The sequence below is a fragment of the Carassius carassius genome, chromosome 28 (genome assembly GCF_963082965.1).
Source record: "Carassius carassius chromosome 28, fCarCar2.1, whole genome shotgun sequence".
NCBI classification, from domain to species: domain Eukaryota; kingdom Metazoa; phylum Chordata; class Actinopteri; order Cypriniformes; family Cyprinidae; genus Carassius; species Carassius carassius.
Genome location: NC_081782.1, coordinates 8989358 through 9133536, shown reverse-complemented (window position 1 = coordinate 9133536; position 144179 = coordinate 8989358). Strand labels below are relative to the sequence as shown.

Genomic DNA, 144179 nt, shown 5'->3' with positions numbered 1-144179 from the left:
GCTATGTTGACCATACAAATTTGCCCCTCACAAGTGTCTACATTGTCATTCACAAGATCTATGATTCATAAAATTGGTAATTTACCGCAGTCAGGTATGATGCTTATATTTGACTAACTGTTTTATTCGGCTACATGTATTATTACACAGTTTGTAATGTTTAAATCAGAGTTGGGCAAGTTTACACGTTATTATCGTTTTTTTTTGTTTTTTTTTGTATTATAAAAGTCCGTTGCTCACTGGCTCTGAATAAACACAGACCTGCAGACAAATCATGGGTAACAGGAGGGGATGCTCCCGATCAAATTATTTAGGCCAAGCATCAACATTCACAAACCACTGTCCACTATTATTTTTAACAGAAAAGAATGCAATGAGTTTCCGTTAGCACGTGAAGACAGCAGAGAAGCACTCTCGCTCCACACAGTGGAGTGAATAATTTTGTTAACTTTGTGGTTTATTATTTTGAGTCATATGGGACGCAGTAACAAACTTCCCTCTCACAATAGATTGCTTTACAGATCTATCACTTTTGCCACTCAGAAATATTCACACAATCATGCAGCAGGTATCAGAAGATTTGCACTCCGGCACAGTTAGCACTCACACTCACTGATCTATACATAACTGAACCGCGCTCTTGTCCACCTCTTCCAACCGAGCCAGGGACTGGTGCACTCTGCTGCGATGGGTCCCACGATCATGCAGGTCTCTAATAGGAAGGAGCCTGTTTTAATGTTATGATCGAGGCTCTGGACAAAACTTGTTTTTCTATGACAAACTATAAAATATTTTGTATAAAAACTTTAATGTCTTGGCAGTGACAAATTGCTTGTTTCATATTTCATTTAATTACATTAATGTTATAAATTGAGATTGAGGCTACAATAAATATTTTAACTGCTACTATGTAAAAGGAACAATGCTGTAAAAAGCATCTTATTTGTTTAAAGTGTTTGCAAACCAAATGTTATTACACTTTTGTTCATATAGCATTAGGCCTACTTTTAAATAAAAAATAAAAAAAAGTGCACAATACACTACTTTTGAATGCGTTATTAGTTTTTGCATAATGCGATTAAATCATAGACAAAGCGATTAATTGCAATTAAAAAAATTATCGTTGCCCAGCCCTAGTTTATATCCAAATCCGAAATCAGTAAAGAACAAAATTCTGATTAAATCAATGCCCTCCCATATTTGTCAGGAACACAAATGAATGTGTGCATTTGTATGCGTTGTTGTGTTTGGGAAAATAAGTGAGAAAGAGGTAGAGCGAGAGCGAGAGAGAGAGAGCGAGCAAAACCTATCAATATCTTAGGGCTAGCGGTCTCAAAACAGAACACATTAGACAGGACAGGGCCAAAAATAAAAGTCTGCACCATTTGCAACTCCAACAGGGGGATACTCCTAATAGGCCTCTGTAAGTTCACCACAGGAGCAGTCCTACAGGAGATTTATTTTAAAAAGCGTGAGGAAAATGTGATGCCAGGTGGGCTGAGAATTCCAAATAAAAATCTGCTCCTGAATGGGGGATTGTTTGAGCTCTGCTAGTTTCAAATAAAATAGCTCATGTCATATTCAAAGCCATTTGGGGCAAAAACTTCAGCGATCAAAAACATCTCTGCCATAAAAGGTGTGACATAATTTTTCCTGTCAAAAATGAAATTGCTATCAGTGGCATTATTAATTGTAATTATATTTAATACACTACCATTCAAAAGTTTGGGCTCAGTAAGGTTTTTTTTTTTTTAAGCAAGGATGCATCAAATTGTTTAAAAGGATATAAAATACTTTTATTTACTTTTTTAAATTACAAAATATTTTTTTTATTTCAAATAAATGCTGTTCTTTTGAACATTATATAAAAGAATCTTGAAAAAATGCATAATTTTTCAAGAAAGTATTTTCAACATTTATTTTAAATCTTTCTTAGATACTAAATCAGCGTATTATAATTTCTTAACGATCACGTGGCACTGAAGACTGAAGTAATTGTTGAAAATTCAGCTTTGCCATTACAGAAATAAATTATATTTTAAAACGCAATAAGGGGCAAAAGTTATTTTAAATAGCAATAATATTTCACAGATGTTACCGTTTACTGTATTTTTTCATCAAATATACATAAATATTCAAGATGACTCTTTTTGTGTTGCATAAAGACAGTCATGCAGCTTTAGAAAAGCCTTATGGTGAGCAAATGATGACATTTTAATTTTTGGGGTGAACATTCCCTTGAAACAACTGCGGCCGTGCACAGCATGATATGAAATAGGTCAGCCGAGACACCTGTGAATTAGAGCACAGCATACTGACTGAGTTTTGAAAAGGTGCAAGTTTGTTTTGGCGTCGGTGTAGCGACAGGGGATTAAAGCAGGTCAGTCCTCTCAAGCGCACTGTCCCTCCTGTTGTTTCAGCTGTATCAGCATTGGAAAAACGTCCCCAGCAAGTTCCCATTTCACTGCATACTTCAGAGAGTCCCAACATCACCCTTTACTTTCTCTCACATCAAAAGCCTAGCGTGCATCTGCTGAAGCTAACAGCTGTTGCTTACCAGTCGCGCTTAAGGCTAATTTTGTTTGATGCTTCGATTCGTGCAGTGCCTTACGTGCAAAGCTAAGTGTATTTGTGTCTTTGGTCAATATGAAAGGAAGATGGCACTTGTTTTGTTCTTAGATGTAGCTGGTGTGCCATCTGCTTTTAAAGATCAAATGAAATCCCACAGCAGTAGCGTGGAAAATCAAGGTAAGTGGTTTCTCAGGGACTTACGTAGTGAACGGGATAAGCTAAATCCTGAAGTAGGGATTGAGTCTGCATATGCAGTCCAGCCTTTTGCAAGTTCACCGTTGCATAACTGCACCATTACTACTGCCAAACAAACAAGTAAAAGAAAAAATGCTTAGTAAACCTGGGCATGAGAGATTAAAGGTTAGTTCAATCGCATATACAGCAAAAGTTGACTGAAAGAACAAATGTGAAAAACTGGAATCCAATCAGCTACAAAAAGTCTCTTTGACTCTTTTTAAAGAAGACAAATAGGATTTGCAAAGGAAAAATGCATATTATAAAGGCCTGGCCAACATTCTGTCCTCCTAAATAGAAGTGAACTAAATAAAGCAACAATACACAGTTAAAATAACAGCAAATAAATCACACAATGGAAAAATCAGTGACAACAATAGCCCTCATGAGAAAAAAAAAACATGTTGTCTCTTTGCAAATGGATTTGTTGTGGATAGCAAGCCTGCGACACTCATAAACACACACTCTTACTTTGTCTTTCACTCTCTCTCTTTGCCAGTAATCTCCCTCTCTGTGCGAGAAAAACTGCCTCTAAATTTAGCATCAGATTTATCATGTGGTAGCAAAGGCTCCAGCTAACCAGAGGGCGGAGAGAATGCAACCGAAGGAGGCGTCGTCTCTGAAGGGGGTATCCGTCACTAGTCACATTCGGAGCCAATAAAAAAGGCATGGGCCTGGGCCTGACAGCCGTACACACACTGAATCTAATAGATGCTCCTGCTTAGGGGTGGATATCTCGATTTTGAAATATCGTATATATCGATATATTGTTTATATTTAATTTTGATTCTGCCACTTTGCTTGTTTGCCTTCTCTGTGCTGTGCTCGCCCCCGCTCGCTCGCCCTCCGCTTCTTTGTTTTTGTTCCCCCTCCCCTCGCATGTACAGAACTAGTCAAAAAATAAATAAATAAATAAAAAAAAGTCTCAAAAAAAAAAAAGGACACCTGGCTCCATTATATGGAGATACTTTGGTTTTCAGACGTCAGGCGAACAGCAGGCAGATGTCTACTGTATGGCCCAATGATTTCCCACGATGCAGAAAACGTGGAGGGAATCGCGGAAACCAGTCATAAAAACGGAATTTACAGTTTAAGGCGGAATGGCATGGAATTTGTCCAATTTTGAATGAATAAATGGGGGGGGGGGGTTACATTTAAAAAATATATATATTTATCTCACCTAAATGTAAATGACAATCATGCAATTGTGGCGCAATAGCTTACACTGTATGCATGTATGTAAGGCAGTGTTACACCAGGTTCACACATACTCCTTGCAGTGCGAATGCAGTCCATGTGCGGAACAGAAGCAGCGCAGGCTGTCATTGTGCTTTCACACAGGAGGCAGCTACTGATTTGTGGCTGTTCACTACAAACACAAAATTTATCCATTATTTTGATTTCAAATCCAAACACTACTCGAAATGCTTTTTCACTCTTGTGATAATTGTTTTACAGAGTAAAAAGTGAATAAAAGTGACGTGACATACAACCAAGTATGGTGACCCATTCTCAGAATTCGTGCTCTGCATTTAACCCATCTAAAGTGCACCACACACAGCAGTGAACGCACACACACACACCATGAAGTGCAGTGGGCAGCCATGCGGCACCTGGGGAGCAGTTGGGGGTTCAGTGCCTTGCTCAAGGGCACCTCAGTCATGGTATTGCCGGCCCGAGACTCGAACCCCCACCCTTAGGATTAGGAGTCAAACTCTCTAACCACTAGGCCACGAATTCCCCTCTAATACAATCTTCTTACAATCTTCTAGATTGATATATTAAGCTGCTCAAGCAAGTGGCAAAATATTTAAACTACTTTTCTTACATTATAACAAACATTCTAAATTAAAACTTACCATTGACAGAAACAATCAGCTCTACTGCCATTTATTTTGCATTTAATTCTTTATTACAAGCAATCCTGCGATTCATAAAGAACCTCCATGAGTGCCATCTATTATTGCCTTGTTTATCTAAAAATGCTCTTTTTCTTTAAACCTAGCCAAAAAACCACAGCCTATGTGTTGACTGTGAAACACAGCAGAATTTAATTATATGCATTTATGGTGTAATTACTACATTTGCGTGTCAATCCATGTTCATATTTAACACAAACAATGCACTGTTACTTTAATTCACCGCATGCAGCAGAAACGATCTCTGCACTGCTGCAGACTCGCTGCTCTTTATACACACTGCTGAACCGCAACTGTGTGCAGTGAACGCTTAAATTTGTTAACATGAGCACTGAAAAAATATGTACCACATATGCACTGCAAACGGAGTAATGCAGACATCCCAAGTCTCCCGGAAGTTCCGGGAGTCTCCCGCATATTGAAAGCGGCTCCCTGAGACCCGCAAAATTTGTTAAAATCTCCCGGAATCTAGACCGAGCGAGCAAAAGCGCGCATGCGAAACAGATACTGTGTTTCAAACCGTGTAGCCCACGCACGGCAGAAAAGGAGAGGGAGCGAGAGACCTTGCGTGTGTGTGCTAATGTGCGTGTGTGCGAAGCGCATGTAAGACAGAGAGCATCCTTATTGGCCTGTTTCTGCAAATCAACCAATCAATTGTCAGTGTGGGCGGGCTTTTATCTCTTCTCCCGAACAAAATTAATCAGTTATGTCTATCTAGAAACAGGAGCACCATTGCAGAGGGAGAGTGCCACAAAACAAAAAAAGTATAAGACACATTTTACGGCAGACTAAACGAAAGTGTACCCCTGTCTTATAGGTGTCAAACATAATGACAGTCTTGCTCAAGCATTGCCCATGGTGGGTTATATGATTGCAAAAGGCATGTTGAGGTGAGTTGACAAGTTTAATTTCATCTGCATATTATTCAGGCTAGTTGCCAAGGCTACATGAAAACAACCAACTCCTTAGACCTGTTTAAAGTTGCAATGGAAAATAAATAAAAGCAGTTTACATAAATTGTATAAGCAGATTATATAAATAGTAAAAGTAATCTACATATTTAAACATAATTAACGAATAATTACATAGGCCTATAGCTTATAGAAATAATATTTTATGCTTTTATATCTGTTAGGGACCACAACATGTTAGGGAGGCTAAGCACAGGGAAGGCTGCTCCAATATATCTCAGTTCTCCCATTCAGATAGGCAAAGTCTCACTAAGAAGGTGACTACAGCTGAGATGTATTTCCTTCCTTTTTTTTGGGGGGGGGGGGGGGGGGTACCTCCCTGAAATGACTTTTTGCAGGTTGGGATGCCTGGTAATGTGAACCTGCCGTTATGTGTGTGCACGGTCTCCAGGAGAGCATGTGAGTGCCAAATAGTTTAAACAGTGACAAAAATTAAAAAGAAATGCAATTTATAAACTTTAATGACGATGTGGCGCTGCCTCGATATTGCAAATGACAATTTGTTTCAACTGTGCGGCTTGCTTATAGTGCAGACACAATGTGATTTGAAGTAATTTGGACATTTTGAGAGAGAAAGATGGCACACGTGGTGATTCACTCACGTGCTTTGTGAAATTATGTCTCACACAAGTTTTCAGTTTAAGTTTTCAATTTAGATTGTTTCTTTGAGAGCTGGCTTTATAGAGACCGCCGATCAAACATCTCAAAGCGATTATCGGCCGACAGTGTTTGGCAGGCGATCAATCAGATCAAATGGTAACATAAACCGATTTAAAAGCAAGGAGAAAATGAAAAAAATGGGTGTACATCTAATAAAAATAGTTCCGACAGCACATCTGTCACTTGGTAAAAACTTTACCGAAGTTTTTAAAAAAAAACTTTAAAAAAAACTTCGGTAAAAATTACCGAAGGTAAAAGGAAATATATCCCAGACTACATTTTATATAGGTTCACTAAAAAGATGATAAACTAATTTGAGCAGACCACAATCTGTTTTGTGGTGAATTACTGGGTTGAGCATGAAACTACTGAAATTCCAGAGACATTTAGAAACCAAAATAGTCCATTTTCCAATTGAGCAATTTTAAATGTTAATAATTTAGCAATTTCAAGGGCCTATGCAGTTCATGGCAACATCGACACAATAACATGGCATCTGTCTAATAAATAATTTTGATATTGTGTTGGGTTGCTGATGACCTGACACATAAACAGTTCTCTAAGGTACATATTGTGTCATCCCTGTAAATTGTAGTGATTTGTGCACTGTATGTGTGTGGGACAGAAGAAAAAGTTGGAGTGACAAAAAGACATCGAAAGAAGGCAATCTAAGTGTTCTTGAGAGTAAAGTAAAAAAAAAAAAAAAAAAATGCCCTTGCAGAAGGATGGCCAAAATCTGCGCGAAAAAAGGGGAGAAATGAAGAAAAAGAGAAATAATAATAATAATAATAATAATAATAATAATTCATTACATTTATTCACTTTTCTAGGCACTCAAAGCGCTTTACATAGTCTGGGGGTATCTCCTCATCCACCACCAGTGTGCAGCATCCACCTGGATGATGCGACGGCAGCCATAGTGCACCAGAACGCCCACCACACACCAGCTTACTGGTGGAGAGGAGACAGAGTGATGAAGCCAATCAGCAGATTTGGGGATTGTTAGGAGGCCATGATGGTCAGAGGCCAATGGGCGAATTTAGCCAGGATGCCGAGGTCACACCTCTACTCTTTTCGAAAGACATCCTGGGATTTTCAATGACCACAGAGAGTCTGGACTTCGGTTTAACGTCTCATCCGAAGGACGGTGCTTGTTGACAGTATAGTGTCCCCATCACTACACTGGGGCGCTAGGACCCACACAGACCACAGGGTGAGCACCCCCTGCTGGCCTCACTAGCACCTCTTCCAGCAGCAACCTAGTTTTCTCAGGAGGTCTCCCATCCAGGTACTGACCAGGCTCAGCCCTGCTTAGCTTCAGTGGGAAACCGGTCTTGGGCTCCAGGGTGATATGGCTGCCAGAAAAGAAAACATATCAGCCACCTGGTCAGATAAGTGGCCAAGCTGTGTGGAGGAGAGGAGCTGAGCACTGCAGTGAACTGAAGGACAATCATTGAACAAGGACATACACACGGCGGGTCAGAGGAGCTTCAACGAGTCCAACACCACTGTGCTGATTGCACAGACCACTCATTTCACAAACACCCAGAGAGAAGCGGACAGTGAACGAGGCGAGCACAGCTTCCACAGAGTCAGAAATTTCAATATCCGACAAGTCAAAGAAGTAACAACGCAAGGGAGAAAAATGTGTTTGACTGCAGTCTGCGCATCAAGGTCAAAAACAAGCAGTATATGCTTTTCCTGGTGGAAATTTTGAAATATATGATATACGGGACCACACTGGTTCTCAGCAGATACTAATGACTTATTTAAATTTATTGGTATCATACCATCAGGTCTGGGTAAAAATGTTAATTTTTGGAATCTACAGAGTGGTGTTAAGTATCAACATACATCTGTTTAATTAATAGCTAATATTTTAACTCAAAATTATTTTGCATTATTTTTGGTAGCATGACTAAGAGAAAATTTTATGCTAAATTTTAACTGATCAAATCAAATGCTTATAAATCAAAATCAAATCAATGTTGCAGCTACATTGATATAACACTGACAAAAACTACAGAGTGATTTTTTTAATCAAAAATAGTACAGATTTTTAACATGGATTCTTCTATATTGGCCAAAATGTGTGCATCCCTACAGACAGCACAATAAACTGGCTGTTAAAACAGATAGTGATTACATACCAGTTGCAAAGCTGCAAATCTACTACCCTCCATGCAGCAGGCAGGTTCGTATGAGGTCTCAGACAGGGAAAGACAGCGAGAGCCAGCAGGCAGCAGCACAGAGTTCGGCTGTCAGAGGGTGGAGTGTGTGGGCCGATAGCCTCAGTGCTACATCAGTACTGTGCATAGGACACGGCAGGTAACCACAGCATCAAAGAGAAGCACGCTGCAGCGTCGACTGGGCGGATTTGGAAGCTTGTCTGCTCCTACAAGGGCTCTGGCAGACTTGGCAGCCTTCCACTCTGGGAGAAACCCTAAATGAAAGCTCCAGGATGCTCCGTACTGAGTTTGTCACAGTGTAATAACCTGTCTGCGCTGTTGACATGCTTCCAGGCCTGACAGCCCAAGGCAAAGTCAAAGCTGGCCTAAAGTAATACCGTACAGTCTTATTTTTCAAGACTTTTATCAAAATCGAATAAGACTAAGGGCTGAGATAGCAAATGTAATGAAGACAGCAATGTGTGCAATCTGTGCCTCAACATCTACAGATTTCTGAACACAAGAACAGGCAAGGAATGACAAATCAATCCGAACACACTTTTTACACCTGGTATTAATATCCATTGTTGGAGATCAGCACTAAATTTGTAAATATGTAAAACAAGAATGCTGATTTAAACTTAATATATATGATAATTACAGAATTTAATTCAAAGACAGTAAAATAAAACAACATGAAAAACTAATTTATCTTCATTGAAATTATTTTTTACACAAACATTTCTTGATACCACTAGTAGTTAAAAGAATTCTCCATGTTCCCTTAACACTAACAAAAAAGTATCACTTTCAACATAAATGGGTCTAAAAGAAAATCTTATTGGCCAATGCTAATTCTAATAAAGACACCAAAAATCTGCAGAATTAGGTTAACCAATAACATAGATAGAACATTGTCTGTATTTTTGACATCAATATACACTGACACACAAAATCGAAATCGAAACACCATGTATTAAAAGAGAAATGACACATGACCAACCAATCAGAATTCAAATAGGTCAGACACTCTGATGGTCAACAGGGGTTTCCGCAACTAAGGATTCATATAGTCGAGTCTTAATTTTCGAAACTTGCTGATTCATAAGTTTCATGTGACGTCACACAGTGGTTGTAGCACCAAATTGCAATTCCGTCAAGAAAACTTCAGTTCTGCTCAACCTAAAGCTAGCAAATCAACTACATGTTTTTGATTTTTGATCCAAGTACAGTTATGTGAGTCTAGAATGTTTATGCTGCACTAAATGTTGACGAACAACACAGAAAACAAACAGATGAAGATGACGTGAAACAGGGTTATGACGGTCCAGCGCATACAAGCAGTAAGGCTTGTAGTTTTAGTTTCCAAATTCTTATTTTTAATAAATGTAACAATGTAATTACTCAAGGATGTTAGAGTGAAGATGATATATTTGAACTATTAGTATTATAATTCTACAGAAGAAATTCTTTTTAAATAAACTAAGTTAAATATATAAGCTAGTTGCAGTGATTTTTTTTACGTTGACAATGTACTGTAATCAAATTTACATGCATCAGGGTGTCTTAGATCATTTTCAATTGCTATATCCTGCTTTTAAGGTTTCTACATAAGCAGTCTTATATGTTCAGGTGCTCAACACTGGCAAAACACATTTGACTACAACTGAATATTATGTTTTCCGTTGTTGGTGAAGGGTTATTTTGTTTTCCGATCACCAAGGAGAGGCTATGCAAGGTCGTAAAGATGGTGGCCACAACAAAAAAAGTCACGTGACTGAAACCCATGAATAGTCGACTGGTAGTTGAATCATATGTATGGGGGCAGGTGCAAAATACATTACCAAGAGTCAAGTCAGACATTCAATACTGAAATTAACACACAGGGAAAATGTGTAACGGATGCCTCACAGATACAAACAGGGTAAATATGTTTTATGTTTTGATTAAAAGAATAGTTAACTTTAATCGTCAGCGAAACCCTAAGAATTCACAACATTTTTTACAATAGTGCTCTCATTATAACGTTATGTATATGACAGTAGTTATTAATGATCTGCATTTCTGTTTTGAGCTGTGCACGCTGAAGATGTGCGCTGAAGATGTCCAGTAGAATGAAGCATTTGATAGCAGGTTTTGTAAATCAACGGGATTTAATTTATCATTTAACTTATATAAAATACGCTTCATTATTTATACAACACAACTTTAATATATGACTTGTAAGCTATCTGCACCTAATGCCTCGAACGCAAAAATGAACGTGTCTGCGTGGCTCTGAATTAACTCCTTTTGTGGACGTGTTTTTAACAACAACAACGTGCAGAATCATGGCAACTAAACTCTACAAATTCTAAATGTTTTATTATAATAGTGTTCTCATTATAATGTTATGTATATGACAGTCCCAGTCATAGTTATTAATATTCTACATTGTTGTTTGTACTGCGCGCTGAAGAGAAAAATCACCATAGTGGCTATTACAATGAAGCGCTTTACTGCAGCGTAATTCAAATGCATCTTATACGAGATAAATAATATATACACAGTATATATAAACCGGCTGAAATGTTTTGAAATCACTTTTACCCTAAAGATAAAAAAAAATCCAGTCTTTCACGGTGTCATTTTTAGTCTTGTTAAAAAATTTTATCTCTGCCGCCAAGATGCTCCCCTGTCGGTCACAGATTATGGAAAATGAAACTTAAATCTATAGTAGGCTTGCCGCGATAGACTGTGTTGACGGTGTTACCAGTTTTAAGCCGCAACACCGGTTACATCACTTTCCTACAGTGACACCGTCTTTTTGATTTTTTAAAGTATTAGTTTTTTCTTAAATATTTATTTGATATTTATTTAAATTAAAAAGAATACTTATAAATAATTTAGTTTAAAAGAGAGCATACACTATAAATAAAAACTGAATGTAGCCACAATGCTGCGTGCCAAGAGACCGTCACATAACAGATCAGCATAACCACGTCATCTCTTCTTTCTGTGCTGCGTCTCATTAAAGACGACACATTTGCCTAATCGGATGAGGACGGACAACTGACAGCCAACATGAAAGCCAGCATCATATCGATTTTAGATGAGAAATATGAAGCTCTGCCAGAAGCAAGGCGGCAGTTTATGCACAAGACAACATTCCTGGATCTGCGCTACAGTGGTGACTACTACCCGAATTTTGAAGAGACCAAGATGACGACAGAGGAAGAAACGGTCATCCTTAGTAGGAAAGCGCCGTCAATGCACCCCGTGAGAGAAGAGGGAAAACAAAATGAGGAGGAAGTCAACGTCGAGCCACAGCCCAAAAAAAAAAAAAAAAAAACTCTGCCAATTGCTCAATGCCAATTTATAGTGGGTTGTTTTGTTTTTTAAGAGTACTGACTTGTCATTTATGTAGGCTAAGGTTACTTTGGAAGTTTTTCATTTATATTATTCATTTATATATTTTTTTTTCATTCAATCCATTGATGCCGAATTGCCAATTGCCGCTAATTCGAAAGTGAAAGTATAACGTGCATGCATTTATAAGCTATTTAAAAGTGAGGAAAAGAGGACAACCCTCCCACCCCCCACCCCACGGTGATACCGGTATTACCGATGTTGTCACACATGGATTAACCGGTGGGAAATCCTCACCTCGTGGTTGTATTTATTCACGCATGTTAAAATTAGAGGTAGACCGATATATGTCATTTTTTAATATATCGGCATCGGCCGATATCCGTGTTTAGTAGCGCCGAATTAAAGTCAGGCATGTCGGCGGGCAGCCCCGTGTTATTGGTGCAGTGGAGAGTGCTGCTGCTGCCGCTGCATGTGGAGCACCCCAAGCCAAGACTTTTGGAAGATTCAACAACAGTCCTGGGAGATAAAGGTAGTCAGAGAATTTCACTCTGTAAATGGGGTGGAGAAGTTGGCAGCTCTTACAAACACTGCAGCGTGATTGAGAGCTCCGTTACTCCGCCTCGCTCACAGACAGCACCGTGCTCGGAGAGACAGCTGTCCTGGAGCTGCCCAGAACAGTGAATCACATTTGTTCGGAAGCATGGTTTGATGCAGACAATAACCATTTTTCCACCCAACTCATTTGTATTTAGAGATGTCAATATTCGATATATAGCTAAAATGGCATGATCATAACACCTCAGCAAATATTCGACAGAGACTGGTAGTTGAATCTGACTTCTCCCATCAAAGCATCAACTCTTCGACTATTTGGGCTCACCCCTAGTGGTCACTATACACTATTAAAAATATCTGCAAGTGCAAGATGTGCGCTGGTATTTGAAAGGGTCAAAAAAATAAATTTGGTTCAGCTCACATTGTCTTTAGCTGCAAGGCAGAACACAAAACCCTTTGTGTTATTGCTAATCTTTCTACTCGGTTAATGTCACGGTGTGACTGGAAGAGCAATATCACCTAAGAAAAATCATGTGTTTTTCTTAGAACTGGCACCAAGCCACTGTATACAACTCAGAAAATGTACTTTTTACTTAACTTTCATACAGTTACAAAAGAAAGACAAAGCGATTTGCTATTGATTGGGGCCCATTTGTGAAAGGCTTGTGTGTATCAGTTTACTTCTGAATAGGCAGTTAGCCTGAACAGATGAGGAAGAAAGAACACAACAGCCAACACAAATATTTGCTGCCATTTTCCATGAAAAGGGGTACAAAATAGAGCAAATGTCTTTCAACATTTTTTTGTATGAGTGAAAATTATGTGAATGGAAGCCTGAAATTAATATTTTTTTCTTTCAACAAATGCCCAGCAAAAGGTGCTTACATTAAAACAAAATCAACATTTTGCATGAAAATTTCACCTTCATCATTTCTGCACATCTGACATAAAAACAAGCTCAACCACAGACACCTTTAGATTCAAATTTGCAACTTCACAATGTATCTTGACCCCTGTCTCAGTCTATTATCTGTTGTCTTGGCTCAATGTAAAGTGTGTTGCCATACTCTCTAGAATAGGATTCAATTAGATCCCTCACATCCTGCTAATCAAAACAAATCAAAGGAAAAGGACCAAAGCACCATGTTCTCCGAGCCATGCTAATTGAGAGATGTGTCTTTTTGAGAAGGGAAGTCTGGGGAGGTGGGGGTGGGGGGTGTCCTGGGAAAGATTGCAGTGAGTGGTGAGATCTTAAAAGGGTTTTGTCAATGGCCATGTCCAGAAGAGCTTGTTTCCTTCCCTTTCCTGCATGCCTGTTCTCCTCATTAGTGTCACTCATCAGTAGTTAGTGCTGGGCAAGCCACAGCGGTACTGAGTCCTCCTCTATAGCCTAGTTCTCAAGCATGTGAGTGAACACAACAGCCATTGGATTTTCCCCTCCTCAAATCCAACCATATCAAAGAGATGGGAAAAGCTAATCAGTTCATTATTTTTTAATTTTTTTTTTTTTTATTAATACTTTTATTTAGCAAGGATGCATCAAATTAAAAAGGTGACACGAAGGACATTTATAAAGTTACAAAAGATGTAATTCAAACACTGTAAACGTAGTTCATTTAAACTCTATTCATCGATATAAATCCAAAAAATGTATCCTGATTCCCACAAAAATATTAAGCAGCAAAACCTTTTTTAACATTGATAATATTATTGTTGTTACAACAATAACAATAGCATAACTGTCTCAATATTATCACGGTCAAATGATGATATAAAACCTCCAGGCAAAAAGTGTAGTTTTTAAAATATATTTAAACTCCTTTTTCTAACATGAAAGGTCTTTAAAGTTGTGTTTTGGGCCATTATGCTTTGGCACAGTATCTGTCAAACGAACTAAAGCCAAAAGTACAATATGGCATATTCCCTTTAACAAGTCTGATTTCACTGCACCTTTCGAAGTAAAGCGCACACACTGAGGCAATCTATTTGTGATCCGGTGTTTTCCATGCCTCAGAACAGCTCCGTTCACACTGAATGAATGCAGTGAACTCGTTTATTAGACGTGCTGTGAGTTTAGCGCTTTTGGAAACGCAACAACCAAGAGTTAGGCTTTATTTTCGTGGCAGATGATTACAACATTTGTAATGAGGCACGTTTTTGTAAGCTTGTTTTCACTGAAGCCGGTGTTTTCCTTCAAAATAAATGTTCTACTGCCATGTCAGTCAAAACAAAAGCTTAAAAGTGCAGTATAAATTGCTAAAAGTTTAAATTTGTAGTGTTACTGAAGTCTAAATTCAAAAATCTAATGTAATTTCCCTACTATAGTGTAAAGCAAAAATTAAATACCTATGAAATATTCATTTCTATTTATTATCCAGTGCAATTGTTTTGCAATATATGGCTAGAGCCTATTACTGTCATTGTTGTTGTTGTTGTTATTATTATATTTAATTTGTTTGGCTTCCTAAAATTCCAGTGTGAATTTAATTTAGACTGAGACAGTGTATCACTAATTCAAAAAGGGCTGAGTTTCCTTTTTTTTCTGACTTAAGCTTTCTTAATTTAAGAACATAGGTTGGAGCTCTTCATTTTGAACTATCAAAAGTACATTAGACAGAATAAATAACTTTTAAAATATACAAAATTGTATTCCCCCTCAATTATTCATGTCGTCTTTTTTTTCAATACAAATCGCATCATGGACTTCATATCGCAATATTTTTGTATTGTTATATTTTTATATCATTACATCCCTATTATTAAATGTTTCTTGAGCACCAAGTCAGAATATTATTATTGTTTCTGAATCATGTGACACTGAAGATAAATGACAGCTTTTTCAGAAAGGAGTAAATTACATTTTTAAATATTAAAATATAAAGCAGTTATTATGATTTTTACTATATTCATAATATTGTAAAAATGCATTTCACTTTATTTTGATCAAATAAATGCACCCATTGAAGCTCTTACTGACCCCAAAAGTTTGAACAGTACTGTATATAAGAAAATTATTATTTTTACATTCCTACCCAGACCGAACTGAAACTACTTCAGTGACAAATTTAATAGAAAACCCTTAAACATGTAAAGAATGGCTTTACCTTTTATAAAACCAATGTTACTCTGCATTCAGACAGCTTTCATAACAATTAGATATTAAAATCATACTTAATTGCAAGCTCAAGTTGTTTAATTATTATTATACCACAAGCATATCTGGTATACATTCATAATAAATTGGTATTCACTATAAATGTCACTCACCTACAATGAAGGGTGCAGCACTTATACACTAACCAGAGCAAGTGACAATGTAAACCTTGAGTAAAAAAAAAAACAAAAAAAGATTTATTCTGCAGCATGAACAACTTTGTTTATATTAGGGATGTCCCGATCAGGTTTTTTTGTCCTCGAGTCCGAGTCAGAGTCATTTGATTTTGAGTATCTGCCGATACCGAGTCCCGATCCGATACTTCTATAATACATAAAAAAAAGAATAAAGAAGAGCGAAAAAACAGATCCAGGATGTTCAATAAATTACATTTTGAAATATATTCAAATATAAAACAGCTATTTTAAATAGGCTAGTAAAAATATTTCAAAATCTTACTGTTTTGCTGTACTTTGGATCAAATAAATGTAGGCTTGGTGAATAGAAGGGACTTCTTAAAAAAAAAAAAAAAAAAAAAAAAAAAAAAAAAAAAAAAAAAAAAACCTTAACAAACTTAGGCTACTGTTCAAAAACTCCTGACTGGTAGTATAGGCAACTTTATTTTTTCTCTAATTTCTAGCTTTTAATTGGCTTAGAAATCTATAAATGCTGGACAATAACAAATAATAATGATTTGTTTATATACTACAAACACTGTTTATCACATAATAATGCAGAATAGTTTCTATACTGTAATAAATACTATGTCAATCAGCACTGCATTGTTCATACTTTATTTATCACCTGCTGGAGATGACTTGAACAATTTATTGTCATGATCGTATATTAACGTCTTCGTGTTTGCATAAGTTTCTGTTTTCCTGTGCGCACCACAGCATAGCTGGACGCTTTTGTCAATATTAGGAATTTCCTGATATCAGCGCGAGAGCGTGCTCCGGCTTCGAGTATGAATGAAACACACACTGCATGAGAGTTTAGCGCTCTGTGATGTTCATCTCGCTGTATCCTGAGTCCGAATGAAATATCAGGTCATGCGCAAACTATCATGTCTCTTTGAGTTTGAATCTATATTTATTCACACCAGCTCTTGAAAACAAAGAGATGTCATGCCGCACGCGTCGCTGTTTCTGTGTGGAGTCAAAAGGGTCTAACTCCGTGCCACCGCATAACAAAAGATGTGTTTAAAATTAATGAGAATATATATATATATATATATCCCCGAGTCCTCATCGGGAGGTAACGTCCGATTCCGATCGAGTCTGAAACCACACGATCAGGCCCGATTTCCGATCACGTGATCGGATCTGGACATCCCTAGTTTATATAACACTGTTCACAAAAGAAACTATGCAAATGCTAGTTTGCAAATTAATAACTACTGAAATTTAAAGAAGTGAATGGCAGTTACAATTCTAGTCAAAATCCAAAGTCCTAGGGCATGGAGAACTATGATGTGCATTTTCTTTCTTTCTTTTCTTTTGTTGTTTCTTGCATCAAAACGTTTCATTAAACTTCCATGCAATGTTTACATCAAGCCACACTGAAATCTACCTACAACATATTTAACCAATACCCTTTTATCAAATCTGTTTTCTCAGCCCATGAGGGGGAAAAAAGCACCTGCAGAAAATAAAAAAAAAGAAAAGGGGCTGCTTTGCCAAGCTGTCAGCAAAGAACTATGGTGGCGGAAATGAAAGAGGCGATCAACGGAGCCCGGGAAGCTGGAATGAGCCATGCATTAGCCGGGCTTTTTAATTGACGCCGGAGATGTTTGCAGTCAGTGGGCTCTCCCTGCCACTCTTCTCTCCCAGGGAGCGAGAAAACGTTTGCCGAGAGGTGGTTTCAGCACTTCACATGGCACCACCTTTTGGACTTTATTAAAAACTTGGCCTGGAGTTTTCACACTTAGTCGTGCGCCTCTCCCTGAGAGCCCGCACCACAGGACCCGACAGCTTCGCTGTTTCGCAGTACACTAGGTGCAAATATTTTTACACACTCAAAAACTGACAAAGACAGCGAGGAGGAGGACGGAGAGTGAGAGAAAAACAGCACCATACAATTTACGATGGAAAGGAAATAAAAAAAAATACAAGGGCAAACTCAATTTCAGCTACGACAAGCGCTCTCTCGCTCTTCTGCCAGTCCCGTGCTAGGCGGTTTGCGGGAAATGAGAGAACTGGGAATGTAGCTTTTGCTCAGGCATTGTTTTGACAGCACTTATGGGCAGTAAATGCCAGGACATCTCCACTCAGGCTGGTTGCGTGTTGTGTTGCTGGAGCTGAAGGATCGCATTATGTTGTGTGCTGGGCCTTTAAACATGGCTGTACTTCAAGCATAGCTCCCATTTTTGTAGATAATGTAACTCATTAAACTGATTATAGCCACTGGCATGGCAAAGAGTGGTGAGACCCCTCTGAAATCAAGTTTAAGGACCTGAAGGTGACTGCCCTGAGCTTTGAATGCAAACTCATTATGCAGTGTCAAACTAGTGTCAGCAAAAATGACAATAATCTTTCAATGGCAGAAAAACCAGAGGCTGGCAGCCAGAGGCAGGGAACGAAAGCCCAGGGGGTAGATTCGGCTGGTAATGTCCACACTCAAGATTTGGACCTGCATATACACAGCCATTCAAACTAGTTCTCCTAACCTACTAAGTCCCAAAAGACACTCAGTCAGGCAAAACTTTTGACAGATTGGAAATAAATACAATATAACATCCTTTATAGATGGGGGCAGTCGTGGCCTAAAGGTTCTAACCCGATGGTTGTGGGTTCGATTCTCAGGTCCGGCAGGAATTGTCGTGGGAGGAGTAAATAATAACCAGTGCTCTCCACCCTCAATACCATGACTGAGGTAAGACCCTTGAGCAAGTCACCAATCCCCCAACTGTTCCCTGGGTGCCGAAGCAATGGCTGCCCAATGCTCTGGGTGTGTGTTCATGGCGTGTGTGTGTGTGTGTGTGTGTGTGTGTGTTCACTTCACTTTGACTTTACTATCAATTTCTGGTCACACTTTATTTTAAAGTCCAATTCTTTCTATTAACAAACCATTAATTATGACTTTTTCCTCAAACTCCTAATTTGCCCCTAATTACTAGTTAGTAAGGTAGTTGTTATTGGGTTAGTAAGTTTAGGTATTGGGAAAGAGTAGGGATGTAGAATATAGTCACGCAGAATATGTGCTTTATAAGTACTAATAAACAGCCAATATGTTAACAAGCATGCTAATAAGCAATTAGTTAATAATGAGAATTGGTCCCTCTAAAGTGTTACCAAATTTCTTAATAACATTAACTAACCAAAATGAATCAATATAGCCTTAACGATCAATAGGGCAGAAATACAATAAAAATGCATCAGTTGAAGCATAATGAAACCTGAATCCATCTAAAAATGTTACTAATTATATAATTACAGATTTATAATACTGAACTAAATTACCTTGGTGTAAATATTTGTAGCCAAAATCAATTTCCCATTTAATTTAATTAGTTAATTCATTAATAATAATAAATTATTATTATTATTATTATTATTATTATTATTATTATTATTATTATTAATAATAATTTACTATAACCCCTGCACAGAATTATTCACCTTATTTACTAACAGTATACAAAATACCATTACAATATTTATTACAATAATTACACAAAATAACTTTACATTTTCAAAATAGTAACTTGACTGTAATTGAAGTACTATAAATACAAGAGACAAGCTACAGCTCCCCAACACTGTTATCTAGTTATTTGCAACAATTTGAATTTCAAAGTTTTTCCTCTAATCAGTGAACCTATTGAAGGACATAAATAGCTTTGAAATTACAAGGTGACTAAATTAACAACTGGCGATGGAGCGGCCTCCAAACATGATCAATGAGAAAGGACAAGATTCAGCAGCAAACAAATGGCCCATCACATACAGATGATCGTCCATCACCTTACTGCACCTAGAGGCTTGTTAAAACCGCACTACAGCAGCTGGTGAAGCATCGGTAACTTGATTGGAAGGATTATGCAGCCTTAGGGTTGATGAAAATAACAGTTTTCTCGGAGGGCGATATCAAACCTGCGAAAATCCATTCGCTTCCAAAAGTGGCCTCAATCCCAATATCAATTAAAATCTTGTCGGGACATGCAGAGCCGTGTTGGGGAAAACTAGTGTGAAACAACAAGCCCAATCACAAATACAGCGAAAAAGCAATCTCGCCCTCCGCCTGTGGTAAACTTCTGCGCTGTTTAACACAATCATTGCAAAAACAAATCCCCACTCCCTTTTAGTACTTTACAGCTCTATCGTCACATGGCGAGGACAGAATGGCTATTCAGAGAGCTGATCTTTTGTTTCCTTAGTATTCCATTTGGATCTTGGTGTTTACCCACTGCTGGTTTGCTTTTAAATCTAAGTGTAGGGTTGGATAGCTAAATGAAACTGAATGGCACTAACTATTTGCAACTTCCGATGGCGCAATAATGCCTAGCCTATTGACAGGACATGGGAATTATAATGTATTTGCATTAAAGGTATTATTTGTCAATGTGCATGGCTTTGAGCAAACATCCACAGGGCTGCAGCCTAACTGCTACTGGAGCCTGGACATATTAATACTACTATTCATCCCATGTCCAACTCAAGCCAAGAAACCGCATTAGGCCCGGGGCCCTGCGGCCTGCATTTGGACCAGCCTCGCTGGCATGTGTATGTGCGCGAGAGCGAGAAAAAGAGTACACCTTTTCTCCTCCAATGAGCTCTGGATGAAGCAAAAAAGTTCTTTATATCAATTAGCCAGACAAGTGTGCAATGGACACCTGTCACCCCATGAGCCCTCCTCCCCAGCCTGCTCTGATCAAGGACCGTCTGTCGTCCTTTTCTGCATCCTTTCTAAAAGAAAACACCTAGGCTGATCTCAGATTGGTGCACTTTCCTCTTGGGTGAAATTGCTGGTGGCCCGTAGCTGAGCCAGGAGGGCCGTCCCAGCTCTGCCTGACAGGCCAAGCAACGGCTGCATGGCAGACACAAAATCTGGGGCACAGACCATCTGGCTGACAGTGCAGTATGAAGTGAAGAGGCTGTCGGAAGTTCATTGCCAGGATGGCTCGCAGAAGCAGGACATTAGATACCATAAAAACACACACATACACACTCGGATATACAAAGAAAATGTTCTTGTTGTGACAAGATTCAAACGAGGGACTTAATGCTCTGAATTCCACAGCTGAGGGCAAAATTCTCCTCTAGTTCTTTTATTAATATATTTATATTAAGTGGTGGGCATAGATTAATTTCTTTAATCTAGATTAATCTCACTGTGATCTTGAAATTTAAATTAAAATTTAGATTAAAACTAACGCACACGGACTGCATACGCACTGCAGATATTTTGACATATTTTGTATGTATTTGTCGGCACAAGAGCAAAAAAAAAGCAAATTCGATATTCAAGTGTTTTCAAGGGCTCTTGATCTCTCTCGTGCACACCGAACACAGCGCGCGAGTAACCAGCTACTCTGTTCAGCTTTTCCACGTCTTGTTTTTGGATGCTTTAATGTTTAAATCGACAAGCGGTAAGGCTTACATAACACATGAAAAAGATAAGCTTTCGTGATGATACGCAGCAGTGGCCCGTCAACTGTCCTGAGCATCTTTTTAGGCTGGCCTCAGCCAGTCGGTTATATAAAATATCAAGGTAAAAGTCATCATAGCTTGCTTAGTATAGACCCAGCTTCCAACCCAACTTTGAGAATAGATTAACGGCGTTATTTCTTTTATCGCCCAATAAGAGTCTCACGTTAAGGCAGCACGTTAAAGCCGATAACGGCCCACCACTAATATATATATATATATATATATATACACACACACACAAACTTAATGCTCAACATAGCAGCGATAATTCAATATTCAATATTTTCTCAGTGTTAGTTCTTTGAGGTCATCCCGAGCCATGCTAATTAAAGTGCCCCTATTATGGGTATTGAAAGGTTCATATTTTTGTTTTGGGAGTGCCCAACACCAAGTTGACATGCATGCAAGGTCAAAAAACACTTTCATTGTCTTATAATATACATTTATTTTCACCTACTTGCTCAACGACTCTCAAACGATTGGTTTAAAGATTCATTTTTCCAAATTCCTACTTTGCGTGATGCTAATCTGCGCTGACTGGTCCGCTTGGTCTCATTTTCATTTCATCATGCCTGTAATGCCTGATAAATCAGCGTTTGTGGTGCAGTGATGGTTTGTGTACAGCGTTACTGGGCAAAGAATGAATTAGCATTTTCATTCAGACCAACACCAAAAGACCAACAAGTGGGAGGGCAATATGCTAATGTTTTTATGTTGACATCAACATTAAATGCTTGGGATAGGATACGTTTTAAAAACGACTCATTTCAGTGATTTAGAGTCAACTCTTTCTTTGACACTGAGATAAAAACTTTATACACTGTGCATTTCAGATTTAAAACTTTAATGGACATTTTCATTCACCTAGAGCTGTTACACACTTCATGAAAGGACATTTTCAAAAATCCTTAATAGGGGCACTATTAACTGAATTCCTCACATTTGAAACAACAATTAAACAGGCTCTCCTTGTACTATGACACAGAGAAATCATAGTTAGCCTGGAAAATAACGCCAGCCAGACTGCAACAGACCATAACTTAAAATCACAGCTACAACTCTAACTCAATTCTGCTCTATCAAAAGCCAAATTCAGCAAAAAACATTCAACCTCTCACACTATTAACAAATATGCAGCGGACTTGCAAATGTGAAGTGGCTTGGCATGAGAGAGCAAAACCAAACAGCTCTTACCTTGGGTTGAGCGCGTCTTGGAAAGGCAACTTTAGGATCAATCTAAATGAGACAAGAAAGAGAGAAAGAAATATGAGAAAACTGAGCTTGTGATACTGTTACGTGAAGAGGAAAATTAGAAAATATTAGAAAAAGCCTCCAATGTGCTGCGACTACTCGATAACCTTCATGGAAATTATAGCATTAATCATGATGCAATGCTCCATGTCTCATGTGTAATCTCGCCTAGTTATTACACGCTGGTTGCAAGAGGACTGTATGACAAAATCGAATAAAACCTTACAACGGTTAGAGCATAATTACTCGATTACAACATAAATAAACAGGTAGCATTATATAACACAACAGAGATAATTCAAAGACTCGCTGAAGAAGTGCTCGCAGCCTCGGGGGAGGTCAGGTCGACATGGCAGGAGGTGTTTTAGTGAGCGCTGTAGATTTGCGGAGAATCAAGACAGGGCATTAGATCAATACATCCACAACCTTCTTCCCCCCTGAGGGACTAGAATTATTATGGGTGACTCTCCTCCGATGTACGAGGGGTTACCGTTCGGCCTATAATCCATTTTGGCATGTGATTGGGCATAACTTAGAAAAGCTGTTATTTGAGATATTTTGTTCTCGCATGCTGTTATTTGATTTTATTACATTACAAACTAAACATAGTTTTGTACACATCTTGATTAAGAGCATTTGTAATTTAAATAAACCACTGGTGTTCTGAACCAGCGTAGCGATTCATCCTGGATATTAATAATAACAAATTTCCCAGGAGGATAAATTAACAACATAAATACGTCAACTGCAATCAAAATGTTTTTATCTCTTATTGATCTCTGCATCATACATATTTTGCGGTATTAAAAATGTATGATTCTAATGCTAGAAGGGGAAAAGAAAATCATTTTAAGAGATTCTGTCATTAATGATAAACAGGTATTACTGATTTCCACTAGCTGACTTGTTAGACTTCATATTAGTGAACATCACTTATTTATTTTAAACACTCAATTAAAGATTTTACATAGTGAAATAAGTGGCCGACTGGTTGTTTAGAAAGAGGTTTGCTTTGGTCATTTAAACATTCATAGAATGATACAACAGTCCCTCTTTTTAGCAAACAGGCCAAAAGCTTGGGCAGCCAGAACACTAGAAAGATAGGACGTAGATAATCATGCATGCGAGAACAAAAACAGTTCAAAGACTTGCCTCTGCACTCTCATTAAATGGAAAAATAACTCAAGGGAAAAAGATCCATTAGTGCTATACTGCTCTTGAATATACCGCATGTCTGAATGCTTTGTCACTTCTTATAAATTGTAAGAAAAAGAAAGCAGAATTGTGAGATGTGGCAGTGTGCAAAAGGGAAAGAAAAAAAAAAACCTTCAACCTGTTTTGGTGGAATATGAAGAAGGGGGTCTCCTGGTAAATTAATTTTACCTGAACAGAATTGCAATATGTTCCACCCAAAAAAAAAAAGCCTTCCTAGTGGGGAATGATGCTGTTGTGTTGTACTTTAATTCATCCTGAAAAGTGTTTAATCTAAAACAGATTGCTTTTAGTCTTTTAGGCAACAGTCTTTCAGTTGTCAATACACAGTGTAATTCTCACCCTAGGCTTTCAGATTTGCAGATTACACAGCTTTTAATCAAATGTGAAACAAGTGTGTCAAGAATATCTCTGTACATGTTTTCTTTGGTCTATTTGCACTCTTCAAATGTGACAAAAAGATTGGACAGGAAATTGCAAAAAAAAAAAAAAGTAGAAAATAGAAACACAATAAAACAAAAAATTCTTCTATTATAGAAATCAACAGCAAGACCTTTCAACTTCACTATCAATTTAAATTTGTTCTTAAACCTCCAACTTCCTCATGGCTCCTGGTCTCCAGTTGGAGCTGAAACCCCAGAGTCATGACACAGCCACCCCAACCCTGACGATGACATCACTACCCAGAGCTCAGTAATCCCTGCTTTAGCACCAGCCGCTACTGTCAACATGATCTCAATCGCTCTCAATCCTGGATACATCACTGCTAACGCTAGCTTTCTTTTTTTTCCTTAGCCATTGAAGAGCATTTGAAACGTCAAACCTTGACCCACTTTTTAGGAAGAATACTAGAATTACACATGTGTGCCATGATTATGTAATCCAAACGGCCCACATTTGATGTCCGAATTACATGTTTTTCGACTAGTGCAACACTGACATGTACAATGTTATATTATTTTATTAATCAGACAGAAACATCCTCCCTCCTAAAGGCATTTCAGCTTACATCAGTCAATGCCAAACTGGCATAAAGAGACATACTGAATAGCACACCTGTATTTCTAACAGATTTAGGGCACAGAACCAAGAGAGGTGGCGAATATTCACCTGCTGGGCTAAATTATTATTCAGAATTAATTTTTGCCCAATTCCTGGATTTAAGTAAAACAATCATCAGTAATTGGTAATAAACCATTTAACTGGTTAATCTGCTGTTGACCAAATTAGCCACCTGATCAAATCTAATAAATGCAACTTGTCAGTGAACCTTAGTTTGGATTTTTACATCTTTAAACGTACACATTATTATAATTATAAAATTGTTAAATAAAATGTTTTCTATATTAAAATTCATCCTCCCTTATTTGCATAGGTAAATTTTTTCAGTTTATCTCGCAAATTTAATTTCTATTTGAAATGGTGTATGTTTAACAAAAACAAATATTAACAAATGGGTTCCCAGCAAATTGCCTACTCACCTAAGAGCAGAAAAATAATTCTAACCCCATCTAATCAAAGAATTACACATTACATATTTTTTGTTAAATGGTAAGTATTGGAAAAGCCAATAAACAGTGTTCTGGGAGAGGACTATTAGCCACAAAATTACTGAGGGAAGCTATGAACCTCTGTGTATGCCTTTAAATAAGTCCGTCTCTTAATATGAACTTGCAGCAACATGGCATCCATTAAAATAAGTCAGTGAAGGCAGTATTTGTCCACACCCCAGCTATCCCAAATAAAAGGCTCTTTCACTCTGGACTCCAACAGGTAACTAGCAACTGCATCTACAAACAGGAAAGATGGTGACTTTATACATAAGAAAAATAAAAAATAGAATCCACATTAACTTTACTGGTACAGCGTCTGCTTATCCTGCGGTTCAGTGTCACACAAAAATCTTAATGTATTTCTGCCGGGATTTAGGTTAGGTTGAATAAGGCAAACCTATTTCTTGCAGACAGAAATATACGCATGACTCAGTCTGCATATTTATATGGCCAATATAAAATAATAAAAATAATATAAACAATATTTTTCAGATATTACTCGTCTGAATCCTAAATAAAAATGCATTGAAAGAATCCATACAATATAAAAGGTTATAATATGAATACTATAATATAAATACAATGTTATTCTATTCAAATAAAAATGTTATAATATCAATGCTATTTATATATATATATCCTAAATTCTACAGGTAAAAAAAAAAAACACTCCAAAATCTTTTAAAAATTTGAATCTTTATTTTAAAATATACAAGAAAATCTTACTACATACTCTAAGTTTATAACAAGCACTTTTTAAATGTTGAAACAACAGCAAACTCCAGGCATGAATAAAACAACTGAAAAATAAATAAGAAAATTTTAAATAAATAATGAGTGGCACATTAGGAAATAAACTGAATGCAAAATACTTCAATGTAGAATAATGGAAACTTGTGCACCGGTACACACACACTAACCTGCACCACAAATGACAAAGTATCGACATAAGTCTAAATATACTATAAAAATACATAAAGAAACAAATGTGATCAAATTAGTTTACCCTGTCAATCAAGCACGTAAAACGTTTCTAGTCAGCAAGGTTTACAATGAACTTATGCATGCATCCAAAATACATTCTTGCCCTATACAACATCCAGAGTTCTGTCTGGAAAATTAAATCAGGAACAAGACTGCAAAACACTACGTCATACACAGCAAGTCTTACATCACAAGAGGCGCTGAACACAGCTGGAGTCACGATTGAACAATGCCGCAGGTAATTAGTTCCTTCTTGCCCCCATACCTCAATTACAGTTAACCCTTTGTTCCCCAGTAGTAGTTTGGTAAGCAAGGGGTTAAAACCTGTTGAGGCATGTGAGGAAGACAGGACTAGGCTAATTATCCAGCTACTTATTTATGTCAAGTGCCCCGCTGTTGTGTGTGTGGTACAATGACAAATGCAGAAGAAAGCCTCGACACGGGAAGGGATATGATAGGGAGACTGTGTGTCTTTTCACCACTGAATGTCACAGATACAAGTATGTTTAAACAGCACTTCACAAAACAAACACAAATAGAAGGGAACATACCGTCTTTGAGTCTAATTCGTGGTGAGGTTGAGCTAGGACCTTATCTACACTGGCCGCATCCGCAAACGTAACGAAGCCAAATCCCCTGGAAAACAAAACAAACAAAAACACAGAAATACATTAGGAGCTGACAGTGATGCGTTACACATGTTTGACTGGTAAGCTTGTTAACATAGCCATTCGATTCTATTATTGAATGCTACATGAACTTTGATATCTATAACAATTTCAATAACGTTGTCTTAGAAATATAGTGTGTCAAGGACAAAAGAGCATGGTAGGTTACACAAAAATGAAAATTCTGTCATCATTTAATGTTACTCAACCTCATGAGGTTCCAAACCTATTTGCCCTATGAGGAACAAAAAAAAATGTGTAGAATTACCTATGAGGAACAAAAAAAAATGTGTAGAATTACAGCTTCAGTCACCAGTCACTCTCATTGTAATGTTATGGGGGGGGGGGGTTGCAAATAAAAGTGAATGGTGACTGAAACTGTCAGTCCCTAACAATTCCTTTTGGTTGACAAAAAATTTCAGATAAACATCTGCATAATGTGTTACCTTAAAAAATACAGTCCGTCAAGGACACTTGAGGACTTTTCATGCCACCCTTAATCCTGGGTTAACGTATTTTTAAACCGTAGGTTAAGAAACGTTTCAAACTTGTAATTTTTAAGGTGTTCAGCAGCGCCTTTTAACCGTCCGTTTTAAAATTCTGCTAAATAAGTTTAGCAAAAGACAACCAATCATAAACTGCTTCGGCGCTTACCTCATTAAATATTCATATGCATTGTACAGTCGCAGAAACTTAAATCTGAATGTTTTAGGGAAACTAACAATGTATTTTTGCGGTACATTTCAGAAGATGTGTAGCAAACGGAGAGGATCTGTGTAACGACATTTCTACTGATATTTAAACAGGTCGCGTGCTCGTCGCGTGCTGTAAGCATCCTATCAACGTTTTAATCCTCATGAATATGCAAATAAAAACGCTAACGTACAGTAAGAAATCCCGCAATCTGACAGCGAATCATTAATTAATGTTACTAACCCAGGGTAAAGTATGAACGGTGTGAAACACGGAACCGCATTAAGCGCTCGGTTCATTAAAGATATTTGGTTTAACATGAAGACTCCCAAATCAATGCCAAACTGTATCCCATCCACAAACACACCGATCCAGCCTCCTCAACAGCGCATAGCATCCGAATAACAGCGCAAGGGCAAAATCGCAGGTTAATATCGCTTTGAATAAAAACCTCAACGTGTTAAGAGATTCAAAAAGAAAAAGAAAAACATTGTATTGTGTTTGTTTTGTTTTTTACCTGGAGCGTTTTGTCGTGGGATCTCTCATCACCATACATTCTCTGATTTCTCCAAATTTACTAAAATAGTCTCTAAGGCTGTCTGTGAAATAAAATAGAAAGAAAACAGCACACATGAGCCAAGCGTTCGTGCGTTACACACCAGTTTCTAAATTAAACGCCCCCCTGGATGTCTAACAGGGGTCGAATAGAGGACTTCAAATGACGGCACATATCCCGCACAGCGCGCGCCACGCTGGACACAATGAAACAAACACAACACAGCCCGACAAACGCGCGCAAATGACAGCAAACCATCGGTCTCTTACCTGGTGAAGTTTGCCAGCTGAGGCCACCGATAAACATTTTACTGTAAGGGGAAAACACAGCAGAAGTGAGTCCAGATGTCAGATCGGCCATTTTGACGTGTAGCTAGCGACAAAAAAGCAGAGCTAAACGAAGGCAAAGCAGAGCGGTGTGTGTTTACTGAGCCCCGGCGAGCTGTGCTCTCTAATATACATCAAACAAATGTGTAGTAGTTGTGTGCACCCGGAAGAGCGTTTTTAAAACATGCTCACTGGAGAAAACACACAAGGAAAAAAAAAAGTCAAGTGCTGTCAGGATTGGGATTGGCTTTGGCTTACCCCGGGTCGTGTTGCGAATCGTTAGGGCTTCCAGATGTGGCTTGGCTCCCGTCTCCCTCCATGGCTAACCCAACTATGACCAGTAACTAACACACACACTGTCAGAGCTAAGAGAATATTACTGAGCCGGGAATGTGAGCGTCACACGTGGGAACAGCTCTGCCTGGCTCCCTCCCCCTCCCGTCACCCACACGGGGAGGAGCGCAGAAGGGGCTCGTCACCTCACTCATTGCATTGACGTCATTAGCCTGGCCCCGCCCACCAGGGACTCAGCGCATGAGGATCGGATCGAACCGCGTCACTTTTATTATTATCTCATCACCGTAGACACACACAAACGTGGCGGATTCACATTATACACACGCAGAAATGAAAGAAGCGAATGTAAACAAAGCTGGAAAGTCTGTCTGGGTGATGCACTGATACACCTGAAGATCACACCCAAGATCCAGAGTAGAATTAGCAGCGCAGTGATTTTTTTTCTGCTAGATTTTTTTTTCATTGCAACCCAAGGATTGATTTATTTTTAATACTTCTCCCCAAAGAGAATTCATAACTTACCTTCTGTTTGTTTTGAGTTGCTCAAACATGTCCAAAAAGCAAGTAGGGCGTAAATTAATTTACAGACAGGCTTTTTTGATTAAATCAGTGGAGGATGTCACCCCCCCCCCAAATCTTCAGGGTTTAAAAAAAATGTTTTTCTTATTATGAACTAATTTGTAAACATGCCACATCACAATGATATAACATTACACAAAATAAAACATTTTTAAATTGTAAACAAAAATTATTGGAGTATGTTTTACACATTCATTGTGTTACTAGCTGTTGCTTTTCCCAGAATGCAAGTATGTTATCTATAAGGAGATTCAATCTAGCAACAATAAACTGCCTTAAACATAAGCATATCATAAATCAACTCCTGTAATTACATTCTCAAGTGTACATGCTAATATTATGTACGATTATTGTTTTACAATGCTGTGTACACTTATATATTGACTGTACAGAATACACCTCCTTCAGCAACACCCATCTGTCACGTTAAGATGTTAAACTGGAAATATCTGAGCTATTACCCACCGCCTGAGGGTCTTTGGACCCCTCGACTTCTGCAAAATGCAGTTTCACATATCAATTAATGGTCTTTAAAATGCACAGAAAGGATCTTGTGCTTATTATCCATGGAGAGGGGGAAGAGCGAAAAGGAAATAGACAGAGAGAGGGGCTCAATTAAGGCTGCCTGCTCAGTGGATTTTCAGTCATGCTACAGTGATTGCTGTTTATTTCCTGCAGCTCTGTTTGAGAGAGGCTCATCATTCTTCTTTTTTTGTTCTCTATACCTATACCAATTCATATTTCCTCTTCTCGCCTCTCATGCTAAAGATAGCTTCTGAACACCTGTCAGAACTCTTGAAGTAAAGAGCCCACATAAAGCCGGTGTCCAGAGGAGGGAGGCTGAGATGCTCTTGATTGGCAGGTGAACCCGCTGTCTCACCTCACTGCCTAGCGGGCAGCTTGTTGGTAAACTGACACACGGGTACCTGTGGGGCACAACCCAGAAAACGAAACATCTCTCTCCCCTCTCAGTTTATACTCTCTTGGGCTTTGAGCAAGACAAGACCACCTTTTTTTAAAAAGACAAAAATAAACAACGTGTCAAAGATACTATTATTTTCCATGTAAAGACAAATACATTGCTAATTCTAATAAGTATTAATAATAATCATTATCAGCTGAAATAGAGCTCCCTTCTGCTCTTAGTCTGAAATGTCATTTCTGTTAAGTTCAAATATGCATCATCACCACCGCCGTTCTATTTCATCGTAATTCAATACGCAATTACATTTCTGATAGGCTTTGGCAGAACATTTAACAGGTTATTTAAATGACATAATTTCATAATAGGATTTGATAAGTATAATGCTGGGAAAAACAGTTTATTCAGCACTGTTGCCATTCGTTTTGAAAGAAAGTACAAAATAACATTTCATCTGACCACCTGAAAGCATGTTGTGTTTTATGCCTTGGCTGTTCTCTGGCATTACGATGAGGCGCTACGCCAGATCTTCACAAATGGGCCGTCAAAGGGGGGCTGTTTTTAGAATCATGGCTCATTGAGATTTGGCATAATTGAACAGGAAATTACTGTTCGGAGCAAGGTTTTAAATATCTACATGATGTCCCGAGTGTTTCATAGCATATAAGCCTTAAAGAGCATTTAGGGATATGTTTATTGTGAGGCCAAGTGTTTGCTGGTTCATTAAAGAACACTGCGGACCTCATTAGACCTTTTATTAGCATATCATTTACTTGTTAGAACTGTATTACCAGTTGCAGAATTAGCTCAAAACATTTTTGACACCTTTAATTGTATGATCGCATAAAAACAAATCTATTCATGTACATTTCGCCACATAGATCAGCCATAAATCATCTACATAATAAATACACCGCTGCCATGAGACGAGGCATCAGTTTCATACGCTTATGAATTTTACCATTCACCATATACATATTCATGTTGCTCGTGACATAAACAGAGACACGGCTGTCGGGTTTGATGAAATGAAATTGAAATGCAACTTTAAAAGAAACACACATCAAGAGGATATTTAAATATACACATTTGCATTCGCCGGTTTTGAAGGCACGCTTTATTAATGCCGCAACCCTTGCCATTATTAAGTTAAATCTAATGTCTCTAGAAATCCATTAAGTCTTCAAAAACAGCGGAGAAAGACGTCTGAACTGAAGACCCTTATTAAAGACTAGACTAAGTGCACAACACAGATCTGTCCAATTAGAGCCTGTGCATTTTGCAATTAGAGAGAAAAATGTAATGTGCCAAACATTGCCTAAAATGGCCAATTTGACAAAGGAGTTAGAAAATATCTGCTCTGATCTTTAAATGGATACTTAGAGAGATAATACTTCATGTTTAAGAAACAGTTTTAATGGAGGTTGAAATAATGAAGAATGCAGTCTCATCACGTTGTCGCTTTTCAAAGCAGCGTTCCGGTTCTTAGAAATGATTATAAAAGTTCTTTAGTTTGATACATTTTTGAAACCCAGAACGATCACTATTCAAATCTGAAGAACTATGCAAAATGTCTTGCCATCATGGCACTAAAAAAAATCCTTGTTTTGTCATCCTGAAGAGTATAAATATATCCACTATGTAACATGGCAACCCTTTCTTGCCACTGTGAAGAATATATATTTTATAGAAGTATTTTTTTTTTTAGAGGGAACATAAAATGAAAATAACCTACAGAGACAACCCAATTTATGGTTGTTCATTTCTAATTGGCTGGTCCACTACTTCTTCTTTCTGTTTTCATTTATAAATGAGTTAATTACTTCATTGGATGATTTTAAATGTGATTTTCTTTTCAAATATCTGAGAATTACATTTACCTCATTGATTGAGTTTAAATTTGAACTTTGCATTTTAAAGCATTTCTTTTGTTAAGCATTTATAACTAAAACCGTTCTGAAATCAACTATCAAGTGATAGTAGTTTACCTTTCATAAATTTGTAATATATTGTGTGGATTAAAAAACTGTTTCTTACTATAAATCACACATTTAACTCAAAAAGCCTCAAATGATTAAAATCACTAAGACTAATTGGGAAAAGGGTGAATTAAAATGCCATTTTGTCCTTTGAAGCAAATCAAATCGGTCTCAAAAGACTCAAGAATCAATGGAATCAATGCAGAGATTATCAGTCGCGTTAGTGACATGGTCAGTATGTGAATTTCAAATAAATCAATAGTCCTGTCACATCATCACTAAATGAGCATTGATCACTTCCTCAATCACATTATCTGATGTGCATTATCCTGTTTCTTATCACATCCAAACATCCATTTCTGTTTTATTTCCCTGCACAGATTGCTCCACAGACAACATTTGGCTGTTGCTTTAATTACAGAAATGCCGGTTCGCCGAATCTGTCACATTTTCACGAGCCCAATATAGCATTTGAGCTATTGTGCCCCTGTTGGCATTATGAGATGCCCACAGCTAATGCTCCGACAGCACCATTTAGGCCATGTGTGATTCACTATATTCAAATTCAAATCTGGATCTTTCCTGCTTTATCCACACCTGTACACATCAAGGAATGTTACAAAAAAGGCCATTCAGAAAAGATGTTAGCGCTCATTCTAATGATCTGCCATCAAAGTTATTGGCACAGGCTACAAAGCAGACGCTCCATTCATCAAGCGCTCGAGAAGCTACGCACAAACAGAGTTCACATCAGTGCCGAGCAGATGGTGTCAGTGTAAGGAGAGCTGCTGAGGGCCCTTTACACGCTTTTATGTGAACCTTCAGTTACTTAACTCGATGTCACTAAGTGTCTGTCCTTTTGTCACATGTCACTGTTCCTCGCAGATTCTGTTGAAGATGCCAGAGACCAAAAGTCATAATTCGCTTTGTGTCACATGGCTGAAGCTAGTTTAACAGTCATGCGGCAAGCATAATCTAAAAACGATTATTAGGAAGCTTTTTCTCAGCATTAAAGAAGAATTGTTTTAACATAATGTGGCAGGGGATTTTGATTTTGATGCTCTGCATTTGAGACTAATTTGAGGATTTGGATATGCGCATTTTCTATTTTTGATCAACAAACAGTGTCCCCAAAAATATTGAAATGAAATGCAGTAAGTATCAAACTAACTGACATCTGCAAAAAGTTCACACTTTGTTTTAAGATCCAATTCCCGCTACTGACAATGACTTTTGCTCCTAATTGTCTGCTTATTCATAGTTAGTAAGGTATTTGTCAAGTTTAGTTATAGGGTAGGATTAAGGGATCTAAAACATGCAAAATAAGGCATTAATATGTGCTTTATAAGTACTAATAAACAGCCAATATGCTAGTAGCATGCGAGCTAGTTAAGAGTGGCAATTGGTCCTTAAAATAAAGTGTTGCCTACAAAAATGCATGCTTTTCAAGAACTAACTGCATGTTTTTAAGCTTGTGGGAAAAAAACATTAAATAACTTAAATATAACCTTTCTGTGGACCTTTTTTTGCCTGAAAAGTGTTTTATTTCAAATAAATGATGCTTGGATTGATATTTTTCTATATCAAGCAATGACCTTCATGTTTTGACTGTGATTTGAATACTTTTAGAGCCACTGAATCTGTTCAAAAGGTGTTTAAAAAGCCTAAAAAGCACAGATATCAATGCTCGGTGTGTTTTAAAATCAATTTGTTCCTTAGACTGTATTAATGAAAGGATAAATCAGCCTTAAGCCTTGATGGTCAGGTATCAGATTACTTTGAAACGCTTCAGAATCGCCCTTGTGGAGAAAGTCTCGATTATTCCGTCTCAGAAGGCTGGGATCTCGGTTACGGTTTTCAACAGAAGACAGAAACATTCGGCTTCATAATGGACGTAATAAAGAAAAGTGTCCTTGGTGGCCACAGAATGGACTACAGCCTCTGCCCGTTCATTACTGAAAATGAGAAGGGAGGTGAGATACGAAAATTTAAGTGTAATTTTGTCGTGCCTGAGCAGAACAATCGAATAAGAAATGTGTTGATGTTAAACGGCCCCTCAGGAGACAATAACATTCATTTAATTCCAGCACTGCCGTACTGTGTAACATTGGTATGACAGAAGACGTCTGAATATTCATTGTGTTCGCACAGTTTTCAAAGATTTAAGGGTCTCGGCTGTCTGGCGGCAGAAAGCGAGACAAGGGTGACCTCGGATAATTACCACTGTCCAGTGATGAGCTAAAAAGCACAGCCTTACAAGACGTCTGAATAAAGGTTGTGTGTGCTTGAGTGCCTTCATTAGATTCATCTCGGCTTGTGCGAGCGCACGCATTACCACTAGTTGACGGAGATCAGACAGACAAAAAGCTCATCTAAGTGCCCTGTAATGGAGATGGTCCTGACACTCCAGAAGTTGATGATCTCATTGAGCAAAAAAAAAAAAAGGATTCAGGATTAGCTGAAATATCAAACTCCAGCTCCATCTAATGGTCATGTTATCAAATCACATCAGCATAAGTTAATGCATCAACTAACATTTACAAATGAGACCTTAATATGAAGTGAAGTGTTACCCAAATATCATAACATACCTTAAACCAGTGATTCCCAACCACGCTACATGGGAAGATTTCAGTTTTGTTTAGCTTAACCTGTAAAACAGAAATCATGAGTTGTTACAGTTGTAAAATAAGTTCCGCTCATTGTGATCTTTCCCAAAATACACTCTAATGAGGTAGTATTTTCATTTGTATTAATATTATTGTCTTGTGGAAATTGTGTTTCAGTATGGTGGTTTAAATTGGAATAAATGTTAAAAAATGTCTATGATAGTTTGTATCTTGAACTAAGGTTTACGGTAACACCAGTATGTTTTACTAATTGGCTGTTACATCAATCATAACATGATTTATTCAGCCAGTTTATATTGTGATGAATAATCTTAATGTTTTGGGCTTTTGAATAGCAATATCTTGCAATCACAGCTATAAAAAAAAACAAAAAAACATTCCAGTTTGACAGAAATGTACAGAAAGAGAAACCTGAAGCAAGCTTTCTATTGTCAGCCCATTCGTTTTGCTGACAAATACACCAAAGTTATAATTTTAGCACATTATTGCCAGATCCACTACCTTGTTTCTCACCGGATAATTTATTGTGGCATAATCTGTAAATTTTATTCTGTGTCTAAATGGCAGTGCAGCCATCAGTGAGTAATAAATGCACTCTGGGGCTTCTCGAGTTTAAACCTCAAACAAGCCAGTTGGCTGATTACAAGGCATATGTTTCCATTTTTACTCTGTGCATTTTGCGCATGCAGGGAGAGTTATGATTTAGCAAGTCCAAATTGAATAGAATTACAGCACTGGGAGAATAACTATATTTTCATTATGGAGTCTAGACATGTGTGCTTGACTTGGTGGTCTGCAACAGCATGAAAACCCAGAGATGTGGTCTCACCTACATATCGGACAATATTAAAATTCACCTTAATGTGATGCTGATGGACAATTTCATGACACTTCATAACCGAAGATAAAAACTCATATCAGCCAATAAATTTAATTCAAAAGCAATTAAGCAACTGTGATTTTAAACAGACCCGAAAGAGTTTTCATTTGAACACCCTCTGAAATCATCAGGGATTTGCCCACAATATGCTCATTTCTCTGCTTCAAGCAAAAGACCTTCTCATGAGTTAACTAGATGACTCCACTTTAGATTCCAAGCAAATAAAAGAGTCATTCGTCAAGAAAGGCTGCAGAATTAGGATGGATAAAAGCAGTCTCTTATTTAGAAGTGTTTACACTGGCACGTCTCAGAGAATATCCTTTCTCTTGGAAACGTCATTGTTGGGATTACAGAGCTCAGACACGAGCTCAGCCTTGAAGAGTGGAAGCCTGATCATAAAATGGTCTTTAACTCCCTCTAGAGGTTATGAGCTAGAACTACTATCAAGTAGAAATGAGCATTTATGTTTTTGATAGAAGCCCTTTATGTCCACCAAAGCTTATACTTATACTCAAAATACATTATACTCTGAAACATTACAATGTAAAACGACTATTTTAATAAAGAAATGAATTCCAGCGATAGCATAAAGTTCAGTGTCACATGACCCTTCAGAAATCAGTCCAATGTTTATTTGGTGCTCGAAAAACATTAACAATGCTCGGTTGTCTTATTTATGATTCTTATACGAACAGAAAGTTAAAAAGAACAGCAGGATATTTTAATACCAATGTATAAGTCATCCCTGGAATTTGACCGTTTTTACGCATCCTTGTTGAAAAAAATTACACACATATACATATACATATATATACATATATATATATATATATATATATATATATATATATATATATATGTATATATATATATATATATATATAAACTGACCCCAGAGGTTTGAATAGATAGAAGGTATAGATAATTAAAATATAAATAGTAAATCTCTAGGTATTTTTATACTGTCCTTTAAGGACAAATGTTGCTTAGATTAACACGTCTTTACCTTTAGACTTCAAACGTTTGATTGGTACAGTGTATTACAAGTCACAATGATTTAAAAACTCAAATACGACATGGAATGTTTTTAATAACTTTATTTTCTTTTTTCAATATATCTGTACAACCAAAGAATCAAACCTTGTAATAAGTCTGGCAGAAACTGACCTGTACATGTCTATGCAGAACTTCTTACACTCATTTAAATAATCAAATGATTAATTATCTAGCTAAGCAAACATTTCAAACCATTCCTACCAACAGAGAACAAATGAGCAGATTTCGCAAGGTGGGGTGAAGGTGGAAAAAAAGTTCCCTTTTGTTTCCTACACTCGCTCCAGTGTTTTTACAAAAGTACAGTGAGACATCTTATATATACACACACACACCTGGACAATTCTAAAGTAGCGTGATTTTTCATTACAGGAGAGCGGTAGGAACATACAGGAGGACACATTTGAACTGGTGGTAGGAGGCCGTGTCAGTCAAGATATGAGCGTATGCAAAGAGTAATTTGACGATCAATACAAAAACCGTAAAACAAACAGACCTAAAGACAGAACAATGAAACGTTTCGGCTCTGAGGTCGGTGTGGTTCCTTATTTATTCACCTGCTGCAGTGCAGGCAGGCCTATAATGGGCCGCGCACGTTCACACAGGTCAGGTAACGTTACATCAATTCCTGAAAGAATAGGACTAATAATTCTCCTCAAACACAGAAAGGTATGAAATGAAAAGCTCATACCTGAGGTGAAAGCAGGACTGTATAGAAACAAGAGCTCGTGAAGGAAATATTGCAGAAAAACTTAGTAGCATAGTGGAAAACCGTGTAGAGACACTCACAGATAACTAAAGTCGACATTACTTTCCGACGCCGTCAGTTTTCATATAGCCTACTTAGCGCTATATACTACAACTAAAGTCAGCAGTGTGTATTATAGCTTCAAAATAAAAGTGTAAAAAATATATATTTTCTATTGTTATCCAGATTTTTTCTGGTTAAGCCAAATACATGCCGTAGCAGGGAGCTTTTAGTTTATTTTTCTTCACGCGGTGGAAAGTTCATCAAGGGCTTTAGAGGCTAACAACTGCAGTGCCAACAGTCAAAAAACCCACAATGCCAAGCTAAAAGCCTGGAAATGTCTCCTGCAAGGACGACCTTAGACATTCTGGAGTCCAACAACATTAGATTAGCAACAATTCAGCAGCAGAAAAAGGGACCAGCCTTGGGACCGAAAGAGCATGATTAATGATAAGATACAAACAAAGGTAATATTAATCTCTGTGCCATTACTCTTTCAGAAATTATATAGTAATAAAGCAGACCTAAATGACATCCCATGTAAAACCAACATAAAAAAAGAGCAATGGATAAGGCTTACAGCTTTTTATCTTCTCCAAGAACGGTTTGTGTATTGACAGCTTCTCCTAGTAGCCAACTGGGTGGGTTGCTGGGATTGGACACGGTGTACCATGTTATTTACAGAATAGAAAGAGACATTAATGGCAACGGGTCTATTAGATGTGACGTTATTGCGAGACTGATATTGAGTGAGACAAAAGCAAGCAGCCCATTACCCAGATGATAATGTGACATGTGAATCGACGTGCTTTAGAGCAAAATTACATGCATACAAAAACACACAGACCCACTGAATGCAGTTCATCCACCCAGAATAGTAGTGCCCTGCTGTCCCGTCACGCAGTAGTGTTCTGGTTTTTGTAGTCATTCATTTAGTGTCCCCATAGGTCAGAATTTGGCGTAAAGGACAGCCTTTTGTCTTCGGTAGCAGCACCATTTGAACTCTAGTGTCGCTCTAGGACTGAGGACTCAGAATAGTCTTTTCTAGAAAGGTCCAGAGGTCAGGAGGGCACAGACGTCTCCTGGATCAACAGACTGTAATCGGTGAAGTAAATGAAGTGACTCTCGGTGTCTGGCCCATCTGAGTCCTAAAGATCCAAAGTGTGGTGAAGAGGGAGGTCATGGAATGGGCTGCGTATCACCAAAGGCCACACTGTTGTACAGACAGACATGGATGACATGGAGCTGTGGTTGTTTATTCCTTGCTGAACTGTACCCAGATCAGCTTTCCAAAACTCTTCCGACTGGATGAAGCCGTGATAATGTAAATGCAATCATGATGTCTCAAGTCCCAAGATTACATCAGCAGCAACAACGCAGAGTCTTAACTGCACCACAGCATGAAAATCCACCATTTTTTGTGCTGGAAGGAGTCTGATCGGACGGAAAGCATGATTAACCTTTATTTAGTTACAATATTTAAATTTACAAGATCACAGAGTCAAGAAAACTTCAGTCCTAATTAGTTGTTCGGATGCTTGACTCTTCATTTTTTTTTTCTTTCATACAGTACATCGATATCTTACGCAAGGGGATAGAAAAGAAAAAAGAAAATAGAAAAAGGCAGGATGGAGAGGACAGCAAACCAAAAAAGAAACTCTCGGAGCCAGTGATGCGCACTTCAGGTAGGAGGTGGTGGAGGACACGATGGGGTGAGGAGGACAGAACCTGCAGATATTCATGATGAGTGGTGATTAAGGGGCAGGTGGGCCATGAGGTGAGTGAGGAGAGGAGGGCGAGGGAGCTCTGGAGGATCAGAAACTGTCCACCCAAGTGCCATAACCTCGCTCTGCCAAAGTGCGGTTGAGCAGGACCAGCTAAAAAAAAAAAGAAATACCAAGTAGCATCATCTTATTCATGCTACTCATTATCAAAGACACTAAGGTGAGGTATGTTAGCATCCACGCTTCTATAGGTATATAATGAAGGTATACAAGCATCCACACCAACACACAAAAAAGACAGTTCTGTCAACTTTAAATGCTTACGCTCTTAAAAGCCAAATTAATTCTTAATGTCAACATGTTCAATCATCAGCTAGAACAAATAATTTATCATATGATTCCAGTGATATTGTTTCTCTGTGCCATTATTGTTCAAATTATGGTGTGGACTCTGCTATTCTTTTACATTTATAATGATTTTAAAACCACATCTGTATACTTTATCATTATAGTTATCCTCCTTGGTGTGAACAAGTTTTAAAAATGTCAGAATATTCAGTTCTGAATTAAACATTTCTTAAAATGCTATGAAAAAAATTTACAAATAAATCTCACTAATAATTTAAACCTAATCAAATAATTTTACCTCCTCTCCCACCATGTTCCACATGTGTACTAAGGGAAGTCCTGTATTATTGTCGTAGTTGGTGACCTATATGACAAAATGGCCCATTAAATTCTGTAAACATCAGCATAAATGTCATCCATTAATGAATGATTTAAAGACCCACTTGTGCCAGCAATGGAACCCCTCTTGTCATCTCTTCCAGTGCAGAATTGGCCTCCGCTGAGAACCGATCCTCTCCTAATGAAGACGTCAACAACAGTGAGATCCAGCAAAAGATAAAAGATTTAACTTCAATTTTAAAATAAAGGCAAACCTGGAAGTGGGGCAATGTTATCTAACAACACTTCTGTTCCTTGGAACGGTACTGTCACAAAGTCCGACCTGAAAATCAAAATTCAGTGAGTCCACAGCACAAGACTATGATAAGAACAACAAATGCAAAAATTATTTCTATATATTTAAAAAAAACATCATCATGGGTGACAACTGCCCCCCCCCCTTTATATAAAGTACTTTACAGAACAGTATGGAAACTTTTATTAATGAATAAAAAAGGCAGGAAAAAACCTGATCTGTCGAAGGGTGTCAATCTTGACTCTATCATAGCCACCATAATCAACATATCGGATTTCCACTTCGGTTGAATCTTTGTAGAAGGAGATGACCTGCGCTCGCCACCAGGCTCCATCTACAGCTGGGGCTGCACAAATCACTCCAACTGAAAAAGAGATGAGAGAGAAAATAAGTCATTTTCTGCAGAAAGAGAAACGTAAAAGTGAGAAAAAGGGGACCATCATACCTTCAACAGGCGATGGCAAGGGGGGCGTCCCTGGCTGTGAATAGCACAGGAACATCTGCTGGTCCAGACTGCGCAGGGCGTGATATGTAGGGTGAGTGTGCTGCTGGACAAACAGGTGACCGGCTGATACAATGTTCACCACGATCACCTCGACCGTCACCCCATTGGGCAACAAAAGCTGTAACAGACAGATCCAATGAAGCACAATGTTAAAATGCCAAAAGTCTTGAACTCTGCAGTTTAAATCATTTAGGACAGAACTACATGTTTGGGTTAATGTTTGACAAAAATAAAAAAATCCCTGAGAGAAAGTCAGAACCCTGCTTTAGGGTAGGGCAGCGGTTCTCAATTCCACGGGTCTGCACGTTTTGTATGTTTCTCTTAGCACTTCAGACGTTTGTTCTATTCGAACGTAAGTGCCCTGCGAAGTGGACATCACAGGATATTCCGCCATGATTCCAGTTGGAAGCAAACGTATATGTTCCATTCAAAGTGCATTGAAGTGTGAGAGACGTGAATTTAAATTGTATTTATTTACAGAGGAATATGATGTCACAGTTGTCCGTGTGTAAAGACGCTGCGCAGCACAAATCTGTGAATGAATGTTCCGAAGTGAGGTAAACCTCAACCGATTTCCCCTGCTCGGGGAGTAGGGAGCAATGTACAATGGGAACGCAGTTCATGCACGGAGCTCACTACTAAAGAGCAGATTATCTGAATCAGGTGTGTTAACAAAGAGACACATGCAAAATATACAGAGCTGGGGGGCGCGAGGACTGGAATTGAGAACCGCTGGGTTAGGGACACACCAAACTGTCGCCAAAGAACTAGTTCTGAAGAAAGCCAACTGTGGAGCTTCACATCACCTGCATAGTTGCACTAAAGCACACCGGACAGACTACAGCCGACAGCCAACTAGCATCTATGCTTGCATGAGAGAACATAACTGTTCCACACCAGCAGATGGCAGTAATCTGCATTCAAACAGGAAGAGCTAGAACTGTGGCTATACAAGCAATGTAGCTTTCGATCATGTCTGCTAAGCTGCAAATGGCACTAGGCATTGTCAATCCTTGATCATCATCATCTTGTGAATAAAAAAAGAAACTCATAGAATGACAGATGTGTGCATTTACTCTTTACTCCATCATTGGTTGCTTTCATCAGTTTTTTCTTGTGTGCTCATTTGCTAAGATGAATAGCCGGTCGGAATTCTCTCGTAAATGAGCTCAGTCACCAATTTGACATAAGGAATTGAGCAAAAAAACAGCCGACTAGAGCCAACCATTTGGAACCTAAAAAAATAAAAAGGTAGACCGACACTCAAAAACCATCTGACATTTCTCGAACGTCAGCTTGGTGTGTCCTGGCTTTAGATGGTAGCTGCCCATGTAACTGCAGGAGCAGGAGATGGGGGACAATCTTACCCAGGAAGTCATGGGCAGAGAGGGCAGCGTTAGCGGTGGGGCGTACAAGTTTGTCAGGTCCAGGTCTTTGAACTTCTTCCCAATCAAGGCCAGCGCCTTATCGACCTGCTGCTGGGCTCCTAAGAAACAAACAAAACAACAAAAACATTAAATTCAAGAAGGCCATGGAATATGTGCATGCGTTCACACAACTCGTAAAGGTCCCGTAAAGACATGTGACATCAGTATGTGACGTGTAATGTACGAGTTGAAAACGCTAGGCACATTAACTTTCACTTAAACTGGCGAACGATCTCAGCGCCGGCGTGGAAAGTGAGGAACTAACTGATCTCTGCTTCATTACAGTTTGCAAATTTTTTCGCTGCAAACGTTGATCTTCCTTCAAAACACTCTTTTGGTAAAAGAGTCACATGATAACGTGCATCATCACTACGACACTGCATTATTTCTGGCTTTTGTTCACACATTGCTTGTTCCAGGACTGAACCCGGCAATGTTACTAGGTCCCCGACCAGAGATCAATCCCGGAATCAATCCCAGGACATGTTTGATTTCAAACAGAAGACGACCCGTCAATGTCCCGGTTCCAACGTGCAGTGTGAAAGGGGCTATAGAGACTCACTTACCCTCTATATGGCAGATCTGAAACTCTTGAGTGTAAGGCAGGGTTGAAATGTAGATCTTAGCACCAGAGCTCTGCTTCAGGAAGCTCACGTATCGCCCTTGTTTGCCGATTAGCCGTCCCACTAGATGCTACAAAATCAGAGGAGAACCACAGATATCAAAGCAAGTTTGAATTTATTCATACAAAAGGTAAGAAAGCTGAAACAATGACAAAATCTGCTGTGCTTTGACATTCAGATAAAGATCTGTTAACCAACATGCATGAGTTTTCCTTAAAAACTGCTAAAATCCTTTAAGAAAAACTTTTGATTGATCGCTGTAGTAGTAAATGTGAAGAAGAATTAAGCATTTAAAAGGATCGTACCTTTGGCACCTCAATCTCCCACACCGTCATCTCAGAGCTCTGTGATTGACAGGTCTGGCTGCCACTCGGCTGGCTGTCTCCCGCCCCCAAGGTCGAACAGCTGTCCACTGAATCCATGCTATTCACATCTGAACCTGTTTGGGGGAGAGAGAGAGAGAGAGAGAGAGAGTCAAATGTGTCAATTTATAAACCATTTCATTGTCAAATTGAATAAAAACCAACCAACGCCATCTATTTAACAATAATCTGCTTTAAGATTAATGTAAACGTAATAATTTGTTATAAATAAAATACACATTCATAAAAAGCTAAAATATAATAATCTAAATAAAAAATGCCTGGCAACGGAATAAACATTCCCAGCAACTAATCTCAAGATATTGTGCATATGGTAAAAAAATCTAATACATTGTCTATATGTGTGTTTGTGTTTGTGTGTGAGTGTGTGTGTGTAGACACGCACAAAAATACACAAAAAAAAAGATCAAATAAAACTGAAATTTATTGAAAAAAAAAAGTCTGTTAGAATAATAAATAAAATCAATCACCTGCAACTACTCCCAAAATGTTCTGGACATCATAAAAACTATAGTCAGCGTAGTTGAAAAAGAAGGGCATCCATTCCACACACGCTACAGATAACATCACTGCAACTTATATCTATGACTTTTAGGGGGTCCAAACAGACCATTCTTTAACAGACGTTCAAACGCAAATGCCTGCTTTACCAGGTGATCACTGTTTGCTAAGCAACCATGGAGTAACAATAACAAACAAAACTAATACAGCTGAGAAGGACCAATGACAAACAAATCAAGCAGCCTCTTCCCTCAGGACGAGAAGCATTGCCAACATTGTTCTCGACTCATACAAGTGCTCTTCTGTTTACTGACACTTTCTACTACTTGACAGTGTCAATAATTGCCCATTTACTTGGTTTTAACTAAACAAAAGCAAGCATCAAGGTTGCGTTACATTTTCTCTCTTTTTTTTTAAGTGAGGATGGGCTGAGGCACTAGCTGCTTCCAGTCTTCACACCCTTTTTAGGTCACATTAAGAAGTGTGACTCCTGGGGTGCTTCCTGTCATCAAATCAACAGAGAAATACCAAGTCTGTCTTAAAAAAAAAAAATCTGCAAATGGTGAGTGTGCCAGTATCACCACATTCTAGTGAAAACACCTGCTGGCTAACTAATAACAGATTTACCCTGGCCATTTCCAACACATGCTAGTAAGCAGGGGGAGTTAAAAAAGCAAGATGGCTCTGATATCCATGTAAGGAAGTTGCTGTAGTAGGGAGCGGTAAAAACAGCCATGCACATGCAGTTGTGCTCATGTAACATACACTGTTTGGGAATTTGAGCATCTGAGGTTTCCAAAGAGTCTATTCACATTTTGAGAGGTAACCTTGACTCAGGCCTTTTGTACTACTACATCTGGACAAATGACAAGAGGACGACTGACTTGGATTTAGACAAAAAAACAAAGCGAACTGAAACAGCATGTATGTTAGTAAACTATCACAGACCTTTGCACCTTCATTTTGGATGAAAACTTTTGCTGAAATTACCTTTACGCTAGATCTACACCAGCAAAACATTTGGCTTGATGCAAAGCATGAATTATGTAGGGAAAAAGCAGATCTAGAGTGATTTTATCAACAATGAGCATACCGCAACCCACACTTTTAAGTGGACCACAATCAAACAACCTACCGAGATTGAGTTAATGTTTTCAAGTGTTCAAAACTGCAAGATGCTCGAGACCAATGAAATGGACTGAATTCACACTATTCACAGTTCACACTTCCTTTACTCTCCTTCAATATAATTTCAAATCTGTTTTGATTGTATTTCTCCTACAACACTACAGTTCTGGGGCCTCAGTTATAACTGCTGTGCAAGCACAAAACCTGCCCTGAAAGAGGCATACAGCACTTCCCACGCAAAAAAACTTGACGGGAAAATTTGAGCACCTGCACGCAAATTCTTACCCATGAATAATGACTTTTTTTTCCTGTAGAGAGAAAAGTAATGAAGTAAACAATGATTTTATGTTATGATAACATTTTTAGTGAGAACAATGATCAATGATGTGCAGTTACTTTGATATTGTGGCAGACACTGCTGGGTTCTTACTGTACAAACACAGCTGCATGGAGATGTTGATGTCTTATGAAGGCATCTCCACAACATTACAAAAAATACCAATGTATTTGGATACAACTTGAAGAAAATGGTAAGATTTGGTTTCCTTTTTAAAAGACGTCAGCAATGCGCAAAATCAGAATTATATTTACACTGAAATAAATATAGGCTTATATTTTTCCACTAAAAATAACTAAAAGATGATCACCTTAACTGCAATTGCAACTGTAATTTAATTTGAATTTTTAATAACAAATTTTATTTGGCCAGTGCAAATGAATGAGACCAACTCCATTAAAAATAACTATTTTAAACCGTATTTATGGATATTTTGATATTTATTCTAATATATTGGATATTTTATGATTTTTAGAAATAAAAATTTGTGTGCATGGCACAAACGGCATTTATAGTCCGTATCTCATATTTCCTTAATGTCTTGTTCCTTTGACGGTGTTAAACATGGGTGTCATGTGGATGGGAATATGCACAGAAATGGTATGCAGATGAGTTTATGCATAGTAAAACTAGGCGTTGTCAGCTCCATATATGGTGATTCCAGGGAGGAGTCGGGGTGGAAATCTTCCCCTGACTGGGATTTATAAAGGGATTTTTTGTGCAGGTTCTGGCATAAATCTAGCTGTTGTGCCTATGTACACTTTTAGGATAAACTCTACAAGTGTTTTATAAATGAGAACCCTGGTTCGTTTAGTGAAAGACAAGGGGGTCAAAACAATTAAACCCTACTGACTTTAATAATATGAACAAAGTGCCTTTTTATATATATGTGCGTTCCACAGATGAGAAAAAGGTTAATGGATAAGTGAAAGTGACCCATACTCAGAATTCGTGCTCTGCTTTTAACCCATCCAAAGTGCACACACACAGCAGTGAACACACACACACACACCGTGAACACACACCTGGAGCAGTGGGCAGCCATTTATGCTGCGGCGCCCGGGGAGCAGTTGGGGGTTCGGTGCCTTGCTCAAGGGCACCTAAGTCGTGGTATTGAAGGTGGAGAGAGCACTGTACATGCACTCCCCCCACCTACAATTCCTGCCGTCCCGAGACTCGAACTCTCAACCCTTTGATTGAGAGTCTGACACTAACCATTAGGCCACGGCTTCCCCAAAAAGTTACTCATTAAAATGACAAAGTTTCTGATTGTGCACACTTAGTAGTGTGCAGGATTTCTATTTTTGTTCTTAACCAACATCCCTATGATTAATTCAGGTGTGCGAAGGCACTATATTTTTGGGATACAAAGAAGAAAGTAAAACGGGTTCAGAGTGACTTCAGGGAGAAAAAAATGACAGAAACGTCATTATGTCAACTATACATTTAAGTCTTTTTGTTAAATTTTTATTAACTGTAACTCACCTCCTGATTGGTCAGCTTCTACCTCACTAGCGGCCCCATTCCTAAAGCCTGTTCCATTCAGCCGTGCTGCCTCACAAACCGTAGCCACGTTTTCTGCTGTAAGCGGAGACTCCTGAGGGGCAATTAGAGAAAGACTCTCCTGTAGTCCATCTCCTTGACCCTCAGAGGCCCTACAAGTCCCTGAAATTTGAATGAGGTCCTCTTTACTCTCAGACACGTTCGAGGACAACCCTGTGCTGTGGAGATCCTCGCTGCTGATTCCATCCTCGGACTGGCACGTGCTACATCCTGAGTCTTCCACCAGAGTTTCCTCTGCCTGCAGCTTGGCCAGAACTGGCGTGGACTCCAACTGTTCCTCAGACGGCACAGTCAACGAGACTCCTTCCTTCTCATTCTCTGGCATCTTCCAGAGTGAAGGCTGCAGACAACCGTTGATGATGTCTTCCGCTATCTGCACCGCCCGCGACTCTGCGCTTTCCACACTCTCTGGAGGTATATGCGACTCCACTTCCTTACCATTTACAGCTGGCATGCTGCTGTCGGACACTTCAGAGCCCTTGATGTACCGGGACTCACAGCTGCTGACCGCCATGACCTCCTGGGTGGCTGCCGAGATGACTTCAGTGATCAGCCCTGCCGCGAGACGCTGGAGCTCCTGCATGTCTGGACTGGTCTCAGCTGGCAATCCCAGGTCTCCGTTTTCATGGTGCCAAGCCTCTGTGGAGCCTTCTGAAAGGGGTGTGCTGGTGGAGTTAGGGAACGGGGTCAGGGTTAGTGGCGTTTTTAGGATGCAGGTCTCCAGCAAGACACCCTCGCTCTCTGTTGAAGATATAGCAGAGGGCAGCTCATCTTTTAAAAGGTCAGTCGGGATATTCTGAGTGCAAGTTGGTGCTGAGGTTTCAGTGGCCACTTCTCCCTCAGGTTCAGGTCGCTCTGCTTTGGCTAGCTCTGCGGGACGCTGCTTAGTTAGTGGTTGGTTTTCGACCTGCTTCTTGATTGACGGTAAATGGCTTGAGGGTTTGTTGCCAATGCTGGCCTCTGGTCCTTTGTTACAAGTGCTCTCTTCCACTGTTTTTGTTGGGGTTGAAGATGACACCGGAGTTGTCGTCTCTGGGTGGCTTTGTGCGGGGATGGATTTTGTACTGCTCTGAGGAGCGCTTAGCTGTCCACTGGCCAACACAACTGGAGGGGCGCCAAGAGCCTCCCCCGCAGTGGCTTTTAGCACTGGCGTGTGTATCTCCGCTACAACTTCCTGCTCAACAGGTCTGTGGTCTTTGGCCTTGACTTTGTCTCGGCTGGTTCTGCGGTGTACACCACTGGCCGTGGAGCAGCTCTTTTCGACCACCCCATTGCTGCCTTCACCAGAGGAGGTTAGCAAGCCCATAACCGACCCCTCTTCACTGTCGTGGCTGGTGGTTCGCTCTTTCTTCCGGGAGATGTACCACCACCAGCCTATGAGCGCCAGCACTCCAGGAAGCGTATACGGAACAAAGGACCGGAACCTCAGTGGCATCTCCTCTAGACCCTAGCAGCTACACCTGCAGATCAACACAAGGAAAAATATTTGATAAACCGTGTCAAAGTAAAATGAAACAAAGGAAATTATGGTGACCGGTTGCACTATAAAGGACAAACAATAAACCTGACACAGACATTAAGCTTAACAATTCGGTCTTGTTCCCATAGTTTATATATCTATTTACATTTAGCAGATGCTTTTATCCAAAGCAACTCACAAATAAGGACAATAGAACCAACCAAAACATAAATGTGTAAAACTTTAACATACAAAAACTAAAGTTTATCATTAACTACAAATGAACATTTAGTCCCAAAAGTACCCAACCACTACTGAATTTAAGATTATTTTGGCCGATCTGTAATCCTATTAACTATCTTTAATTTGAATGTTTATATAATGAAAACTGTGCAAAATTGTGTACGTTATTTTGCAATAACCAGATTACTGTACATTGTCCCACTTACAACAGCTACCTAATTTTAATGAGTAAACAGAAATTACATATTAAGGACAGTTGATTTTTATTGTTTTATTTATTTTTTCAGAGTGATTTGACAGACATGAATCAAGTACAGCAATTTTAGCTGGAAACTAGTTAAACATTTGACCATAGACAGGCCAATCAGAAAGTATTCCAGAGAGCAGTGTAATAAAAGGTTTTATTTCTGGTTTAAGATGTGTTGCCTTTGGGAAGAAGTGAAAGAATGGGTGACTCATCCTAATCATGGGAAATTACACCCTGGTCAACATGTATTCCTTTGTCTTGTTCACAAGTCTGTGTATCATCTAGAAAATGACTAGCTCATGGTTATGCAAGATGCATGGTCATGAAAAAATGTTTTCCATGGAATTATTATATATACTGATGATTACATAGTATGTAATAAAATTAAACTGCATCCTTCCAAGACAAAGAACAATATTTAGAAATAATAGTAGCAGGTTATCAAAACATGTGAATCTTAATTTTTTTTTTACATTTAAGACATTGCTTTGTTTGCAGCACTTTTATCCTGACTGCTTTACAGTGAGAGAGGGAAGAGTTCTGGGCAGCCATGCAGAAATTTCAGGGACAATATCACATGGCTGACATTCAACCTCAGAGGGTGCTGAGAGCTACGTGCAATGTCTACCTCACTGCTATTGGCCAGGAGGGGCATCCTTTCAGAGTTAAAAAAGGACTTTCATGCATGCATTTCCATCACGGGGACAGCAAATCCCAGAGAAGGAGGAACACATCATATATAAACCCCTCCCATTCACTCCTGTACATAGTAACCAAAGATAAAGGGGTTTCCGTTTCTCTTCAGCTCCCAGATATTGTTTCAGAAGACAGCCTGTTGTTGGTCTTTCTGACTGTGAATAAATAGTGACTATTGAGCATGTAGCCTAAGGAATGACAAACATATTGCAAGAAAGAAAACCAAGTTGGGTCTTTATGTGGAAAACACTTCGAAATACACATATTTTGATACTGAATTTTTTAAGTACAAAATTATAACCATTTCTTGACCATTTAAACTATTTACTTTTGATTTTTTTATTTTATTTACACTCCATCAGTCTTACCTGTATACCTGGTTACACTTTAGAATAATGGTCCATTAGTTAATGTTAACTACTTTAGTTAACATGATCTAAACAAGAACAATTCAACAGCATTTATTAATCTTAGTTGGTTAATTTCAATATTTACTAATGCATTATTAAAATTAAAAGTTGTGCTTGTTAACATTAGTTAGGGGTCTATGATGGTTGCAGTCCTGTTTAAGTTCCATGCTTAACAGAATCTGAAGCATCAACATTAGCAGGATCAGTGTCAAACATGATGCTGACCATATCAAAGCTGTAATATTCCCTAAAATATATCACTTGGCATCTCATGTACAGCATGGCAGGAAAATTAATATATTACTCAAATCTAGTGTTGACCATATTCCTCAAGCTCAAAATAAAAATTATGGGAAAAAGATTGTTTATAAATGACAACATACCAAAATCTGGCCCCAAAGTAGCTAGTCCCTACTAAGCAACAGCATCAATCTTAATTTTGAAAATGTCATACAGCATTTATTCTGACCGCCCGAAACTGGGCAATGATTTCCCACTTCACCAAACACAATTTCTATATATCAGACATTATTCGTAACTTTTACTTTTCTCTACTGCAAGAAATTGTAATAGCACTAAATATGAAGGGTTGGTCACACAATGCAAGAGACGTAATATTAATACTACACTGTCTGTTAACGCTATCAGTATCGAGAGCACGTTTCAAGCAGCCATGTCAACCGAATGTAGTCACATGCTGTAGTTTCTGCCCACTGAAGTCCTCCTGAACCAGTTTCAGCCCTGTGTTCACCTTCAGCACGAGGTTAAATTAACGCTCGGCCGATGTCAGATCATGGCCTGGGCGCGTGCGCGAGCGTTCAATTGAGACAGAACCGAGCGCGTGCTCCACGGTGGCTGTTCGACCTTGGGGAGGTGTAGAGATAACGGAGAGGGCACCGTAGCCAGTCATTCGCGTAACACGTTACGAACCCATTGATGGCAAGTAAGCGGCTTACTAGTGCTGCTGCATTCAGAATACAAAAAGCGAACCAGAGAACACCAGCGCTTGAGGTGATACTGACGCGCACCGGCCGCTGCTGGAGAAATACACCGGAGAGTGTCTTATCACACTGCCACTGCGGTGAAAGTCAATGATATAACAAGACATCATTTGTGCATAAAATTGCACGTCTTGACTGAGACTAAATAGATACCCTGCGGCCAGATGTCTGCGAGGTTGCCTCGCATGCTGCGCGTGTTAGCAGTCAGGCTAACGTTAACCAATCAGTGCTGCTAGAAGGACTGAAAAGCGAAATTAAAGAAAGGAAAGCAGAAGTTTCCACGGTTTATGATCGCAATAAAAACCACACACACACATAACTGAGGTGATTAAAGAAAAGCACGTATAATCAGTCAGCGAGGTGATTTTGACCTACACCACGCGTGGTAGGTAACGTTAGGCCGCTGAATGAAGTACAGCCTCATGCAGCTATTCTTTCTGAAGTACTGGGCGCTTCAAGTATCTTGACTTTAAACCGATTTCACCGGGGTAACCCTCCACCAAGTCCTCCTCCTTCACAGCGGCCCTGAATTATCCATGAGTTCACAGAAACTGCTCGTCCATGTGGCTCGGTACATAATTCAGCTGAATGAAGGTGTGAGTTGACTTCAAGGCGCAAAGAACAAAGAGCATATGTTCTCCCTGTCATACTCCAAAATGACCACACAAATGATAATAGCTCCAAGTAACATTAGAATTTGGACCTTAAGATATGGAAACGACAATTCCCTAATGGAAAATCTAGATCATAATGGCTTCTAGCTGATCCTTAGCTCTGTAGGACCAGCAACAAATCAGCTACCAGCTGGTGAAACCAGCTTAAAATGGTCAAGATGGTTTGTGGAATGTGTAACTTAACCTGGCCACAGATCCACCTAAAAACTACATTGGGTAACTTAACGTTACTATGCTCCAAAACACGGTCTTTGCTGCTGAAGGTGGTCAAGATGTTTTTTGCCAAATAGTATAAGGTCTATTATCTAATAATGAGAGATTTTACTGCAGTTCATCAATTAGACGACTTTAAATCATTTGCAAGACCTGTTATTTATCTATTAGAGCTGAACTCAGATTTGGTGACACCGTTAGCCGCTAACGTTATAGCTAAAGCGTCCCATGCGCTTTACATAGCGGATAGCACTGGCGCAATGTCAAACATACGCTGACGCTGTCGAACCAATGAAGGTGGAAATCATTTTTGAAGTTGAAATGGCTGCATGTGAGATGGGTAAAATCTGCTTGGATGTCAAGCAAAAGGCGACAGCAGGACTAATCAGAGGCGGCTAAAATGGGCTCCCACTCTGCGCTATTTAAGCTTCAACTATCAGCATATATGAGGTAACACTTAACGTTAAGTTGAAAACCCGAACTCGCGGTTTATACTCACTGTGTTTATGCGTCCCTCGCACCGCCACCGTATAATATTAATGTTACGTGTTCAAGGCCCAGCACAATCCCAACGTGACCCAACGCGTGTATGTGTGTGTCGCTTGTCTCTCCTCCCCACGTGTTGACCGTCCTAACGCACACTCTAAAAACAGAGACGCATCAGCTGATCAAATCTCGCGAGAAGTCCGCTGTCACTCTTAATGTATGGATTCATCGCGAGATAACAGCGGTCTCGGACTTCACGAGGCTGCCGAAGATATTTCCGAGTCATTTCTTTATAATGTAGAGGTAATAAGTAAATCTGACAGAAAGACTCAAAATAGATTCAAGGATTGTAGCTAAAAATATCTTTAAAGTAAAATAAAGTACAAACAGCAGCAGTTATTTTATGTCATTGACATGGCAGTTGGCTGCTAAACTTTGAACTTTGCCCCTGGATATGATAAAGCATGGTTCACTGGAGGTTTGCCCTTTAATGTCTATGGGTTTGCCACATTTTAAAAGCTCACAGTAACGACCCGTTAAGCAGTGTTAAAACGGCATTTAAATCTGGATTTTTGTATAATTATACATAGGACCTTATATTAATTGAAACTATATGGAACATTGAAGTAAACTTGCAAAAAAAGACAAAGATTAAAAACTGATGGAAATGCTTAACTATCTAGTACACAATTTTTATTTTCAAATGTATTAATGTAAAATAATAAAACCGATGCGTTAAAATTTCTCAGGTCACCCTAATGGGTTACCTTTATGATTACTTAGCTTGTGAAAGGATACTTTCACAAGTCAAAGATTTGAGCCCTAACTAGAGCTAAACCAAACTTTAACCATTGTTGGCTCATTTACCATAATGAATCAAGAGATTGAGGAAATGTAATTACTTTAAATATTGTTAAAGTTGATTAATTTAATCCACAGATTATCGCTTAGCATCTAGAGTTCATCACAATGCCCCTGATGCGAGGTTATCAATACACAATCATTAAAACTTCAAACCTTAAAACATTTTGTTTGGTGGTTTCTGAGGTGATAAACATCTGATACAGGTATCTTCTTGGCATTTAAACATTTCTTTCTTTCTAATAAAACCCAGTTAGAAATGAAGAGTAAAAATTGATTCCACGTTAAGACAGCAGGGTAACAGGGTTGAGGGAAACTTTTATTACGAACACTGGTATAATTAAATTGCCATGTTATACATGTACAGCAACTAACCGCTTTACAAAAAAGCAAGTAATACAATATCACATATATTTACACTTGTATTTATATTTCCAATTTTACACAAACATATTTACAGGTGACAGATACATTGTTTACAGATGACCAATGCAATTAAAAATGTGGCAATGCATCAGACAAACACACATTTTGAATGATATAAAATAAACCACTGTTTTAGTCTGTTTATGATGAGAACATTTGCAGTTTAAAAGGCTTAGGGGCATGTCATGTGTCCTATCCGCCATCGTGGCAGTCAAGACTATGCCTCAATTATTGTCTTAAAGTTTTGACGCATCAGATTAGGTCAGTTTTAGATTGGTAGTAGCAATGCAACATCTAAGATTCAAGAAAAAGGAGTTATATTATGGTTATTCAGAGTAATGGATGCAAAAAAAAAAAAAAAAAAAAAAGACTAATCATACACTTCAAACACTAGATTGGGTCATTATGTTCCTTCATATTTTCAAAATTTCAAATTTGGAAATTTGACATGGACTGATGTGAATTTCGCCATTATGACATATAGAGAAGGAATAAACATTTCAAGTTTCATTTTTGATCACTGTGACCTGAAATCTGCTCTTGGGACGATATTTCACTGTAAATAATTGGTGCCCTAAAATGTCAAGTCAGCATGAACGTACATTTTTGGACCTGCAGTATAGTACATTGTAAAACATACAAAAATGTAAAATAAATCTACAAATGAAATGGAAAAATGACATTGATTTGGTCCCAATTTTAAGTGTGAAACATCTAGTATTTCAATACAAATCCTTTCAGAAACATAAAATTAAAATTATGCATAAATATTCCATCCTCAAACATTTGGCAGGTACCCTTCTCTTTAGTAATACAAGTTTCCCTTTAATAAGCATTTCAAAGAGACAATGTACTTGAGTCTGTTACTAGGTACACTACCATCTCCTCCTTGTAGATTTGCAGATTGGCATAATAATGACAGAAAAGTAATGCATTAAACATATTGCACACAAAAATCGCCCACTTCAATTCTGATGGCCATTGTATGTGAAATACACCGTGAAACCCTGCAAATGGCATGTTAATTCCAACTTAAATGGCACAATTGTGTTCAATTTTGCAATTCACGAGTGAGAAAACGATTCAATTAAATGCCAAAAACATGGTTACAAAGTTAGTGAGAACTGTATGGAAGAAATAATTATTTAATGCATACAACATAGACGAGACGGACATAAAAATATACAAAATGGAGTTCACAATAGTTTCCCCTCACAATATTGCAAACTAGTCTTTGGTGCAATGTTACTATGTCAGCTTGTGGTGGGATTGGGATTCCTGTTCCGTATGTGAGCTGTTAGTGAGACGGGAACAGGGGAAGGTCAAAGTGTGCATGGATATTTCCTGATCACACATTTAAATCATGTGCAATTTGTATACACACATAGTGTTCAATGAAACAAATAAAAAAACATATTGCACCACAGTGAGACAATGCTAAAACAAGAATATTAATGCCAATTTGTCGTGTTTGATTTGTGCATTTTGGGGAAAAAAAATACATACTCAACCGCTGCTCTTCTAGAATAGTTTTTTTTACGACTGATGATAACGATCGCAGAGCAAACCTTCATGTGGTCTCCGAAAACATTATCTACATTTACAGAATAAATATTTAGATGCTGCAATGTGATATTCTCGTAGTTGATGGTCACATGGTACAGTTTATACCGTAGCAATGTATGGATAATATGTTAAATGTTAAAGCCGCAACACGTTTTCATAATTAGTACCGGTTTTCCCTTCCTTAGCATGGTCTTGCCTATTTTACAAACTATACACAGCTGAAAACCCTGAAAAAGGCACACAATGGATAAAGTAAGAACCCAAAACGTGATCGTTATTATCATCAATAGTATAGTACACACATAATCTTGGATTGCCATCCAGATTTCAAGCCTGTGGATATCAGGACAGGACAGGCCATCATAATGGAAAAAGGCCGGATATTGAGCCTGCGAGTCTCCACACGGTTGGTCATCTGCTGTAGTGGTTGATCAGATCAGTTTCTCATTCTTGTGTTTCTTTCAGACATCGATGAGGACATAAATCTCAAGTTTGTGCAAAACGAAGAGTGGATGCCTCAACTGGACAGATTTCGCATTTCAACGTGGTCGGTCCCAAGACATTTCCGGTGTTGAGTGCATCACGGAGAGGTCAGTGCATTCTCCTGAAGTAGTTCATTTAGGCAAGTGTGTGGCAAGCTTCAACTGGTATTAAAAAAAAAAAAAACACTTACGCGGTTCTTCAATGCAGGAACCTTGTTAACTGGACGAAGGAAAGCAAAAAGGATTCTTGGAGAAGAACAATGACCGCGGAGTAGCTAGAAATGCTTCAAATCCTCTCAGACGATCTTTTTGATGCTTGGCCGTTTGAAGCTGCCTGCACTACGCTGCTTCTGCACCTGGCTGGCTGACCCGTGTCGCGCTCGCCCACTGGTGGAGAGATTCGAGGTGGGAGAAATCTCAACGTTCTCCTTGTCGATGCCTGCAGGAGAGAGATGTTATGTAACACCAGTTGAGCAGTTACCCGTTTCTTACTCAAAACATCTTACATTGAATCATTAATATATGTTTATCAAATGTAAAGCATTAACTCAAGCATTTGGTCAGGTTTCACAGACATATGCTTTGACATGGAGTCTAACTGCGAGTACACATATTGAACAGCAGGTGTCCCAGTGCACTGCATATTCACACAGATGAGATAGTCTGAGCATTCGTGATTCGAGACATTAGTGTGCTTTTAAAATATGTCTGTTCTTGTGTAAATTATTAGAAGGTGTATATCAGCATTACTATTCTCACAGGTTCATATTTACAAACTGTAAACTATAAAAGGCTTTTCACACTCTGTTTAACAAAAGGTTAATGTATTTGATAAGATTTCACACTTGTCATTTTTAAAGCCACGCTGCTTTAAACTTTGGGTTATGATGCCTTTAGCTGGGTGCTAAAGCCAAACTGTGGTGCCAAAATATACAACAAAGAAACAATGTGGTCAAATTATTTAATAGACAGCCAAACATAAACTTAGTCCTTAAATATAAAATGTAAAATATAGAAAACTAATTAAGTTTCATTAATTTAACTAATTTATTTAAATAATTTATATATCAATAATACACATTTACAATTATGTAATATATAAACAGTTCGTAATGTCTCTCATTGGACGAAGAGGATATAGGCCCGGTTTCACAGACAGGGCTTAACAGAATTCATATACAATAGTCAACATTTGGATCAAAACCTTTCATTGAAGTGTTCTTGACTTAGGACAACTTTGATTAACTTTTAAGATCAACTTCAAATTTTTAAGACTTAAATTAATTAAGGGTTCAAAATGACAATGGCCTAACAATATCAAGCGTGAAAAGCCTTTTCGAATGCTTTTGAAACTGCAATTTTTTCTATTCTCAACTGCGTCTAATATCAGGCCCTTGTGATCTCTCTTCACACTTCCTGTTAGAGCAGCTCCTCTTGCTTTGATCTGACAGTAGCATCTACTACTGACTCCAGCAGCAGATTTACAATTCAAACACCCTGCCAATGGCAACAACTGCTATTTTCACACAACAGAGGTCGATGAGTACCTGGGAGGACGAGGTGAGGTGGGAATACAGCCGACTTAGAGCAAGGCAGACAGGCTTCACACAGAGAGAGTAGGAAAAAAAAAAAAGACATGAGTGACACATTCACAACTTAAAAGAGGACAGGAAGGACAGATGAATGGAAGAAACAGGAAATCAAAACAAAAATGGCAGCTTACAAATATATCGAACTTTTTGCGTTTTACTCTAAATGACCAACAAAAGCAGAGTTCTGCTGAACAGTGAAGCTAAGCAGTAGTTGATATTAGCTGAAAATGCAGATTAAATCTATATCAAAGGAGAAATTATTGAGAAGGAATGCGTTTTAGACATTCACTTAAGTGCTTGCTGGATCATCTAATGACTATGTAAATGTATATAGAAATACCTCCGTTCTGAAAATACATCCTTTAATGGCCAGTTTAAACTGAATAGTATCACACTGCCACCACTGAAAAAAGTAAAGACAAGAAATAGGCACTTAAATAAGTTACCAAAGTTCGCAAACTATAGAACCGGACATTAATTGCCCAACACAGCTCTATAGTTTAGGTTTGTACCAGTTGTTTTCGGTGGCACCTCCTCTGTGGTTCGTGGATGGGAGAGAGTTGGGGACCGTCTATAAACTATAGGGCCCTCTGAACCGACAGCACATTCCCAATGAAAAGAAGACAGAATGCACTGAGGTTAATGAAGATACAAATGCAAAGCAAAGGTGTCAAATGCACACACAACCACTGTCAAAGCCCTGTATGATGGTCTGCTCTAAATCTTGCACGTCTAGCGAAGCACGACAAACTGTCAACTGGCCTCAAGATGTGAAAGTAGACAGAAAAGCACTGAAAAATGCAAATGCAGCACCTTTCCAAACAGAGCGGTTACTGTGTTATTTTTTATTGCTAGGGTATGTCGCAATGACATCACGTGTGTTAGGGTTATTGTGAATCCCTTAATCAGATTTCCGTGAGCAGGTGTGAGTAGCTTGAGAAGAATGTGAAGTGTGGGGTTAAGTGAGCAACTACGGACTGTGTGTAATGATGCAGGAAGTGAGCACTGACCTGGGGAGTGCTGTGAGGTGGCGAGGGACGTCATGGAGTTGGACAGGTTGAGGTTGGCCGTGATGCTGAGCTGGCTCTGGACGGTGGGCGGATATGGAGAGGTGGGTGTCCGCAGTGACTCCTCCCCTCCTTCTTCTTCGATACCAGGAAGGTAAGTGTCAATCAAAGCATCCAGGAACTTAACCACAAGCTCGGCATAGTCTGGAATTTGGGTTTGCTGTTGGAGAGAATAAAAGCAGGAGTGACTTAATGATTTAGCTTTATTTATCATATTTAGATCACTAGATATGACAAGTAAATCTGAGGGATATTTTTCACCTGTTTCGTCATTATGAGTTTAGGTTTCATTACTCTAACCTTAAGTAATAGTGACAACATTTAATGACCGGAATAACCTAGATATTTAGGATTTAAATATAATAAACATTATAACAATGAAAATAATGTAAAAACCTGAATTACTGGTCTGCCCAGGCAGGATAAAACAGATCATTATCGCTAAGCCATGAAAGAAGGAAAACAGTTCCTTCAGTAAGGGATACATAAGCAATACATCCCTGTCATTTACACCTTTTTAAACCACAGCAGAACTGTGGGAGAGTAAAAGGGCAGAGACACGGGATGGGTGCGGGAGATGTTTGGGGAAGCCGTTTTGGTCAATAAATCTAGAAAGCTGCAGAGAGACCGCAGCACACAATTTCTTCACTGCACTCTATTGGAAAATGAAAAGTGTTTATGGGAGCAGTTAATCATACCTTAGAGAAGGGCCCGGCAAACCTCCAAAGACCGTTGAAACCGAAACCTGTGAGACAAAGGGAGAATGTGACAGGAGAGACGGATGTCGGAGCAAGAGAGTGATAAAGAATCAAAAGACAAAAAGGAAATCAGTCAGAAGTTGAAGTAACTCTAAACAAGACATAAAACCCCTCTAAACTAGTGTTGTTAATCAATTCAAAATTGCAATTACATGCAAAATCTATTTAATAATAACTAACAGTCTATCAATATTTGCATTTTTTTTTTTAAGTTGTCAGCACTAATTTAAAAACTTGCTTTTTAGACAACTAAGAAAGCATCTGCCAAGAAACGTGAATGTGAATAAAAAGACTGGAGAGATTGGCTTTACTCTGCAAGCAGGACGGCTGGTATTGCGGAGGAGACTCCTCATGATAAACCACATTCTGAATGATGCCATGGACGGGGTTCAGGAGGTTGGGGTCCTGGCACATGGAAAGGACGGTGCTTAATTTGGAGTCCAGCAGGTTGTGGCTATAATGGATCAAAAATGACACAGGCAAAATTAATGTAAAACTACAGGGCCAAAACTAAATATACAACAGACCGGATCATTGTCATGCATATTGCGAAAGCTAAGTAGTGTAAATGATCTAAGCGGAACTAAAAAACTTTTGTTGGTGTAGTACAAATTTTTTTTTATGAAATTCAGTGGATTATTATTTGAAAATGTGGCTTTATATGTATTACTCATGCCAAACACACTCATTTATGACAATTAGGGATTTGGGAGTAGTATGAATCTGTAGCTGTACATTACAGTAAAGGCACTTTCCACATTCTTTAAAAAATGACTCTCAGGAATGAATAAAAACCGTGTCATGATATTGTTTCCATATAAAGTGTATGCAAAAAGATACTTCAATTACACACAAACATACATTACCATTCAACGGTTTGGGCTCAGTAAGATTGTTATAAGAAATTAATATTATTCAACAAGGATGCATTCAATTAATCAAAAGTCGCAGTAATTTATAGTTTCGCAAAAGTTCTGTTAGGCCTTTACCGCGTTCAGATTTGGCCACAGAAGCTCAACCATGCTTGCTTGACTTGAGAACCAATGATTGCCAATGTTTTCTGATGAATGTTTATATGTGGGAAAAAAACTCAATTAGTTCTGCTAATTATATAAAGTGATCATGTCTCTTCAAAAGACTTCGATTAAACTTGTTGCAAATGTAAAAAAAAAAAAACCTTTTGAAGCATGAGAATTGAGTTTTGGGTGAACAAACTTTCAGTGGATGGACAGAAATCTTTTAGATTTCATTAAAAATATATTTATTTGTGTTCCAAAGATGAACATTTCTTATGGGTTTGGAACGACATGAGGGCGAGTTTCATTTTGGGTTGAACTAACCCTTTAAACATTCAAACCCGTTAGATAATTTTACAAAAAAAAATGGTTAACCTAATTTCTGTAGCTTTCCATTTACGTCAACACAACCCTGAAACTCATGAAATATTTTTAGCATGGGAAATAATAGGAGACTAATCAGGGCTCTAGACTAACTTTTCACATTGGTTGCACTGGTGCGCCTAACTTAAAATAAAAATAAAAAATTTGACCGCTTCCTATTGACCACAGTTTTACAAGTTCACTTTTTCTTTCTTCTTTTATTATTATTATTTTTTTTTAATTGCTGTCCATATAGACAATCTTGACTTGTAGCCTAAATGATTAACTAACAATCTGGTCAACATAAAGTTCTTTATTTGAAGCACAATTCTACCAGAAAGGTAACTTCTGAACATCTCATTGCTCATGTCTTATGGACTATCCTCCATTGCAGTCACATGCCCCTCGTATGGCCAACTTCTGTAGTTTGGCTTTCTTGATCTTTGACCTTGGCTAAACCAGCTGGCTACACTATCTCTAGCATCAAAATCTTCCAGACTTGGCCCCTCTACACTGATTCTTATCAGATCTTCCACTGTGTCTGAATGAAGAGATGATCCATTGTCTGATTTGAACAGCTAAACAGTCCCTAAACGGCTTATACTACTGTTTCAGCTATTAAAATAGTTCAGTTTTTTTATGTACCGTATTTTTCGGACTATAAGTAGCACCTGAGTATAAGTCGCATTAGTCCAAAAATACGCCATGATGAGGAAAAAAACATATATAAGTCGCACTGGACTATAATTCGCTTTTATTTAGAACCAAGAACCAAGAGAAAACATTACCGTCTACAGCCGCGAGAGGGCCCTGTACGTTCTTAGTGGTAGGCTACAGGAGCACTTAGCAGCATAGAGCGCCCTCTCGCGGCTGGAGACGGTAATGTTTTCCCTTGGTTCATTTCTCTTAGTTCATTTCAAATTAATTTTGATAAATAAGTCGCACCTGACTATAAGTCGCAGTACCAGCCAAACTATGTAAAAAAGTGTGACTTATAGTCCGGAAAATACGGTAATAGCAAAGTGATTATATTTTATTTCGATTCGTTATTTTAAAATTAAGTTAATTTAGAAAAACGTTTGGAGTATTTTTTGTTTGTTAAATATAAGTTTTAGATTTTTTTTTAAGTAACTACCATGTGGCCAGCAGCAGACAGTAAGCCTATGTTTGATCAATTTAGCCTTCTCAAATCATCACGACTTGCCTAAAATACAATCTATAGATATAAAACAGTTAAATTATATAACAACGTTTAAACGTTAGACCCAGATAAATGTGCGCTATATCCAATAGTTTGTGTGGCGACGCTTCTGGACATGGACATGCCAGTGTGATCACTTGCATTTTTTTCAGTGGATACGCCATCATTTTTGCTAATAAAAGGTAAGAATAATACATAATTCGTAACTGCAAAGGGTCTACTTTTATTTGTGTGCACTCAAAATATCAACAAAACGTTGTGCTTTTATAAAATAAAGAACACAATTTGCTTTATGCAGTCTTGTCTTTAACAGGAGAACAAAAATGAACCTAAACTCAGTGAAAACATGCCTCACAGACATGATAAATATATCTATAGAAAGCTTTAAATGACTATTTAATTAAAATGAATCAAAAACAAAAACTATTTCAGTATAATCATAATCCGTAAAGATGCACTTCTCTCTAAAGGCGCATCTAATGGGGAGATGGCGAGTCACAGACTCAGAAAACTGCTAATGGATCTTGAATGACTTTGCGTGATATGTTGGTATGTAATATGGCAGACACTCACACTACTGGAAAGACCTTGGGGAACACCACGCTGGCCTCAGCCAAATACTCATACAGGATCCGCTGATGAAATTCATCCGTAGTGTACTTCACCAGTGTTGCCTGCAATTAAAAACAATACTTCACTATACAACAGTAAATATAATAGAAAAACCATCATAGATGGAGAAAGAAAAAGATCTTCATTTAACTTTTTTGTGCTATACATAAGGGAATAGCAAAAAAAAAAAAACTATTCCACCTGTAGAAGGAAGCACAAGTTCAAGTGCAATGAAAAGAATCATGGAGCACACACCAGTACAGTAAGGAGCAGCGTCTGGATCTTTGGGTCTGTGAGAACATTCTCGTCTAGGAGGACATTGGACTCGGACACAGAAACTTTGCGTAAATGGGAGTTGGCTATTCGCTGAGTTTCTGGAATAAAGAAGGGGTGTTGGCAACTCAACCTCTCTCATTTCAAAGCCTAATTATAATTTACTACATACAGATTAGCACTGGCCTGTAGCATAACACATTTAATTCATAATTGTAGAAAAACTCACCTATCTCATAGTCATTTTCAGAAACTCGTCTCATCTTTGGAGGTGTGGTGATGCCTGACTCCATGTCTGGTCTCTTTGGGGCTTTTGAGTCCGAAATCAGGTGGTCAAAACTCTTTCTAGTGCCTAGAATGAAAATAAAACCACTTAAGTATGAAGCTAAAGTAAAGCTACAGCATGTTTAAAAGCCTCTTAGAAAGAATGAAGTCATCAGACCGCTAATACCAAGAAGTTTCTTCGCATTGGCCTGTGACGGCTGGCCCATGTCTACACTCATGGATTTGCGTGGGCGAAGGCTGGTCTGACCCATTGCAGAGTATGGAGGTGCAAGACTGCGCTCTGACACTTTCGGAGAAGCCCAGGGCTGGTTTTCACGCAGCAGCCTGACACATAATAGAGTGTGAAAACCAACAACAAAAAGCAATTAAAAAAAGCCATAAAGTGTGATTTTAAAAAACAACGAAAACAGAAAATTCTCACCTGCATCCAGGTTCAGTGTCGTACACTGAGTACATGTCCATGGAAAAGTTTTCCATGGTAACTTCTGAGAGCAGTAATGACTTCCTGTGCTTTAGACTGCAGCGGCTCCTCACCTCCTCTGATACTGTGAGCAAAGCTATACACAAACAAACAGTTTAGATGTTCCCACCGGAATTTAGATGCATATCTACTTCATGACATGTTGTGATTGCTTGCTTAAGGTTGTGCTGGCTTTAATGTACCTGCCAGATAGGCCACACTCTGCGTGTTCACCTCAAACTTGTCACAGCTACGGTGTTTTCCCACCAGGCCCAGAAGCGTATGAAGGATACGGACTGTCCTGGCCACAGTGGTGGAAGAGGGATGTCTGTATCCTAAATAAAGAAAAGACAAATATAAGGAATCAGACACAGATGAACTGCAAATGCTCATTGTAATCAACTGTTAAAACTGCTCAATGCATCAGCTGGTCTGTTTATACAATAGTAATGCATAAATTCAACAAACTAAAAAAAAAAAAAAAGTAAAATAAATAAATCAGGTTCTAGTTTATTTTAATATTCAACCTCTTAATTTTTTAACCATTTGGAAATATTGAAGTAATATTACAAAATAAAATATAAATAACACAGCAGGCAATGGACATTATTAATGGAAACATTAATACTCCAGTGTGATCCACTGATTATTTAAATATTACCTTTGAGCAAGTGCCCCACTAATGCAAAGTTGAAATTGGAGGCAAAGTTGAGTCCCACAAAATGGTCCATTTGTTTACAATGCCATTCCAGAGGCTTCCGGATCTCCATGAAGACCTCCTCGGGACTCTATAAAGGGGTGGAAATGTTTTTATGAAGATAACTGCTTCGAGTTTTACATTCTACCACCTCAAGATTTTATCAACCACTAATAATAATATCAAGAGTATTAAAAAAAAGTTTGGAGTCTTTGGTTGTGGAAATGTGGATTTCAGTCGGGCACCTTGTCATTAAACACCCGGAGGCTGTCCAGTGTGTGCAGGTTCTGCTCCAGAAGGGCGGTTCCGGCAGAATACAGACTCACTTCATCCAACTGAAGCACAGCCACAGCCACCCAGAACAGAGCTTTATGCATGGGAGAGTCCTGCAGATCATTAGACACGTACACACAAAACTATTAATACGTCAAGTGTGTCATTTCTGCACCACCAAACTGAATTGCAAAGATATTTTCAAACCAGTTTCCCTAAACACTCATACATGTATGAGTATAAATGAAAATGTTTTTACTAGTGTGTTACATCAGAGGTAATAACTGCTGATGTTTTAATAATTGAATCCAGCATACAACATGACTGCACCTGATCGAGGAGAGGCTGTAGTTTTGTGAGAGCGATGACGGTGGCCTCAATAAGAACCTGGCTGTTGTAATTATCCGGCCCCTTTAAGCAGCTCTCCAGCCCCTGTGCAGGAGCAGCATTAATCAGACAGAGCGGCGGAGCATGACGCCAGCAAATAGTCTGAGCGAATGACACTACAGCAGTTAGACTAGCACTGCACTGCATTCTGCACAGACCTGAATCACAAACACTCTTCATACAACCCAGATATTCACCATTTCCAGATAACCTACAGTCACAATACTACAAAAAAAAAAAATCACTATCACTAAATATCTATCATCTTGCATATTTAAACACTGGGCAATTGTTTAAGAACTGCCTTTCAATTAATGAGTAGGAATTTAAAATTGAAATTGCAGGAAGAGGAAATTCAAGAGAAATGTCAACCAGTTTGACGTGTGACAAACCATGGCTAATTACATCTATTAGTCTTAAGTAACTTTATGTAACATGATAAATGCATTTCTCTAAACTTTGCTCAGTACTGAAAACATTTCCACAGTAATCAAAATAGATTTAAAGTTGTACAAGCTAAATGTTTTTATAAAAAACAAAAATCTTAATTTATTGACTACATAATACACTACCCATTTAAAGGGGTCGTATGGTGCAATTTCAAGTTTTCCTTTCTCTTTTGGAGTGTTGCAAGCTCTTGGTACATAAAGAAGATCAGAAAAGTTGCAAAGACTAAAGTCTCAAACCCAAAGAGATATTCTTTATAAAAGTTAAGACTTGTCCACACCCTCCTAAAATGCCTCTTTAAACATGCCCCCACATGCCTACGTCACAATGTGGGAAGATTTGTATAATGGCGCCCAAATATTCACACAAAGGATGAAGGCGTGACTTTTATTCTCGCTGTGGCCGCCAGCGCAATGTTGTGGAGATGCTTTTTCATTGTGAAAGCAAAAAATACTTTGTTGGGCCTTCCAAAAGAGTGCACAACTAGAAATTAGTGTTTAAGCTGTATTTACAACACCGTTCCAGAACAATTCAACCCAAATATTTAGATGTGTGCTGCGTATTTTATGAAGGACTGTTTCCTGATCCTGGGGGAGAAGACTACAATGCAAGCGTTTCTGACTCACAGTCTGTAAGTACGTTTACATCTGTAAAAGATTTGCCACTGATGATTCAAACGTAACTTTTGAGCTTTATAGAGCAGCGGTTCACAATCCCAGTCCTTGCGGCCCCCTGCTCTGACCATTTTGTATGTTTCTCTTATCGCTTCAGACGTTTGTTCTATTCGAATGTAAGTGCCTTGCAAAGTGGACATCACAGGATATTCCGCCATGATTCCAGTTCGAAGCAAACGTATATGTTCCATTTAAAGTGCATTTAAGTGTGTGAATTTAAATTGTATTTATTTATCAAGGTATATGATGTCACACTTATCCATGTGTGAAGTCATTGTGCAGCGCAACTCTGTGAATGCTCCAAAGTGAGATAAACTTCAACTGATTTCCCCTGCTCAGGGAGTATGGAGCAATGAACACTGTGTAGACACCATGTCAATGGGAACACAGTTCATGCACGGAGCTCACTTCTAATGAGCTGATTATCTGAATCAGGTATGTTAACAAAGAGACACATGCAAAATATACAGAGCTGGGGGTGCAAGGACTGGAATTGAGAACCGCTGGTGTAGAGCAACGCTTGTTATTTGTCGTTTCTCCGATGATCAAAAAATGCTGACATGGTTTTATGTTTATGTTTATGTAGTGCGATGCAACGCAATACTAAAAAACAGTATAAATCATTATAATCCGTAATCATGTCCCCAATGGATGCAACAAATGCCTCGTTTGGAATGGGTTCATTGTTTTTGTCTCGTCTCGCTAGTGTAGCTGGAAAATCATAGCACACCTCGCTTTTCAGACCGATGAGCTTTGTAAAAAACAATGCATTTCAGAAAGGTATGGACACAGAGGGGAAACAATGTAGAGTTTGTGGAAAATTATTTTAACCTTAAACCGCAAAAACACATTGCATTACACCAAATACACAACAATGTATGTTGATGTTGGTAATGATCTTTTTACCAACATCATATGACCCCTTTAAAAGCTGTTTTTCGTGTGTTTTTTTTAAGTTTCTGAATTAAGTCTGACCAAGGTTACATGTAGTTGATCAAAAATACAACAAAACAGTAATATTGTGAAATAACAAATAATATTCAAAGATTACTGTTTTTAATGGTAATTTATTCTAAACGTAACTCTGTGTGACCTAATTTATTAAATATAAATAACTATACATAAACTGACTGCTTATTTTCATAGATGGCATTTTAAACATTGATTAATAATAATATGTTAATGTGTGCAGACATACCCCCAATTGGCAATGGTTAGAATAAATTAGATTAATTCTGCACCCTGACAACCTCAAATCAAAAAATTTAATTGTCTTATTCCATTCTAAAAGGTGCACAGCCATGGTGTTCAATTAATTTAATAAAAAAGTAAACATCAGAGAAGACCACATTATATAAATGCACCAAAACAAATGATTTGAGTCAATTAAAATAAAATCTAAAATGAGGTAGTTTGAGAGAGGAAAAACAGGCTGCTCTAACCCGATCAATGCTGAGCAGAGGACTGGCTTTACTGAGAATACGAATGATCTGTTTGAGCTGTCCATGAGTCACACGTTTACTGATGCAGCCGAACACCACCAGCGCCCGAGGCTGAAGAGATGGGTTATATTGGAATGCAAACCTATCCAAGAAAAGAAAATACAATTAGCTATTTAAATGTGATTGTACTGCGATTTTCAGTTGTAACTGCTTCATAAAAACTCTTGTGAAATGTAGTTTTTAACACACTTTTGTGCCAATTCGGTCCACTGATCCAACCATTTGCATCCAGGAATGTCCCTCATACAGGCCTAGGGAAATACAAAAATTGGTTAAATAACGTACATAAAAAGCTTAGAATAATAAGTAGTTATGGAACTCAAGAAGATTAGCACAATGCTGGAGATACATAAAAATGGCGACAGATACTTTAAAATGACAGCCGCAGTAACTAACCTCCATAATCTCCAAAAGAGCTTCTGTAACTGTTTCCAGGGAAGAAAGAGCAAAGGTCTCTCTCTCATAGGAGCCAGGGGAGAACGAGCGGTCTCTGTAGCTGGAACGGAAGGCGATGACCGCTGCCGATTTGACCTTACTGATGCCGAACAGCAGGTAGAACTTGGGCAGGGAAAACTCAGTCAGACTCAGACGCAGCACCTGTTTAGTCTCCTCTGCAAAGGCAAAAACCAGAACAGCAAAAAAAATCAGACAATCAGATCATCTCACGTTAAAACAACCTAATGTCTAGCAAACAATTAATAAATCGGCACTGACTGCATAACAATTTAAGAAGTGCACTGCCATGTAGCACATACATGAAAGGCATATTTATTCAAAATCTAAATTTTGTTGGCACAAAAATTCCCTTTTTTACATCAACTCTGTCAAATTGCAAAAAAAAAATTCTGTCTCATTACTGTATTCAAAGTTTTTTATATTCTTTCATTCTAAGTCACCAAAAACATTTGAACAAGTACAGATTTGTATGCAGATGTTATGCACAATAAATAAATGTTTTGTTATTATTCAGGTTTTAAACGGTTAGAAATTCATCTTAGATTTAACTTTGTAGTTGAATTATATTTGCCATAAGCTGTACTTTGGAGCTGGACTGTGATCATTCCTTATAAACTTGTTAAAACATTTCTAAATTCTTATTTTTATATGGTGATGACAATATTACAAAAGCAATATTATGAATAGAGGACTTGTTTATTAGCCAGAAACAACGATTTGAAGTTAAAAATATCTTGATGGATCTGTAACAAACAAGCACCTTTTCCCTTCACACAATATCTATTAGGGACTGCAGCCATGTGGATTACTTATGGATGTTATGGATTTATAATCCAACGGCACCCATTCACTAGCCTATGATGAGCAAGTGATGTAATGCTAATTAAACAGAATTATCTGTTCGGATGAAGAAACAAACTCATCAACATCTTCAATGACCAAATGTAAATTTTTTGGTCAACTATTCCTTTCAAACCCTCACTTTGTGTGAGTTATTTCTCACCGCTGAAGTTGAGCTGAGAGCAGGTGCAGAGCGAGTGAATGATGTTGATAACAAGGCCATGCGTTGAGGCTCGGAGTGACAGCGGGCCAGTGGCCACCAGAAGAGTGACGACATGGAACAGGTAGGGCAGATGAGCGGCCACATCCAGAGAGTTGTTGAAGGAGAGCATGAGCATGTAACGGGCCAGGATGGCGATGTCATCCCACATCAGGTGCTGCTCAAGGGTGGGGGTGGGGGACAGACAAGTCTTATCAATGATCTTACACATCCGGCCAATCACCTGAGAGAAATGAATAAAGAAACTTGCGGTTACACTACAAATATGAGCTTTATTTCAATTAGTCACTGATGAAAACTAAAGAGTCTGAGTGCTAATTTGAACAATATCACTAAGGCAGTTTTAACAATTTTATGCTTTCAAAATTAGCAATGACTGGACTCTTTACAAAAAGCATAATTTATCATTTCAAACAAACCACAAACTCCAAAATAAAAACAAATATAGACAGTGTGCCTTTTATTTTCTCTCTGTGACATGCACCTAAACATCATCTGCTCTCTCATAATAAGATTATACTTGGTCCCTCATTTAACCTCAGAGTCCAGCTGCTATATGAGTCTTAGAAAAGCAGACGCAACAACTGGACAAAGCCTGTCCTTGTGCTGCCTGCTGTGACATCAGCAGTGGCTGGCACATGTTAACCAAACAATATTTAGCTTTTCAGTATAGCTGGGAATTTGGGAAAAACAACTAAGTATCTTCAACTACTAAAAAAAATATCTAATATGGTAACTGCATCAATCAAGTATCATAAAAACCAAGAGGCTTAAGTTATCCAATTCGCAAACGTGTCTCTCCCTCTGCCCAAGTGTCTGACAATGACGTCCATTGAGCGTAATGACTAACAGTGGCCCATATAATAGGAGCGACTGCCCCGCTGGCTGACTATTGTCTGTCTGTGCACACACATACAAATTGGACATTTGTGCACAACACTTAGGATAATAGATGTTGTGCAGAAGAGCTAGTCAGCCTGGATAAGATCACAAGAGGAATGATTCAGGAACACAAGAGCCAGAAACACTTTAAGCGGTAAGTCGAAATCTGTTTAAAAGAGTGTTAGTGGGCTAGAAATTAACCTAAAAGACTTGTAGGACATTTAGAGATATGTTACCAAGAAATAAAATTGGTTTAATGGTTAACTGAATATAGTAATATTATAACTGAAAATTGCATGATGTGTTAAACAGAAGCAAACATTTCAACTGAGATAAATTGGATGAAATTATGCAAAAATGCATGCAATACAAGTCAAGCTGTTCTGGGGCATTTTGAATCATCTTGGGATGAACAAATTGATAACTTTATAAATAAATAAAATATTTTAATAATCCTATAATTTATATATATAAATAGCAAAATAATTATAGAAACATTCAAACATTACGCAATAGTATCTGTGCTTACAAAATCACTGCACATTCTGTTACTCCAGTAGGAAGAAAAAAAACAAAATGGTACATTTTGGTTTTGGTTCTGTTGCATTTTCCATGCTCTAAATCATTCATTGCACTTCAGCAATGCAGCAAGATTTAGTATTTCAGTACAAATACGATATGATCATGCGCATCTTGTCAGTAAATCTGGTTCCGTGAGTAGCGCTAAATTGCCATCACCTGCTTATAATTGGAGCGGCACTTAATAGACAGAGCCGTAGATCACTTACAAGCTACGCAATATTGCGTTCATTATCGAAGGCGATTCATCTGCAATAATGAACGTGATATTGCGTAGCTTGTCAGTGATATACGGCTCTGTCTATCGTTAGATATATATCGCCCAGCCTTAATGGTGACTATTAAGTGCTTACCTTGCTGGACACCAGCTTGACGTTTCCTGAAGCCAAAGCTACAGCTGTGTCAGCCATCACTTCAGCCTTGATGGATCCCAAACCCCCAGTAGCACTAGTCTTTATGAAGCTATCCAACACCACATCAAGCAGGTCTGTGATCTATAAACATCAAAAAATTGTGCATTCTGTAACTACTGAGTTGCGAGTTTCTATGGACACGGGCGGTTTTACTATAGAAATATACCCCCTGTAAGATTGTTAAGAGTTTGAAGGAATTTGTCAATGTAATGCCTGTTTGAAACTTTTTGGATGGAATAAACTCACAAAATCAAATTCCTTCAATAGAACTAGGAGAAACGTTACAATTGTCTGAAAGGTTTACCTGACCCAAACTGCCCCATATCTTCGCCTGTATGGAAGGGTACATCTGCTTCTCATTGATGGTCATAGTAATGAGTTTGTCCAGGATAGCCGTTACACGCTGTCGTTTGGCATCGTCATTGTGTTTACAAAAGCGCACCAAATTACGCAGCCAAGGAGTCATATACTCCAGACACAGATGCTTCAGCTCAATGCCTAAAGCACCCAAAAGGAAACACAACATTTTTGTAACAAATGACACAGAAATGGTGCTTTGCAATGACCATCAACTTAATTAAAAAATATTGTTGTTTTTGGATCAGTAAGATTTTTTTTGGAAGAAGTGTCCTAGGCTCACCAAGGCTGCATTTATTTGAACTAAAAACAAAGTAAAAACAGTGATATTGTGATATATTACATTTAAATTAATTAATTCCTGTGATGGCAAAGCCAAATTTTCAGCAGTCATTACTCAAGTATTGAGTGTCACATGATCTTTCAGAAATCATTCTTATATTCTGATTTGCTACTATAAAATAATTTTTATTAACGATGTGCTGCTTAATATTTATGTGGAAACCAAGATTTTTAGTTAAATAAAAGTCACTTTAAGTCAATTTAATGCATCCTTGTTGAATAAAAGTATCAATTTCTTCCAAAATAAGACAATAAATCTTTCTAACACCAAACCTTCTAACAATAAGTGCAAAATGATGAGTCTTTGTTTGTATGTGACACTGACTTGACTTGCTGAAGCCGGAGATGCACTCTTCCAGGAACTCCAGAGTGAGGTGGGGTTCGTTAGCTGCTAGTGTTTTGCTAATGGACACAATAAAAAGGGTGTTGTTGGCTGGGATGCACAAGCCAGATGTTTCCAGAAGCTGGCCTTCAATCTTCAGGTTGAAGGTGCAGGTTAAGGCACAAAGGAGGTTGTATGCAGCTGACCTGTTGAGGAGTTTTTAGTTAAGAGCAAGTCATTTTCAGAAGCAATAATTTACATGAATATGTTAGTTTCCATTTTTGTGGAAACTGAAGTGGCATTTCATTTTTAAATAACAGGTTCTGTCTGGTTCTAACGGCAGCAAGTTCAAGAGCCGCCTCAGTTGAACTGAAGACACAAAGGAGCAGTATTAGCATTTCTAATCAGTTAACCAAAACAAAGACAGAAGCCGGCAGATAAAAGGCTCATTGTCAGAACAACAACAACATCGGGATGCATTGGACCATTCCCCCAAAACCATCAAGTTATTAGGCTGAAAAACAGCCTGAGCATGGCCTAAAACTCAATCCCCCAAGATGCCATGCTGATTCTCACCTTAGACTGGGGTCGGAGCTTCCCAGGTTGAGGAGGGCGATGTTGAGCAGGGTGCCAGGAACATCTTTAGGCCTGATCTTTGTGTGCTGAGGAATGGAGTCTGGTTGGGAGAGCTCCCAGCGTGTTCGGATGTGGATGATGGACTGAACGATGGCTTCGCACTCCTGGTGCATGAATGTGAGAGGAGTGCCCTGGTTAGCGATGGTCAGTGTGAACTGGTTCTCGTCCACCAGGCATATCTCCTCAATCTCGGAAGCATAGTATATGTCATTCAGGAAGACAGGCTGTCCCAGGACACGTGTTCGCTCAGCCGAGGTCACCTGAACAGCTGTTGATCCCACCTAGGTAGAATTAGCCAAAAAAAGGAGTGTAAAACTCTGGGATTTACATTTTAGGTTGTAATATCATACAAGTTTACATTTAAAAACACTGATAATTTAATAACACTTTGGGGCCTAGTGGTTAGAGAGTATGACTCCTAACCCTAAGGTTGTGGGTTCGAGTCTCGGGCCAGCAATACCACGACTTAGGTGCCCTTGAGCAAGGCACCAAACCCCCAACTGCTCCCCGGGCGCCGCAGCATAAATGGCTGCCCACTGCTCCGGGTGTGTGTTCACAGTGTGTGTTCACTGCTCTGTGTGTGTGCACTTTGGATGGGTTAAATGCAGAGCACAAATTCTGAGTATGGGTCACCATACTTGGCTGTATGTCACGTCACTTTTTTTTTTCCAAATCTTCTGAAAATCTTAAAATTAATATCCATTTTTATATTGTACAATACAATATTGTGATGCTTAAATTCATTTGTAGCATTGAAAGCAAATTATTTTTAAATGTATTAATTTCTTTTTTTATGCATAGTTTTATTATTACATCATTTTACAGAGCTTCGCACATGACGTGTAGGTGAAATGACATAATTATTATTTATTTATTTATACGTGTATACATATATGTATATATATTGTGTGTGTCTATTGTGAACACAAATTAAGGATTTGTTCCCATTAAGACTTAATTTGTTGATTCATTTATTTAAATCAAAATGAGGGAAAAATTGGTACAACTTTGCCACAAATTAATAAAACATGGGAACAAATTTACAATTTGTCGCCACTATTTTAACAAAAAATAGGAATTTAATTAATACAATTTCAATATATTTTTGTCTGCATGTCATGTGCAGGGCTCAATATTATTTATGTAATTTATTATATAAAATTATTTAGAAAAGTATAGTATATATAACTTTAGTATTAGCCATTTATCAGTTACAGGCCATAACATGAAAATTCTAATAGGCTTTAAAATGGGTTAAGTTAAGAAACTCTCACCTTGATCGACACCTTTGTGTCCTTGTGCGCCAGTTTCAGAGCATTGTGGAACACTTTGAGGTCTTCTTCCAATGCCAAGGTAGCTGCAGGCAGCTTCTGCAGCTCGGGTTCAATGTGTTCGGCTAGGCGTGCAGGCGAGTCGATAAATAGCAGCTTCTTGCTCCCCTTGAGGCCAGTCAGTAGTCGCTCGTGGTATTTGGTGTACTCTCGTACCCAGGTGTTGCAGTTGTAGATGTACACGGCAGCCACATTCTCGTAGGCAAAGTTGGGAAAGACCACAAACCACTTTGACAAGAAGTCCGTCTTAAAGCGGTTACTGGGGCCTACATGGGTGAGGTCTACTACGATCTCGTAGTGCTTGGCATAGTATGGTTTGAGAGTCAGAAGGACGTGGTAGATCAGAAGATCCCCATTGATTTGTCCGGTTTTGAACCTAAAGAGAAATAACAATAATATTTTGAATTTGAATGCGTTTTTACTTCTAAAGGCAATGCACTGTACATCTTTGAGAAGTGTATTTTAAGAATAATGTCTAAAATTGTATACATGCCAAAAACAACGATGCATTAGTCATTTCAAACATGAGCGGTCTGTAACACTTCCCTTAAACGGCAAACTTTCGACAGCTTACGCATAATAGAAACCTGTTTATCAAATATAGCCCTGTTTTCTACTGTTGCAACCACAGGTCAAGAGCATCTCAACTGAAGAACACTTAAATAACATCAACAAGCGTGTGGGACAGGAAGTGATTGTGTACTGTATCACGATATATCAAGCCTCACTGCTTCAGGTCGTTCTTCTTCATCTACCAGCTCTCCCTCACCGGATAAGTCCCTAGGAAAGGCTCTATATCTACTTTAGTAAGTACTTATTAGTTCACCAATTATCTGTAAAGCTAATGTGTAATTGAGAGTTAGGAAAACAAACTACTCATTACATCTGTTAATGTTTTTATAATACAGTTAATGTGGCTAAAGAGTTTTAAAACTCCATTTAACAAAAGATTTGGTGCATTTTAAAATCCATATACACTAGTTAAAATCATCGCCATTCATGTTAAATTATGCACACTACCATTCAGAAGACTGGGTTTGGAAAGGATTTTGTAAGTTTTTGGAAAAAAGTCTTATGCTCACCAAAACTGTATTTATTTGATCAAAAATACAGGAAAACAGGTAAAACAGCTGAAATTAAATTATAATCTTCCATGTGATTTTACAGACACACGATTCTTCAGGAATCGTTGCAATAAGCTGATTTGATGCAAAAGAAATATTTCTTATTATTATCAATGTTGAAAACAGTTGTGCTGCTTAATATTTGTGGAAACATGATCCAATGTGATTCAGAAATCTTTAGTAAGGCATTTATTTGAAATTAAAATAGAATAATAGATATATAGAAATATCTTTACTGTCACTCATAACCAGTTTAAGGCATCCTTGCTGAATAAAAGCATCAACAACTTAAAAAAATCTTACTGACCCCAAACATTTAAATGGTACTGTTAAAAAAAAACAAATTTTTTTTTTCATTAGCCTTTTTTTTTTTCCTTTTATTTGATCAAAAATACAGGAAAACAGGTAAAGCAGCTGAAATTAAATTATAATCTTCCATGTGATTTTACAGACACACGATTCTTCAGGAATCGTTGCAATAAGCTGATTTGATGCAAAAGAAATATTTCTTATTATCAATGCTGAAAACAGTTGTGCTGCTTAATATTTGTGGAAACATGATCCAACGTGATTCAGAAATCTTTAGTAAGACATTTATTTTAAATTAAAATATATAGAAATATATTTACTGTCACTCACAATCAGTTTAAGGCATCCTTGTTGAATCAAAGCATTAACAACTAAAAAAAAAAATCTTGCTGACCCCAAACTTTTAATTGGTACTGTAAAAAAATAATGTTTTTTTTTTCATTAGCCAAGCCTTTTAAGTTAAGTTTGAACAGACAAATTGATTATTATTTTAAACTTATTGCATCATGCCTGGTTAAGACTAAATTAACTACTATAGAATATTCAAAAGAACATGACCTGTTGAATAATGGTACTTGTTTGTTACACAGATCTCAAAATACAGTGACAATGCAGACCACAAACGAACTGATGTACAACACCACCACAGATGGGTGGCTCGAGGCCCTCAACACTTCTTTAGCGACGACTAATTTCCCTGCAACTGGTGCAGCGGAGATCAGCTGTTTTATCAATGCCCAGCTAGCTTTTATAGCAACAGCAATTGCTGGTGGCCTCATCCTGATCCTTCTAACCTCCACCATAGTGTTGGCATGTACCGTCTCAAGCCTGAAACGCCACCAGCGGGCCCCTCGTCCATCCCGAAGCAATGCAGACCTGGTGAGTGGAACGGGCTACTGGGGTAACGAGAGAAGAGAGGGCGGCATTGTGGGTCCATGCGAAACCAGTGTTCTATTGGAGGAGGTAAAGACAGACGGCGAGGAGGAAGAGATCAATGATGGCGCGGCAGGGCCGAGCCAATACATCACCACTTCTAACGCAGCCGGTGACTCCGAGAGCATCCCGACAGCCATGCAGAGCTCAACCTCCAGGGATTCCTGCATAGATCCCATAAGTTTGGAGAATATGCCTCTGATGGTGTAAAGTACAAGAGCTTTTTTGTGTGCTAGGCTCTGATGTCAGGCATTTTACTTCTCTTTTTTTTTTTTATGTCTTCAACATCTACTGCAATAAAAAATTAAGCCCAGTTACAAGGGGCCTAACAAGGTTTTTCAAAACTGTTTAACTAACTACATATACTGTAATATTAGATGGATTTGAAGGGTCACAGATGAGGTCACTGCAGTTTTCTCATCTCAATCAGCTCTGGAGATGTGTTTAGTGATGATGACAAGGACGATAAGTAAATGAAAGTTCTGTGTATGATTGTATATTTTGTGAAATTTGTATTTAACATCAGCATTGTCTCACATTTTGGCAATTCTTTTTAATATGGCAAGCAGCAGCATATACCCAGAAATCGAAGAGCACATTTACTCGCTGTAGAGGGAGGTGAAATAGATGAACGCTATACTCTGTGCACAAATAGCAGACCACAACATGGGCTTAAAATTGTGTGTTGTAATTTCTACTGTAATTTCCACTCGTCACCAAACTGCACTGCAAAAATAATGAACACACATCTGCCATTAGTCACTCAAACAGTGTAGATGAAACAACCTATGAATGGCTATTTTATATTTGATTCCAAATATTAAGTAGGGAAAAAAGAAATCACACACTTTAGCTTTAAAATGGGTAAAGCAATACCACACAGCCTTAAAATCATATAACAATGAGCAGGTTTTCCTTATCAAAACACTGACATCTCAATATAAAATAAAATGTAATGCTAATGACAAAAATGCTTGTTCTGTTTATCATTTACAACCAGATTTTGATATTTCCTAAGTGTTGCAATGCTACGGTTAACGTATTTGGCAGATTTTGAAGGTGTTACTGGTGGTTGAAAAGTGGGTGTTCAATGAAAGGAACTTTCCAAGATGACAAAAAAAGAGACATGAGATAATTTCCCTTTAGATGGCTTCTGCTCTACAAATAATTCTTATTCTTACAGATAAATTTGAAGATAATTAATAACTGTTCTTTTCAAAAAATGTACATCAATGCTTTAAAACATACCTTAAAAACAAGCCTCATATCTTAGAACAGAGATAAGAAAAAAAAGCTTCTGGTTTTCATACTCTGTTACCACAGATTCTTTCCTCAGAAAAAAAAAAACTGCTATTAGCAAAAAAAAAAAAAAAAACGAATGCAGCCATTTCACAGCTTCATTTCCTGTCAAGTGAAGTGACAGTTCCGTATTCATCTCTATATACTTCAGTCTTTAACAAATGCTTCAGAGGATGCCTGGGTAAGTAAATATTCTGCTGTTTTGTCTAGCATAAACCAATTATGTTACTTAATACTGCACAGCAAAACATTTAAGCATATATGTATTTAGCATTTAAAGTAACAACATGGCACTACAAAAAACTGTAGAAAACAGTGTGTTGGAAATTGTCCAATAGTGACTGTAAAATAAATGAAAAACCTACTTTTTTTTCATTGTTAGTCTGCATCGCCAAGTATTCACTTACAGATGTTGTGCACCATTTGTATACACAAACATTAGGTGTTGCCTTTTTGAGAGCTTATATAAAAATGAAAACCATACAAGTTTTAATCTGAGCATGCTACATATGGCCTATAAGAATTTTGGGAAATAAAATGGTCTGTTAAGTCTTATGTGCAAAAATGTATTTTTTTGGCAAGGTTCTCTAAGGACACCATGAGGACTACTCTTTGCACGCTTGTCTTGCTCTTCTCTCTACCATGGAGTCTAAATGGCAATTTAACGACCAGCAATAAGAATACTGTTGTAACAAACACAGAAGAAAATGCACAACTGAGGGACTACACTACTGATTCTGGAACAGAAAATGTGGTTTCGCTTTCAAGAAGCATTCAGACGCGACAACTTACGAGTCACTCGGAGCAGCAAGAGATAAGGCTGAGGACAGCCAAAGGTGAAGATGAGACATCAAGGAGGAGGAGGAATGTACAATATGACAAACACAACTTAACTACAATGTCGACACACCCTCAAACGCAAATGCAGGACAAGGTAACTCAAAAGGAACAACAAAAACCAACAGAAAGCTCCCGCACACCACATACTACATCTGTTTTTCAAACAGAGAATGCTACAGAATTTACAAAAACACCCAATGCCACAAGGGCAGACGTTTCACCTGAGGAAAAGACAAGCAGTGGACTTTCTCAGACACAGACAGCCACTCAAGAAACACCTTCTACTTCTGATATCACTGGGCTCCATGATGCGCAAGCAAATAAAACAGTCATGGATAGCAGCGATCTTCCAACAGCCCAGGCCACAATGGAGACTTCAACCCAACCAAGCCCAATGACTCATGCCCAAACTTCCGCAATAGCAAATGTGACAGATTTCAAACCGAGCAAAGATGCAAAAACCAAAGAGGGGAAAAAAATCACAGACAAGTGGACAAGCACTCAAGGCCCTGAGCGTAAGACTTCATCTATGACTACGCCAAAGAAGATGTTGATGACCACTAGAAAGACAACCAAAAAGCTAAGTCCACCTTCATCAAAAGACAAGCAGCAAGCAAACCCAGGTTCTGTTGTGGCGGCTGTGATTGGCACCACGTTTGTCTTGATGTTCATAGCCATTATCTTTATCTTGGTAAGGAAACGCAAAATCCAAAGAAAGCAGCTAGAAAATTCAGAGTGGGCCGGACCCTCACCGTTTTTGGATGGCGACGTTCAACCGAACCTGCTTAATACGGAGGAATCCGAGGCCATTAATAGACAGGGCTTCAACCACATGTCCAGATACCTCTCCCAACGGCTCTCCAAACACCTGACATTCGGGAGGAACACAAGTGAAGACGTTCTCATGGGGGACATCCTGCAAGGAAGCACGTTTGGCAGACAAAATCCAGATGAGGTCCAAGCCCCCAATGGGAACCCAACAGCTGCTCAAGACTCAAAAGAGAGAGAAAAAAACAAAATCCAGGAAGGTCAAGAACCTGTGGACTCTTCTAATACCAAAACACCTGGGTCAGAAAGTGAACAAGAAACTGTGATGGAAAGCAAAGAATCAAAGCAGCCTGATGACCTCACTGCATCTATGTCTTCTGACCCGGATACTGTAATTAAACCTCCCCCACCTTTAGTGTCCATAGATCTTGATTCCCTTTCAGAAGAAGCAGCACCTTTGCAAACATCAGATGGTGGGATTATTCCACCTGCTCCACCACTGCCCTAATGTCATGTGACGATCTACAAACCAACACACTCATATTTTCTTTCTAAAAATCAAACAAATATGTAAACACGACTGCTTGCAACCTTGACACATCAAAACCAAATGTCCAGGACATATCAAAGAGGATGTGGTTTTTATTAGCCACAATTGTCACAATTGTTAATCATGATATCCAACTTGTCAATCAATGTCAGCTTTACATAGAGAGAATCTGAGTAGTCAAAAAGCTGTGTAGTCCACGTGAACTCATTTATATTCTTGGTCAGGGGTGTCCAATCCTGTTGCTGGAGGACCAAAGTCCAGCAGAATTTAGCTCAAACCAGCTCTAACACACTTGCCTGGAAGTTTCTAGTGAGCATGAAGAGCTTGTTCAACTTCTTCAGGTGTGTTTAAATAGGGTTGGAGCTAAATTTCACAGGACAGTGGCCCTCCGACAGGTTTAGACACTGCAGTTCTTGGTCGATTTTCCAAGGAGAGCGAGCTTGTACATTTTAAATCTGTATATCTGCTTAAGGTAAGTGTAAGTACACCAGCATGTGTAGAACTAAAAGCTATTAAACTCCAATTCTGATTTCACTAGCTCATTAAAATGTCAATGCTTTTGTCATTTTAATACTTTAACAGCTAAAAGCTTATGTATGGCTAGCTCGGGTAGCATGTCCAGTCTTTGTTCTTATGCACTTAAGTGCGTGTATGAGAAAGAGGGAATGTAGCCTCAATACCCAGTTTGTGAATGAATTACTGCATTGCTATAGCTACTGGGAGCATGTCTGAGCTTCAAACTGGGAGGAACTGTCAGATAAACAGACCCAAATGCAGCTCACTCTAAAAATACAAAGTGTTGCAACAACAGTTTTGTGTCCTTCTTTCCTTCAGCTATAAAACAAAAAGGCTAAATGTTAGTTGCAGGACTGTAGGCTAATATTTTTGCTTATAAGCACCTTAAGATTTTTGAGGGGTTCATCAACAGTTCATCTGAACTCTGATGCTTATTATTAATAATATTAATCTGTTTTATACCACAAATTATATATATATATATATATATATATATATATATATAAATATGTATATATATTTCTAGGATCAGTAATAAGCACTGGAGGGTGATTCACAAACTTGAGTGGAAAGATGCAGTCTAAAGACTTCCAGACTACATTAAAACGATATTTAGTCTGCAAAAAATAAAATAAAAATGAAGCAATTCAAGAACCTTTAACTGAACCGAATATCATGAAAATCATTCGGTTTCCAACACTAACACACTCTGCATCCCAGGGATCAGCAGACCTGAAGACCTACTACTGAGAAAGGTATGAAGTTAGTTCAAGTAGTATACTGTGTGTCTTCAGCAGAGTGATAAATGCAGGGCCGGTGCACCACCTGCAGCAGAAGTGAGAGAGGAAATGCCATAGCTAGTCAAATTGGGGAAACAGACCACAAGGCTATTTTCTGCCTAAAGATTTATTTTCAAGAAAAGTCACTTCATCTTTTGGAATGCAGCCAGAGTTCAGTGGTTACTTGAACAATTACTTTTAAACTACTAGTTTGTGGGATACCAACAACAACATTATTATTATTATTATTATACAATTGAGAGACCACACAATTGTAAAGCTATAGTACTTTTTTGTTAGGGTTATGATAAGGTTTTAAATTCCTGACAGCATTTAGTTCTTATTGGTACTATTTTCTGCTGCAGGTTTTCTGATTCAATAACTCAAACCCTCCAAACTTCACTGTGCTGCTATGCAGGTGTTCACGCATTTGATTGGTGTTGCTATACTGATTTGTTCCAGTGCTACATTCACACCTCATTGGTGCTCCTACGATGTGCAACTGCACTTTAAGAATACTAAAAACTTGAAACATTAATACATCCTGCCAAACAGAGTGGAGTTCATACAATATACTCTAACTCAACAAGATAAATGAAATGAATCTGAGAATTTACTCAAAGACCGATACTGAAATCCTCAAGAATGAAATTAAAGAGTGCATCAACAAAAACAGCTGTCCCTTAAATGAGGACATGGCCGTAGAGGCACATTAAACCACGTCACCCTGTCTTCTGAATTTAGCTGCGTCATACACAGATTAAATCATTTCCTAACGGAGCCTGGGTTCATTTAATCAAAGCATCAGACAGTGTGAGTAATGCGATTTCTAAATATGGCATGTACACAGACCATGACATGTTACAGGAGGTGTGAGAGATATTGAGAGAGAAAAATCAGGGAGATGATTTGGTGGTGTGTGCAGATCTGTAATATAAAACACTGAAGTCAGCATCCCCCCCCCACACACACACATCATCAGCAGCAGTATGGGTCGACACTGTGCTGCATTTTGCCACCTCCCCCTCCCCACCATTCGATGATCCTTCATCTCCCTCCTTTGGTCCCTCCTTTCTCTCTCTCTCTCTACCTCCTCTCACAGACATCACTGAAGCAAGTGGGCAGCCAGCAGCAGTGGAGGCTATCCAGGGGTACAACTGCTCTGCATGACCATGCCTGGATGAACGGAAATGCAGGGAAATGGCTAAGAGAGACTCTAAACCAAAGTAACTCTCGGCTGCCTATGATAGGAAAAGGTGGGGTTGGGTAGATGAAAGGGAACAAGAGCGAAAGCGGACAGGAGCATGAGACAGTGAAGACGAAACGTGGACCCTGACTAGGAAAACATATAAGACAGCGAGCAATCAAAATCACCTTCTGCTGCTCTAGGTAAAAGGGGAAACAGGAAAGAGAGGTCAGAACGGACAACGACATGTTCACAAAGTAATGGAAGGGATCAGGTAAGCAATATATGACATTCAGACAATAATTAGGAGCATTTAACTCACAGTTAGGCTTACCAAATATGCTCAAATATAAAACGAGAGAGATGTTAGGTCAGAGTGAGTCTGCAGTAGAGCATTTTTATTTTAAAAAACAGGGACACCTCCATCAGAGCACAAGATACTTTCCCCCACATAAATTTCTGGCATGTGCACACTTTTTTTCTAATGGTAACTTTAGGTTTTTAGACTACTGGGAAACACTGCACTTGAGATTGACTTACTAATGGATTTACTGAAGTAATGATTCAGGCTTTAATGTCATGTTCAATGTTTCCTGCACACTGACGTAGCAACCCAAAACACATGTAACTTCCCAGAAACGAGCATTGCATGATGTGCACATGCATAGAGGTACTGTGCAACGCTGTCCCCAGCTGCCCTACAAAATGAGGGGGTGGGGATACAGGATGTAGCCACTGCTACCAGGGCTAAATGCTAACACCTCAGTGCTGCAGCATGGCAGGGTAACTCCTGGCAGTGGCTCAAGCTATTAGCACAGACCCACTGAGAGAGAGAACTGAGTGGCTCTGTATGGGTGGTAACAGTGAGACCTGTTGTTAACAGTGCATTGGACAGATAAAGTTCAATAAATGAAAATGTCCTTATGGAATGATGTCTGTACTTTCTTGAGAATACTGAGGTTTTCATTCTTAAAAACTGAAGTTGATTTGGCCTGTAAAGAACAAATGACAATATGGTTGACAGAAACATTAGAACAATACTTAGTAGGCGTATACTGCAAAATGAAATTAATTATAGTCAGGTTTAAGATCTGTAAACATTTTCTGGACAATTAACAGACTTGTTTTTTAGTCATTAGTAGAAGGGCTGAGTCTCAACTCCTACTGAAAGACCAACCCATCCACTAATCTCCAGCTTTGGTGTATCTTTGTTAGCTTGGGAGCCAATTAATTTATTTTGAATAAAAGCAAAACCTAAAGAGCAAGTTTATAACAAGTTTTCCTTTTAACAGGACAGCCCGCACCACACCTGCCTCCATGCCGACTAATCTGTTGCTCCTTCTTCTGTTTGGGGTGCGTGTGCTGACCATTTGCCCTCCAATGTGCACCTGTAGCAGAGGCCATAGAGCTGTGGACTGCTCTGCACGAGGGTTAGCTATACTTCCTGACAGCCTGCAGCACAACATTCATTTCCTCAACTTGTCACATAACCGACTCCAAGATCTCGATGGACTTCTCAACCATTTTGACCACTTAAGAACTCTGGACATCTCATATAACCATCTGCACCACCTTCCTGTTGGTCTGCCAAGAGCGCTTTGGGATGTACAAGCCTCTGGAAACTACATCCGTCAACTGGAGAAGAACGATACGGCCTACCACTGGAACCTTCAGAATTTGGACTTGTCACACAACTTGCTGGAACGAGTGGTCTTAATTAACAACACGTTGTCCAATCTCCAATCTCTCAACCTTAGTCATAACAAATTCTGGACTGTCCCGACAAACATGCCCTACAATCTGGAGATGGTGGACCTCTCTCACAACTACTTGCTGCAGATCTTGCCTGGTTCACTGGATCGCCTTCCCAAACTTTCGAGATTCTACCTGCATGCTAATCGTTTTACCTCGTTGAGCAATGGTGTCTTCAGTCGATTGGATGGACTGCAGCTCCTCACACTTGGAGACAACCCTTGGGCTTGTGAGGATGAGGAAAATATAAACCATCTGCTGACCTGGATGCAACAGACCCCTGCAAAGATCTTGGGCTGTCCCTGCTACACAAGGCCTACATGTGGAGAAGCCCACCTGGCCAACAGGAGAACCTGGCACTCAGCTGCATTCACAGAGCCGCCGCTGGGTGCCGGCGCTCGTCATCCTGGCCACCGAGCACCCATGCAGGTAGTTACATCTGGGTACCTGTCCAAGTCAGCCCAGTTGAATGTGGGTCAATATCCAAGCGCTGTTAATTCCTCTGGGCCAGGCGAGCAGGTACTGTTTGTGGGTGGGGGATTTCTCACATCAACTCCACATAGCCTGTCCACACACTCAAGCACAACAATCCTAACACGTAGCACCAAGAAGGTTCTTCCAAGCAGAGCTCGCAGCACAAGCCGTCAAATCCACATATGCAGCTTTGAAATCACCATTTGGAGCCTTTTATTTACAGTTGTCATCCTCTGTGCTTGCTGATTCTGCATAACAATCTCTTGAACTAGACTTGCTGACTTGAGTCTGGAAGAAAAAAGAAATCCACAAAGAATGCAAAACGAGAGACTTACCTCTTAGTTTTCCATTTTCACATTGTTCTGGCTACCTTCTTGAGCATTTCTCAACATATGCAATCTCTGCCTGCTTCCAATAAACGTACCGTCTTCTACATAATGTGACTGAGTACTGTATGGCTTACACATATCAACATCAGGAAATGCATTAAGTACACTACAATTAGCAGTTTCTTAATGAGGACAATTGAATGTTCTTTCCAGTGTAATGCTTGAGCATTGATAGAGATTTGTGCATTTCATTGTTTATATTATGTATTAAACAAAACAGTTAAAGTGTAAAGCGGATGTGTTCTATGAGTACAGACATGCTGCCTTTAACTTCTGAAATAAGAATAAAATTGGAAAATCCATGGTGTTTTATTACAACTACATAAAGTCAACAGGCCCTGCAGTGAGACTGGAAAATGTCAAATGCTTAAACACAGCAAAGCAGAGCTGACAGTCAATGTCAAGAGAGGTTTAAACTAAATGGAACTTCTGGTTTCCCCGGATATATCCGCAAATCCCATTGTGCCTCTCTGTGCTATATGAAAACCATCAAGCTCGGCCAGCCATTTTACATTTTTGCAAAGGATAGTAAATAGATCAAATGAATCCCAATGCTCCATAAAGAGGACTTTCCTTCTGCTTACAAAAAAAAAGCACAAAGCTGGTGCTGAACAGAAAACAGTTGGCACCAGCACTCTTTGAAAATACAGCAGAGCTTGCTTTAAAAAGTCAATAATTTCCTTGATGTATTTGGTGACACCAGTTTAAATGTTTTCTCAGCAGTCTGTTGAAATATGTGCCTGTAAAAAGAAGAGGGGATTACCCAACTGAGTATTGGTTTTTCCTCACCTACCTTTACATCTTGTGGGCTTTTATTTGCCATCTCCTCTGGCTTGCTCGCTAGGGGCATTATAAAGCACCATTCTTTGTAAAGCTGCTTTTGAACTTCGAGTATGATCATTTACCTGATATGCAAGCTTGTTCTCATCATTATTCACTTTGACATAGATAGCCCAGATTAGTGACCAACATATAACCACCTGATACCTCTTAAAACTGCTGTAAGGCTTTATACCTGCTCAAAGTCTCATGGCAGATGTAATAAACTAAAAAGTGTTCACGAATTTTCCCTGAATAAAAAGAAATTATACTGATGAATCAACAAACTGATGTAAAAGACTACATATCCATCCTGTTATTTAAAACAATTTATGTTTCCTAATATCATACTACAAAAGTCTAACAGATGTAAAGTGTGACATCAGTGCCTGTAAGATGCATCAATTAAAGGGATAGTTTGCCCCAAATTAAAATTGTTACCATTTACCTCTCCCTGTTCCAAACTTGTATGACTGTATTGAACAAAAAAAATAAAAAATAGTGAATTTGTGTATACAATGAAACACAATGAGGTCCAGTGTTGTTTGGACCCCAGTGTTCTTCAAAATATGGAATAATATTAAAGTTAGTAAACAACAACAGAATTTTCCTTTCTGGGTGAACTATCCTTTTAAGAGATAGAAACAAAAAAATAAATGCATTTCCTCTTTCCAAAAAAAAACACACCTCTGTGGCTCCACCTCTTGCAAAGGTGTAGGGTTTTAAGGTGTAATACTCAAATAAAAGATAGCACACTACTCTGGCATTCACACTGACATCCTCCTAGAGAATCAAGTGGACGCAGAGAACAATCATCCAAACGGTAAATATTACTATTTTATACTTTTATATAAAAGTATAGGATTAAAAAATTATTAGTGCTGTCAATCGATTAAAAAATAATTTCACATTTTTCTTAAATTAATTGTGATTAATCCCACCTAACAAAGTTTTTAAACATACCTACTTATAATATACTTATAATACTTAGATGTTTATTTTCAATCTTCAAATTAATGTATAAACAGCAAAGACAGTATATTTTGAATATTGGTTTAATGGCATCTTTTTTTATGACTGAAGGCCACTATCACTGATACCAATACTATTGATGTCCGTATAAAACTGTTTTCCTCCAAATATTTAAGCATTGATTATAGCCATTAAACATTATTGTATAATTTAGATATCAATTTTAACATAAAAAAAGAAAATCTAATTTAAGTGATCTTCACATAAACCCATTATAATTCATGTCATATTTAACCTATGCCCTTCAGAAGAAATATGCATAAAGTAAAAGCGAAGTTATCAAACACCAAATTCTAAATTAAATGTAGATGGATTAGGGATGTTCATTTTAACCGGTTAACAGTTAAGAATTTTGACCGATTAGTACAATCAGTTAAACGGTTTAAAAAGTCATTTATTTATTTTCAGTAATTTATCAAAATATTTAAAGAGGTTTGTTGCATGATTAAAATATGCTACCAGTATAAAATATTGTGTTTTTTAGAGAGAGAAAAAAACGCATAGTCGTGTATAATTTTACTACATATTTAAACTGAGGAATGTGTTTTTTTTCCTACCATATGTTTGACTATCTCAATTTTATTAGGATAATGAACATGCTGCATTGTTAAGGTAGCAAAGCTTAAATGTGTGCACACATGCAGCACTAGCGCAATCTCTTGCATTTTTCCTTCTAACAGTGAAAGCAACTACTTTTAGTCAAAGATAATCTGAATTGTAAAAAGTTTGCCTTTATTTGTGTACAGTTACAATAAAAACAAATCTGTGTGTAAAATAAGCCTAAAGAAAAACAGGATGCCACTTTCTGCTGTCTGTTTCCTTTCGTGCAACACAAAAATTAACCCAAACTACGTTTTTCATTCATTTTCTTAATTTATTAAGTAAAAATATATTTCTCGTATAGGCCTATTTATTTGTTACACAGAAGCGCTGCAGGTGAGTGATGCGATATGATGAACATGTGATTCCTCATGTTCTGTTGTTTGCTGCTTTTTTATAGAATAGAAGATACTACAGTCAAACGTTTGACTGGGTTTGCATTATGCATCCACTAGATGGAGCTGTGCTAAAGGGAATGTCAACAAAACAGTCAGATAAAGACGCTTTGAGCGCCTTGATACATATATAAGGCGCTCTGGATTATAAGGCGTACTGTTGTTATTTTGAGAAAATTAAATGCTTTTAAGTGCGCCTTATAGTGCGGAAAATACGGTAAATTCTCATTTAAAATAATATTGTCGGTTAGCGGTTAGGAAAAATAACCGAAATGAACATCCCTAAGATGAATCCTTAAAGCTATAAAAGGTTTTGTTTTTTTTGTTTTTTTTTTCAAAGAAGCCTGGTTATTAGGTTGTTTTGGCTGTTATTTCTTTAAGAGCCGCCGCTGCTAAATGTGATGCGGATCTGTCACGCATCGTATTTTCTCTCAAATATCTCTACCTTTTCTGACTCATTTCAGGTCTTAAAGTCTCTAATAATGAACTGATGAGTTGAATGGAGGGAGTTAGATGGGGGTGACAGTGATGGGTTGCTCCAAATGACTTTGCATGCATGTAGTTTCATTCACCTTTGATGTGAAAAAATGCAGGGTACAGCGTGCACCGGTGCCTTTGAGCATGCAAATGAAGAGCATGCGCCATTTTGCTGAAGTTGGAGCATGTGTGAAACTTCTCTTTTGATATGGACCTAAAGACAAGTGTTCGCCTGAATAAATGCACTTCTTAAAAAAAAGAGACCTAAGCAGCAATTGTGAGTGGGGTGGCTAACCCTAGCTCCACCTCTGCGTTAATTGCGTTAAATATTTTTAATTCGGTAAACTGAAAAAATTAATCGCATGCATTAAAGCACTAATTCTGACAGCACTAAAAATGATAGTTTTTATGTAACTTGAATACAAGTTAATATTGTGATGCCGATAGTTTCAAAATGTAGAATGATATTGGCTAATTTGGGATGTTTCATATGACTTAAAAAAACATTTACAAATGAAAAGGAAGTGGACCATTATAATTTTATATTTGTTATTTGTTACAGTGAAAGACGCGAGTATGGCTTCCAAAACTCAAATCCTACTACTACTAGTACCTGTAATAATTACAAATATCAGCATGTCAGGCACCACAGACACACCAGCCACAACGGGCATGCCAAGCACCATGGACCTACCAGGCAACACGAGCACATCAGGCATCACGGGCGCACCAGGGAACACAAGTGTGTCAGGCATCACGGGCGCACCAGGGAACACAAGTGTGTCAGGCATCACGGGCGCACCAGGGAACACAAGTGTGTCAGGCATCACGGGCGCACCAGGGAACACAAGTGTGTCAGACATCACAGGCGCACCAAGGAACACAAGTGTGTCAGGCATCACGGGCGCACCAGGGAACACAAGTGTGTCAGGCATCACGGGCGCACCAGGGAACACAAGTGTGTCAGACATCACGGGCGCACCAGGGAACACAAGTGTGTCAGGCATCACGGGCGCACCAGGGAACACAAGTGTGTCAGGCATCACGGGCGCACCAAGGAACACAAGTGTGTCAGGCATCACGGGCGCACCAAGGAACACAAGTGTGTCAGGCATCACAGGCGCACCAGGGAACACAAGTGTGTCAGGCATCACAGGCGCACCAGGGAACACAAGTGTATCAAGCATCACCACCACATCAACCACCACTGGCAAATCGATTACCAGCAAAATAACCACTGCTTCTGTTGCAGCATCTCTTTTACCAATGGGACTGCCTGGACTTCTGTTCTACACTACTATGGTTCTCAAAATCTTTCAGCTGATCTGATTATCATCTCACTTAGTTTGTAACTAAAGCCTACAGGGACAGGGCCCTGCACAAGTCGCTAGCACTTTAATGTCAGACTATCAGATTTATTATACTTCTGTTCTGATAAATACCTGATTGCTTTAAAAATCTAGAAAATAAGAAGATTTCAAATGAAGAATAAAGATGAAATACCTTTGCTGTTTTTGTTGCCAACATTGCTAAACCACATAACACATGCATCACAGTTAAGGATGAGTGTTTGCACTTATTTATTTAAAGTGTATTTATTTTTCATTTAAATTAAATAGGAAATACTACAAACTTGCACATGAACAATTAACCAATATTCTGCAGTTATTCTGTGCATGTATGCAAATATTCCTAAAAACTGTCCAAAGTTATAGCGATATATCATGATTCAAAAATAAAGCTCCTACCTGCGAGCAATGTAATAAAAGACAGGATTGCCATTCTTTGACGTGCCAGCTTGGTAAAAGATGTTGAGCGTCTTTAAAGCTTTAAACTCCTCCTTCTCATGGACTTGATGCCTTAAAAAAAAAAAAAAAAAGAAAAAAGGCAGAATATAAATGGGGGCTTCTGATTTAATTTAAAGTAAATATATTTTAGCTCTTGAATAATTTAATTAGGCCTAGCTATTTCTTAGTTAAATCTGAAGAGAATATTTAAAAAAGCATGAACAGTGACCTTGTCATAAACTCCTCAAACTTTGAGCTGGTGAGGTTGAGGCTGGACCAGTGTGTGTCAGCTACTGGCTTATGTTCAGGGGGGCCCAGGTACGCCAGGAGGGTGGCCATCTTGTCAAATGGTCTGCGGCCCACTGCCTTGTGGTCCCTATGGTAAAAGTTTAATTAAATTTTTTGTTCAAATCATGTCTATATATTCCAAAAACACTAAGTTGATAGTAGACACCATTGGTGTCAATAGTCCATTTAGTCTCACAGTGCTTTTGAAACACTATCCTGTCCTCCTTTGCTACTTTTACCTGTTGCTGGACAAATACTGGCCAATTCTTTCTTGGTTGTTCCATAAGAGACGATGCAGGGCGAGAACATTGCCGTCACTGATGAAAGATAGACTGTGATTCACAGAGTCACTTGGTGGAGAATCAGATGCGATATCAAAGAAGAACCTGCCAAAATAAAAAAAAGGCATTTTGAAGCCCATGAAAGAGTTGATGGGTTGAAAACATTGTGTTTCAAGACCTAATAAAATCACAGCTGTCTTGTGTCAACTGTCTTGGGTTGTAGTCCATATCTTAACGTTTTAAAGACACAAATATGCTTGCATAAACATGGGCAAAGTTACACATATACTCATTTAAAACTTCAGGGTTAAATATTCAGAATTTAGCACAAATTGTATTCAATACAAAGCTCTCTGAAAATACACTTACAACATATGCCTCTAACTGGGAACTGAGAAGTAGCATTAAATGTTTCAATATTGTATCACAATTTGAAGCAAGTGTCAAGTATATCGTTCAATAGGTCATTTTCTTGCCTTCAAATGATCCATCAAAAATCTTCACTAGAGAAACAAAAGATCTAATATGTGAGAATCAAACAAATACTAACATACCTTCTGGCTGCATCAAAGTTGCTTTTGACAAAATCATTAAAAGGCCGCATATGCTCTTCTTTTGTGAACAGTACATGATTAGCAATGCTCTGGAGTATCTGAAAACAAAAGAAACATTGTACAAATTAAAATTTTGCTATATATAAAATTTTGCAGTGGGGCCCAGTGTTGCAGTATAAATAAACATTTAATCTTGCCAGTTTGAAAAAACACTTCATCACAGATGATGGAAATGAAAGTTACATATAATATGTATGAACATGACATTACACACCTTAGACATGAGTTTAAGGCCACGCTCGATGCGAGGTGGAGGTTTCTTTTCTAGGATGCCTGCCTCATACGGTGATACAATAGCTGGGTTAATAAAGCGAAGGAACATGGCACTTCCTACTGCACCGATACTGTTCTGTGGAAACCGCTGGCTGACCACCTGCATAAACGGATGAGGCAAATGAGAGGAAAGAGAGTTTAGTGCTAGAAGAATGCATTATAGATAAACCATCTAATAACTGCCAGTATATTATTGCCTTCATGATGAATTTTAAAACAACAAAACACACAATACTAATATACACTTTTAAAGGTTAAACATCCAGGAATATTATGAAGAAAGAAAATGTGAAAGTGTGACAAAAGAAAGTTAACTGATAAATGTGTTTTGTGTCAGGTAAATCAGGCTCAAGCAATTTGCCTAATGGTTATCAATCATTAAAATAAAACAAATATACATATCACACTTAAGCACAAAACAGTCTGTTACTAACCACGATAAATGTTTGCAGAACAATGTGTGGCAGTGCATTCACACCCTAAACATATAATTCAAGGAAATCTTGGGTTACAATTTCCCCACACCTATAATAACTGATAATTTGTGTCCTAAATTCTTTGTAGGGGACTAAACGGTTTCTGTCTCAAGTGACTAAGTCAGTCTAATTGGAATGAGACTTAAAATAGGCTATGTGAAGTCTAGGCTTATGCAAACATTTTTTAAGCCTACCGCTGATGAGAGCCAAATATTATTTTGCATAAACTTGCATTAAAATAAAAAAAACTTTTTTTTTTTTCAAATTACTTTGGTTTTTATGTATTTTGTATGTGAACACAATAATCAATCAATCAAAAAGATGATAAAAATACACCATGCTTATAAAATCATGATCATGTTGCAATGGTCCTAGCAAATGGCAAGAGAAAGGAAATGAGAAAAGAGCAAAGAAGACAGAAAATTAAGAATGGAAATAATTAGACATTTTACACCATTACAAACATTATCAAGCATGCATATACACCAATGGTTTCTGAATCTGAAAACATGCACAACCATTGTTTTGAAGACAATGACCAATAGAGCACATGACAAGCCAGAGAAGTGCCAACATGTTCATTTTACATAATTTTTTTCGCATGCAAATCACTTCTTTAAAAGTTTTCCAAGAAAGACAGGACTCTTCAAGGAGCCAAAATACAGATTCATAATGTTTTCTATTTTAAATACACTCTCAGAAGGTAGACCAAGTCGGTATCAGACTCGAGGTCTGCACATTTGAGGATATACTGTCTTCATATTAGAACAGACCATAAACCCACACAAAGAAACAGTCATCTGCTTTACCGCAAGGAACAGAAAAGCTGAAATGATCCACACTGCCTGCCACCACTGACCCAGTTCACAAGACAAAATTCAAAGAAGGGTAATCCAAGGCACTACAATTATTTTGTGTGCTTAGATACTCATTTCCCACACTATGTTCTGTTAAAAATGGAGGCGTCTTCATAAGAAAACTGTACATATTGCAAACAACACTGTTTACACAGGTGTTTCTGAACATGTTCTGGCGAAAACCAAAATCCAAAAACATGAAAAAAATTTTTTTATATGAACAAATTCATAATTAAAATAATAAATAAATAAAATAAACCAAAAAACAGGTTGCACTTATGGTATGAGTAAACCCAGACTAATAATAAATGGTAGCTAAAGAAAAAATAAAATGCTAAAACACTTACAGATTTTTTGTTTTCCTTTTTTTCTTTAACAGTGGCTTTATTCAGAAGGGAGTGGCAAGTAGCCTACAGGGCAGAGATGAGCACAGAGAGGTCACAGGAGCTACACACCTGCACTCAGCACAGCCACAGTGCATACAAACACAATGAAGGAGCAGACAACACAACCACTGCCTTTCTAAGAGCTTGATCTACAAACTCTTTCATTCATGTTCATTTCAGTGATTAAGAAACACCGGCTCAAGCTCTCCAAGCAGAAAGTAAAGCAAAAGCATTAAAGATGCTAAAGAGGAAGAGAGAGACAGCTCTCGGCCCAAGCAACGAAGAGTGAATAATATGTTAAAGAGTGTAAAGATAAGTAAACGCTAGCTGCATTTAAAATTAAAGACCAGAATGTGTGTTGCATGTATGAGAAGAACACAAGAGCGCCATGTAGAAGAGAGCAGGACTTGTGTAGCAGGACTCACGGTTGCAGCTGAATTTTTTCAGTCTGTTTCACCAGAAAGGAAAGACTGTCTTAAATGAATGCATCTAATAAATGGAAACTTTTAAGAGTCCACTACCATAGCTAACTATGTGCCACAAACCTATCATTTCAATTTTATGGGACTTAAGAAACCGAACATCACAACTTTATAACCGTGATTACAAACAAGACAAGATGGCCATGAAAGGAAACAACGAGAAAAAACATTGTGATTAACAACATGTAATTAAGAAAGTTTAAAAGACTTCTTTTCGATGCTTAATAAACAACTTTAACAGGGCTCGACATTAAGCTTTGACATGAGCTTGTCCTTCTGACAAGTAAATCAATCATTCACTTGTCCAAGTAAAAAAAGTTACTTTTGAAAATAATTTTTGTTTTGAATTTATTCTGAAGCGGTCTCATCAATGCTCTGAATTACTTTAATCAGCATATTTTTGATATCTGCCTTAAATTGATTACTGTTACACTTTTTATCTTAATGAAGGACAATATTTTCCTGATTAAATGTACATGTCTCCATTTACATCAAATTCTTACATGTGATCAATACATTAAGTTAGAATAATAATACACAATATGATTGTTACTATTCAAATGAAATCAGTATCAACAAACTTTATCCGTCCAAATGCATAAATATTTTACTTTTTTGACATACAAATATGAAATTGAATGAAAATTCAATGATACTTTTAAATATGAAATTAAACCACCAGTAGGAGGTAGCAAGTCACTGTCTTAATGAGTGAATCGTTGATTCAACTGATTCGTTCAAATGGACGATTCATTCAATAAAAGAAACAAGTAACCATTTTTATAAACGGCTCACTGAATCATTGACTCGTTCAAAAATGAATAATTTAATAACGAAAGACTGTTGTGTGTTGCTTGGAGATGCGTGACTGTGCTGCTGTGGCTTTGCTTAGAACATTTTTCGTTAGCGAAACGTCAATTAGTATTTCTTGTTTATTTAACTAAAGTTGTATAAAATCAATATCACATTTGCAATCAAGCTGAAAGTCGGGAAAACGTCACTCCTGGTCATGTGATGTTGCCTATATTATATAGAATATATATATTTTTTTTACTGCTTTATGTTTGTTAATTTGAATTTCTTTGTGAGTGTTGTTGCGCTTATATTTTTGATTTCTCCGCGAGTCGGACCGGCTGCACGAGCCTCAACTGACGCGACCCTGATACTGTCAATACATTATCCGTTATTAGTCACCGTTTACACTGAAAGTAATCAAATCAGAATCATTTCATGCCAAAGTTTCGGTGCCAGCCTAGTTATTGTTTGTTATTAAATTTTGATCAGGTTACTTGTCCAGTCGGGCAAGTACAATTCTCTTTCACTTGCCCCTTCAAAAAATCCACTTGTCCCGGACAAGCATTAATGTCGAGCCCTGTTTATGCATCACCGTCAACAAGATGATGCCCTTGACAGAGTCCAGTCACATTAGAGACGTGAGAAAAACAGTTGGTACATTCAAATGAAAACTTTACTTTTGTTTCAGTAAAACGACAACTCCATAAACACCCCCTTCTATTTCTTTCTATGCAAGTAATAATGAAAAATAACGAAACAAATGGTTTTCGTATGCTTACCTGGAAGTGATTTCCACTGTGGGCTGAATACGCTGCTCAGTACTAACATTATATAAATGTATCAAACCCCATGCGTGATATAAATATTGATTATTGCAGCTAGAAAAATTGTGATTCATACCTGCTTGTGACACATAACAATACAGCTTCAAGAACTATCAAAATGTAGTTCTTTGAATCTTTAACTGAACTGAATCTTTAATGTCTGTTGTTGCAAGTAAAGCAGCAAATAATTTAGCAGATCTTTGCCATTTGTAATCATCTTCGAATACGTTCAACTTTAATGGGGATATCGGAAGTATGAAGGATTCAGCCTGATATGAAAAAAAACCCATCTTATCATCACTCCTTAAACCCCTTAAAAAATGGTATATTCGTACACCGACAGACAGAGGTGAGCAGTGGCATGAGAGAGGATAAGAGCAGGTTCTCTTGTTAGAAGTTACCGGAAGACTGATCAGTGGATGTCCAAGCAAGAAAGACAGCCACAACACAGTCATTCAGAGGATGCAGTTACAGTGGTTAAAAAACAAACCAAAAAAAAACAGACTGGCATTAGGAAGTGAGCGTACCTGATACAGACAGTGGCACACACTGCGCAGCTGTGGAGGAAACTCGTTTGAAGAGTTGATAATGGCCAGGAAGAAGCGGTCTGTGATCTGCAGCAGGTTCTTCTGGTTCTCCTCCAGGTTCTCCGCTGGTTCAAGCCTAAAGACGAGATGAGAAGTTAAACATTTCAGCAGAACAACAATGCAAAAAAAAAAAAAAATGTAATCTTGCACTTTGAAAGAAAGTTTAAATGTACATCATGAAAAACTCAAAATATCCCACAGATCATTTATTAAATAATTTTAAAAATGAAACATTCTGTGTCAGAAATTCTGCCAAAAAACATCTGTTTGGTTTTGACTAGGTCTATCACTCTGAAATCATGTGTTTCAAACCATATTAGTTTAAACTTCTGATATATATGTGTCACAGAAAGCGGCTGCATACAGCATGCGAGTCCTAAACTCAGTTCTCTCATCTCATCTCTTATTGCGCTTAAACTGTCAAATACAAACAAGTTCACAAAACCAGTCGGGTATGCCTGTGTAGTTAAACAGTTAAAGGAAAAGAAATTGCATGTTTTTATTAGATCGGTGTTGCAGCAGTGTAATATCCAGTACATAAATAAATCTTCTGCTCTGTTGTCTCCTCTGAGGCTGGGACTCTAAATAGTGCTCTCTGCTGTGCTAAAGTAAAAGCTAGACCCGCCTAACATCATTAACTATATGAGTTTAACTAGGTAAACATGCCTGGTAGGGTCCACTTCAAAACTGATTTGCTGCCACTCCGGAGTGGTAATAATTCCTCTCAACAGTGGCTCCAGAAGCTTCTGCAGATATGCAGCACCATAGACCTGCAAACACAGAAAAGCCAGATTTTAAGTGCACACACACTACTGTTCAAAGGTTTGGGGCTAGCTTCGCCATCACGGAATTAAATGAAATGCACTATCACTGTCACCATTTCACATTACCTTAAAGCAAAAGGTCATAATCTTGCTGGCTAGGCTGTTTCCTCTGAAGAGGGTCTGCATAGAGTCGGCCAGCTCCACTTCTTTTGAGAACATGTTCCATAGCAGCTGATACAGCAGATGGCGAGAGTCGAACAGTGTCACCAACACTCTGGCCAGCTCATCCTGAAAACCATCAGCACATTGAGCACAACAGCTCCCTAATGGCCAACAATATGCCCAATGCATTACTCACTGAACAAAACAGTTAAATAGATAGCGTATTTTAAAGAATGCTGGGGATATGAATATAAAAGTTTGCTTTAAAACCTTTTTCATACATATTTTCTAAATATATATGTTTGCTCTATTTAATTCAAATTTTGTGGAAACTGTAAAGGTTAAACAAAGATGTTATTATCTCTCACCCATTGAGAGCAGGGGACCACATTGGCCAGTGCCATGGCTATGGGCAGCTCGCCCTGGTCTCCCATCATGGTGACCAGCTCAACAAGTCTCTCAAAGCGGTCTGCAAGCACAGTCTCTGCAAGCGTGTCAAACTCTGTCCCTTGCTGAAGGATCTTAGTGAGCACCTCCATGAAGGTCGCTCGTGTCTGCAGGTCCTTATGGTACCCCAGACCTGTTCAAAGACATTCAGTCAAAACAACTTAAGCACAATAAGAATCCATGATTATGTCAGCATTTCTCACCGATGGAGTGCATGAGGCCGCTGTCGACGTTGGCATTGAGCAGGTTAGACATGGCCAACACGGTACAGTGCCGAAGAGATGCCAGTCGTCTAGACATCCCACGTTTCCGCCCTGCCACCTGCTGGCCATCTTCCTCGACCTCGCTGCAGTCATTCAACAGGTTCATGAACAGCGTAAAGTATCTAAAGGAGGAAGAGGAGAGATTACGGACCGAAAATGGACCTTGAAAGACCATTCAAAAGAGTTGGATGAAAGATCCTACTTCAGGAAGAGCTGAGACTTGGCCTCCATGAGCTCAACGCCATCCCCCTCCTCAGGCTGTAGGGGAAGACCAGCCAGCAGAGACACTACTGCCTCCATACTCGCCTGGTCCAGATCCCTGCAGGACACGTTCACAAAAACACAGCATGAGAAGAACATAACGTGAACGCTTTCAGGTTTGAAGCCACTACACATATTATAAACGGCAGGGAACTACAAAGACCATACCGGGTCAGACATTTGATGTCATCATCTGCAGCTTGATTAGAGGTTCCCATCACCCAGTCTGTGAGGTACTCCACCATTTTATTTCTAGGAAAAACAGCAAAGTCAATTATCTCATGACCTAATACTCATATATATATATATATATATATATACATACACATACACACACACACACACACACACAAACACACACAAACACACACACAAACTTCATAGCTTCATTTGAGGGCTGGATTATCGAACTGAAAATTTGAAGGGGGCCGTACTGATCTCTTTCTGGGGGGCCTATAAAATTAGAAATTAAACTGAAATGCATATTCAGCAGTAAAATGAACTAATATTACCAAAACTAAGATCCATAAAAGGTTAACAGAGTGCTGTCCGTCAATCAATTAACAAAATAATTAATCACACATTTATCTGTAAATAATCATGATTAAATGCATATTTATATTGTCATAATTTCACATTGAATCTCAAAATTAGTGTAGAAACAATATAACGAAGGTATATTATACATTTTTGTGTTTAATAGCATTTCTAAAGTAATCTTTTATTAATGAAGTACTGATAGAAATACTGCTACTGGCGTCCCTATTAAATTAATTTTACCTATTAATTCTAGCCATTCAACATCACAGAATTTAAAGAAGAATTTAAAGAATTTAAAGCCATTACTTTTAACATTTAATAGGCTCTGAAATATATAACAATATGAATTTAAGTGATTTTAAAACAACCTTCATATAAACTATCATTTGTTTATGGATAAACTACATTGGTTCATTTTTATTAAAGCTATAAAAGATAATCAGCAACTAGATCAGTGCTCTTTTTCTTTTGTTCTCTGATTTACGTCAATGACAGACTTCAGCAAGCTTCACTTTAAAAGCAGCGCTGCCTCTTTAAAACCTTATTTTCGCCAAACGCTTCACTGTCTTTTAAGACTTTGTAACTCAGTTAAGACTAAGTTTTCGAGGTAACTCGCCGAAACGATTTTTTTTCGTCAGTTTAAGCGCTACTAACAGTCTGTCTGAAGCATCTCATCACATGTGCACAGCCAAATGTGCATCCTTTCAAACTATCAAACTAATCTCAAGGTTTTAAAAAAAATATTAGGCAGCCCAAACATTTTTTTACATAAGCTAATAAGAATATTAGAATTATTTCTGAAGGGTCATGTGACACTGAAAACTGGAGTTATCACTGCTGAAAATTCAGCATTGTCCTCATAGGAATAAATTACATAAAACACATCCAAAAAGAAATCACTGTAATAATATTTCACAACATAAATGGTTTTATTGTATTTATGATCAAGTAAAAGCAGCCTTGGTAAGCACAAAAGATTTCTTTCTTAAACACAAAAAATGTTTAACCTGAATTTCATCTCTTGGCAGAAGGAGAGGTCGTCCCTGCGTTCCATCATCACCTCCACTAGCTGGCACAGCTTAGTTTTGATCTGAATGGCATGGACAACATTCCCTAAAATACGCACATACCTAAGAGAGGGAGCATAAAGAAAAATCCTTTAATGGAAAAATAAACTTCTTAATGCTCTTTTTTTTAATGCCATGCAAATCCAGCGTTTCTACTAAAAAATATTTTTTTAAGAGCATAGGAAAGTGTAAATCAAAGTCTCACCTAACCAGGTTGAGCATCATGGTTTCAATGCTGGCTTGACCGAGGTGCTCTGAGCTTCCTTCAGTGTGACTGTCAAGCAGGTTCTTCATGATGGCGATGGTCTGCTCTACAAACAGTGTGTTTGTGTCTGTAATGGGAACCTGAAGAAGAAATTGAGAAAAAACAAAGATGTTGGCACAGAATGTGGCTGATGCCTATGCAGAATGTGATGTTATTACTGATAATATGATATAAAATGAAATTACTACCACATTTACAAAAGATTCTAGTGTTTGATGCATGTTAGATCATTCTAGATTAAATAGATCACTAAATGCTGATTAGGAGTGCATTGTCTGGATTGATCTGACAATGTAGGTATTCTGCCACCTTCTGTCCAAAACTATACATGACAGCTGTTTAGTGAAGAATTCTTGATAAGTTGAGTAATTTGTTCTATTTATTGCTAGTTATGTTGTACAGATAATGAAAAATAAATTTAGGAGCATTTTTGCATTGTTGCTTTTTCATGAAAATTAGACAGTGTAATTTACAAATATTTTCTAAATATGATCAAATACTTCTAAAACAATATCAAACCCTACAGCTAGCTACATGTCATGATTATCATCTCTTACCGGACCCTGGGTATCAAAAAACCGGCCGATGCTGTTGCGTAGCTTGGTGAAGAGCATAGGGTAGAGAGCTGGACTGAGTTCCAGTCCCACAAGGTCTTTGACGTTGGTTCGAATCTGCACGCCCACCTTTTCATGTGTACAGACCATGAGACTCAGCAGACGCTCCAGAAACCTGTTAAGAGACGTCTCGCTGTTCACCTCACAAGAGCCCATAGAGATCATGGAGCCCTTGCGTTCGGTAAGGGGTCCCATAGGAGGACTGTAGGTTCCTAGGCTAGGGGTGCTGCGCTGCTGGAGACAAACCCCTCCCAGAGCACACAAGAAACCAGTCATGTTGATCCACTCCTGATGACAGAGAAAAAAGTTTGTATAGGAGGAAAAAAAGTTATATACCTTACTGACTGCCATTCTTTTAACTACCTGTCCGTCTTCCACTTTGTTTTTCTGGTGGTTGAGTATCTGTTTAGTTGCTTGCTCCCATTTTGCATATGTGTCTTCCCATGCCTAAGATTGAAAAATGTCAAATTTGAGTCAACTATAATTAAGAGAAGCTGCAAAAAAGTTGAAATGGATCTGAATGATTAGCAATTAATACCTGAAAAAAGAAAAATAATTACATCTTAAATTCACATAAGTTGAGAAAAATGAATCCTTACCTCTACATTTCCAGCTGTAGGGTGTTTTATCCTCCTTAACAGCGCCATCACTCTCTTCTGAAGTGTGTTGCGACCTGAATGCACAAATAGTTTGCAGGCTGTTTTATTTTTAGTTTATGTAGTTTATAGTTTGCAGGCAGTTAGTTTATAGTCAGTTTAGTTTAGTTTATAGTTTGCAGGCTGTTTTATTTTTATTTATTTTTTTTCCCAAGAATCCATGCCACTAAATTATATTGTTAATCAGAATTTATGATTATCAGTATCAAACATCATATTCATGGGCAAAAATGAATTAACTAAATATATGTATTATTATTACAATATTAAATGCCATTTTCTTTATAGATTTTCTTTTATAGATTTTAGCCACATTGGAATTAACTGTTTTACAAAAATATTACCACATTAGTAATTATGGTCATAAATGAATAAATACATATATCAAATTGTACATACACATTTTAGTCTAATCCTATGTCACGGAGACTGTTGTACAACTAACCTGTAGCCATCATATTGCTGACAGAGGCGAGCTCCACAAAGGTGTTATAGTTGGGCAGGACCGTGTGCACGGGCAGCTCGTCCACACTGCAGCGGATGTCTGCTTCCTCACAGAGATGGCGGAAGCAGGACATGGCCACCAACACAGCCTCTGCATCAGGGCTCCACAGGAAGGTGTAGAGACACACCTCCAGCTTGGTCTGAGCCTGTCTGCCGATGGGGATGAGACTGCCCTGTGTGGCACACTCCTGCAGAACAATGAGACATGAACGAAGCATTTATTCTGACTGGATTCAATTTCAAGTTCATGTTTAGACAGAAAATGTGTTTACCTTGTTCTTTAAGAGAAACTTGTTTCTACATATGAGAATCTCCCGGAGCCACTTCAGTATCTCTGTACTGTTGATCATCTGATGTCCAATCAGCTTCTTGCAGTTCAGAAATAAGACCTGGGAGCTGAGAAGGGAGTAAGGAGAATATAGTCAGATAATCTTTTAACTCGCCAACTTCAAATCAAGCAATCTCTTTATACCCACCTGATGTCCCAGAAGGTCTCAATGGGTGCGTCAGGGTTCCACAGCTCAATAGTTTCTGGCTGATGTAGCACCAACAGTGCCTGGGTGAGAAAACAAGAATGAGTAAATGAGATGCACGACTATAAGAATTTAAAGTAGCAGGGTTATAGTATCATCCATATACTATTACTTTTTTGTATTTTTATTACGTGCTTTCGTCATTTTTATAAGGTTATGTTTTAATATCCTTATTAAGCTTTAATACATATATTTCTTATTTTAGTTGTAGTAATTGTAGTATACATAATACTTTGTATTTTTTATAGCTTTATTTGAGTTAACAAAAACAACAAGTTTCAGTTTTTGGTTAAACATTCCAAATAGGAGGTTCAAAGAACCAAACAGTCTTACCTCCATGGCTTCCTGTGAAAGCTCCGCACTGTGATTGAGAGGAACTAGCTGGACCAGACCTTTGATGAGCTCAGCTGTGCTGTTCTGGATCTCTTGACCTGGTTTCCCCGGGTTCTGATGGTGAGAAAGTGCAACTAGTGGAGTCAAATTCGATCAGAATCATCCTTAAACTACAAGTCTCCTGCTAAACTTAGATTATTTAAACCATTTTATGCCAAATCACAGTTCATATCAAATCATGTTAAGAAAAAAGACTGCGAAAAAGAACCAGTCTTCTTCAGGCAAAAAAGGGGGGAAGAAATGAACAAATCCACATGTAAATCCTAATCTGGATAATCCAGGATTTGAACCAATCAGAAAACACAAACACTGTTGGATAAGAGCATTTTATGAGAATTAAAGGAGCAAAGGTGACATTGACTATTGACTAACCTAATATGCAGAGACAACTCTTAAGATAACTTTAATACAAAAGGTAACCCATCATAATTTTAACAGAAGCTAAATGGCTATTTCATACATATTTCCACCAAATACTAACATGCAGCATTAGTTTGGGGTCAGCGTGGATGAGTTTGACCAGGGCCAGCAGCAAAGAACGCGAGTCAAGGTCAGTGGACTTGTCCTTGAACTTTAAACTAGTCGTCATTTTCTCTTTGAATGTCAGACTCTGGAACAAAAAAAGAAGAGAAAAAAAAGGCAGCTTTAACCACAAAAAAAAAACAAAGACCAATGCTTTTCTATGCACCGTAAACTGTTGTTTAAATGATGATGTGTCTCACCGATGTCATCCTCAGTGGTGGATGGGCACTGAGACTCTGAACCACTCGGCCCAATGTGTCTGCAAACATGGTGCGCAGTTCTCCTGAGTAGCAGTAGATGGCGTCAATCTTCGGCCACCAGTCCAGATGTGACTAGCAAAAATATAAACATGAAACAATAAGTTAAAAAAAAAAAAAGCGGTCACAAAATATTTTATCATGAACAATCATCAGTCCTATGCAAAATGCAGAAATTTAAAGATGATCTATTTGTATAATGGGTTTATCATTTAATAAAAGCTGCATTTAATGTGCATAATATAGAAACATTATTTTTTAATTGTGTGAATGTCCATACAGAGATCATACTTACATTGGTGATAATTTTGTGCAGGGAGTTGACCAGGACGAAATGGAAGGTAGGAGGAGAAGTTGAGGCAAGGCATACCTAGAGAAGAAATGAATTTATTCAACAACAACAAAAACTCTGTAGATGTTGTTTATGGCAATGATTTTAAGTTTGTCCTGAAATGAATGTTGACTAGCTCAATATGCGGTGATAGTAATAATATTAAATCTCTTGTTAGTGATTGCTTATTAAATTGCTATAACGTCCTTTGCAAAATCCTTGAAACTCTAAGATTCAACAACTGAGCTTACCTTAAAATGCTGGTTGTTACGAGGATTGATGCGATAACATGACACAAAGCAGTCAATCATCAAATCTACATCGGCGCTTTGGCAGCCCGCACCCCTCGAAAATGGCTTAGTAGGGTTAAACAGAAGACCCTGGGACAGAAGAGAGAGCAAAGTTGCACACAGTATAAAAAAAAAAAAAATGACAAAAATGTTCTTCATTCCCTTCAGACATGCATTGCTCTGTAATCGTTTACTCAAAAAATGTTCCTCTTCACCTTAAGGTCCATGACAATGGACTGAACTAGGAGAAAGATGACAGAATTGTCCTCCCAGTTGATGTAGGTGCAGGCTTTGCAGAGTTTGACGCATGCGACTGCCGCACTCTCGGTCAACTGTCTGCTTCCGCTGTGCTGTCCCAGAGCCTTCCGCAGACTCTCCACAAATGACTTCTGTTGAAGACAACAGAACAGCTAGGTTTGTCTCCAAAAACATTTGTATGCACAAAATACAATTCTTGGTTCCAAAGCTCAACTTCAACACAAAATACTTTGGAAACAACAGGAGATAAATAGAATGCAGTAATACAAGTCTAATTTACTGTGTGACCTCTGACCTTGTTAGCTTTCTCCTCCCCCCCTACTTCTTTGGTGATGCTCTGAGTGATCTCTGGACAGAGGATGAGGAGGATGATCTGTAGTGGCCACACAGCAGCCTTTCTCTTTGCGCTTTCTGCAAAACTGTCCACCAGGTCAAAGAGTTTTTCTGCACAGTCTGTATACACAGAAACACAGTTTAATCATTACACATCTAAACTTGGACTTCAATAAGCAGTCTAATAAACAAGTCAATTAAGATATGAATTATTTTCTCACTCACCGGCCATGTCAGCTTGGGGTCTCTGATAGAGCATAGTGAACTCATCAGGGTAGTGTTCAACCCAGTTCCAGAAAGCCTGATACAAACATATCATATACATTTACTCTTATAACCTTTAATAATATGAGAATTATTAAACCTGGAAAAAGTATCCTAAAATATTGCATTATTTAAAAAAACATATACCTTTTCCAAACTGCTGATTACTGCAAGCTGAGCCGGCTTTTTCAAAGATTTGAATTTAAGTACTGTTTCTAAAGGGGACATGCAGGAAGTTATTAAGCAATTCCAAACCATATATGTAATACATTTATTTATTATAAATTACTGAAACACTATATATTTATTTGCATTCATTTGTGGTTTAAAACATGCCACTGTGCCATATTTTGATTCTGATTTTAATTATGCAACATTAGACTACCCATAAAACTCCTCCTCAAACTTTTTGAATATGAGGCAATAAAATAGAGCATGCTTTACCTTGTAGGAGTCTCTTTAACTTGGTGCAGTCTACACTGATATACTGAATGAGCTCAATGTCATGAACATCCACTGTGTCCTCTGTACAAACTGTGAGCTCTTGCAACCTATGAGAATAAATTAAATTAAAAGTCATTAATTTGTAAAGGCTTTAACTGTTCAATTTGTAAACAACAAAGAAAAACAGCCCAGCATTTAAACTAATTACAAACACTTGTACATTAGGCTTACAGTGTTTAAAATAAGCTATTTTCATTAGTTACTATGGGGTATTTGGGAGGCAGATTCACACAATGAAAGGGGTCCTAGAACAAAGCCCTGTGGAACCTCCAGTATGTTAGAGAGGTACCTGGTGGAGATACGACTGAAGACAGCATTGAAGTTGTTGCAGCTGAGAGAGAAGAGGACGGCAGAGGCAGAACTGCGCAGCTGAGCGGCGTGTTGCTGGCCCTCACGGTACGAGTGCAGGAAGTGACAGATTTCAGGCAGCAACTGTTTTACCAACATGGCCTCATCCAGCCGTAGGCAGTCCTTGGGTTGCTGATGATATACACAAATACATAATATACTTTGTTATTACTATTCTCTCTTTTTTTCTGTGTGCTGTACTAAACTGTACTTGTAAAGTTTAATAACATCCACTGAATTGTAAGCTAAAAACCAGACTAAAACTACAAGTAGAAAGCGCTTAAGTATCAGCAGCATGCAGGAAAGGGGGAAAAGAAGAGGAATGAAATCCAATGACAGAGCAGCGAACAAACACATTAGTGAATCAATGTACTGCACACATAGTGGGTCAAGCTAAAAGCCCGAAATGTGTAACAAATGGTAGAGGGGACGTTTTATACTACAGGGCAAAAATTCTTGTCTGCCAAAACTAGTTAATGAATAAAGTGTTTAGTTGCCCTAAATGTCTTCGACTTTCAGTAAACAAATTGGAGCCTTAACAGCATGGTTGAAATCTGTACATATACCTCTCCATCTCAGTTACATCAAAGGAAATGACATAAAAATAATTTTGCAAAAACAAAACCGGACAGACAGCTGTGTAGCATCTGGGCAAGGGAAAATTAATAATCTATACAGGAAAATCCAGACAATCTCAAGTCGAGGAAACACCTGCAAATGTAATAATCTCCTGACAGGGCCAGTTCCGAGCCCTCTGTCTGGGAGTAAAAGCTAAAGATTTAATTGTTTTACCAGGGCTCTATTTCATAGACTTCACAAGTCTATGAGCAATCAAAAACATTTCTGGACAATTTCTGATTTTTGAGACCAGAAAATTATCGCTGTCCCTATAAAGTCATTCAAACTCATTCTACAGTTATGTCACACTACTAAGGCAGTCAACAACAACAATTTTTTTTTAATTATTTTATGAAAGTGAAAGTGAAGTGACATTCAGCCAAGTATGGTGACCCATACTCAGAATTTGTGCTCTGCATTTAACCCATCCGAAATGCACACACACAGAGCAGTGAACACACACACACACTGTGAGCACACACCCAGAGCAGTGGGCAGCCATTTATGCTGCGGCGCCCGGGGAGCAGTTGGGGGTTCGATGCCTTGCTCAAGGGCACCTAAGTCGTGGTATTGAAGGTGGAGAGAGAACTGTACATGCACTCCCACCACCCACAATTCCTGCCGGCCCGGGACTTGAACTCACAACCTTTCGATTGGGAGTCCGACACTCTAACCATTAGGCCACGACTTCCCACTGTTACACTCGCGTCTCTAAGTGATTAGAAAAGCTTTTCTTCACCCTAACTGAAATTATGCATTTTAAATTTGAATATAATTTAAGTTTTGATAATATTTAAGTACAAAATTTGAATTTAGTTTTTCAGTCATTTTTACAGCCCTATACACACTATAAATAACTGTTTTCAATATTTTTTATATATATATATTTTTATATATATATTTTTATAATATATATATATATATATATATATACATACATACATACATACATACATATATATATATATATACATACACACACACACACACACACACACATATATATCCCTTGTGGATTGTGGATTCAAATTCACTACCCTTTTGGTATGTTCGGGATGAAAACATCCACTCAATTAAACTGCTGTAAAAATGTACCAGATTTAGGGGTGTAACGATTCACTCGTTTTCTCGATGCATCGATTACAAACCCTGACGATTCATATGCATCGATCTTGAAACATGATGTTTGAATCGTGAATTACCGATCTTGGACAGTAATCGATTCAAAATGCTAAGAATCGAATGAATCGAATTTCTATATCGATTCAATGCTTTCAAAATGTATACACATTAAATTACTACACGCACGAATTAATGGAGACCTTGAAGAGTGTTCGTGAATCGTGCCTCTTATCTGTCCTTAACGCGCTCCACTGTTTACCGCCTGAGACTGTCACAGGATTGCGCTCGCGCTCCGTTTGTCTCTGACGCAGCTGACGTGTGATCTATAGGACTCGTGGCCAGTAATACTAACGTGAAGTAGTTTTACTTTTCTGTAGTTTGTCAATGGCTCTCTGCATCTTACCGACGGAGTTACCGGAGCCGTCGACAGCTGTATTTATTGCATGGACGGAGCAGAAATGTAAGTGTCTAAATCATACGCACAGATCCATTGAATGATAAATGTTTTTAAACAATGCGGATGAACCGAATATACGAAGGAAACTTTTAAAATTAACCACAGCATTAACAATGACCTTGAAATAAGAGCGCGAGATTTATCTGATAATCAGATGCATGAAAGTAAAGTTTGTTTCATTAGCAAACGTTTTCTCTCAGAATCATTCGCTGATGGAGAGGAAAAGTTAAATAGAGATGAAGACGTTTTCACACTGAAAGAGAAGCGATTTCGCTCTCATAGACGTGCCAGGCTATATCTGCAGCTAAACTGAATAAAAGCAGAATGAACTGATGAAACTAAAAAAGAACCACAAACAATTTATGAATGATGCAGTGCTAATTGACATTTATTACAGTACAGAAACTATAAAGTATATTTTCTATTTTATTCTGTGCAGAAAATTTAAATAATTGCTAATTAAATGTAGCCTAGTATATAAAACAATCATAAAATTGCCATTAGGAAAAAAATATATCGATTACAAATGATTGATTATTGTCCAGCAGTGTATTGCATGATTGCTTTCATGATTTATTACAGCTAATTAAAAGTAATTAAAAAAGAATATAATTCCTTGTAAAAAATAAAAATAATAATAATAATTATTATTATTATTATAATATAGGCTACATACATAAAATTATTGTATTTGACATTTCTGTCACTTCTGAAATTATGGCTACGCCCCTGGTGTGACAAAATGTTAGCTTATACATAATACTCTTTAAGCTCTTTTTTAAAAACTTGGCTTACATACATTTTTACGTATGCCATGTCGCATCATTAAACTAGCATTTAACAATGGACAAAAGGTTTTTTTTTTTTCTAACCTATGGTTCTCTAACCATAAATGCTACTGTAATTTGCCCCCTGACTAAGCATTTAAAGAATTTAGTAGAAGCATTTAAATAATCCCGTGAATGCACTTAAAGAATGCAGAATCAAATCGAATCGAATCAAATTTAATTGTTAATCGAATCGAATCGCTGCCTTGCCAAAGATTCACAGCCCTAATCAGATTCAGATTTTTTTTTTTTTTGCATAAATCTGTTAATCAACTTCAGTCCTGATCAAAACTACCAAATGTTTTTTTTAAAAATCCAAGATTTTAACTCTTTAATTGCTAAGTTCATAAATGATTTCACTGATTTGGGGGAAAAAACACACAAAATGACTTCTTTTCAATATAGAAGTAATTGTGGCTGGATTTTTTTTTTTACTTTTTATAACAGTCTCGGGCATGTCAAAGATTAGTAGCAACATTGGCTTTGAAGCATTTTTAGCTTTTGTGCAGCATTAGATTTAAATTTTTTCTCACTAATTTGTTGTTGGTGGCTGTTTTTGCCCCATTGACTTCCATTATAACAACATTTTTTGATTGCAAAGCCATGACACCATATAATCATGCATTCTTGATTGTTCGTGGTTTTCCCTTTTGGGACGAGGTAAAATTTTTTATTTTTACAGTCGATCACTAGGTGGGAGCATTAACCCTTTATATAGGGCTGTGCAAAAAAGGCTTAGTTTCTGGCTTGTATATGGAGTTATATGGAGTATAACAGCAAATTATAGTGTTTGTGTGTGTGTGAGATTCTTGATTGTTGGTGGTTTTCCCTGTTGGGAAGAGGTAACATTTGTTATTTTTACAGTTGATCACTAGGTGGGACCATTAACCCTTTAGATAGGCCTGTGCAAAAAAAGCTTAGTTTCTGACTTGTATATGAAGCTATATGGAGTATAACAGCATATTATATTGTGTGTATGTGTATGTGTGTGTGTGTGAGAAAGAGAGAGAGAGAGTGTGTGAGAGAGACCTTTGCGCACTTACCTTGATGTATTTCAGAAAATCACAATGTACACCTTAGCTCTCAGAACTACATGGAGTAAACAAAAGTGTATTTATGCACCTGCTTCCTTTTAATGGTGGTGAAAGTATTTGGTTGTTAAGTGATGTAGTAAGAAGCGCTGTTTCCGGGTCCAGGCATCAACTCACTTCACTTGAGAATACGATGTCAGCAGCCGTTTATGAGCACTGTTTATTCATATTGATAATTTAAGTTAAACGCTTTCAAACTTACGATATACACTACAGTCCCGTGCTCACAGCGTCCCAAACACAAATCATTTTTATATATTTTTTTTATATTTATATTTTCATTGTCTGGCTATCTGGGACTTCGGTATGGAGTTAAAGGTTAATATTATAACTTTTTTGCTAGTATTCTATCACATTGTGAGTTTATATTAGCACCTTTTGTTGTTTTCTCATTGTAACTGATAGAGCGTTTGGACACGGAAGCGCTGCTACGTGACGTCAGACTTAAGCGAATAGACTAAACAAAAGCAAATTACGTGGATTTAAACACTTGCATGCCATCGTGCTGGTCATTTAATGGTAAGAGCAGCAAGCAACACGAGAAAGGGCTTGACTTGTACCAACGTTTTAGAAATGATCATGTAGCTTGACCCCTCCAGAGAGCTGCAGCTTATTTGAAGTTGGTATTGCATTTTGGTTCATAATACATTATGTTCATAAATTTGATGCAAAGTAGATTTTTTTTACAGGATTTTAAGGTTTTAAACTGGCTTTACCATCAAGAAAAGACGAGCATTTCACATATAGGCCATCTGTACCTTTCACCATCAAAAGGCAGCAGGTGCATAAACAATTTTTTTTATTGTTTACTCCATGTAGTTATGAGAGCATGAGGTGCATATTTGGATTTTTTCAGATACTGTACTTCAAGGTAAGTGCACAAAGGTCTCTCTCACACCCGCTCTTTCTCTCTCTCTCTCTCTCACACACACATACACACACACACACACACACACACACAATAATTCGCTATTATACTCCATATAACTCCATATACAAGTCAGAAACTAAGCCTTTTTTTGCACAGGCCTAAAGGGTTAATGGTCCCACCTAGTGATCAACTGTAAAAAAAAAATAACAAATGTTACCTCTTCCCAACAGGGAAAACCACCAACAATCAAGAATCTCTCACACACACAAACACTATAATTTGCTGTTATACTCCATTTAACTCCATATACAAGCCAGAAACTAAGCCTTTTTTTTGCACAGGCCTATCTAAAGGGTTAATGGTCCCACCTAGTGATCAACTGTAAAAAATAATTTTTTTTTACCTCTTCCCAAAAGGGAAAACCACAAACAATCAAGAATGCATGATTATATGGTGTCATGGCTTTGCGATCAAAAAATGTCATAATAATGGAAGTCAATGGGGCAAAAACAGCCACCAACAACAAATTAGGGAGAAAAAATTTAAATCTAATGCTGTACAAAAACTAACAATGCATCAAAGCCAATCTTGTTACTAATCTTTGACATGCTCAAGACTGTGATAAAAGGTAAAAAAATATCCAGTCCACAATCACTTTTTATATTGAAAATATGTAATTTTGTGTTTTTTTCCCCCAAATCAGTGACATCATTTATGAACTTGGTAATTAAAGAGTTAAAATCTTGGAATTTTTTTAAACATTTGGTAGTTTTGATCAGGACTGAGGTTGATTAATAGATTTATGCAAAAAAAAGGTGAAAAAAATATTTATCTGATACATTTTTACAGCAGTTTAATTTAGTGGATGTTTTCATCCACGAACATACCGAAAGGGTAGTGAATTTGCCCACAGTGTACCGTTGAGTTTTTGAAAAATTTCAAAATAAGATTTGTCACCAAAAATCATTCCATTAGCTCAAACAAAGAGAAGGTTGTGGCCAAACGCATAACGCATAAGGGATGGATATATATATATATGGATATATATATATATATATATATATAAAATTAAAATAGTATTTTAATATACGTGACCCTGGACCACAAAACTAGTCATAAGCACAGCTACATTTGTAGCAATAATAAAACAAAACTTTTCAATTTTTCTTATGCCAAAAATCATTAGGATATTAACTAAAGATCATGTTCCATGAAGACAATTTGTAAATTTACTAAATATATCAAAACTTAATTTTTTATTAGTAATATGCATTGTTAAGAACTTAATTTGGACAACTTTAAAGGCAAGTTTCTCAATATTGATATATATTTGCACCCTCAGATTACACATTTTCAAATAGTTGTATCTCGGCCAAATATTGTTCTACATCAATTGAAAGCTTATTTATTCAGCTTTCAGATGAGATGTATAAATCTAAATTTTAAAAAAATTGACCCTTATGACTGTTTTTTGGTCCACGGTCACATTTTGTTTTTGTGATGGCAAAATTAAATTTCCAGCATCATTACTCCAGTCTTTAGTATCACATGATCCTTCAGAATGTACTCACTCTAATATGCTGATTCTCTGCTCAAGAAACATTAGAAACGGTGTAGAAACTGTAGAAAATGTATCTAACATTATAAATGCTGTTAATGTGACTTTTAAATTTCTACTGATGCCAATCCTTTGAAGGGTAGTATACAGCTAGTTTCTATTACACCATGGCATGGTTAAAAACTTAATTCTGTTTGTTTGATAGTTGAGATTCCAAGGCGTTGATTCATTTATTATAACCATGCTGCTATGAAGCAGTTCCAGTTTCACAACATTCAATTTATTTCTACAGCCTAGCCTAGTAAAAGAAAGAGACTAATATAGGTCAAGATCACATTAGAAAAAAAAAAACAGTCTAAACCAATTAGATTTTCTTCTAAAACTTTCAATATCTATAAAAATCTATAATAAACATATGTAATCTTTTAGATCAGGGTGTGGCGATTTTGCATTGCGTTCAACAAAAAAGGTGAAACCACAGCAAGGAACAATGCTGTTACAAGGCAGGACATAAGACAGTCAAAACAAGCAACAGGTCCAACAAAGTTCACAGTGAGATAGGACGAGCTGCTCACCCCTGCCAGACACTTCTCCAGTGTGTCCAGGATAATCAGCTGGGAGAGGTAGAGGTTCTTCTCGGCAGCTTCGCCGAAGATCCGCTATGAACAGAAGACATACAGAAATGTGACATTAGCAAGATTAGAAGACACTTCTCTCGACTGATTGAAATAGAGCTTGATATGATCATGTTCCTAAGCTAACAGTGTAACACTCTAAGCATAAAACACAAGAAAACATTAAGTAAAACGGATCATGCTTCTCAGGCTTTTCTTATTTTCAGAACTGAATTAAATAAACATTTATCTGGCAGTTCATTCATAACAGAGTGACTGAAATTTCAAAATTCAGTTATCAAGATGGGGAAACTTACCATGTTGTTCACATTTTTGAGTATGTTGGTCAGACCGTTGATGACGAGGGCAAATTTGTACCTGGAGATGTTGATCAAACATTCTTTATTGTGCTCTGTACTCACTTTGGTGTGGGTGCTCTGCTGTCCTGTTTTAATTGGGAGCTGTGAGTTAGAAACAGACAAGAGAAAGAAGGTGATGGAAAGAAAAAGAGAGCAATCAAAACCAGCAATTTCTGCAAAGGATACAATGAAACCTTTTAGAGCGCAGGCCAATAAAAATGATGATACACACACACATTACCATGATGTTTGGGGGAAATTTTTGTAATGTTTTTTATCAGATGTCAAAATAGTAATATATTAATAGTGTAACCATTTTCTCTTTTAAAGGGTTAGTTCACCAGAGAATGAAAATTTGTCCATTTTAAACTCGCCCTCGAAGCATCCTAGGTGTATGTGACTTTCGTCTTTCAGAATAATCCAATCGAAGTTATTTTAAAAATGGTCCTTGGTCTTCCAAGCCTTTCAATGGGGGTAAGTGGGTGTTTGTTGTCAACAGTTCATAAGACGTGAAATAAAGTGGGCGCATCTGTAATAAATAATCCCTCACACAGCTCCGGGGGGTGAATGAAGGCACCCTGTAGTGAATCCATGCATTTTTTGTAAGAAAAATATCCAGATTTCAAACGTAATAATTTTTTTTTTTCTCACTTCTGCTGACTGTTGGGAAGGCACTTTATTTCACGTCTTCTGTAGGGCTGCTCCGATCACGATCGGCCGATTGTTATGCGCATCTCGTCAGTAAAGCCGGTTCTCTAATCAGCGGTAAATTCCCTCAGGTGCGTGATTTCACATAGAGCAGCTGTTACTACACAGAGCCGTTGTTAACTGAGAAGATGCGCAAATCCACTTCATTTTCAGCGTTTATTTGCGCATCTTCTCAGTAGGGATGGGTATCGTTAAGGTTTTAACGGTATTACTACTCTTACCGATACTGCTTAACGGTCCGGTACTTTAACGGTATTCTTATCGGTACTTTGTGTTGTGTTACTTTGTGTTGTGTTGGCAGTCGAAAACTTTGCATTTCTCTGTCTGCACATAATGCACTTTTGAAAGATGCTTTGACAGATTGCTTGTGTTTCCGCCCTTACATGCAAAAATTTTGTTGCACTTATGACAACCAGCGTTGTCTGCATCAACTCTAGTGAAGTATAACCACACTTTGGAACGTTTTGCTGTCTCCGCCATCGTCACTCTTTGTATTAAGCTGGAGTTTTCGTACTGTAAGGGGCCGTTCACATATCGCGTCTAAAAACGTGTGGAAAACGCTAGACACGCAGCTTTCTGATTTTTTTTTCCCCAGAGCCTTCGGGCACTTGCGCTCCTCAGGAGTCTGCCGTTGCTAAGCAACCATGACCTGCTCTCTCCATGAAGATGCAGAAATTTCAGCAATGGATAAATGGATTTGCAGCAGTGAAAATTGCTTGCAGTAGCTCTGCTAGTAAATTAATAAAAAAATCCACATACAGCTACAATCAGCTGTTCCTTCATCTCGGCTAAACTTTCAACGTTGTTACGGAAAAGGTGAGGAAGTTACATGACCTGCGGTGCGCTTGCGGCATTCTGAAAAGTTGCGCGACCGCGTCGCTTCCATTATGAGCACGCATACCGCGCGCCTACATTTGAAATAACCAACTTGAGTGCGCAAAAGACGCGATATGTGAACAGCCCCTTATGCGTGTGTGTGCGCCGCGCTCGTTCTTGTTGTGTGTGTGTGACTGACAGACAGCCTCCCCGGCGCGCATGAGAGATCTCGTAGATCTCACAGACAAACGTCTTAATATCGCAAATTAGAAATGTTTGGTAAGATAAAATGTGCACGATAACATTATTAAGCAAATCTCTTCGCCATCGTCACTCTTTATTATTAAGCGGGGATTTTCATATTGTTATGTCTGTGCGTGTGCCGCGCTCGTTGTGGTGTGTGTGTGTGACTGACAGACAGCCTCCGCGGCGCGCATGAGCGATCTCGCAGATCTCACAGACAAACGTCTTAATATGATCGCACATTAGAAATGTTTGGTGAGATAAAATGTGCACAATAACATTATTAAGCAAAAATACATAGTACATTAATTTTCTTCCCCTCGAGTAACGACAGCAGATCCGATACCGTCAGATCTTACTGATACTACCGTCTTTCATAATTTAGCCCCGGGGCCATTTTAATGCCGGGTTTCGGTACCCATCCCTACTTCTCAGTTCACAACGGCTCTGTGTAGTAACAGCTGCTCGATGTGAAATCACGCACCTGAGGGAATTTACCGCTGATTAGAGAACCAGCTTTACTGACGAGATGCGCATTAATGATCGGCCGATCGTGATCGGAGCAGCCCTAGTCTTCTGAACAGTTGACAACAAACACCCACTTACCCCCACTGAAAGGGTTGGAAGAGCAAGGACAATTTGTAATTTAACATCGATCTGATTAATCTGAAAGAGGAAAGTCACATACACCTAGGATCCTTCGGGGGTGAGTAGAAGATGGACGAATTTTCATTCTCGGGAGAACTAACCCTTTAATGTATTTTACATTTTCATTTATTTACTTCACAAGTCTTCAGTGTCACATGATCCTACAGAAATCATTCTAATATGTTGATTTGCTGCTCAAGAAACATTCCTTCAAATACAACATTAAAAACAGTTGCGATAATTAGTACTTTTGTGAAACCATTTTTTTTTTGTTCCTGGATACTTTGTATAGTGAGTTTAAAAGAACAGCATTTATTTGAAATACAAATCTTTTGTGACAATATAAATGTCTACTTTTTATCAATGCTTAATGTGTCCTTGCTGAATAAAGGCATAAAATGTATCTTACTGACCCCAAACTTTTGGATGGTAGTGTTTTTTTTTTTTACTTGACCACCTGGTTTTCAAATACACTTTCAATTAATTTCAATTAAATAATAATTATATAAAAGTAAAAAATTGTAGTGTAAGCAAACCATTGTCATTAAAAAAGTAACCCAAAGCACAAAAATAACAATTTACAGTCGTATCAAAGGAAGTTAAGATAGAGAACTCTTGGGTCTGGTTAACAGGTGTGAACGCTGGGTTCCTGCGGCCTAGCTTTCAAAGCCTGTGTTATGGCTTTATTGAGAGAATTGGGTGGAGAACAGCTTGTAACATGTGGGACCCACAGACTGTGGAGCGAGAGGTCGAGCAGTCTTAAATTTGACACACCCACCCCTGAGGGAACATCCAATCACTTAATGCACCAACCCACCCATCCTGGGTCTAAATGCTCAAACTTTAGGTGTTAAAACAAAGTGCCTCCAGCTCTCCAGACTTCCTCCCTGTGCTGCACTCCTGCGGGCCAGCACATCTGCTCTTGTTCTCTCCAACACACACACAAGCAGTTAAAGTCTGTGCAGTGGGAGTGTTGAAACCACACATGGCCTTGCCGTCTTAATGAAGCGTATGTGGAGCGAGGGGGTGGAGGCCTCTCCCCCTCTAAGCATTCCCTGATGAGGAATTGGTCTTCACTGTTTCCGAGTACTACGGCTCCTCCCTGGATCAAAAGAACTTTGACTTCAAGAAGTTATGAAGCTTGCAAACAACTCACGAATGCCATTAAACTGCCCTAATATATTGAGCTGTAGTGCTTTTTTGCCAAAATAAGTTTAAGTCAGACTTGTAATATATTCCAATCCTGTCCTCCCCACTTCTCACCATCACTTCCAATCTCTCCTGTACTTTCTATTCAATTAAGAGTAAGAAATAAAAAGCGGACAAAAGTTTAAACAAGTTATCAAAACATCTCCAAATAACATCTGACTATAAATAATACTCTTTAAAAGTTAAAAAAAAAAATTATATATATAATATTTTTATTAAGCAGTAATACATTCAACTGAATAAAAGTGATACATTTTTCTATTGTTTTCAATGCTGATAATAAGAAATCATGATTTCTGAAGGATCACATGACACTGAAGACTGGAGTAATGATGCTGAAAAATCAGCTGTCATCACAGGAATAAATTACATTAAAATATATTAAAATAGTTATTTTGATCAAATTATATCATATAGCCGTTATGTATTACATTTAAATTAAACATTATCGTTCTCTTTCTCTCTCTATCTCTTCTCAACTGCATAATATTGATACAAGACACTGTAAAATATCATCTCGGATGATCCTGTCATGTACACACTGCATTTATAGGCTTACACTCAATGTTTCTGACAGAGTTCAGTGTGAGTCCAGACCTCTCTCTTTTGTTTTCATGAAAGAATTTGAGCAATACTTTTCATTGATCCAACTGTCTAAGAACAAAAAAGCTTTAAAAACTTTGTTTGTAACTTTTTTCCAATCTTTGATGATATGTAGCCTAGACGAAGTCTCAAAAAAAAAAAATAATAATAATAAAATCAGTTTGTAAATGGGCTATTAAACACCCCTTTTCATTTATTTATTTATTGTCATTGTCTATCATTTTTATTTGTTGATGGTCATGTAACTGTTTTTGAGCATTAATAAAAAATAAAAATGTAAATAAAAGTTCTATCTCCCTTTTAAGCTTCTGTGGTTTTCCTCACCTCCTGAATGGTCAACTTCACATAGATCGACAAATCCCCGTACATTTAATATCACTCGGAAATGTCTCAAATTAGCCTAAAAAAATATTAAATCTTTTTTTAAATCAGATTTTTCAACAAATCTTAGCTCATAATCTGCTTCAGCGAAGTAAGTAGACCTATATTTGTGGTTCAAGGCAGCCAAGTCACTACTGGTTGCATGGTTGAATTGTTCCGAGTCCTGACAATTGCAATGGCCAGTGCATCGGCATGTCAGAAAGACTCTGAGAAACCCCGAGGTTCCCTCCTTCTTTCCGGCCAACCACTGTGTGGCCCTAAGAGAAAAGCGCGTGGCTGGAAATGAAAGTCTCAAGACCGGAGAAGAACCGGCGCACACACTGTCTGTACACTCATAAAACACACACAGAACACACAGCCCAACCCTGTTGATATCCATTTTAATGCAGGATGCCGATGGACAGTGAGCACTTTGTTTCCCAGGAATGGTTTAAAATTACAGGAAGGTCAGGGACCAATCGCTTCCCTTATGAGCACTTTGGTAGAGCCGGCCATACTCATGTGTGCTACAGAGAACGGACATATGTCAACTGAAAACATGAAGACAATTAAAAATATTTTCATGTAAATCAACTTTAAGATTACAGTTTAATTAAACTTTCATGGGCCACCATTTAAGAAAAATATGACCATCCACCCGTCACCTCAGTTGGAAGAGTCCTTCCAAAACTTCAGATAAAAATGAACATTTAGCCTTTTTCCTGGATATTGCTACAATATGCCTAGATATAATCATTAACCTAAATGCGAAAATATTCCCATCATTTATCAACCTCATTTTGTTCTAAATATGCATGACGTTCTTTCTTCTGTAGAACACAAAAGATAACATTCTGAAGTACATTGGAATCCAAACAACATTGAGCCACAGTGACTTTCATTCAAGTCATACAGGTCTGGGACGACATGAAGGGAAGTAAATAATCACAGGATTTGGCTTTCCCTTTAAGCTTCTTACGACAAAAATAACTGATCAGAAACTACCCAACAACACCAATAAAGTTTATCTTAAGTCCAAAGATCATCCAAATAAAAAAAACTATGAAGTGTTATCTTCATGCATGCAAAAGCTCTTTAAAATCTCTTGAGCCGACATTTATGTAAAACACAATGCATCATCAACCTCTCATTCCTGACTCTCTCCAGAGAGAGGACAGATTAGTTTTCCATGACCATGCAATGGCATCTGTGAGGTTATTGTTTCAAGGTGCTCTCTGCGTTCATACAGCTGCTGACAAGGCAATAACCACCACTGACAACTTGCCTATTGCAAGCAAGAAAAGCCACACATCACTGGCGATCAGCTCAAACAATCGATCCAGTCTTATCCGGTAGTTTCCATTCAGGAATTCTGCAACTTATGATCTGCTTGTAATTGCAGTTGTGGTAAGCAGCTGTCATTCAAGTCATGAGAACATACAGAGCAACACACAAGTGCAAGTAGCGTCCCTTATATTATATTATGCTTTCACCAAACAAGTGCCTTAAGCTCTCTGATCTAAAAAGTACTAAACCGGCTTAGAGATAAAACTGCCTAAACTCCTTTTCACGCTTTCATTAAACTGTTATGAGCCCCTAATCTGCAGCACAAAAAGCCAAACAGTACTTAGAGAAATAATATACTTTAAAAGAATATATTTAGATGCAAACTCAATGTAGTGTTTTCAGACACTAAACTGCACATTATCTGCAATCAAATTAAAATGTATTATACTTTAAATGTATATTAAATGCCATTAGTTAAACTTAAGAGTGCTTTGAAGAACTTATTTAGATTTTTATATGTAATTTCATAATTCCTTGCATTACCTTTGAAATATGGTTGAAGTGTACTGGCAAACTAAAATTCAATTGAAACTTGTATGTCCTGCATAATTATTTTTTAATTACACATTTGTAATGATTTAGTTAGTTTAATAGAAATTTATTTGAAATTTAATACTGAATAAAAAACTTCAATTATTGACACTTTGCAGGTGTTTTAGTATGTCAACCATAGTTTGACCACAACAAAAGATCACCAAAACAATTTCAAATGTACTTTAAAGTAAAACTTTTCATTTTACATGATTTCAAAGCGCACTTTTTAAAAGAGTACACAAGTGTGTCAAGAACCATCAAGATTCCATTAGAATTATTCCATTCCACATCATTAATATTATATCACGTGTACAGTCTTTTTAAAATATACTTTTAAGACTTGAACTACACGACAAGTACACATTAATAACTACTAAGCACACTTCTTTTTTACCTGGGCAGGGAAAAAACACAAGTGCTTTGGCTATGAGAGCAGGGTCTGAGAGATGCATGCACATTGAAACATTAAAAAGGCTCATAAATGCCTAGCTATCTTGTATGTTTTTGTTTACGTTTATTGATCTATAATTTGTTCCAATAGTACATTAATATATCAGAATACTAATAAGACCATGATTGTGTGCATCATTATAATGGAATCCTTCAAAACTGCTATTAATTTCTTCAGGTGTCACATTTTTTGATCTGCAAACAACAACATTTCTTATGACAGGCGCCTGTCAGAAACCCTGTGCAGTCATTCCCTCTTCAGGCCCAAAAGATGCGTTATTTTGCATTCAAAACCGTCCTAAAGTTTCAGACAACTTTCAAAAACACAGAGCACTGATACACTAACGTGGTTATTTTGTTGAAATCTTTTAAACATTGCATGCACAGGACTGTAGGTGCCTGTAAGGCTGCTCCAGCTATGCAACTGTATGTCAACAAGCACGGAGGGAGTCTGATTCCTTTTGTTTATATTTAGCCAGTGCGCGCGAGCGACTCAGCGGAACATTCATCAAATCAATCACGACCGAACTGCCCAATATTTGGTTTTTGTTGCCAAATGCAACACATCAGGCCTGAATAAAGAATTGCACGTATTGTTTTTAGCCAATGCAAAGCACAAAATCACAAACCTCGCATCTTCCTCATAAACAACGGGTATGCTTGCATATGCATCGTTTGCACGCTTGCTTCTTTTGACCTTGTGTCAAATGTCAAATCTCCCCACCGATGTTTTCTTTACCTGTTCGTCGAATCGATTAATGATGGCCTGGACCCATTCCACGGGCTTGTGCGCCGCCATGCTCAGGCGGATGCGCGCGCCGCTATGTCTCCTATCAATCACTTTTGCGATCCCGATTCCAGCTCCCGATTCGCCCCGGATGCGCCAAATACCCCCTAAACCGCTCCGCAAAATAATCAAGGAGAAAAACAGAGGAGGAGGCGGAGGGAGGAGGGGATTTGGTTTAGTTTTTCACTTCAAGCATACTCCACCACGCCGCCATGACACACCACCGGAAGTTTGAATCCTCATCTCTCTCTGGCTTCAGTCTGGGCGCTGCGCATGCGCAGAAATGCTACTGAAGAACAGATAACAATGTGTTTATGGGGTATCTATCTATCTGTCTGTCTGTCTGTCTGTCTGTCTGTCTGTCTGTCTATCTATCTATCTATCTATCTATCTATTTATCTGGTTATCTAGAGTTAGGCGTTCCTGGTCAATTAATTTAGCCTACTATGCACTGACTAATAAACAAATCGATTTTAAATTCCTAAAATGTGCATCATGTATGATATTCAGCAAAATAAAAGTACTATTGTGGTTTGTTGATTATTCATACAGGTCATTCTGATTAAAACGTGTATAACTTTATAAACTAGGCTATATAAAACCTACAAATGAATACTAATTCGTGTGTGTTTTTCTTGACATAATATAACAAAGCTTCTTCATATTCTTTATTAAGAATTACAATGAGAAGTTTAGACATCAAACATGTAGCGTTTCAAACAAGTAAATACAATAAGCAACAATGTAAATTAATTTTCAAGAAACATAACTTTTTCCTTTAACAAAATTGACAGACTATTTAAAATGGTTAAAGGATTTAGTTTAAAATGTGTAAAATGAAGTCAGAAATAATTATCCAAAATAGTCCGAGCCTTTACTGTGTTTTAATATAGTATTACTGAATGGATAGATGTTACAGTAAATGAAAGACCGCCGATGGTTTGTGAAAAAGTATAACAGACCTCTTCTGCCACCTTGAGATCAATCTAAACACGACGCCAAAAGTTAGCATTGTAAGCCTATTTTCAATCACTAGAGGGCGTATGTGTTATCATGCCCGTTTGAAATGTTCAGACTTTTGAACAATATATTTACTACATTTATAAGATCTATTAAAGCATTGATTTAGGTTGGCTTGCAGCTTCACACAATCAACAAGGTGCGGGGGGAAAAGAACAGTTATATTTGGACGTCAAGGGGTCAGGACATCACAAGTTTTGCTGGTATTGTCCAAATACTGCTAAATAATACATAATGACTTTTTTGACATCTGCTTGGTTTCCTTAAAGCTCTTGAACCCTAATCGCTGCTTACAGCCATATTTATTTATAAGACTCAAGCCCCACCAATTCATTCAGTAAAAACCAATTCATCTTTTTTATATAGGCTGTGTATTTTATTTTATTACACAAAACATAATGACAACAAAAATAAACACCAATTCATCTTAAAGGGATTGCATGATTTTAATATCATTTTCTCTGTCTAATTCTATTTGCTAAATGGCCCTTGCACCTCAGACATATGCATGTTCTATTGACTGAAAATAATTTCTAATCGAAACTCTGAAATTAATTCATAGATTGTTTACTTGCTCTTAAAAAATTCACACCACAAGCTTGTTTTGTGGTTATTTAAATAGTTTATTTAATTGTATAGAAGTGGATATATAATCATTACACAAAATCATTACACAATATAACAGCCAGCTCAGCAATATAGAGGCAGATGGTAAAGGTGTTGTACAGTAAGTGATTTTTGCTGTTGACACTATTGCTAATGCTAACATCAACAGCACTAAACATGTAAATGGCCTAGTAATTAAAACAGTTCCCATTATTCCATGATAAACAGAGTATATTCTGGAGAGTATATATAGGCCTATTTGTGTGTGGAAATGTGCTGGAAATATATTAGGTCCAGTTGAACGCACTGCATGATGGCATGCAGTATTCCACACAGTGCAATCTGTTCATTTTGGCAAATGTTGGTTGTCTGTTATGCATATAGACAATTTGTATACAGTATACAAATAGGCTTAATGTACTGTGGTTTTTCATAGGTGTTTTATCTGTATTTGGAATTAGGCATTGAATTGCGTCTGAGAAAAATCACTTACAGAACCTTTTTATTTCTCAATAAAGGTCACATTGATCCTCTCATGGAAATGCAGCGGTTTTCTACTATCACCTTCATTCATATATAAATACATATTCAGCAAAGTGCAAGAGTATTAGATATGTAGTTAGAAAGTTATCTGTGTATGTTATCACCTAAGGAAGCTATTTGACCAGTTGAATTTTTCAGACCCATGAACAGATAATGTATTTTAAGCAGATTCACTTATTTTTGGAAGTATTAAATATGCACTTCCTATCAACCTGGTTCCTTGTTAGACATGCACAAAAATCAGCTGCACCTTTCCATAATCTTCAAAGACATCGATGTCGTCCAGGGGTGCGTTTCCCGAAAGCATAGTTGCTAACCTGTTAGCAACTTAGTTGGTTGGCAATGGGAAATTGTATTGCAACCGACAAAGTTTCTAACTTAGCAACTATGCTTTCGGGAAACGCACCCCAGTTTAGTAAAGTGATGCTTGTAGTGTGTTTCCTAGCCATCCACAAACACATCATAATGATCTCTATTGCAGGATATTTTGACCTGAATCACACATACAAAACTGACAGTAAGCTCGGGTGTTTGTAAAGGGAATACTCTTAAAGGGACAGTTAACACAGTTTCATCATTTACTCTCCACTTTTGTTGTTTCAAACCCTTAAGCCTTTCATTCATTTTTGGAACATAAATTAAGATTATCTGTAATATTTTTTTAATGTTAATTTTTTTTTGGCCATCTTTGGCTTCTTTTGTGTTCCAAAGATTATCCAAAGTCTCGTGGCCTATTCATTTGATTTAATTTGATCAAACATAAAATAATGCGAAATTCTATTATTGTCATACACTGACCATTTTAATAGAAAAGTAGATACCATAAGGATGTGAGTATATGCCTACCTGAAATAGTTGACCTTTATTAAAAGGCACGCCTCCAGATTTTTCATCTGCCCCCCATTTTCCATTCTCATAGGTGTTGCAGACAACCACATTCTGGTCAAGAAGAGACAGGTAGTGAAATGCAATGCCATACCTGTGGCGCAGATTGAACTCTACCCTAATAAAGAATAGACCAGAAGAGTGGATATGTTATCATCACAAACAGAAACTGTATGTTTGATGGGCCACAATTTTGGAATGCAATGCAAGACTGCATTTATTTGATCAAAAATACAGTAAAAACATTAATATTGTGAAATATTACTAAAATTAAAATAAAAAATGTCTATTTGAAAATGTTAAAAATGTATTGTATTCATTTTTAACAAATGTATTTTAAACATAATTATTCCAAACTCTTAGCTGTGAGTGTATGCATGTTCAGAAACATTAGATGTAAATGTGTTTATCTATATTTGTTTTATTTTTTTTTAATCTCTTGTGCGTAAGGTTTGTATCTAACCTTTCAGAGTCAGTAGGAAATCCATAAATGAGAATCTCTTTGCCAGGCTGTAGTCCACCATTGATCAGGGTTTTTAACGGGACCACCTGTTTACATTAAAAGGATTTTTATAAAGTTGTGTAATATGCTGAATTATGATATGCTTACTAGTGGTAGTGTATTTTTGTTCTCACTGCAGGATTCTGGTAGCCAAGGAAATATAGCTCCACCATTCCTTCCACATATATGGTGTCCACCCCAGTGAATGGAATACGATGTTTAGATTCCATTAAGTGTTTCCCATTGGCACTTATCTATGAGAGTTAATAAGCAAAACAGTACAGAAGAATTTCTTTTGCCCATCATTAATGGCTCTGGAGTTAACTGTTTTGTTGGGAAAATGCTTATTCATTTACAATTTTTCATTATCGCTCTGAATGAGATTTTTCCCCTTAAAACAATAAGTTTACATATATATTTATCTATTTTTAAAATCTGATTTTACTCTGTTGTTGTCATGAAAATATCTTTATGTTGACATGGCATAAACCATCTAAATAAATGAATGTCTGTAAAGGCGAACTACTATTTACGATGAGTATGTATTACCTCGTATGCCTCCTTGGTGACAAGGATCTGAAGAATGAATGGTTGTCCTCTGAGGATGGGACAGTCAGATTTTCTTCTGGGCCCCAGCTATGGTTCTGGTAGGTGTTGTACACTATTTGTGATTTTTTTATCTTCATAGCGTTGGTTTATGTGCAGAGCATTATAAGCCTCAGCAGAAGAACCACACTTAAGGTTCACATGAAATCTGTGAAACACAGAATGGAAAATGTTTTCAAAACTAGTGCTGCCTCTCCTTCAAATAAGACAAAGACATCAAGATTCATTTGTCATTTGTTGGGGATGTGCATACAGTAAACATATTTATGCATTTCTGTTATGAAAATGGTGATGTGAAATATTTATCAAAATATATTAGCCATTCATTTTACATCATTTATGTATATACAGTGCCTTACAGTGCCTTCATTTTTTTTCACATTTTGTTGTTACTACCTTATGTTATACTGCTTTATATATATATATATATATATATATATATATATATATATATATATATATATATATATATATATATATATATATATATATATATATATATATATATATATATATATATATCCACCTCAATCCACACTCTATACACTATTAATTACAAAGCAAAAAACAGGTTTGAAACAACTTCGCAAATGATAAAAAAACTGAAATGATTACATTGCATAAGTATTCTTATCCTTTTTTGGACACTTGAAATGCAGCTCAGAAGCATGCATATAACTTGTAGATGTTAACCTGTGGCAAATTCAGTTGAATGGGTATGATTTGGAAAGGCACACATAGAAAATAAATCTGCAGTACTGAAGGTTCATGGAAGCATTAAAACTCAATTATCCCTAATGGAAGAAGTTTGAAACAATCAGGACTCTTCCTTAAACTGGCCTCTTGATTTAATTTTTTTTTTTTTTTGTATAAACTTGTCACAAGTTAAAGTTGTCACAAATCTATTTATTTCTTTGACATTACGGTGTATAGAATAAAGACTGATGTGAATAAAAGTTAATATGAAAAAAATGAAGGGGTATGAATACTTTCACAAGGCACTACACACACACACACCGTTTATATATCAATGTGTATAACTACATAATAAAATGAATCCGGATTTTAGAGTCTATATTTAAAATAACACAAAAAGGCTGTTGCTGACAAACTGCCATTCTGTCACTTCTTACTTTTTTGCAGTCGTAAAGCAAATCTTTAGCTGGGTGTTCAAGACCAAGGCTGGAGCACCAAGAATGACAAAACATGGGGATGAGTGGCCTAAATATAGCTGTTATATAAAGCCTGTCCATAAATTATTATTAAGGTTTTACATATTTTTTGTATAGATATACCTTCCTAGAGATTACCTGGAATACTGTCTGTCAGAAATGTAAAATGCAAACAAGGGTAAAGGCAGACAGTAATAGAGACAATCAAGTAGGCTACAAGTAAAATAGATTTGAATGGTGTTGATATAACAGTGATAAAGAAGTGAAGTGAAGTGAAAGTGAAAGTGACATTCAGCCAAGTATGGTGACCCATACTCAGAATTCGTGCTCTGCATTTAACCCATCCAAAGTGCACACACACAGAGCAGTGAACACACACACACACACACACTGTGAACACACACCCGGAGCAGTGGGCAGCCATTTATGCTGCGGCGCCCGGGGAGCAGTTGGGGGTTCAATGCCTTGCTCAAGGGCACCTCAGTCGTGGTATTGAGGGTGGAACTTGAGAAGAACATGCTGACTGATAGTTACAGCCAAGGATAATCCTGAGATTATACATAATTCAAAATATACAGTTGCATTATAAATGTTGTCATTTCAAATAAATCTTCAGCATCAGAAATAATTCAAAATTCAATTCAAATTTTTTTTTTAGTGATTTAGATTTTACACCACTGTTGGGATTTACATTCTCAAACAACATGCTTCTGATGAACCAGAGGATGTTGGTATTGTCCTTGAAGGCTTTAAAGGGATAGTTCACCCAAAAATGAAAATTATATAATTAATTACCGTACTCACCCTCATGTCATTCCAAAACTGTAAGACATTTGTTGATCTTCAGAAAACAAATTAAGATATTTTGGATTTCCAAAAGTCACTACACGAGTCACGACACATGCGCATGCTTTCCTCTGCTCGTAAACAAAGTGCAGCTTATGCATGTTCTACATCACCAGTATCAAGCGCAAGTCAATAAGTCATTGAGAAAATGTGGAAAATTATGTCATTTGAAATCATTCTGATCACGTGGGATCGATGTACACATTAAAATTAAGTAAATTCAAAAGCACTGTTTTTCAGTGTTGGATGCAGGGATGCCAAGTCCGTGTTTATTTTTTCACAGATTTGGGTTACTTTTAGACTCTTGCCATAGGTTGGTTTTCCCAAGTTGGTTTAAAGGTTTGAAATATTGCATAAATTACAATTGACTGAAATGCTTGTATTGAAACATTTTGCATTCTGATAAAACTTCCATGAACTTCTACATTAACTGTTCCCTCCTGGTAGAATGACCTGCCCAACTCAATCCAAGAAGCTGAGTCCTTAAAATTTTCAAGAAATGGTTGAAAACCATTTCATCTTCATTTGACCCTCTAATAGCACTCCATATTCTAATGCTATCTAATTGTATCTCCTTTTTTATTACAAAAAAATGTGACCGTCTAACATTTGTACTCTCTATTCTTTTCTATTCTATTCTATTCTATTCTATTCTATTCTATTCTATTCTAACTAATTTTATTTATTAAGAGTGTTATTCTTTCTACTTATTTTCTTTTTATTTATTATTAAATAATAATAATTAAAAAAAACTTGCTACGTATAGGTGAAGCCCCGCCCCCTCTGTCCTCTTTTTGAAAAACTTAAATATGTTCACCCTAAGTAGCCTATACTCTATATCTTTTTTTCTTGAAATAATTAAACAAATCTTATTTGTATTCTTTATAAAAAATTACAATGAACCATAAAATCATCTTTCTGACATTTAAATATGAAATATTTCATACAAGTAAGCTTAATAAATTGACCGACACATTAAAATGTAAATTCATTTTCAAAAATCAGATTACTTTTTTCTTTAACAAAATTGGCAAACTATTTTGAACTGTTAAACTAAATTATTTTGTTTAATTGTTTGAATAAAAGTCAGAAATATTTATCTTAAATAGTGAAACTTTATTGTGCTTTAGTAGTATACTGTAGTAGTAATGTTGGACGGATAAATGTTATTGCAACGAAAGACCGCAGACTTTAATGAGAAAGTAAAGCAGACCTCTACTGCCCCCTAGAGATCAATCTAAACACAACGCCAACGGAAAGCAGTATTAGTTAACATACTTATAGTCACTAGAGGGCGCATGTGTTATCATAGCATTTTGAAACATCCTTGAACTTGACTTGAACAAAGCTATAAAAAAATGTTATTTGAAAAATTAAATTTTTTTATCGTCCATGACGTATTTTTGTTTTATGTATATTTACCTTTTTTCTGTTTATGTTCTGTTTGATGTTAAGTATCATGTATGTTTGTTTTTGAAAGAAAAAAAAAATGCAAAAAAAAAAAAAAATTAAGACTTAGCCCCCACCAATTAAGTAAAAATTCAGTAAAAAAAAATAATTTATTTTATGGAGTAACAAGATTTTAATATAACGTTCTGCATTTCTCTGTCTAATTATATCTACTGAATATGCATTGCAGCTCAAATATATGAAAATAATATTTATGGGAACTCTGATCAGTTTTTGATGATGAAATAAATTACCAGATTGTTCACTTGCCCTTAAACATCACACCAAGAACATGTTTTTTTTTTCTGGTTATTTAAATTATTTAATTGCATGGAAGGGAATACAATGATTAAACAACATGACAGTCAAGCAACCATTTTTCTTTTAACACAGCAATAAAGGAGGAAGAGATGGTACAGAAGGTGCTGTTTCTAACTTCACAGATAATAAAAATGTTTTTAAAAAGTAATTAAAAAAGGAAACTACACTAATGTTTTAATAGTCATTGAAACATTAGCTACACATTACTCCTAATATAGTATTTATTAAACTGAAATGTTTTAAAAGGTTCAGTTGCATGCATTATGAGATACAGCATTCCATACAATACTATATGTTGTATAGGTCACTGCTCAGTTTGACAAAGGTTATTTTATGCATACAGAACAGAGTGCTGTGATACAAGGTGTGTGGTAGCATTCTATTGCAAACATAGTCAGGATTTCCTAGGACACCTATTTTAGTGATATCTGTCTGGAAGCTGAGACATTGCATGTGTCACCTAACATTTTACAATAGTTAAAATAGTGGCAGAAAAAAATTATATGTTATCACCAGCAGTTTAATATTTCAAAGCCATTAACAACAAAAAAATGTTTTAAGCATATGAACTTATTTGTGGAAGTTTTAAATACGCACTTCCTATGGATCCTTGACTTCCACAGAAAACAACTGTAGACCTCCACAAACTTCAACAACATCGATGTCATCCAGATTAGTAAAGCGATGCTTGTAAGTGTGTGCTTGCTGGCCGTTTACTGACACATCATACTGCTCTGCTTTGCAGGTGATTTTCATCTGAATCACACATATAAAACTGACAGTAAGATGCTTGCACTGATGTCACAAACAAACATATACTCTTAAAGAGACAGTTCACCCAAAAATGTAAATTCTGTCATCATTTACTTGCCCTTGTGTCATTCACAACCCATTAGCAAGCCTAATTTTTGTGAAAATTATGTTATAATCTTTTGTCCATTCAACTGTGCAAAAATCTATTACTGTATTACTCTGTCCATTTAAACAGAAAAAGCATCTACATGTCAGTGTGCCAGCCTACCTCAAAGAACTCTCCATTTTTAAAAGGGATGTCTTGACTCTTTTCTTCTTCCTCCCACTGCCCGTTCTTCCAGGTATTGCGAACAACTGCATTCTCCTCAAAACGGCACAGGTAGTGAAATGCAATCCCATACCTGTGGCGCAGATTAATCTCAATCCTAATGAAGAATGTAACAGAAGAGTGGATATGTTATCATAAACATAAACAGTTTTTTTTATATTATCTGTACATTTACAAAAAAAGAAAGAAAGAAAATGCTAGTGATGTATGTCAGAAAGAAAGAATTTTTCAGACCTTTTACAGTCAGAGTTAACAGTTCAATGAATAACAATGACTGTCTCAAGCTTTAATCCATTGATCAGTTCTTTTTTGTACGATGCCACCTGATTGCAGGAAAAAGTATGAAAGCATAAAAATAATTTTTATGAAACTGTAAAATATAGGAAAGTATATAACATTTTAATAATGCTGAACTTTATGCTTAATAGGGGTAGCATATTTTTATTCTAACCAAAAGATGGCCAAAGAAATCCAGCTCCATTCCCTCCACTGAGATGATGTTCATTTGAGTGAATGGCATACGGTGATTATAGACCATTAATTCTTCCCCGTTGGCACTTATCTGTGGAGAGCCATTGTATAATGAGCAAAACAGTGGAAATCAATCATTCTTTTCATTCAACTAGTAGCCTACAGAAACAGAACAGTAGTGTACTAAATAAAGATTTTTTTCCTGTAATTTTTGGCTAGAAAGTTAACAGTTGTTTTTTTTTATGTCTTTCGGTTACATCTATACAAACGGCACAATGTAGAAATAGTTTTGTATACAGTAATGTGAACATGTACATAACATACTGCAGTGAATACTGAATATACTAATTGTATAATGCTAATTCTTGCTAGTGTTTAAGTGCATTAGTTTAAGATTGAAAAAGTGTGTTTGGTGAGTGACAGCTTTTGCCAGTTTTATGGAAGAATTGGTTGATTTAAAGCACGTGTGAAGTGTTTTGTAGTTTTAATGCATTTTGTATGCATTTTGTATTTCCTGCTTTGCTAAGATGGAATTTGGTAAATAGAATTAAAGTGACCAAATTGAGAAAGGTGTCCTAGCAATTGTGAAGAAAAAACAAAACAGCAAATTGGTAAAAGACATACCATAGTAATGAAAGAGGAGTCACTATCTCACCTGCCAGTCATGTTTGGAGCTTGACTGAATGTCATTTTGGGTGATTTTACAGCCAAATAAATGGCTTTTAAATAATAAATACCTTATATGCCTGTGCGGTGACAAGGATCTTGATGGTGAACAGTTGGCCTTGGAGGAGAGGAGACTTAGAAGTGGGTTGATCTGAGTCCCAGCTATCGTTTTGGAAGGTCTTGTACAGTATATGTGGGTGATCATCCTCAAAGTGTGGGCTAATGCACAGAGCAGTTTTAGCAGAGGGATGAGTACCATCCTTAAGGCTGATATATGATCTGGAGAACACAATGAAAACTGTATACAAAACAAGCAATGTCCATGGTAATATTTCGTCCTTTGAGATGAACATAAAGAAATACTCACTTGTGAGCATTTGACAAAATCCGTCCAATTATGACAATAGTCTTCCCTTCCTTCAAGCCCCCTGTGATTGTAATCCCTTGAGTAATTGCGGACTGTGTCTGAGATGTGAATACAGTAAGCATATTTATGCAATATCACATTGTAACCATGATAAATATCAGGGAAATAAAATAATAAAAGGACTCAATCTGACAAAACACCCAAAACATTGCTGCATACCTAAATTATAAAAATCATAAACCTTCATTACTACTGGTATGTGAACATGCTGATGTGAAGTATTTAGTTAAGAGTCTTATATTAAAAACGTTACGTACTGGTTTGTGAAAAATCGGAGAATCTGCCATTCTGCCAGTTCTTTCTTTTCTGCAGTCTCAATGCAAATCTTCAGCTGGGTATTCAAGACCAAGGTTGGAGCACCGAGGATGGTAAACCAAGATGAATCGTCTTAATATAGCTGTGATTTTAAGACCGCCCATATATTATACAAATGCTATACACAATATTCTAGGTAGATATAGCTACCTGAAAATTACCTAGAAATATTTTCTACCAGTAAAATGCAAACAAGTATAAAGGGGAGATAACTATAGTCCAGAGACAGACATGTAGACTGTTGGCGTAACAGTGATAATATAACCAAAGAGATACAAGAGAGCCTAAGAGCCACAAATATCTAAGATAAACAGTCCTTTTTTAATAGATATACCTATACTGGAAATTACCTAGAAATATCTGCCATAAAATGCAAACCTGTATAAGAGCAGATAAAATAAACCCTCAGGAAAAAATTTGCAAAAGCTGTCACCCTTTTAAAAGGTAATAATGTGCCCCCTTTGATATGGAGCAACTGCATAAGGAGAATAATCCCCTAACGTTCTTCTAACATTAAAATTCCAGTAACATTTCTGTAACCATGCTGCAATACTCTGCAATAAACCACCTCAATAATCTGAATTCATAAGACTGAATTCTCTTCTAATATTTAAGATGATCTATCACTGTACCATAAAAAATTATGGTGTGGCCACTGGTTAAGAAATGTTCATTGGAGCAGCAGGGTCACAGAAAAACATAGAGACAAAAATTGCGCCCAGCCTGTGGAATGACCTCTTGAGTCTTTACTCATTTTCAAGAAACATCTAAAGACTCATCTTTTTCGCCAGCACTTAACCAACTAATACTAGCACTTTTCCTTCTTTTCATTTATAAAAAAAAAAAATTAAAATAAAATAACCTGTCTATGCGTTCTGTACTAGACTAACTGAGACTTGTCATGGCACTTGTATACCTGACTGCTTCTATTGTTCTCATTTGTAAGTCGCTTTGGATAAAAGCGTCTGCTAAATGATTAAATGTGAATGTAAAAGGTGTCAGGTTCTCAGAGACTTCCAAACATGACCTCCACTTAATAAGAATCACAAGCTGAACTGTCATGAAGTGTAATGAAAGCAACAAATAATCTGTTTTAATATATCACCTATTGCATTTTCATATAATAATATTAAATAGCTGTTAAGCTGCTAATCTAGAATAAAATAATTAAAATTAAGCAGATTTATTCTGCCACCTTGAGATCAATCTAAATACAACTTCAACAGAAACCAGTCCCTTGCTAATGTCAACAGCACTAAAATATTTAAATATTTTGTTCTTCACTCTCTGTCTGTAAAAATTACTTGTAGCACTTGTAACCTTTAAAGATAACATTGAACTTCTGATGAAAAGGCTTTTAGGTAGTTTTCTACTTCCATCTTGATTTAAATGTAGATGTATATTTAGCAAAGTGCAAAAGATTGCAAAAGTATTAGACATGTATATGTTATCATCAGAATAAGATATTTGCCCCGTTAAATTTTGCAAACCAAATGAACAGAAAGTGTATTTTTAACCATACATTTATTTGTGGACCCTGCACCTTGTTAGACGTGCACAAAAATCAGCTGCAGCTGTCCATAAACTTCATAAGACATTGATGTCGTCCAGTTTAGTAAAGCGATGCTTGTAAGTGTGTGTTTGTTGGCCATTCATAAACACATCATAATGCTCTTTACTGGAGAGGATTTTGAACTGAATTACACAGAACAGTAAGATGATGTCACAAACAAACTTTTACTCCTAAAGGGACAGTTCACAGAAAAAAAAAAAAAATATATATATATATATATATGGAAGCTAACGTTTGAACTGCTGACTGTTTCACTGCTGCCTTTCATCTTTTGAGAACATCTGCAGTTTCCTCCATATCCAATAAAACCAAAATAATCATTATGTTAAACACAGGACAGCAGCTGGGTGATGATAAACACTCCTAGAGCTTTTACTTTACCCATTTCCCTGAAGTCAGTGTTGGAAAACCTTTTTTTATTCTTCACGCAAGTCAAAAGTGAGAAAGCACTATACCGTATTAATTGTGTCATATTCAATTACGACCATTTAAGCTCTTCTGATTGTGCATTACAAGTAGAAAATTGCAAATCTTGAGAATGGATAATAGATCCATAAATCAGCACTAGGCACCTCTAATCTGATCTGTCTGATTCACACTGGGGGTGTTGACAGGGCTGAATTCCTCTGTGATGTGCATAATTTTAAGCCTTACTGGAAACATCAGCCAAACAGCAGGATGCCAGAATAGTTGGCTGTCTGAGTTTGTGTGACTGTGTGTGTGGATGGAGCTTTCTTTGTGCATTTATGGTATTTCTCAGTAAGAACGCTTAACTCGCAGGGTTATTCAAAAATACCATTGGTTGAAACTGGTCTCAACTAAATGATCATTTATCATAAATGATTTTACACTGGCATTTGTTGATTGAAATAGAAAAAGCATTAAAAATTTTAATATAAAAGGCAATAACTCTTTGTATCCACTATATTTAATAAATCACTTGCTTTTATAATTTACCATGCAGGCATTATTGTATTTCACACAAGTTTCGATGCATTGATCAAATAAAATATAAAGATATGGTTGGTAAAGACCACTGTTGAGTGTATTATCTCCATTTATGTCTCTCTCTCTCTCTCTCTCTCTCTCTCTCTCTCTCCAACACCTGCTATCTTCTCTCACATCCTTTGGCAGCTGCACAAAAAGATGTGCACATCTTATCAGTCAATAAAACCCATCACATGTGTCAAATGCAGCTATAGTCCCAAGAAACATTTGACCTAAATAACTGACATACCTGATATAGTGTCTCATTTTGGGGGTATCATAAACCTTAACTGAAATAGAACAATACAGGACTATTTGAATGACATAGATTATATCACTATGGGGGTTTTACATTTTATTTTATTTATTTATTTTATGCAGAAGAATCCAAATGTAAATATATATATATATATATATATATATATGTGTGTGTGTGTGTGTGTGTGTGTGTGTGTGTGTGTGTATAAAGGCAGCTGAATGTTTTTGTGTGTTCAGACACATTACTGTGTGTGAAACAGCGTGCATTTTTTTAGACAGCAAGTTTCCAAAATTACAGAATAATTGGCTTTTGTTTGGACAAAATAGATTTAAATAGGCTTATATGTGGAAAATATTTATTTTGTATCAGAAGGGTGGCTTTTTTCTTTCCAATGTTACAGCATTGTAAGTTTAAAATATTTAATTTCCAAAATAATAATAATAATAATAATAATAATAATAATTTAGTCCAATTGACTATCTTTTGCATTTTTTTTTTTTTTTACCACACTGAAGTTCATGATTTTCTTTTTCACCACCAGAGAGTGCTGGCACAATGCACAGCACCTATCATGCACATCAGACCGTTATAGAAAGGAAAAGGCCTTTACATTATCTTACCATTTGATCTTTTGTTTCATTTGGTTCCTGCTTTCTGACATTTTTTCACTTTATTTGATACTGCCAAAGCTAACAGCATTGCCTCAACATAAAAAAGCACCAGGAAATGTTTATTTTATATATTTATTTACTTTATTTTATCTATTTATTTATCTATTTATTTATTTGAATATTTAATGAAAGTGAAGAACAAAAAAAATATACATTTTAATGAATCACTTTCTGACCAAGTCAGTTTGATTGCCTTTGCTCTTATGAAGTGAAGCATTCTCCTGTCCAGTGCAGACTGTGAGCCAGGATCAATTAAGAAGGCTACACTGAGGTAATAAGATGTATGAATGTATCAGTCGCTTTTATTCTTTCAGTTTTTCTAGGAAAAAAGTACATGAAGCCATATAATAAATTAAAATAGATATGCCTACTAGTTATTTTAAAGGAAGGAATGCTAAAACGGCTTGCCATAATATGCCACAACAAGTCATTCCTTCTGAATTCATGCAGATCTGTCCCCACTTGCCTTTGTGTGACACTGTTTGCGACCAATCAGAGCACTCTGGACGCATTCAACAACATATTTCTCAAGTTATCACACATTACTGAAAAATTAAAGAGGGGACACTATATTAGTTATCTATTTTCATATTGTGCGTTTAATAGTACTCACAGAAGGACTCATAATTTACTTGAAAAGAGGCAATTTATGTATTCACTTGTATTTTAAACCGATTTAAAAGTGAAACTAAGGCAGAATCCTGTGCTCCGCTGATAAATAAAGTTACTTTAATATTCAAATCCGGTATCATTATCAACTTCCGATTTATATATCAAAGGTTTAAGTTCACATGGTTGTTTTTGTTTCTATTCACCAAGCAATTTTCTATGGACCCTTGCTGTCTTCTGTTCTAATAAAAAGCCTAGGCTATGACAATAGCTTCGACAGAATTGGCTATTGAACATAAACTGTTGAGAAATAAATTGGAAGTTGATCATGATACTCGATTTGAATATTAAAGTGATTTCATTTACCAACTGCTTTGTCTCTGAATATATCTTGAAGTATTTAGTATTTATCCTGTGGCGCCATCGTGTGGACAACATAAGCAATGTGGCCTTCATTTCCCATTAAAATCTAATTTACTAAAAGCAGCTGGTAAATGCAGTCTCCCCTTACAAGTCACCCCCCATTTTTGGCATGGAGACAGAAATGACATACCCAAAATAAAAATGTTTTTGCTCATGATTCTTTCTGACTAGATACATAATCAACATTTGTCCACAAAGCTGACACTTCAAAGTTTACTGTTCAGGAATCAGACTCAGATTGTTATGATAATAGAGATATATAAGCTCAAACATAAAAACAAAAATAAAAATATTAAAAACATATTTTTTAAATGTATTTAAAAAATTGTTGATGTAGGATATGAGTTTAGCAACACAGTGTAGCTAAAGCCACAAGTCTACCAAAGCTTCATATGAAAATTTCATGATCTAATCTGTAAAACTGTGAATTTTATGCAATATTTTCTAAGGCCATGTCATGTGTGTTTTTAGAGAACGCTAATCAGATTGATTTATGGCACTTGTCATCTCTGTAAGATCTCACGTTAACATTCCTGTGCTCTCTGTATGTGTGTTGGCTTTAAAAACTCCCCATTTAATGATTATATTGTTCTCACCAAATGGGTCTTTCGAACCTCCGCCAGGTATGACACATTATCCGCATTATTCTTTTATCATTATTATTTTGCTTTTATTACACCTTTATCAGCCTTTGTTGTGGTTATTTCAAGCTTTACAATCCACTAAACTGCTATCTCACTTAGTCTCAGTATGCATTTAGCCCTTATTTATCAAAAGTCTTACTATAAAAATTATTGTGACAGAAATGCATTATGAACAAATGCACCTGCTATTATTAGCATTAGAGCTAACGTTAGCATCAAGCTACATCAGACAATTTATTAAATTATTAGTACACTTTTACTAAAAACTCACTTTAAACCCCGATCGAGTTTTTGTAATAACTTCATTTAGCGATCAGGGGTGGAATTTGGTCATTTACTATTGTAAAAATATGCTATTTGTAGCCTTTTTCATCGCTGCACAAGTTAGCATTTCCGATGTACATTTTCGATTTTTTTATATAAAAACGCCCCAGATCTCAAGAAAATCTCATACCAAGTTTTACTATCGTAATCTGTGACAGCAGCAGCATTTTGACAAGCACGGCCAGGTCGCAAAACGAGAGAAACTGAAACTTAAGTATCGATATTTTCACGTTGGTATCGATATTATCGATATTAGTATCGATCTGCCCACCTCTAGCTCACAGCACTGCAAACACGCACAGGTCGCTGGGAGAGGCTGTTTATCATCAGATCGCGTAAATCATTGGAAAATGAATATAAATTACGATTCTGTCTGAAGAAATATGAAGTAAACATCAGTAAATATATCCATATATCTCCGCGGATATGCATTTTTGGTCTATAAATCCTTATTGACGCTGTTCAGTGAGTCTATGTGAACACAAATAAACTGCTGCTGACGTGACTGAATATGAATGAGTGGTGAATTTCTATTCAAAATGTGGCATAATAGGATTTATTATTTTGCACTCCTGACATAAATTACTAAATAACTGTCACTGCAACAATGTTTTTTCAAAACATTGGTCAAATATCGAAGCTTGAGTCTTTAAACTTTCAATTGATGCACAGTTTGTCCAGATCAAGTAAGAGAGTGATGTTTAACGTGCTGTGAAAGTGAAACAATAATAAACTGTGGCCGTCGGCGATGTTTGCAAGTAAAGAGGTTTTAATATTAAATCCAGCATTAATACCCATTTTCAACTTATTTCTCAACAGTTTATGTTCACGTGGCTGTTTTCGTTTATATTCGCCAAGCTATTATGAATTTTGAAATAATCGTGTAGTTGATTTGTCCGATCTACGGACGAAAAGCCAGAATCACTGTCATCTGAAGCTGGGGAGATGGATGTTATTTTCACCTAAGACACACAAGCACTGATTTTTATCTCTATAATATATTCTTCTAATTGTTTTGTGTTGATTCGCTGCACTGTTTTAATTTAAAAGGCTGTCGTGACTTTTTTTCATAAAGCTGTAGGCTATCACGCTGTCAAATGGGCTGCTGATGAAGCGCTCATTTCTCTCTCGTCTTTCTCTCAGTTCTTTGGCCAGAGACATAATGTATTAATGAGATCCGATCCGGTAATAATAACATATGTTGGTTTAGCTTGGCAGTGTGAATGAAATGTGTATTTATTTATCCGATCTCGCCCCGAAACGCGGCTGTCATGTGTCTTTTTTCCCTCGATGTCAAATAAAATTTCGTTTTGCACGGCTCAACAAACACCTGGATTTAGCTCTTGTTGTGTTCTAATGAGTGGATTGTGTGCATTAATATTTATTTTTAAGAAGCTCTTAAAAATATATATAAATGACTTTACCATGTTGTGACGATTGATGCGACGTTCAGCCTGACAGAGAAAATCTCACAAGCACATATAAACACGCATTTTCATGTGTATAATATATTCTTCTAATTGTTTTGTGCTGTTTCGCTGCAGTGTTTTAATGTGAAAGGCTGTAAATTTTCTATGTGGACTTCAAGTGTTCAGAGAATACATCGCGAGCTCGCGGGCAGTTGGCTGCCGCGAATATATCATGTTATTACTTTAAACAGTTCAGAAACATCTGAATTTAGCTCTTGGTGTGTTCTAACGGGTAGATTGCTTGCAATCACCGTAATAATTTATTTTTAAAAGGTCTTAAATAAGAATAAATTCGCTCGTTGTGAGCTCCGTGGAGACGATGCCTGAGCTGACAAGCCGTGATTCTTCTCTCGTCTTTCTGACTGCTCTCTGCCCAGAAATCAATTATTAATGAGCCCTGACCCCTGCAATAATCAGATATGTTGGTTTAGCTTGTCAGTTTGAAGGAAATTGTATTATTTACTTGTATTTTTAACCGGTTTAAAAGTGAAACGAAACCCGACTCCTCCCCTAAATCTCTCTCGGCTATTGCAACTGTAGGGGCGCAATTTTTCTCAGACAATGTAAGTCTATGGGTAATGTATTTTTACATTAAAAAATTAATTAAAAAAAAAACTTTAAGTCTGATCACTCTGAAAAGATATAGCACACACCACCGCTCTATCCCGCAGGTGTCTGCCGAGTTTGGGGCTTGTGGCTTTAAAGCCCTAGGAGGAGTAGCGTTTGGAATTTAGTCTCAGAAAAATAATAATAATAATAAGAAGAAGAAGTTTAAATAGCATAACAGTATGTTGGCTTTGCCAAGCCAACATAATAAGTATGTCAAGAGTTTTAACAACAATGCCAATGTCTAGTGTTTTAACAATTATGCCAAAAAATTAAGTATAACAAATATGTATTTACCCATTTAAACTTTTTAATTAATCGTTTTAGGTGAAAGTATGGTGTATTATTATAAAAACAAATGTTGAAAGAATTATACCCATTGTATGAAATGCTTATACTGTCTGCCGAACACGCTTTGCAGCCGCTGTTGTGATGCTGTTATGTTGCATGTCGAAATGAATAAATTCCAAGTCATAATTTGATGGGTTCGTTTAATCTTGTTCACTGCACGACATTTATTCACTCATCTCTCATCTACGTTCATTATACTTTGCTCGTGTCTTCTACCTCTACAATCCTGAACAAACGCTGCTTTCACATCCTGGCCCACTTTGCTACTCCTACCCCACCTGCTGCTCTGCTGTGATTCGTTGTTGTGTCTAGTGATGGGAAGTTCGATTCTTTTCCGCGAACCGGTTCTTTCGGACGGTTCGATTCAATAAACCGGTTGAGAAAACCGGTTCACCGGTTCTTTTACGCTCGACGTAATGACGTCATTGGCGATGACGTAATGGCGTCACGTCTATCAAACATTCAAATATATAAAGTCAGTAATCATAACTTTAGTCAGTTAAAAACCTCATAATCATGAAAAGTTTACAATTAAGTTTTGCAACAACGCACCCAAATACAGTAACAGCAATAATGTGCATATGAGGATTTAAGTCTTGAAGATATAAAGTAAATAAATTAGGTGTCATCAGCGCAGAAACCACTATACATAAACCATTGCGATGTTTTTGTTATTAATTGAACTTACGTTTCGCCAGATTGCCCCTTCATTCAAGCCCTCGGTTTACCCGCGCTCATAACATTAGCACAGAATTAGTTCAGAATCAAATACCAAAAGAATCAGTTCGGTTCAGACGCTGTGAGTCAGTCGGCTTCACACTGAATCACACATGCGCAGTATCATCAGCTCCTCTGTTCTCAAAACGGACACGTCCGAGAGAAACGGTTTTGGTTCAGTGTACTGATGATCCGAAAACCGATGCAACCGGTTCTTGACTCGAGAACGAGAATCACTCTAACCGGCACGTGCTGCAGTTCAGTTTCATCAGCTGCTCTACTCGTGTTCATGTTCTGTTTACTACAAACTCAATTTGTGAATGTGTCATCATTAACTATAAATACAGTACACATATTTCATAAATCATCCCTTTAGTCTTTAGAGTCTTAATTATTGTCCAACTTCCCTGAAACCCCCTCTGGCCTATACATAATCTACAATATACAGATTAGAAACATTCATCTTAAAAAAAAAAAATAATAATAATAATAATAAAAATGTATATAGATCTTTTATCACACTTTCCGAAATACTTTACACGCATGCGCAGTAGCATCAGTTCATCGGTTTTCAAATCGGACGCGTCCGAAAGAAACGGTTTTCGGTTCAGTGTACTGGTGATCCGAAAACCGATGCAACCGGTTCTTGACTCAAGAACGAGAACTGCTCCAGCAGTGGGCGTGTTCGTTCGTCTGGCTCGGCACGGTGTTCAGTTCATCTTCAGTTCGGTCTACACAGCAGTTCAGTCAGTGTACTGTTTGAGTAAATGAATTACTCCGGGATATTGGTTTATTCTGACTCAGAGGGAGTGTCAGTCACGTTAAAAAAGTTAACATCTTAAGTAATTTGTGGATTAATGCTTATTGGAGACGTGAACCGTTTCAAACGATTCAGTTCGATTTGGTGAACTGGTTCAACCGGTTCACTAAGAAGAGCCGGTTAAATTGAACGATTCGTTCATGAATCGGACATCACTAGTTGTGTCGTCACGTGACTCACTGACACAACGCGCAGAGGAGCAGCGAACAGAGTGAGTGAAGCTGATAGCACATTGAAGTCCAGAAGGGGGGCTCAGGCAGGGCAGTATTTAGACAGTGTGGTGCCCCTGGGCACTATACCTCAAAAGCCCCCCCATCAGACATAATTAAGGTGATTTCTAAAATGTAATTCATTAACTTGTCCGTATTTTTTCGGAATATAAGACGCAACCAAAGTATAAGTCGCATATATAAGTCGCATTTATTTAGAACCAAGTTAAAAAATTACCGTCTACAGCCGCGAGAGGGCGCTTTATGTTTTCAGTGTAGACTACAGGAGCACTGAGCAGCATAGAGCGCCCTCTCGCGGCTGTAGACGGTAATGTTTTCTCTTGGTTCATGTCAAATTAATTTTGATAAATAAGTCGCACCTGACTATAAGTCGCAGGACCAGCCAAACCATGAAAAAAGTGCAACTTATACGAGCACTGAGCACTATATTCAAATGTCTCAATTCAAAATGTACATCAATTCATTGACGGCATCAATTCACGTTTGCCCCCAAAATAATAATAAATCTATCAGGTTTTTTGCCTTTAACAGAACTGCTTCTTCCTTGATTTTGCAAATGTGTCAACTACATCCCCAAAGTTCTATTTCTTTGACCAAGTCTGATTCAATGGTAAACAGGGAGAGTGCAGTTGATCGATTCTGTGTCATTGTCATCCTGAGCTCATTCTTCGTTTAAAAAAACCTTTTGATCCCAGGAACATTTTGAATTGTAGCTAAACGTCTAGCGTCCTTGTCTTTCTTTAACTTTCTTTTTGCAAAACCACTCAATTGACGTCTGTCCATTTTTGATTCATTTTCTGTAGCCGTTAAAAAAATTACACATTTGCGCGTACTTGTTGTGGACCAACTCAACTCTGACAGATTGGTGACGGAAGGGGGGGACTGATAGTGGTCATGTAATCTTTATTTATTTATAATTTATTATTATTATTAAAGTGTTCATAAACAAGTTATGTATGGTCTTTCAAGAATTACAAGTTAATAATAAAACAATTTACAAAAAATATTTTAAAGCTTGTGTCATGTGGTGCCCCCCTAGTTGTTGTGAATGGTTGGTGCCCCTGGGCACTGGCCCAAGTGCCCTTATGGATATTCCGGCTCTGGGCTCAGGGAATGTAATTGCACAGGTATATTTGTTCTTTGTTTGTTCTTCAGTAATAATTGTGTGCACTTTATTTCATTTGCTTTTAAAACCAGAAAAAAGGGAGAGATTTTTTTAATTCTTTATTTTTTTATTTTATTTTAAAAGGCTGTAAAGAATTCATTCTACAGTGCCTAAAAAGGCCTAAAAAAAAAAAAAGTTTGGTTCCGGTTGGTTGTCAGTTGAGGTCATTGGTCGGTAGGGATTTTTTTTTTTTTTTTTTTTTCTCCAGTGGCAGTTTTACACACACACACACACACGCGCGCGCTGATTTTAAATGTGTGTACCGGTACTTTTACGACAGTGATTCTGTATTCCCGTTTAAAGTCTGTTGTTGCCATAGACACGCAAAACGCACACACACACACAAAAAGCCTTCGCGGGAGTTTGACAGGCGATCTCATAGTAGATTAACATGGAGGATTTGAACTTGAAAAACGGAGTGTACAGACATCTTTTTGTAGTCAAGCAACATTCTTTGTTATGTTCATTTATGTGGTTTATTTGATTTTGATGCTATAAATTAACTAGAAGCAAGAGACGATCAGTTAGTTTTAACTGATGATCTAACTTACAGCAATCTGTTCGACACATTCAAGAGCCACAAAACGGTATTTATTGTTTACATTTCTTTAAAAAATGACCACATTTGAAAGGTGAAATAACCAAATGAGACTTTGTTTCATATTAAAAGTAAGCTGGTAATGTTAATGTCCTGTCTGTCAGCATGTTGTCAGTGCCCTCTCTGTTCCGCGATATATTGTTGACTCCCCCCGTGTTTCTCTTAATGTTACGATTTCCAAACCTTAAGTTATAGCTCACTTTAGGAATTGACAGTTAAAGGGTTTTGATGCAATACTTAATGGTTTTTAACAGATTACTTAAGTGTAAAACAGCATTTAAAGGAAACTGTAATTTAATTAACGATGTGTGAAAGACCGTTCTTCCCCAGTCTCATAAAATAAATTTGGGTCGCACATAAATTGACAGGGTCGGTCGGAAACCGGAACCAAACAATTTTTTTTTTAGGCCTAACTAATAATTTTGTGGACTTCAATACATTAATAAAAAATATTGCCTAAATAATTGATCACTCATCCACCTCAGAAATAATGACATAGACCTACTGCACTCCCCTTTTTAAGTAAAAAGTATCGTATTGGTATTGGTATTGGTATCGGTATTGGTATCGGCGATACTGACCCTATATGTATTTGGTATCGGATCGATACCAAATTTTGCGGTATCGCCCACCACTAGCATCCACAATACTACAAAAACCACTCTTCCTCTCTGCACCCGCCCCTGTCTTCCATGAGCGCCCTCTCCTGTAAGATCGCTATAACAACATGCCTACTTGAGCATCACTCACTATAAATTTATGCATTTGCACCAACCTTGATTTAAACACATTTCCTGCATTAACCCCATCATAAATTTAGAATACATATGAACTAAATGAACAATAAAAAAATAAAATAAAATAAAGACATTTGGGGGAGTACTCTTTCTCAAAACAGTAACATTAACATTACAGGGAATATTATTCTAAGCCCCACAGTTATACCTTGAAAATTACCTATGTTGTCTGCCAGACAGCTAAATTGCAAACATAGATAAGAGCAGATATCATATATTCTTAGAGAAAAAGGTTAATAAAGGGTTAAATAAAGTAAAAAGGTGTACCATTTGAAAGGGCATAAAATAATGGAACAATATCAAAACCATTTAAATCCAAAAGAACAACAATACTAAGGAGCCATAAAAATAATACTGATAAAAAATATCTATGAGCTATCTTGAATGTAGTTATAAAAAAAGTCTTCAAATCCTAATCTCAATTAGCCCAGTTTTGTACTTTTTGGTACTAGTTCTAAGAAATATTATTTTTGGTTCTCAGACAATTCCCAAAATAGAGCTTTAAAGGGTTAAGAATGTTCAATGTTACCTTAACATTAAATTTCAGGAAAATTTCTGCGACCATGCTGCAAATATTAGGCCTACTTCAATAATCAGTAGATATTAAAGATTCTTTCATGAATTTGTAAGGTTATCTGGAACACTAATCTTTCACTGTACTACTGAAAACTGCCTAGATCGTTATCAAAAGAGCAAAAAACAAACTAAAAGAACCCTTCCCTACAGTGTTCTTGAAGTATTTTTTTCAAGCGCAAAGTGCAAACACTTCTTCATATTTACAAAATAATATGTCCCAGTGGAGTGGAAAAACACATTCTGTGTGAACCAGATCGAAAGAGGGGGAAAACA

General features: G+C 37.5%; 6 protein-coding genes, 2 long non-coding RNA genes and 1 pseudogene across 22 annotated transcripts in view; 4 read left to right on the top strand and 5 right to left on the bottom strand.

The window, feature by feature from the left end:
• msi2b (musashi RNA-binding protein 2b) overlaps positions 1 to 28946 on the bottom strand; it is a 277421-nt gene extending 248475 nt beyond the window's left edge. For 4 of the 11 annotated variants that reach the window (XM_059514192.1, XM_059514195.1, XM_059514193.1 and 1 more), the window contains exons 1-5: positions 28736 to 28938; positions 28421 to 28461; positions 28113 to 28194; positions 26786 to 26870; positions 22429 to 22470 (exon numbers count right to left, since the gene is read on the bottom strand). In XM_059514192.1, the coding sequence (XP_059370175.1) occupies positions 22429 to 22470; positions 26786 to 26870; positions 28113 to 28194; positions 28421 to 28461; positions 28736 to 28797 (312 nt within the window). In that variant the 5' untranslated portion in view covers positions 28798 to 28938. Of the gene's footprint in view, positions 1 to 22428; positions 22471 to 26785; positions 26871 to 28112; positions 28195 to 28420; positions 28462 to 28735 lie in introns of all 11 variants that reach the window. The other 7 variants (XM_059514189.1, XM_059514190.1, XM_059514197.1 and 4 more) reach the window with 5 other exon arrangements.
• Positions 28947 to 38963: 10017 nt separating this feature from the next.
• akap1b (A kinase (PRKA) anchor protein 1b) lies at positions 38964 to 52332 on the bottom strand. The gene is made up of 11 exons (XM_059514180.1): positions 52181 to 52332; positions 46661 to 48198; positions 43132 to 43265; positions 42770 to 42896; positions 42144 to 42262; positions 40717 to 40894; positions 40485 to 40635; positions 40231 to 40298; positions 40081 to 40154; positions 39936 to 40001; positions 38964 to 39442 (listed from the first exon to the last, which is right to left on the bottom strand). Exons 2-11 carry the CDS (start codon positions 48171 to 48173, stop codon positions 39380 to 39382), a joined length of 2493 nt encoding a protein of 830 aa, XP_059370163.1. The 5' UTR covers positions 48174 to 48198; positions 52181 to 52332; the 3' UTR covers positions 38964 to 39379.
• Positions 52333 to 53326: 994 nt separating this feature from the next.
• On the bottom strand, positions 53327 to 120429 carry nf1a (neurofibromin 1a). 4 transcript variants are annotated; one of them, XM_059514177.1, is made up of 59 exons: positions 120130 to 120429; positions 112431 to 112574; positions 112075 to 112158; positions 104897 to 105087; positions 104548 to 104654; positions 104251 to 104318; positions 104065 to 104140; positions 103802 to 103959; positions 103464 to 103637; positions 103210 to 103338; positions 102923 to 102997; positions 102571 to 102702; positions 102330 to 102458; positions 101789 to 101902; positions 101399 to 101478; positions 101195 to 101318; positions 100864 to 101110; positions 100362 to 100435; positions 100126 to 100209; positions 99706 to 100050; positions 99089 to 99228; positions 98824 to 98946; positions 97445 to 97528; positions 97218 to 97334; positions 96956 to 97137; positions 96674 to 96885; positions 96270 to 96431; positions 96046 to 96149; positions 95320 to 95455; positions 92653 to 92715; positions 90914 to 91072; positions 90640 to 90737; positions 90044 to 90190; positions 89746 to 89892; positions 89478 to 89588; positions 73431 to 73863; positions 72097 to 72437; positions 71524 to 71726; positions 70804 to 70997; positions 70440 to 70580; positions 68569 to 68848; positions 67506 to 67720; positions 67299 to 67360; positions 67050 to 67191; positions 64430 to 64531; positions 64072 to 64212; positions 63791 to 63917; positions 63333 to 63464; positions 63091 to 63226; positions 62827 to 62993; positions 62614 to 62736; positions 62367 to 62485; positions 62073 to 62173; positions 59231 to 59373; positions 58860 to 58906; positions 58105 to 58321; positions 57607 to 57684; positions 57050 to 57103; positions 53327 to 55941 (listed from the first exon to the last, which is right to left on the bottom strand). In XM_059514177.1, the coding sequence occupies exons 1-59, from the start codon at positions 120187 to 120189 to the stop codon at positions 55799 to 55801; spliced, it is 8421 nt and encodes a 2806-aa protein (XP_059370160.1). In that variant the 5' UTR covers positions 120190 to 120429; the 3' UTR covers positions 53327 to 55798. The 4 variants fall into 4 exon arrangements, with proteins under 4 accessions (XP_059370160.1, XP_059370159.1, XP_059370161.1 ...); XM_059514176.1 differs by having other exon boundaries at positions 99706 to 100209; XM_059514178.1 differs by lacking the exon at positions 57607 to 57684 and having other exon boundaries at positions 62836 to 62993.
• LOC132107869 (uncharacterized) lies at positions 69518 to 76129 on the top strand. Its single transcript, XR_009424367.1, has 3 exons — positions 69518 to 69661; positions 74119 to 74293; positions 75511 to 76129. It is a non-coding gene; the product is annotated as an uncharacterized LOC132107869 (long non-coding RNA).
• On the top strand, positions 77241 to 80120 carry LOC132107867 (protein EVI2B). The gene is made up of 2 exons (XM_059514174.1): positions 77241 to 77333; positions 77735 to 80120. The coding sequence occupies exons 1-2, from the start codon at positions 77314 to 77316 to the stop codon at positions 79266 to 79268; spliced, it is 1554 nt and encodes a 517-aa protein (XP_059370157.1). The 5' UTR covers positions 77241 to 77313; the 3' UTR covers positions 79269 to 80120.
• Positions 81246 to 84760, top strand: omgb (oligodendrocyte myelin glycoprotein b). Of its 2 annotated transcripts, none has more exons than XM_059514173.1 (2): positions 81246 to 82065; positions 83186 to 84760. In XM_059514173.1, exons 1-2 carry the CDS (start codon positions 82052 to 82054, stop codon positions 84261 to 84263), a joined length of 1092 nt encoding a protein of 363 aa, XP_059370156.1. In that variant the 5' UTR covers positions 81246 to 82051; the 3' UTR covers positions 84264 to 84760. The 2 variants fall into 2 exon arrangements, with proteins under 2 accessions (XP_059370156.1, XP_059370155.1); XM_059514172.1 differs by having other exon boundaries at positions 83084 to 84757.
• LOC132108399 (collagen alpha-2(I) chain-like) lies at positions 86004 to 89183 on the top strand. The gene is made up of 2 exons (XM_059515107.1): positions 86004 to 86048; positions 88292 to 89183. The coding sequence occupies exon 2, from the start codon at positions 88306 to 88308 to the stop codon at positions 89056 to 89058; it is 753 nt and encodes a 250-aa protein (XP_059371090.1). The 5' UTR covers positions 86004 to 86048; positions 88292 to 88305; the 3' UTR covers positions 89059 to 89183.
• A 1474-nt stretch (positions 120430 to 121903) lies between the features above and the next one.
• Positions 121904 to 124419, bottom strand: LOC132107598 (galectin-5-like; annotated as a pseudogene).
• A 3886-nt stretch (positions 124420 to 128305) lies between these two features.
• On the bottom strand, positions 128306 to 131909 carry LOC132107865 (uncharacterized). Its single transcript, XR_009424366.1, has 7 exons — positions 131030 to 131909; positions 130713 to 130810; positions 130417 to 130624; positions 129660 to 129770; positions 129443 to 129531; positions 129149 to 129305; positions 128306 to 128883 (listed from the first exon to the last, which is right to left on the bottom strand). It is a non-coding gene; the product is annotated as an uncharacterized LOC132107865 (long non-coding RNA).
• Positions 131910 to 144179: the final 12270 nt, after the last annotated feature.

Bases quoted from the DNA above. Each gene is read 5' to 3' on its own strand.
- LOC132108399 (XM_059515107.1), top strand. From the start codon at position 88,306: ATGGCTTCCAAAACTCAAATCCTACTACTACTAGTACCTGTAATAATT.
- nf1a (XM_059514176.1), bottom strand. From the start codon at position 120,189: ATGGCGGCGCACAAGCCCGTGGAATGGGTCCAGGCCATCATTAATCGA. The intron at 101,903-102,329 runs GTTAGTATTTGG...TCTCACCATCAG, and splicing joins ACCCCAAACTAATGCTGCAT to AACCCGGGGAAACCAGGTCA. The intron at 62,737-62,826 runs GTCTGATGACTT...TTTTCATTCTAG, and splicing joins GAAACTTCTTGGTATTAGCG to GCACTAGAAAGAGTTTTGAC.
- akap1b (XM_059514180.1), bottom strand. From the start codon at position 48,173: ATGCCACTGAGGTTCCGGTCCTTTGTTCCGTATACGCTTCCTGGAGTG. The intron at 40,002-40,080 runs GTGGGTCTTTAA...TTTGTCATATAG, and splicing joins GGGTTCCATTGCTGGCACAA to GTCACCAACTACGACAATAA. The intron at 39,443-39,935 runs GTAAAATTATTT...TTTTTTTTTTAG, and splicing joins GGAACATGGTGGGAGAGGAG to CTGGTCCTGCTCAACCGCAC.
- LOC132107867 (XM_059514174.1), top strand. From the start codon at position 77,314: ATGCTTCAGAGGATGCCTGG. The intron at 77,334-77,734 runs GTAAGTAAATAT...TTTTTTGGCAAG, and splicing joins ATGCTTCAGAGGATGCCTGG to GTTCTCTAAGGACACCATGA.